The following is a 144,179-nucleotide window of genomic DNA, read 5'->3' as shown; positions in this document are numbered from 1 at the left end:
ATGTGATTGAAGACTTGATTCCAAATCGCATACATTTCTACCAAAAAAACGTAACACTATCAACAACTCTCGTGTGTGCCTGTAGAACCGAGACTGCTTTCTATGCAGGGTGACGGTAACATAGTCGTTGTGATCGTGTTTTAAATAGTGCTGTCCCTACGCGTAATGTATGTTGCCGGTGGTACAATACCTCTGCGGTCAGCTTCGTTGACGGAGCTACAACAACCTGTTCCCATTTCCACCGAGTGACCAAAAGACGATCCTGTTGCATTAACTCAGCTGTTCCTGTTTCTACACCGGTTGCAGAAGGTGATGGATATAGCGCTCTCTGACTTCAGTTCCAACTTAAATTGGGACGATCACATGGACGAAACTGCAGGGAAGTCGGGGCAGAGACTGAGGAACAGTTACAATATGCAGACGAATTGTCTAAAACCACGTTGGAGTTTTTCTGTAGCAGATAGGTTTGTAAAGGTGACTCCTTTCGAGATATGAGAGTGGCACGAATATTATTCATCAGTGGCTGTAATCACTAAAAGACGTCTCCATAGGATCCAACGCAAGTGTGTGGTTGAATGGAGAAGCTTAATTCCAAATCGCCGACAGCATTTCTACCAGAAAGCGTCACACTATCAGCGAATCTAGTGTGAGCCTGTAGAATCGAGACCGCTTTTTATGCAGGGTGATGGTGACATAGATGTTGTGATGGTGCTTTTAATAGCGCGGTCCTCATGCGTAATGTATGTTGGCGGTGGCAGAATCCTTCTGTAGTCAGCTTCAAATGTCAGTTCTCAATAGTGTTCCTAGAAAAGACCATGGTCTACCCTCCAGGGATTCCCATGTGAACTACCTGGTGAGTGCAATCCGACTACTCAAAAACAAAAATTACTCGCCATGCAAAGTGACACTCATGATCAGTCTAATTACTAGCCTGTCAAATTGATATCAGTGACAAGTCGCCTGGCGGATGGAAGCGACTGCTAGGGCACAACAGATATCATTCTTCACTTCGAGCGGCAATATCTTTTATCGATATTTCAATCGCTCACCTACATATGGAGAGACGACCATCATAACAAAATCAGATGTATCACGGAATTTACAAAGTGATGCGTAGTATAAACCCGATATTTACAACTTCTCTGTGCTGTTACCTTCAGAGACTTCATATGTGGTGAGGCATTTGGTTACTTTAAGGGAGTTCGAAAGTAAGGAGGCGTCCTGCGATAGAGGTAGATCTTAGTACTTGGTCGCGAGCCAAACATGAGTTTAGTATTCTACACTTGTGATGCGTGATGTAACAGATAAGAACATATTTTTTCCTATGTGATGAAAAAATACTTAGAGGAAATGTATCCGATGTCATACTATTACAGGAGCTTCACAAGTAACGATACTTCAGCCATGTGAGAAAGCGCGTATGCCTCGATTTCTTCTGTCTTCGAAAATAACTCGTATAAAAAAGAGAAGTCTATATTTCATGTGAGAAATTCAAGGTGGATGGTCAATAACACGCTGCCTCGGATTGGGTAAAGTTGATTTTTTAAACTGGTAGGTGTATGCCAGCGTGGAATTGTTTAGAAATACTGTTGCTTGATTCGCAGTGCAACGCGGCTGTTTGCGAGAGCGGTCACGAGGAGTCGTTAACCGGAAGTTGCGGATTAGCTCAGCCTTGTGGTATGTACAAAGAGTGCGCCAACCTGTATGATGTAGCCCACGGCAGTGAGGGCTTGCGACGTGACCAGTGTTCTGGGTGAGAGCGACAGAAGTGGGGCTGTGTGTGTTACGTAAGAGAAGATCCAAAAAGACAGGTGTTTGGGCTAGACATATTGATAACATCCGAATTCCTACCACTTCAATCATCCCCAGATGCATCTCATGGTTGGGGATGGTGCACTCTGGTATACATGGGCGCCCACGAGTCTGGCTACAACCTCGGCTCACCGACCTCTGAGCGTTGGTGCTAGCGGCGTATGAAAGGGGTGGCGTGCTGTGTATGGACCTCGACAAATGAGCGCACGGGATATGCGAGTATTTTCACCATCTCCAACATCTAGCCATGGCAGTTACTGCTACAGATAAGATTTTGGTTTAAGCGCGTTGTCTTTAGTGCTTCTCAAAACACTGCAGTGGATTCTGTCTTGCAGAGAGATTTGTTATTGTTGTTGTTAGTATCCCATCACGTTGTAGACTCTTTCCTCCCTCCTTCTCCATACTGGTGTAGCGGAGAGAACCAGTCAACTTTTGAATTCTGCAGCGCTTTCAAGAAACAAAATGCGCTTAGTAGACCTGTTTGGTTGGCAACTCTGTAACCGTGACGATATAAGTTCAAATCAAAATGTTAAATTGTACCTATCATTTCATACATCACCACTTCGAATCGTGACATAAAATAATAATAGGTTTGGATTATTTAATGAAATTTCTCGTCCAAAACATAAACCTCTTGTTTATGCAAACTACTGAACAGTGTCGATATTTTTTTTATTTAGAATAAACTGTGTGAAGGAAATTGTTAGAACGCTATATTAACGATTTAATTAATATTGCCTGTGGCGCATCTTCTGAAGCAGCATTTGTGACAGCTTGAAAATTTGTTATTTCTCACCAGAGCTAATAACTCCAAAAGCAGTTCGCGACATGCACGCCAGGAAGGCTGGGTAGTTTAGAGCCCATGGCGGAATGAAATGTCCCATGCTAGTTCCTATGTCATCCGTTAGTCAAGCTACAGCTCTCTCTCTCTCTCTCTCTCTCTCTCTCTCTCTCCCTCTCTCTCTCTTTGTATGCAAGGATACTTTTTTCAAGTATATTTCGAGTCAGCCTGCTACTAGCTTTGTGACATAGTCAATTCTCTCTGTGTGTGTGTGTGTGTGTGTGTGTGTGTGTGTGTGTGTGTGTGTATGTGTGTGTGCTTTGGTGTGTGTGTGTGAAATAGCTACCGCATCTGCCTTAAATCCCTTACATCACGATCATGTGACTGGAAATTAATTACTTGTTAACTTCAGCAGTATTTCTGGCTCAATTCCCTGTCAGGTATTTGCTTTGGAAGGAAGGCGCCTCTCGTGAGCTCCGGTATCCTGACAAGTTGGTTCACGTACACAGATCAAGTGAGACGGCAGCCAACAGCAGACAGCGGTGCAGCTATCCCGGTGGCTCTTTCAAGTCCCTCCAGCACACCCTGACTCTGGGCAGCCTATGTGGTTTGTGAGACACGAGAAGGTTTTTAAGATATGTTTAAGCAGTCTGTGACAGTGTAATTAGGTGTTTCTTGGCGCGATCAGAATGAAGAAGCGCAGTAATTCTTCAAATATTTCATACACCACCTTGTATCCCACAAATATTTAAATAAACAATACTCCACCCATTGTCTAAATTGTTTAAACAATAATCGATACTGCAATCGATTAACTGTCAAATTCTCTAAATAAATGAATAAACTATATTCCATATACCACCTTGTATTCCATAAATTGTTTAAATATCAATATTCCAAACATGCCAATAAATTTCCCGCCAAATTTTTTACATAGATAAATAAACTATATCTTGTATACCTCCTAGATTCCCATAAATTGTTTATTAAATAGTATTCCATAGATTATCTAAATTCTTCAAACAATATTCTATACACTGCATCGATTTCCCACCAAATTCATTGAAAAATATCAAAATAAACTATATTCCACACCCAGTCCTGTATCCCATAAATTGTTTAAGTAAATAATTATTGCCAACATGGCAGTAACAACAGCAGCCATTACGCAATTGTCTCGAATGAAAAACAGCACACAGTTGCACTAAATTACATTCATTTTAAACCTTGACAATGGTTTCAGCTATAATAATATAGCCTTCTTCAGAAGTCATACACACTAATAAATGAAAAATATCTTAGCCCAGCAGCTGCGTCAAGATCAATAAAATAACTTCAATAGACATAAGACTGTTTCAAACGCAAGTAACATATAACATAAGTAACGTATACTGCAGTATAACACAGGTAGTGGTGGAGAACATACGGTGCCATATGTAACGTTACTTATGTTCAAAACAGGCTTATGTCTGTTGAAGTTATTTTACTGGTCTTGATGCAGCTGCTGGGCTAAGAGATTTATTAGTGTGTATGAATACTGAAGAAGGCTATTTATTATAGCTGAAACCATGGTCAAGGTTTAAAATAAACACAATTTAGTGCAACTGTGGGCTGTTTTTCATTCGAGATAAGTAAATGATATTCCACACACTCTCTAAGTTGTTTAAACAGTATTCCATACACTGCAACAATCGACTTCCTGCCAAATTGCCAATCAACTGTGTCTTTTCCCCACCAATTTCCAGGTGTGAGGAGGTGAGGGTTTTATATAGGGGGAGGGGTTAATTAACTGATATATTTAATTAATTAGTCAATGAAAATTATGTCAAATATGTGTTTGTATCGACGATGGGACTTCCCTGAGGGATAGGGAAGTAGAAGGAAGAGAGAGCAGGGGAGGAGGAGGGGGAGGGGTCTGGGTGACATGGAAAAGGTCAAGAACCTTTCAATCAAAAGAGAACAATCGGTTTCCCCTGAATGTATGCTTGCCCCTGAATGTAGGCAACCCACACTATCAACGTCTCCTGATGTCCTTGTCACCCCAATACTCCCCACTTGCGCGTTTTCATTTTTAACAATCAAACTAATTTTTGATACTACAGATAAAGACACAAAAGACTCCATCCAAACAGGCCAGGAAGGCCCAACGGTACTGACTGCCAAAAGACTATCTCTCTTAAAGACTATGTTTTCCCTTATGGCTTTAACAAAAATAACACTCAACTGTTTCAAAGTTATAAGAAAGATATAAATTATATAGATTCTTCATGTTGATTTTATTGAAAAGAAACAATTATATACCATGACTAATCATTTCCTTTTCAATGAAGAAATATATATCTACTGACTAGTTATTTGATTTTGTAGAGGAATAAACAATTACTTATACACAGTAAAGTTACACAATTCATGTCAATCTTACAGTAATCAGAAGGTCAACTCTGAAAGAAAATCCCACCATTCACTCATTCCATCTCTCACATCTCACATTTTCCGTCGCCACGTTGCTTACCTACAATCCAATAGTCATCTACTAACCCACAGTAATCGATAACTACTCATAACACTGAATAAGTAACGATTTACACCATTATTGTCTACTGGCACCTTCCATTATACAACCCACGATCATGCAGCTAAACAGGCAACAATTTTCTGAGGTCAGTCAATTCTACTACAACCGTTAGACGCTCTCAAACACACATTCTATTTACATAGAGATCTCCTGCATATGAATCGAAAGCAAATTATTTTAATTTAAGTACGTTTATATTTTTATCAATACAGAACAAAAAACGGAACAGAGATCACCCTTTACCATATTTCTCTTGTTTCACTCTCTTTGTCCTGGATATACCGTTTCCTTTATATATCACTTCACAGATACCATCTCCATCATCAGAGTGATACACGTCTTCTCGGGTTGACTATCCATACATATGAATTATATCTCTCTGTACTCTCGTGACTTCACTTCTGTTCAGCTTCTTTTCTCTCCATACTTCACACAAAATCAGATATTACTTCATGTCTTAAAACATAGTCATATCGTAATTCTCTGACATACTAAATTACACGCACTCAAGATACCCCAAATTACATCAAAATTATGAATCATAGGTATAACATATGTACAACACAGGTGAACCCGGCATCGGGTAATCATGAACATTAAATCTTAAAAATCCCAGACAAAAATACCTTACAGAACTAGGTAAATCATTTCTGCAAAAGCCATTAGCTTCAAAATATATAAAATATTCGTTAGGAAAACATAGTCGATTCATTACATACAATCAGTTCACCATTAAACAACCAGACAGTCATACACACAGTCAGACATATCATCTAACTAACCACCACACGATATTCAAAATGACCCATACCTTTCCTCATCCCAAAGTCATCAATGATCCACTTAACTACTGAGAATCCACACAAATCAATCTACCATTACTCAACATGTGTTGTCAAGGTTCTCAGTCTTTCACAATTTCAAAGCATCATGTTGTTCAGGAAAATAAACAACAAGTAGAAAGGAAGAAGAAATAAAGAAACAATCTTCTTATTAATCATTGCTTAGTCACCAATATGACATATTATACATAACACATCAACGATCAAAATTGATATTATTTTCACTCCGCATTGAGGAATTCTGTATAGTCCATTGAAAATCCTGAAAAATTTCTTACACAAGGCATTCGTTTTATTAGATATTCTATGTGAGGGTACCAGTACTTTCTGTCCAATGTGGGAAGTACTCTACCCAACCCGCTTATTGTTATACTTTGCCTCCGGTCCGCTGCTTGTGTCGGATTTTTCAAGGACATATCAATGAGGAAGTCGTCGTTCCTTTGGTCACTGCACAATCTCCTTTATGCAATTTGTAGGCTCTTGGTTCTTCAAGACTGGTGAAAGCGTGTTGGATTCATTTTCGAGATCATTCAGGATGTTCTGAAATGATCGTAAGTGCACATCCCATGTTCTGTGTTTCCTGAATCAGTAGAGCCTGCAGAGTCGAACAGCGTAATGAGTAGTTTAAAGGTCTCTGTTGGATTCCTTTCATGTTAATTTCTTAAATCTATTGTCATTTACGGCATAAATTCCTATTCTAAACTTACTGTGGCGTTTCTGACTATCTGGGAGGAGACTGAGTAGTGGAACGTGTTACTTTTACACATAAACAAGAACGATCTGTCACATTACTACACTTTAAAACACAGTTTATATGTAATTCATGTAACACAGTCTCATACGGAACCTACATCCGCTTTCTTTTATATACTGTATATGATAAGATACTGTCAACCCCCTTCCCTTCTGTGTGAGAGGATGAATGAGCAAATGTATTTCTAGTTGCATGCCTCAGGGTAGCAGACAAGCCTGTCTGCTAGAGAACAGTAGGACCAACGTCGGAACAGGTAGCTACGCTTTCTAAAAGCAAAGAGGTTTCTATCCTTAGTATGGTCCTGTCTGTCGCTTGTCATGTTGGTATAGGAAGCTGCCCCTCTGGCCACTTCCGTTTGTATTTGTGAGCCCCCCTGAGGAAGGGACCAGGTCAGTCTGTCCGTGGCGAGCATCTGAAGTGGTAAGATCTCCGGCTAAGCGTGTGTCTGCTAAGACCGTAGGACAATGGATTTCTTAAGTTCAGCCTAACTGAAAATTTAATCACCTTTATTTCAGGTTTAGCTCTAAAATATCTAATGTTATCTTAAATTGCAACACAGTGTAATTCGAGTGTGAAGTTCAGAATATCTTCTGGTAGTTGCTTTGTCACTACTTTGTGAGTAAAGTGGAACCACGTCTTGATCAGTAACTCTAACTAAGATCATCAATATTAAATGCGAATGTGCGTGAGATTATAACTTCTCGTCTTGACAATATTTTTCGATATAGCAACTTTTCTTTATGTTCAACCCACGTGGGGTGTACTTTGTGAGACCAGTACCACGTGCTTATACAATTTTTTGACCCATCAGGTTAATAGTAAGACGTTAGTAACCGGTTCGAGGTTTTTCTTTTGTAAATTGCTTTTTGATCTAATTTATTTTAATCATCAAAATTGTTGTGGAGTTACACTCTTTGTGTAAACCAAGTTGACCACGTGAAGCATGTGGTGTAATCATCAAAGTAGCCCTCAGCTATTCTTTTTGGGAAGATTTCACAGAGAGTTAGTATGAATTTAGTATACCAGTGTGTGGTAATTACCTGACGGACAGGATTGCGCTACGAACGTAATTTCTTTGGGTGAAAATTGAATCGGTTGGTTGTGGTTAATTTCCTCTTGCATATGTTTCAACGTTCTTCGTGTGTTATTTTATGAATGCAGTGTTGTATGCAGTCTCCCAATCTTGGCTCCATATTTGATGTGTTCCGTAAGATTACAAACTCACATTTTCCACAATCCTAAATAAGACACCAGTTTATTTATGAATCAAATTTAATATGCTGAAATTTCAATGATCAATGTTAAAATAAATTTCCAAATATAAACTGATTTATTTCTTTTTATTTAAATTCTCTTATATATATATATATATATATATATATATATATATATATATATATATATATATATATATATATATCACCGGTTGTCGTATGACTATTAAAAGATTATAATTAATGTTAGTCTGGTTGGGAATTTGGTAAGCTAGACTGGATACCTGGTGAAACAGTTGCGCAGTAATGCAAGGTTAACTTCCCCAGACAGCTCACAGCTTTTAACCCACTTTTATGGTCTTGAATAGCAGCACCGCTTACATAGCAAATTAATGCAACAACGTTATGAACTGGCTTAATCTTCTGTCTCTCGACCATACTTAAACAATGTCGTGATTTGTACTGCGGCCCATTGTCATAGATAATACGCTTAACTGACCCGACTCCTAGACAGAACCGTTCCTCGAGTGCGACTGCCACCGTTTTACCTATATCTTTCCATAATGGCACCAAAATAACAAATCTGAACGTTAGTTCGATAGACATCAAAACATACGGACAATCTAACGTCGTTCGAGGAATACGTCCTAGAAAACTCATCGCGGTCATTTCTTTCAACCTTTTTGCAATAATGGTATAAATGGGTGCAGCATATGATACTGCAGGTGACTTCGCGTTTTGGCGAGTTTTGCACACTCTTAACACTTGGCGAATTTTCTTCAACGTGTTATTAAAACAGCAGTCTTTCCTCACTTTGTTACAACATTTATGGACACAAAAGTGACCATAACTGAGCTGAATGTACCAAGTAAGCTTGTTTATCAACTTATAAGGAATCACTAAAGGCCATTTAGAATGTCCCGGTTCTCTCCGTTTAAATAAAACTTCATTCGAGACTAAATAATACTGACGTAGCCCTGTTTTGCTATTTCACCTGTACCTCTTTTAATGGAGGATCCATATTTTTTCCATGCGCGATATGTTCCAGTGAATTGATCACTTGGTTTTCAAATGTCACATTTTTTTAGGTATAGAAAGGTAAAATCCTGCTCCCTCTGATTTCCTCATAAACTGCAAGTCAACCTGTCTGGATTGTGAGACAACGTTCCAGCTTTTATGTTTTCGTCGTCAGGGATATGTCCAATGGTAAATTTATATTTCTGCAGGTGAAGTGCCCAATGGTACAATCCGCCATGGCTCATTTTTGCAGAAATTAAGAACTACGAAGTGCGGTGATCGGCATACATCTTAGTTGTTCTCCCAAATAAAAAGAGTGTAAATTTTGAGAAGGCCCACACAATGGCGAGCCCCTCTAATTTGATTAGCGAGTAACTCCTCTCGGTCCAAGACAGGATGCGACTTGAGAACTCTAGGGTTCTCCATGATGATTTATCTCCACTTTCGGATTCTTGAAGCAGGACGGCTCCCACAGCCGATCGGGAACAGTCCGTCGTCAAACAGAAAGTGTTATTGAAACAGGGGTGCGTCAAAATTGCTACATGCACTAAGGCGTGTCTGACATCATAAATTTCCCTCTGCGCCTGTGCATCTCAGGCCTCATTTTTTCCGTTAATCAACACAGTCGAGATGTAGCGAAATTATACAATTTATAAGGCGTCTGTAAAAATTTACTAAGTGAAGATATGCCTTAAGTTGCCTCGTATTTTTGTGAACTGAATACTTTTTTAATTGCTCATACCTTGTCCAGATTTGGGTGGATCTCATTTGCCGAAGCAACATGACGCAGGAATTTTATACTACGTCAGTCAGTCTGTTACTTAGGCCAAATGACCTGTGATTTAGGCCAAATGGATCAATAAAAGTCAGCGCCAGCACTCTATGAAATTTCTGCAATAGTTATTCCAAGACGGCCGGCTCTGGGAGGATGATAGTATGAATTTGTCTAGGTTCCAGAACTAGTGTAACGTCATTGTCTCTTTTTGGAACCATTAAGAGGGGGTTGTTGTATGAGCTACCTGCTCGTCCAGTAATTCCTTGTCTTAACATTTACTGTACTTCTTTCTCTACTCTCACTTTATACGCTAGGGGAATGGCGTGTGGTATTAGAAAGAAAAAAAAAAGAAAAAGCTATATGTGTTCCTGCACCCTGACTTCATATTAAAAATCCTTAATCGTCCCAGCCGAGTCCGAAAAAATCTTCCTATGTTTATGCAGGATTCGAGACAATCCTTGCCGAGCGGGATTAGCCGAGTGGTCTAGCGCTGCAGTCATGGACTGTGGGGCTGTTCCCGGAGGAGGTTCGAGTCCTCCCTCGGGCATGGGTGTGTGTGTTTGTCCTTAAGATAATTTAGGTTAAGTAGTGCGTAAGCTTAGGGACTGATGACCTAGCAGTTAAGTCCCATAAGATTTCACACACATTTGAACAGACAATCCTTGTGGGTCTGCCACTGAGGCACCTTCAGCGTCATACACACTCGCTCTCGCCATATTAACAAGAGCCTCATTTCTTTGAAGCTCGGACAACGAAACGCCATGGCTCCCTCCATCACTATTGAGTTTACCAAGCTCTGATCGCTGCTCTTCAAACAACACGACTCCGTTTTACTCCTCACCGCGCATTCTTCAATACGAACCCTCTCGACACTACCCTTTACGGTAATTGACGCATCTCCTCCAGCCAAGTCTAACACTACTTGGTTGTAATTCATAAAACCAATCCTCAAAGAAATGTCGACATTTAATAGTGGCACTTTTAACAGATTTGCTCGTATCTCCAATCCCTGACACATAAACGTTAATATAGTCTGTCTCTATATCTCTACACTCTTGCTGAAAACCGCTCCCATAACTCTCATTCCTCTCAGTGACAAAATCGGCCACATTTTCACCTTTTTAAATGTACGAAACGCACTCTCTCTTGTAACGGAGACTGGACTGCCCGTGTCAAAGATGCAGCAGTGGTCAACCCAGCCTAAAGAAATCAACACAACTGGGTTAACGATCGGGATTTTTGCCTCTATCTTCTCCTCCAAAGGGATTTCCCTAGCATCTTCTGCGCTGATGAAATTAATATTGAACTCCGGTTAAACTTCAGTTCCCTCAATTATGACATTCTCTGTTACTGACGATTGTAACAGCTGTTGTAACAGTTGCTGAGAAGATCGTCCTCTGCCGGATTGCTCCTTATGCCTGCAGAGCATACATTCACATTTCTGCCATTATTTCTCAGTTTATTCCCAAATTGGTATCACTGCCGTAATTCGACCTATTCTAATTGTTTCGACTTTATTGGCCAGGTGAAGGACTTCTTCCCCGCCCGCCATGACAGTTGTGCCGATTCCACCTATTCTCAACGTTCCCTTGATTCTATTCCAGCTCTGTCTGATCTTTCCCATGGAGGACTCCTTCTGCGCTGATATCAATTACTGCTATTCTAATTCCACCCATTTTTGATAGAAGGTTTGGTATAGCCCATCGAATCTGTCGCGATCACACGTCCCTTCACGCCTGTTGTGCCGACCTCCTCTACGGCTCCTACTGCGCGGCGTTTCATAGTACTTATTCTGGCCTCGCCAGTCATTTAGTAACCACTTATCCAACCAACGTCATATTCCAGTTCCTGTAATAATGTTTCGAAAGTTTCAATACCATCATTGCATCTTCCTGCTAGGATGATGCGTCTAAGATACGCAGGCATCTTTAATGATACAAATGCTAATCAGTTCTACCGGGCTATATGGATAGTACAAAAACTGGTTCTCTGACACCCTCTGTTACAAGAGCATTGCTGGCCTTGAATACCCTGAACACTGATAATCTTTCATCATTATGATTTCGTGTTTTACACGATCTTGCGCGGCCTCCGACCATTATGAGAACAAAACTGCTTGGCAAAACATCCTGTACGTGTGCTATCTCACGCGAAAAATCGCGTTCTAAGTGCCGATTCGTTATCCAAATAACAGCAAATAAATTCAATTCGGGAGGCACTGGGCCATGAAGATGGTAACGAAAAAGTGAACTGTTCTGGCCAACCCCTGGGGTGAATCCTGTTGGGTGAGTTGCGAAAAACTTCAAACTTTCGTACCGACAAGAAGTGCTTGTAGTCGAACCCTCGCATCTCTTGTCGGGGCAAAAATCCTCGGAAATTTCTGTGAACAGTCCTTCATCTTGCCTCCCAGTATTCTTCTGGCTCATCGTCCCACTCATCCTCGAGTCCAGAGTCGCAGTGATCAGCCCTTGAAACCTATCTTTGCTAACATTCCTATTACCGCCTGCGCTATGGGATAAACTTTCCTCTGCCTTAGCCACCTGCTCATGTAATTCCTGCCTGATCGCTCGATGACGACGCTTGAGCTCAAACTGACATTCTCTAAGCTTTCGCAGAGACTTAACTTCGTCAAAATCCGCCACTGCAGTCAGCAGAGTCCGATCACTGTTTCTATCCGTACTTGTTAGTTCCTTCACGCTTTCCGCTAGCTGTGGCATCCCCCCTTTCAGATTTAAATTTTGTTCCTCTGTGTTTAACTTTAATGATACTAGTTTAGTTTCCAGTTCCTGTATTGACGCACCGTGGGCTGCACCCTGCTTTCTATATTTCGTCTGTTCTGTCCGAACAGCGTCTAGATCTCGCTGTACGGCATCCTCGTGCTCTTTAACCTCTTCACGCAACTTGATTTCACGGTTTCGATTCTGTTCTCAGCCCTTAGAAACTTAGTCTTCTCTTCTTTTCTAAGGGCTTTCCGGATCTGACCGCTTTGTGATTCAAGCCTCTCGTCTAAACTTTTAGTCATCTCTTCGGTTTTTCTGGTTATAGGCTGAAGAGCCAAAGAAACTGGTACACCTGCCTAATATCGTGCGGGACCCCCGCGAGCCCACAGAAGTGCCACAACACGATGTGGTATGAACTCGACTAATGTCTGAGGTAGTGCTGGAGGGAATTGACAAACTGTATACTGCAGGGCTGCCCGTAAGAGTACCTGCTGGTGGAGATCCCTTCTGAACAGGCCGTTGCAACGCATCCCTGATATGCTCAGTAATGTTAATATCTGGGGAGTTTGGTGGCCAGCAGAAGTGTTTAAACTCAGAAGAGTGTTCCTGGAGCCACTTTGTAGCAATTCTGGACGTTTCGGGTGTCGCATTGTCCTGCTGGAATTGTCCAAGACCGTTGGAATGCACAGTGGCCATGGATGGATACAGGTGATCAGAGAGGATGCTCACGTACGTGTCACCTGTCAGAATCATATCTAGATGTATCAGGGGTCCCATATCATTCCAACTGCACACGCCCCATACCATTACAGAGCCTCCACCAGCTTGAATAGTCCCCTGCTGACATGCAAGGTCCATGGATTCATGAGGTTGTCTCCATACCCGTACACGTCCATTCGCTTGATACAATTTGAAATGAGATTCGTCCGACGAGGCAAAATGTTTCCATTCATTAACAGCCCAATGTCTGTGTTGACAGGCCCAGGGTCGGCGTAAAGATTTTGTGTCGTGCAGCCGCCAAGGGTACACGAGTGGGCCTTTTGCTCCGAAAGCCCGTATCGATGATGTTTCATTGAATGGTTCGTACGCTGACACTTGTTGATGGCTCTGCACTGAACTCTGCAGCAGTTTGCGAAAGGGTTTTACTTCTGTCACGTTGAACGATTCTGTTCAGTTGTCGTTGGTCCCGTTCTTGCAGGATCTTTTTCACGGTACAGTCGTCAAATGGTCGTACGGGAAAATCCCCACTTCATCGCTGCCCCGGATATGCTATGTCCCATAGCTCGTGCGCTGTCTATAACACCAGGTTCAAACTCACTTAAATCTTGATAAGATGCCGTTGTAGCAGTAGTAACCGATCTGACAACTGAGCCAGACGCTTGTTTTCTGGGCAGGCTGTTGTGGCAGAGCGGTTCTAGGCGCTTCAGACCGGAACCACGTGGCTGGTGCGGTCGCAGGTTCGAATCCTGCCTCGGGCATGGATGTGTGTGCTGTCCTTATATTAGTTTGGTTTAAGTAGTTCTAAGTCTAGGGGACTGATGACCTCAGATGTTAAGTCTCATAGTTCTTAGAGCCATTTGAAATATTTTTGAACTTGTCTTATATAGGCTTCGCCGGCTGCAGTGCCATATTCTTCGTGTTTACATATCTCTGTATTTGAATACGCATGCCTATACGAGTTTCTTTGGCTCTCCCGTGTTTTTTCACCCTGAATTTTAATTTGTTCGCCCTCAGTTTCACTTTATTCTTTAATTTCATTTATTTCTTTATAAAACCGGACTCACACAGCCACTGGTTCCCTGTTCATTTTTACACAGTTGCACATTTTCAGAATCAGAGTTTTGGGAAACAGCACGTCACTTATATCGTTACTGCAACTTCGTGATTCGTCTGTGACCCACTGTTGCAGCGTGCTAGAAATATCACTCTCTCTACTAGCACCCAAAGTGCCTTGCTCACTAGACAATGGATCAGCTCCCTACTCGGTGTCCGCATTCTCAAACATGAAATGAATATTTTTTAGTAACCCTACATTTCGATCCCACGTGTCTTACGTTCCAGATTCCGTCGAAGGTCTTGTCATATTATTCTTAGTTCGCCGCGAACTACTTGTGGACCTATTTCGTTAGGCCATTTTCTGAAACTAACTCGTATTCAAACAGAATTCAGATTCAGCACACGCAACACAAAATTAAATACCTGCGCTTATTAAGCCGCCTACTATTGACTCCATAAGCTCACCAGATAGATAAAAGAAATGAAAATCCCCAAAATCACAGTACATAAAATCGCACGAAAACGCTTCAAATAACAAATTCAAACCACAAAACAATGCCGTATCAATGCAACACAGGAAAACAAAAGAAACCATTTGAAACCTGGAAAGAGTTTATATTACTCATCCTACATATCTTTTCGTAATTTTATTACATCTAACTGCTTCATAGACGATAATATCTACTGTCAGAGGTTCCGAAAGCAAGGTTCGCCATGTAAAACGTACCCGTTTCTATTAAAATGTGGAAATGGAGGACAAATAAATTATTTCAATTTAAAGAGATCACCTTTAAGATTTAACATTAAGTCCACTCACTGCTTGCATCTCATAATCATTCAAAGGAAAACGCAATGGGTAATTATCTTCTACATCTAACTTATTAACCAAGGAGAAAGAACAGAACTTCTAATTTGTTAATGAGGTTTTCATTCTTCCACAAATACAGTGGAGAAAAGGGGATGGGACTGCAATATAGAAATCGTGAATTAGTTTTCAACATATGGTCCAAATGATTTATTAAACAATTTGACTGCAAGAGGACCAAGTGCAAACACCATCGATTTAAAACAGAAAAATTCAGTAGAAATTGGGAATGCATTTCATACAATACTCACGCACTGAAAGTGCACCCTTTTACTAGAAGCTAACAAAGAATGGGCGTAGATTCTGCCATCGACCACGTGTCAGTGTTTCTGCACAAAGCCACCGACTTTCATGTTCAAAAAAACTCATAAACGATCTAAAATTCAATCTCGCGCCTCTCAGAATTTCTTTTAATACACTCACTTACACTATACACTATAATTATAATGTATCCGCTACACTACCGGTTTTGGAAGCCGAAGTATTCAGTCATTGATAGACGTGCACTGAAGTCACACCCGATGGCTCCCCAGACCATGATGCCAAGAGTTGTCCCGCTGTGCCTCTCCAAAACATTGGAAAATAGGCCTTTTCCCAAGCTCATCACCATACTCGTCAACGATGATCATCTGGCGTACTGCCAACCCCAGTCCGGCGTTTGCTAGTCTCCGACCAATGGTGCAGGGTGAAACAGAATCTTACATGGATACCATCACTTGTTCTTGGATGACACACATAGATGTGAAATGGTTACAACGTTCTTCGTACACAGTATGGCGATCCCCCCATGTCGTGGTCTGACATGCTCGACCAGATCCCTGGCGACCAGTATACCTACTCTCACGTTCCCATGCAGTCCAACATCGGGCTACAGTCACATCCAATTATTCCACAAACCTGGATAGCACACGATTCGACCAGATGGCCAACTGGAGACCCAAAATGAGACCCCTGTCGAACTTGGCCATGTGCTGATAACATTGTCTCACGCTATCCCCAGCATCTCCGTGTCCTTCACAGTGATCACTCGACATCTGTCGCTGCTCATGCACGTTATACAGCCTACCACGCCTGGTAACAACATTAAACACGAACAACACTGATCCAAGCTGGTGACCATTCTGTCACAGAGAACTCCAGCTCTACCATTGACATCCACTGTTGATGTACATGAGTTAAACTACATCGGCTGTCACCCACGTTCTCAGGGTGCTTCACTTTTTTTTTCAGGCAGTGAATTATTTCCAGGAACTCACCGGCAAGAGGAAGAGAGGTGGTAGCTCTAAGATCCTTACACTTGACTTTGCACCCATGTCACAGGTTAAATTCCGAACCTCACTCCAGTACCTCGTGGAAAGACAGTATGTGACTTTACTCATGGTGGACAGTCTGTGGTATGTAGACGCTAAGCCCTGCTGCCCTCTTGGTGTGCTAATTTCAGAGAAGTAGATTATTTGTCAGCGCAAGGGTTCAGCCTGTCCCTTGCCTCTGTCTTATTCGGGAGGACAGACACTATACTAAACTCCGTGCATACTCGTCACAGATGTACTCCGCGAAAGAAAGCAGGCGTTCTAGACAAGGAAGGAAAACCTGTGCAGTTACTTGACTGAAGAACTCCTCACGGTTTTGCCAGCCAATACTGTCACGTAGGTGTTACGTAGAGATATCTCGAATGCAGCTCTATGAGTTCGTTACATCCAGAAGAAGTTCCATTGCTATACTCTATCACTGATAGAAAATGTTTTCTACCAGATAAAGAGGTCTTTAAAACGTGCGATATTTTGTAATGTATTCGCCATGAGACTTTAGACTTGATGAAAGGGACCCACGATGCCCGTTTCATGACGCATTCACTATCGTCCACCAGAATGTTATACTGTGCTTTTGAGGAGAAGAGTGGAACGGGCGCAGATTCCAACACCTTGTAAAACTTGAGCTAAGACGTTTCCAGTGTACCAGACGAGGGGATGCTTGTTATACAAGGTGCATTCAAGTTCTAAGGCCTCCGATTTTTTTTCTCCAGACTGGAAAGAGATAGAAACATGCGCATTCTTTTAAAATGAGGCCGCGTTCATTGTCAATACATCCCAGAGATGGCAGCACCGTACGGCAGATGGAATTTTACCGCCAGCGGCGAGAATGAGAACTGTTTTAAATACTTAAAATGGCGACATTTTCCTTACTTGAACAGCGTGCAATCATTCGTGTTCTGAATTTGCGTGGTGTGAAACCAATTGAAATTCATCGACAGTTGAAGGAGACATGTGGTGATGGAGTTATGGATGTGTCGAAAGTGCGTTCGTGGGTGCGACAGTTTAATGAAGGCAGAACATCCTGTGACAACAAACCGAAACAACTTCGGGCTCGCACAAGCTGGTCTGACGACACGATCGAGAAAGTGGAGAGAATTGTTTTGGGGGATCGCCGAATGACTGTTGAACAGATCGCCTCCAGAGTTGGCATTTCTGTGGGTTCTGTGCACACAATCCTACATGACGACCTGAAAATGCGAAAAGTGTCATCCAGGTGGGTGCCACGAATGCTGACGGACGACCACATGGCTGCCCGTGTGGCATGTTGCCAAGCAATGTTGACGCGCAACGACAGCATGCATGGGACTTTCTTTTCGTAGATTGTGACAATGGATGAGACGTGGATGCCATTTTTCAATCCAGAAACAAAGCGCCAGTCAGCTCAATGGAAGCACACAGATTCACCGCCACCAAAAAAATTTCGGGTAACCGCCAGTGCTGAAAAAATGATGGTGTCCATGTTCTGGGACAGCGAGAGCGTAATCCTTACCCATTGTGTTCCAAGGGGCACTACGGTAACAGGTGCATCCTACGAAAATGTTTTGAAGAACAAATTCCTTCCTGCACTGCAACAAAAACGTCCGGGAAGGGCTGCGCGTGTGCTGTTTCACCAAGACAACGCACCCGCACATCGAGCTAACGTTACGCAACAGTTTCTTCGTGATAACAACTTTGAAGTGATTCCTCATGCTCCCTACTCACCTAACCTGGCTCCTAGTGACTTTTGGCTTTTTCCAACAATGAAAGACAATCTCTGTGGCCGCACATTCACCAGCCGTGCTGCTATTGCCTCAGCGATTTTCCAGTGGTCAAAACAGACTCCTAAAGAAGCCTTCGCCGCTGCCATGGAATCATGGCGTCAGCGTTGTGAAAAATGTGTACGTCTGCAGGGCGATTACGTCGAGAAGAAACGCCAGTTTCATCGATTTCGGGTGAGTAGTTAAATAGAAAAAATATCGGAGGCCTTAGAACTTGAATGCACCTCGTAAATGCCGAGAGGTGTGAGAACGATGCTTAAATGCAAAATGATATTAGTAGATGAGAAATGGACAGGATACAGGGTATCTATTCTTAACCGGCGCAATGTTGTGCGATCAGAGAAGGAATTTCACCCTCAATAACGTCTGCGTGTGGTCGTCTAGCAGTGTATGTGTTACAGAACATTTGACAAAGATCGTGAAAAATAATTTGATTTGCCAGAAGGGGAACATAAGTCCGGTTGTATGGCAAAGTCCAGGGTGATAGCTGTGGAAAATCGAAAAGAGATCGGCCTGGAGACAATGGTGGTCGAGAGTCGAGACGGAAAAGGGGACACTACCTGGTGGGCGTCTGAGCGTCGCTGCCGCCAACCTCGGACACCCAGCACCGGCAGCTGCCAAAGAGACGCAGCGGCGGCTGCCCCGCGCCGCCAACCGCGGGAGATGCGCCCGCCGTCTCGGCACGCGTGACTGCCGCCTGCGTTCAAGCTGATGCGAAATTCAGCTACCCGGCCGTCGCCCGGTAAATGCACTACAGCTCTGTTGTCAATGGCTCGTAGCAGTCAGGATTGAATCACGCTAGTAACTGTCATGTCTTCCTTGCACGCTCTGTGGTTCTTCAGCGGAGCGAGGAACGCATGTTGTTCGTGAACAGAAAATTCAGATATTAATTTATGAGAGAGCACAGTTGCTACTTACCATATAGCGGAGATGCTGAACTGGAATAGGAACAACAAAAATACTGTCACAGACTAAGCTTTCGGGCAACAAGGCCTTTGACAAACACACACACACACACACACACACACACACACACATTCACGCAACTGCGTCTCACAAGCACATGACTGCAGAGTGTTGCAGCTGAAACCAGAGCTGCCAGAGACTGCAGTCATGTGCTTGTGAGACGCAATTGCGTGAATGTGTGTGTATGTGTGTCTGTGTGACTGTCGTCTATCTTTGACAAAGCTTTTGTTGCCCGATAGCTTATTCTGTCACAGTATTTTGTGTTGTGCCAATCGGGACTCAGCATCTCCACTATATGGTGAGTAGCAACTGTCCTTTTCATAATATTGTTACATTCTGTCCTGGATTTTCCGTTGTTAGATATTAATTTACTCTACATCTGATATCAAATAGCAAAAATAATACATAACTTTATTCCTGTATTTGCAGCGTCAGCTGCTTATAGTAGATTTGAATGTAGAAATACGGGACTATTACAAATGATTGAAGCGATTTCCTAAATTCACTGTAGCTCCATTCATTGACATATGGTCACGACACACTACAGATACGTAGAAAAACTCATTAAGTTTTGTTCGGCTGAAGCCGCACTTCAGGTTTCTGCCGCCAGAGCGCTCGAGAGCGCAGTGAGACAAAATGGCGACAGGAGCCGAGAAAGCGTATGTCGTGCTTGAAATGCACTCACATCAGTCAGTCATAACAGTGCAACTACACTTCAGGATGAAGTTCAACAAAGATCCACCAACTCCTAACTCCATTCGACGATGGTATGCGCAGTTTAAAGCTTCTGGATGCCTCTGTAAGGGGAAATCAACGGGTCGGCCTGCAGTGAGCGAGGAAACAGTTGAACGCGTGCGGGCAAGTTTCATGCGTGTATCTGGACATGCTGGAAAATTGGCTCATGTCACAACTGGAGACCGACAGCGCCGACTTCAACAGGATGGTGCTCCACCGCACTTCCATCATGATGTTTGGCATTTCTTAAACAGGAGATTGGAAAACCGATGGATCGGTCGTGGTGGAGATCATGATCACCAATTCATGTCATGGCCTCCACGCTCTCCCGACTTAACCCCATGCGATTTCTTTCTGTGGGGTTATGTGAAAGATTCAGTGTTTAAACCTCCTCTACCAAGAAACGTGCCAGAACTGCGAGCTCGCATCAACGATGGTTTCGAACTCATTGATGGAGACATGCTGCGCCGAGTGTGGGAGGAACTTGATTATCGGCTTGATGTCTGCCGAATCACTAAAGGGGCACATATCGAATATTTGTGAATGCCTAAAAAAACTTTTTGAGTTTTTGTATGTGTGTGCAAAGCATTGTGAAAATATCTCAAATAATAAAGTTATTGTAGAGCTGTGAAATCGCTTCAATCATTTGTAATAACCCTGTATATACAGATACAAAAGATTTATAAATCTGTCGCTCTGCAATACAATGTCTATTCAGAAGAGGTCGAGCCCTGGCCACTATGAATGTCTGTAAATGTGATTCAACCGACAAACTCTCAAAAATGGGATCAGTGCATAAATGTTCGAACTTAAGTACGCCCGCCGCTGGAGTCTGGAGAGGGGATGCTTGCTTCTCATTGGCAGCGGCGTAATCGTTCGTGGCAGCGCCTCGCGAAGAAGCGGCGGTTGTTGGAAACGCGGAGGAATAACTGGCGGCGCGCGTATTCGAAAGTGTGACCGGTACCGCAATAACAACCTGCATAATCTTGTAATTGACAATGAACAAATTATTAATTCATTTTTTCACGAGTAAAAGTAATTTGTAATATGCATCTGAATAACTGAGGTCCTTAGGCACTTTCGTTTCTAAAAATAAATATTTGTGACTGATCTCCTTATATTCCTGTGGCTGAGGCTCCAAATCCTCTCATATAATTTACAAATGCCGCACACAAGTGCAATTTATGGTACTGTAATTCCTTTTTATTTACTTTGCAAATGCTGCACTTAAGCGCAGTTTCATATATTGTGATTTCTTTTATTTAATACACAAATGCTACACTAAATTAATATATACTGTAATTGCCTAATGTTTCTACCTCTACAATATATAATTCTTTCTTCATAATAATTTTTAAAACAATCAGTTGTTCCTTCAGACAGATATTAAACGCCAAAGGTCGTGGACAAAAAGAACACATTAAAGTAGGAGAGAATTAGACAGCCGTTTTTACTGGAAGACATCTGTCTTCCTCTTGGACAGTGAAGTTAAGCTGGCTGTAGCGGAACATACTTTGGACGAGGTTATACAGTTGGCGGTGGCCATTCGTACAAGATGGCGGTCAGTCTGTTCTGTGGTCATTCTCTATGGTCTATTGGTCACTCACCACCGCACTCGACACTCTTGCGTTCAACGTCTCCTCAAAAGCATTAGTATCGTAGCTGCATGATCTATTCTGTTCTATTCAAACTCATGTGTTGATATTGCGTCTACGACGAGCTGTATCAACTGTTCCTTTCACGGATCCACGTCGTGTGACGGCTCTTCATTGATTAAGCGTGCCGTGGCACAGGCCTTACCGTTGACGCGTGAATATGCGTCGCTGGCACTGCATATGCACCATCTCTACGTCTACATATACATAAATAGTGAAGCGCATGGCTCTCGTAACAAAATTTTTTTAATTCAGTCTCTTGCTCGTTGCCGTGTATTGTATAGTAGGTAAACACAGTTATTTACGCTTTTATACACTGACGGAAAAAATAGAACACTAAGAAATAATTAATGTAGAGTAATGAATTTTGGGAACACATTTGCCTAGGTAACATATCTAACAAGGGAACCTCCCCTTCGCACACCCCTCAGATTTAGTTATAAGTTGGCACAGTGGATAGGCCTTGAAAAACTGGACACAGATCAATCGAAAAAACAGGAAGAAGTTGTGTGGAACTATGAAAAAAATTAGTAAAATATACAAACTGAGTAGTCAATGTGTAACATATGCAACATCAAGGAGATTGTAGCGGCAGGAGCGCCGTGGTCCCGTGGTTAGCGTGAATAGCTGCGGGACGAGAGGTCCTTGGTTCAAGTCTTGCCTCGACTGAGAATTTTACCTTCTTTATTTTCGCAAAGTTATGATCTGTCCGTTCGTTCATTGACGTCTCTGTTCACTGTAAGAAGTTTAGTGTCTGTGTTTTGCGACCGCACCGCAAAACCGTGCGATTAGTAGACGAAAGGACGTGCCTCTCCAATGGGAACCGAAAACATTTGATCGCAAGGTCATAGTTCAACCGATTCCTCCACAGGAAAACATCTGATATATTCTATACGACACTGGTGACGGCATGTGCGTCACATGACAGGAATATGTTGTCGACCCACCTAACTTGTACACTTAGCGAATGGGTAAAAAGATTCTTCTACCTTGCCCGATTTAGGTTTTCTTGTGGATGTGATAATCACTCCGAAAAAAGTGATGAAAACATAAGAGTTTGTCACATAAACTGAAAATAAAAATTTAAACTTTTCACTCGAGGGAAGACTAGAACCTAGGACCTCTCGTTCCATAGCTGCTCTCGCTAACCACGGGACCACGGCGCTCCTTCCGCTACAATCACCTTGATGTTGCATATGTTACACATGGACTACTCAGTTTGTATATTTTACTAATTTTTTTCATAGTTCCACACAACTTCTTCCGGTTTTCTCGATTGATCTGTGTTCAGTTTTTCAAGGCCTATCCACTGTGCCAACTTATAACTAAATCTGAGGGGGGTGCGATGGGGAGGTTCCCTTGTAAGTGATTAATACTCCACGAACACAAGTTAATATAAGCGCAAGATGAGCCGCTGCAAACGTGAAATTCTGGTACGTTGATAACTTGTGTAACCATTAGAATGTTGAATTCAAGCATGCATATGTGCATCGATTGTGTTGTACAGGCGTCGAATGTCAGTTTGTGGGATGGAGTTCCATGCCTGTTGCACTTGGTTAGTCAATACGGGGACGATTAACTTTGATTGTGGATCACGCTGGAGTTGTCGTCCGATGATGTCCGATATGTGCGCGACTGGAGACAGACCTCGAGATCGAGCAGGCTAAGGCAACATCTCGACACTCTGCAGACCATGTTGGGTTACAACAGCGGTATGTGGGCGAGCGTTATCCAGTCGGAAAACACTCCCGGCATCCTGTTCATGAATGGCAACACAACAGGTTAAATCACAAAGCTGACGCACGAATTTTCAGTCAGGGTGAGGCGGATAATCACGAGAGTGCTCCAGCTGTCACACCGATTAGCTCCCCAGACCACAACTCCAGGTGCAGGTCCAATGTGTCTAGGTCAGTGACAGGATGGTTGCAGGCGCTCAACTGGTCTCTTTCTAACCAACACAGGGCCATCACTGGCACCGAAGCAGACCATAACCAAATTCCTTTTAACAAATTGGAATTTCATTCACTTTCATAGTGCCTAAAATCATTTTTTTGAAAAGAAACCTATTTAAAATTATAATCAGAGAGCACCCTCTAAATATCAAAGTTACAGTTTATTCAGAGGCAGAAAGAAACAAGATTTGACTGTATGAGCTTTCGGGCAGAGAACCTTGCCGTAGTTACGACCGCTCACAACAGTCCTGAAAGACTACACTGGTACAAATCTACAACACACCAGATAACTTTAAACTAAGAGTTTTTACAATTTACACAAGCTCACAAACTATCCCCCCCCCCACCGTAGGAGAGATTGAAATGGTACAAAACACTAACAATTAAAATATTAACCTTGCCACCGTAGGTGCAACTTGATTTTAACTTCCAAGAAAAGTTCAAATGGTTCAAATGGCTCTGAGCTCTATGGGACTTAACTGCTGTGGTCATCAGTCCCCTAGAACTTAGAACTACTTAAACCTAACTAACCTAAGGACATCATACACATCCATGCCCGAGGCAGGATTCGAACCTGCGACCGCAGCGGTCGCGCGGTTCCATACTGTAGCGCCTAGAACCGCTCGGCCACTCCGGCCGGCTCTAAGAAAAGTCTTACGGTGAAAGAGTGGCAACTTTATATACTAAAATGATCATTTAAATAAAATCCCATGAAATGCAATCTTATATAAAATTCTACAAGGTTGGCCAAAAAATAGTTAAGATGTTCTACAGTACACAGATACCGCCTCTCAAGATCATATGCAATAATATCAAAGATCAAAACATATTTCAGGTGTTAGGCCGTTACACTCCAAGCAATAAATTCGTTAACACGCCAAATCCGACAAACATGACAGAGGCAGCTACTAACGTACGGTAGATTGATAGGGAGATTATCGAACAACCCGAACCGCAGGTTGCTCTAACCCGCCCCTACTCCACAAGGGAAAAACGGACCACCCAATTTATAAACAACCACCTTCCCGCGGGTGGGCTAACGGAGAAGAACGGTGGGACGACCCCAAAGCAAAACGGCTGGTGACCTCACCAAAAAAACAAGTAGAATTTAACAAGAGTAAATCAAACAAAATATCACCAATCACTTAACTTCTAATAAACTGCGATTTCTCGAGAAGACCTGGAGCAGCACCCCCAAATCGCTCTCCCGAACCGTCCGCTGCCAGCCGCTTCAACGGACGCAGGAAGGCGCGCCGATCTCCCGTCTCACGGCGTCGCAGCTCGCACCGGCCAAACTGATGTCGTGGGTTGACTCCTGTTGCTCTCGTGTCGACCCCTCGCTATACGCTGCGGCCCACTGAACTCACGTGGCGACCCCACATGCGTCGACGCTCAAGGCGGACACGTCATGTCATGTCTCAGTGCGCGACCGACCAACCGATCGATCCAACCGTCAATGACCATTGCCTGAGCAAACTCGAGCAGACTGGCGGCCTAACGCGCAGACTCAGATGCAGGAACTAAGCCCCGACCGGGCAACCGCTCGCTGAGTTCTCTTACCGGCGGAGTGGAAAGACTCTCATTTTGCCGACTTCATAAGGTTGATCCGAACGACAGACATACTAGCACTCCGAACGACAGACAGACACTAACTGCCTAACAAATGCGGACGTGAGACAGACTAGCAAGCTGGGGACGAGAGACTGACACAGACTGACCCACTGGCGAGCTCATAGCGCCCCTTAAATGGACGTGAACAGGCAACCTTTCCCCTTTCCGACCAGAGTGAGACACCAAAGCTGCGATTGCCACAGCGACGCCACCGTCAGAAAGGGAGGGCGACTGCTTCACACTACGCGCTGCGGCGCGCTCTTCAAAACAGCAATTTTTTACCATGGCACAATCAGCACACACAACAGACCTCCACTCTACCCTCCAATGTGATCTCCCTTGACACAACTGAAGACTCAAATGGCGGTGGTCTGGGGTCAGTGGAATGCACGCTACAGGGCGTCTATCTCGGAACTGCCCTTGAAATAACCGATTTGCAACATTTAGTTGTGTCACTACGGTGCCAACTGCTGTTCAGATTGCTACTGCAGGTGCAGAATGATGTGCCAGAGCCATAGGCCGAATACGAAGGTCTTCCCTCTCTGAAGTGCTATGTGCCCGTCCAGAGCCCGGTCCTCTGGCGACCGTAAGTTTCAGTGATCACTGCTGCCAGCAATCATGTACAGTGGCTACATTCGTGCCAAGTCTTTCTGCAATATCGCAGAAGGAACACGACCTCGATAAAACTCAGTGTTGATAATGGTGTCTTTGTCGCCTTAAAGGCATTCTTGACTGACATCAACTCACCACATCCAATCTCAAAAGTAACTAACGCTCACGACCGTTATACTGTAGATCGCATTTAAAGCAAACATAATTTGCATTCTCATAGTGGCGCTACTAGCGCCACACTTATGTCACTGGCGTAAAATCTGAATAGACACCACCTTTCAGATGGAGAACACGCCTACCAACATTCGTTTATGTCGCACAACTCCTTCTTGCAATTTTCTTCCGTCAGTTTGTCTATTCTCTTTAACTCCGACTACAAACATTTTGTACAGTCAATTAAAAGGACACCAACATGACTTCACTACCATGCTCCTCAAATGTCTGTATAACGATTCTCGCCACGTGATACTGAAAGTTGCTGAAAGACGCCCTCGCGGTTGGGGAGACATCAAGCTTGGAGACATTCAAGTGGTCCTCAAAAACGTTCACATAGCCCACGGCTGTCGTGGTCCCTTCGTTTGCCACCGAAGACCCCTCGAAATCCCAGCCAAGTATCTCTCACAGCATTGTATTGTATTGTATGGAACTGGGGACCCCGCCGTAGCCGCAGTGGTACACAACTCCACAACAGGCTACAGCAGTCCACTCACCATACTGCCGCTCCACACCGGACCATCCTTCAGGGTTATTGTGCAGTCGACCCCAGTGGACCCAGCCCCCCGGGAACGTCAAATACCAGACGAGTGTGACCCCATTGTTTGTGTGGTGGAGTAATTAGGGTGTACGAGTACGTGGAGAAAGTGTTTGCGCAGCATTTGCCGACATAGTGTAGCTGAGGCGGAATAAGAGGAACCAGCCCGCATTCGCCGAGGCAGATGGAAAATCTCCTTCAAAACTGTCCACAGACTGGCTGGCACACCCGACCTCGACACTAATCCGTCGGGGGAATTCGTTCCAGGGACCGGCACGCCTTCCCACCCGGAAAGCAGTGAGTTAGACTGCACTGCTAACAGGGCGGGCTGCGCCTCAGAATAAAATACTGCCCCGCGGATCTTCGTCTATGGCGCAGTGCATGCTTAGAACAGCCATTCGCCTGCACAACCTAGGCAGGCGATATGTTTCCAATCTTGGTCCTCCCGTGCCCACTGCAATCGACAATGTCGTTGGGTCAACATAGTAACACGCAGAGGTCGTCTGCTGAAGAGTCCCACTTCAACAATGTGCGCGAAGGTGTGCTCCGACGTACTTGTGTCTGCAACACCATTTTGCCGAGCCACCAGATCTGTCACAGTTCGCCACCTATCCCACATTACAGAGCGGGGACAAGCTTCAGACATCCATGTTTTGTGACGAAGCGTGCACGTCCAACATCTCATCGCCCACTCGTGGTATCGCCGTTCTTCAGTCACATTCCACAGATAAGAGGGCAGTACACGGACAGTCGACCTATTTCGCCGTTTCCGAGAGGTTCATCCCCAGAGGCTGAGCCATAACAATCTTCAGCGTCACGTATGTCCGAGGCTTCCCCGATTTGCAGCCCGCATATTCGCTACAATGGTTCCTCATTTTCTCTGATCTGCTTATATACTTTCCTTACCGTGTCAAGTGCCTGCCACCAGACGACATTCAGTCCCATGGTGAGCAGTGACTACAAGTTGTTTCTCATCAGTGATATACAGGTAATTCTGTTAGTTGTCTTTACCATGATTAATGCACTGTGCAGAGTTGTAGATAATGAATCCTAATATGAAAAATGTTTCCGGACGCATCTCATTATAACACATACCTCCGTCTTTGTATACGAGATGCGTCCTGAGAGTCTGGCCGTACTATTACTCCATCTATTTCAGTACGCTGCCATCAGAAGCGTCCATGGACTAAAGAGTCACCAGACTGATGTACACATAGACCAAGTTGACTGACACTGTAGCGCAAAATGTAAAAACATAATATAACATTATTTATAGAGGTCCCGGTTTTAAAGATAGCATTGATATACATATTTGTATTTACTGAGGTAACAAAAGTCATGGCATACTTCTTACCATCGTGTCGGCCCTCCTTTTCCCCGGCGTAGTGCAGCAGCTCAACGTGACACGACTTCAACAAGTCGTTGGATGTCTCCTGCAGAAATATTGAGCCACGCCGCCTATACAGCCGTCCATAATTGCGAAAGCGTTTCTGGTGCAGGATTTTGTGCAGGAAGTGACCTCTTCATTATGTATCATAAATGCTCAGTGGGATTCATGTGGCCAAATGATTCGGTCGAATTGTCCAGAATGTACTTCAACCAACTGCGAAAAACTGTGGCTCGGTGACATTGCATCGTTGTCTGAGACACAAACGGCTGCTAATGGTCTCCATGTAGCCGAACGTAACCATCTCCAGTCAATGATCGGTTCAGTGGGACCAGAGGACGCAGTCCATTCCATGTCAACACAGCCTACGAAGCCACCACTAGCTTGGACAGTACCTTGTTGAAAACTTGGGTGCATGGCATAGTGTCTGCACCACACTCGAACCCTGTTATCAACTTTCACCAACTGAAATTGGGACTCATCCGACCAACAACGGTTTTCCAGACGTCTAGGGTCCAACCGACAGCCGCGCTGAATGGTCGCGCGGTTTGACGCGCCGTGTCACAGATTGCGAGTCCCCTCCCGCCGGAGCTTTGAGTCCTCCCTCGGTCATCGTTGGTTGGTTGTTTTGGGGAAGGAGATCAGACAGCGAGGTCATCAGTCTCATCGGATTAGGGAAGGACGGGGAAGGAAGTCGGCCGTGCCCTTTGAAAGGAACCATCCCGGCATTTGCCTGGAGCGATTTAGGGAAATCACGGAAAACCTAAATCTTGATGGCTGGATGCGGGATTGAACCGTCGTCCTCCCGAATGCGAGTCCAGTGTTTAACCACTGCGCCACCTCGCTCGGTCCCTCGGTCATGGAAGTGTGTGTTGTTCTTAGTATACGTTAGTGTAAGTAGTGCGTAGGGACCGATGACCTCAGCAGTTTGTTCCCTATCATAACCGATATGGAGACACGCACAGGAAAGGCGCTGCACGCATGCTGTGCTGTTAGCAAACACACTGACGTCAGTCGTCTGCTGCCGTAGTTTATTAACGCCAAATTTCGCCTCACTGTCCTAATGGATACGTTCGTCGTACGTCCCACATTGATTTCTGCGGGTATTTCACGCGCTGTTGCTTGTCTTTTACCACTGATAACTCTAAGCAAACGGCGCTGCTCTTGGTCGTTAATTCGAGGCCGTCAGCACCTGTGTTGTCCGTGATGACAGGTGATGCCTGAAACTTGGTATTCTCGGCGCACTCTTGACATTGTGGATCTCGGAATAGTGAATCCCCTAACGATTTCCGAAATGAAATGTCCCCTCTCTCTACCTCCAACTACAATTCCGCGAGCAGAGTCTGCTAATTCCCGTCGTGCGGCCATAATCAAGCCTGGAACCTCCTCACAATAGTCACCTGAGTACAAATGACAGTTCTTCCAATGCACTGCCCTTTTATAACTTGTGTTCACGATGTTGTTACCGTCATCAGTATATGTACATCGCTTTCCCATGATTTACGTCACCTCAATATATATGGTACGTCAATGAGTACACACTTCAGTGTGTTGGTTGTTTTTTCTCTGAGTCTAACGGTCTTCCCACGAACACGTCAAAATTTTTGCAATCTGATGGTTTGCAGATGGTCGTACTGCACTACTAAGTCAACGACGCCTGTTAGTATGGACTAATCGTCTTGCATGAGCATGTCCCCACTTCAACACTTGACTTGCTGCCCTGGGATAAGGAAGCATTAATGACGTGATATTGCCACACACACTTGGAAGTAATAGCCAACCTAAAAACATATGACTTGAAAAATCTATTATTATTATTTCTTTCTTTCTTTTCTCAGACGTTATGTCTGGTCAAAAATTGAAAGTGACGCGGACCTTGATCAAGCGTGACTTCCTTTTAACTGTACGGTATATGTTATATTGCATTTAGGAACTTTCGGGTGATTGAACATGTATCAATAATTACGGACTTCTGTAGTTGTATATATAAGTTTGGATGTAGCTGTATTGCATTGATGTACTGGTGGATATTGTGTGGTATGACTCCTGTAGTTGATAGTATAATTGGTATAATGTCAACTTTATCCTGATGCCACATGTCCTTCACTTCCTCAGCCAGTTGGATGTATTTTTCAATTTTTTCTCCTGTTTTCTTTTGTATATTTGTTGTATTGGGTATGGATATTTCGATTAGTTGTGTTAATTTCTCCTTTTTATTGGTGAGTATGATGTCAGGTTTGTTATGTGGTGTTGTTTTATCTGTTATAATGTTTCTATTATTATTATTATTATTATTATTAGTCTTCAAATGACGCAAATACTGATATATATAACTTTATCTATGTGTCAAACAGAGAACTTAATATCCTAACTTAGTTTTTTTCTTTTCTTTTTTTAATTAAAAATTCTATCAGAGTCGTCTTCAGTAGGCTTTTTCTATGGTAGTTACTGAAGATTTAATACATCGCCAATAATGTAGCCAAATATAATAGGTTTACCATCTTCGTATGGGTGGTTTTACAGATCCTGACAGGGAATTAATATAGATATAGGGCTTTCTACATCTATTTCTATACTATAGTAGCCACTTCACAGTGTGTGGTGCAGGATACAGCGTTTATCCCTGTTACTTGCCAACGTTGCTGTTCCAGTTCCAAAGGAGAGGCACAAGGAACGACATTGCTAGGTGTAAGTTCAGTCGCCTTTCCTTCTATAATGTTATTTGGATATCTATCAGCCAGTGAAGGATTTCGAGGAACGGAGTTTCGTTTTATTCACTGATCTTCGTGACATGGAATCGATCAGTACAGTTTATGATTTTCGTGATTTGGTATCATTTAATTCCTTTATACTCCTAGAAGCGATGTGTTGCATATTTAATAAATGTGTTGTCTCTGTAACGCCCATATTGTAAATTAACTATAACTAAATTAAATATTTCGCGTTGCAAAGCTAATAATTTAACTGGAAGATTTGCAATTGTGTTGAAGCTTGCAATGTATTTCGGAAATCTAAGAAACTGTAGGTGATATGCTTGATATTTATTTTTGCTCCAGCTTTGATGGACACCCGTCTTTGTACAATAGAGCTGTAACGCAGAAGAGTCGTGTGTTTGAGCTCATCGTGAGTAGCTGTAAAAAGTGTACTGAAAAGAGTGTTATAGAACGTAAGTTTGGAGAAATGTTAACAAGCGATTTATTCTTCCACGTTCTGATAAAAATCCAGCTAATCTGAAGTACTTGTATTTGAAGATTATCTGTTAATCCGAAACTGCTGTGCGATGATTGACTGTGACAATGACTATTGAACTTCATCGATAAAACAGATAGGCCTACGTTGAAACTAATGGAACACTTTTTTTTCGAACATTTTGCTTCAAGAGCTTACAAAATTATTTAAATAAAAAGCACATAAGAATTTTAACTTTCATGGTTAGACGAGACCGAGTCTGTTGATCGGTTTTATTTGCTTTTTAATTTTTTTGTTTGTTCGTAAGACTTCTCCTTCCGCAAAATTCAATTTTTTCCCCTTTTTTTATCCTGCCATGCTTCCACAACTATTAATTCTATGCAGGGGTCTCGTTTCATTACTGTAAAGCATAACACAAAACATTAGGTTCGTTTTCTATTTTAGGCCCGAAAACGATAACAGTTGTAGTTTTGATTGCTGTGATTGCTTACCTGATATTAAATTAATTCCAAAGATGATAGTGTTCACTTTGCTTTTTTGTTTGAAAGTATGTCATATGCAAACAAATAGAAAAAATGTATTTCTTTTTTCAAAAAACTGTTTTTGCATACGTTGCCAGAGAGTAGCGGTAATGGGTGATATGTACTTACGGTTCCCGCCACTCAGTACATGCTTGTTGTTTTTTATAACTGCAACACTATTTTTTCGTGGTCTTTTTCACATCACCCTAACCTGCTGTAGTAAATTATCACTCACGAAAACAAGATTTACAAAAAACCTGTCTCCAGGCTCACTGAGAGTAATTATGATATTCTCTTTAGTCACTTGTTCACTGTTTTGCTTTTGTCTAGGACAGCCCTAATTCAGAATGTGTGATGAGAGTTTTGTGGTAGAGGAGCTTCAGAATAAATTTAAGTGTAAATGTGTGTGTGTGCGCGTGTGTGTGTTTGTGTGTGTGTGTGAGAGAGAGAGAGAGAGAGAGAGAGAGAGAGAGAGAGAGAGAGAGAGAGAGAGGGAGAGGGAGCGAAGGAGAGAAGGAGAGAGACAGAGAGATTATCAAACCATCTTTGTGATGGCACTACAGCCTTTGTTGCGCCTTGGCCTCCTCAACAATCTGGCAGAATATATCTTCGTTCTCTGCTTTTCTCCACTATTCTCAGGTCTCCCTCCATCTTGGTAGAGTCAGCTAACACATTGTCCAGCCATCTAGCTCTTGGCTCTACCTTCTGATGGAATACCAACTGCCTTATTGAAAGACATAACGAAAGGAGAGAAATCTCCTGAAGTAAAAGTAGCTTCGAGCGTACCCCAAAGGAGCCTTGTAGGACCATTACTTTTCACATTATATGTAAACGACCTACTTGGTAATGTCAGAAGCTGAATGAGGCTGTATACGGATGATGCTGTTCTATACAGAGAAATCACAGCGCTAGAAAATTGTAACGAAATACAGGAAGATCCGCAGATTGTACAGTTACGACTATGTATTCGAGCTCTTCGTACATTTAGGGCTGGTACTGGGGACAGCTGAATTTGCTTGGTTGGCTGGGTACAGGTCGGCGAGACGAGAACGTCGCACGGCCACCCCAAGCGAGCTCAGGTGCAGATATAAGGAGTGCGTGGTCGCAAATGGGTAAATCCCGGCATGAGGAATTCTGACAGCTGTTGCTTGCATGGCCTTTCTGCAGAATATGCACCAAAAATGGTGGAGTCTCAAACTGAAATATGGCTTCTTACAGCTCTTTGAGAATCTTTAATGATTTACAGTCAAGTGTCAGAGCAAATCTCAATACATATGCGATCTCAGCAAAATGAGGTGCATACAATGACAAGACAGGACGCAGCTCGTGGTCTTGCGGTAGCGCTCTCGCTTCCCGCGCACGGGGTCGATTCCCGGCGGGGTCAGGGATTTTCTCTGCCTCGAGTTGACTGGGTGTTGTGTGTCTTCCATCATCATTGACTCACAAGTCGACGAAGTGGCGTCAACTAAAAAGGACTTGCAATACGGCGGCCGAACAACCCCGCATGGGGTCTCCCGGCCAACAATGCCATACGATCATTTTTTTTTTCAGTGACAAGACAATATTCCAATATATTTAAAATTACAGAAGTTAATATTTCACAATGACTAAACATTTACAAATGAATCACTGAATTAACAACTTTTAAATGCTTCAAGCGAGTTCAACAAATCATATCTCATACGATAGAGCTGCGGGTTAGCTATCATCCCTGAAAGCCACTCAACTTTAGCTGTCTTATTTATTGACGTATCAAGTCTTTTTATTACACACCAAATGAACACTGTACAAATACCTCACATATTGACGTACTTGTGTAATTATTTAATGAATAGTTTACTATTTTGGCAGTAACTTCATTTAAATGTTAACTGCAGGTGCTATTAAAAAATGCGCTAATTTAAAAATGATCAGTTGCATGTGTTAGCGGACACTACAGTTGAAAGGAGAACCAAAGATGCTTCTCCCAAGAAGGCGTAAATAATTGTTTAAACAATATTTAAAACAGTCTGTTGTCATTTATCACGCGCACACTTGCGCAAGAATACTAACATTTATTTAGGGACAAACCTTTATTTAAATTTATTGTGAATCGTCTGAATGTGACCGAATATCTATAACAGTTCTTTATTTAAATATTGTTGTAATATTTTAGTTTGGTCTGGGAAGTCTTCAAGTTGAGGCAGATGATGTCTGAAAGAACACAAGAACGATATATTTTTCGCGGGACAGCCTTCAGCCAATGGAAAAATAGACCATAGTGGAACGTTACAAGAGTCAAGTGGAGAGTGGGGATTTTCGAATGAAGAGCTCAAGGGTACGGTTCTGGGCACTTTTACGCTAATTCTGGAAGGAGACAGACCTGCCTGTGGTAAGGAGGGGTATTCAGTATGGAGGTGTTTAATGTGGCCGATGGACAGCCATTACCATACTTTAACTTCTCAAGGAACTTTATATTTCGAGACGTCTGAACATGCTTCAGAGTAGGACTTGAACTAGCTGCTACTCTTTGTATCATGTGTGACAATTTGGATATCATCATGCTGAACTCTGGACTGCTTTGAGCTGGTGAATATTTCGTGTATTGTGTTTACGAAATAGACTTAGTTTTCGCGTCTCTTTGATTACGATTTAGCTTGGGGACTTTGCAGCCATTCTAATAACGCTCTCAATGTAACTTCACTGCATTTGATAAGGGTATTTTCTGACTGTATTTTAACTCAATATCATAGGACAATTTATCGTTTGTTTGTAATGTCTCCTCTTGAACAACTATTATTCAAAATAATTCTCTGTCGTATACACCAATTACAGACGTTAGAATATAACCCCTGTCATTAAATAATTTATTTAACTTTTATATTTTTTATTTCTGTGTATTTTATTAACTCGCACTTCTAGCCAATGCATAGACTGTTTGACTGCAGGATCAGAGCTACAGATTATTATTTGCAGCGAATTAGCTGCAGGGCACGGAAGCAGACGTGCGCCGCTGGAACCTATGACTGTATCGAGCTATTATTTTTAAACAGAGCCTTGCATAGCGCTAGTACCTAAAGTAGGACTAGCCACAGGCAAAGACGCAACTGGTTTGCTCGTATGGGAAGCTGTTTAGAAGAGCAACTCAGCAGCAGAAAACCGTTAGGTCGCGAAAGGATCGGCACTTGGAGCATGGGCTGGCAGTTGACCCTAAGCAGAGACAAAAGTAGCCTACTGCGTGTAGATATGTAGAAAAATGGTTCAAATGGCTCTGAGCACTATGGGACTCAACATCTTAGGTCATAAGTCCCCTAGAACTTGGAACTACTTAAACCTAACTAACCTAAGGACATCACACACACCCATGCCCGAGGCAGGATTCGAACCTGCGACCGTAGCAGTCCCGCGGTTCCGGACTGCAGCGCCAGAACCGCACGGCCACCGCGGCCGGCCGATGTGTAGAAAGAGCCGTTATTGTATGACTACACGATTGCGGAAGAATCACTGGGAATGTGTACAAGAAATTATTTAATGTGGAACTATTAAGTAAAACTAACCATTTGTAAGGTAGATATTTGACTGAGATTCATTGAAAGGAACTTCTAGAATTTTAGTCCACCCAAGAAGGAGCTAACTTACGAAACCTAAGTTGGACCAGTCTCTGAATATAGCTCGTCAGCCTGAGAAGCGATACAGAGAGAACATCCAAATAAGAGCAACATGTTTCCTCACAGGTTCATCTGGGAAGCCCGAAAGCGTCATAGACATGCTCATCAAACTACACTGGCAGATGCTGCAAGGGATGGCGTTGTGCATAACGTTGTGGTTTACTGTCAGAACTCCGAGAGCGTACGAGCCTAGAAGAGTTAATCAATACATTGCGTCCTCTTGGGCAAGGGTGTGCTTGGTGTCCTTAGCGTAAGTTAGTTTAAGTTAGATTAAGTAGTGTGTAAGCCTAGGGACCTATGATCTCAACAGTTTGCTCCCGTAGGAACTCACCATAAATTAAAAAATTCAGATAATTGCCTCCTCCTGCGTATATCTCGAGAAAAGACCATGATGGCAAAATCAGAGAGATTCGAGCTCTCACGGAGGCTTACCGACAACCGTTCTTCTCGCGGAAATTTCAATACAGAATCCGAAAAGGGGGAAACGACAGTGGTATCCAGGGCATACAGCTTCTCATCTCTCCACATTATGTTTTTATACAGAAAAGAAAAACCTCTTTTCGTTTTGTAATCTGTTTGTGTTTCAAAACGAAATTCAGTTTGCAAGCGTGGCAGAGTTATGTATGATAAATGCAAAATTGCCACAATTACTTCGTGAACCAGAGATTAGACCGGCAGTCGCGAATAGGAGTAGCAAGAGAGAGATGATGGAGGGCAGTCGGCGTGCATAGGCGCTGCGGTCTGGTTCACACGGAGGAAGAGTGTGTGGGAGACGTCCATTATGCAAAAGGCCCAGTGTGAGAGAAGTCCATTATGCAAAATGCCCGGCGTAAATGATGGAGTTGTTGGCGAGTACTGAGCATTAATTGGACACATATTTCTGGAATCAATTTGAAACCAGAGCTGGGAGAGGACGACGCAGCGAAAGAACATGGAAGGTGATTCATAAGCCGATTTAACAGTTGTATGAAATGGTCTCAGTGAAATCAGTACTGTTACTGCAAACTCTTTTAGAGTCAGAAAAAATTTGGATGCACTGACTTATTTGTAAAATTAGCTTCTGTTGGCGTATCTCAATTTCTCCATTGTCTAATGCTGTTCGCATTCTTTCTAATGAACTATTTGCAGTTTAAAAGTAAAATAAAGCAAATGTAATATTGTTTCATGTAACTGTTTGAGGTCCATGAACGAATAAATTTGCTACTTTCTGTATTTTGTGCGTAACATTCTACACTACATTACAAATGGATCTAATTAGGGAGTAAAGGTGTCAATTTCAAAAGGACAATGTCTCACTACAGACGCACAGGTAACAGAAAAATCTGATAAGAACCTGTAGTTGTCCAGACTGCAAGGTATTAATATATATAAAGTTAAAAACAAAACACTTTGTTCTGGACTACAATACATAGAACAGAAGAAAGTCAGCATTTCTTTTAAATTTAGATATATTCTACCAAGCCATGAATGAAAAATCCTTCAATTTTATTAATGCATTTATGAAATGTTTCTGACCATTGGAGAAAAATTAAGATTTGTGCCAAATGCACTTTTAATTCAAATGGTTCAAATGGCACTATGGGACTTAACCTCTGAGGTCATCAGTCCCCTAGAACTTAGAGCTACTTAAAACTAACTAACCTAAGGACATCACACACATCCCTACCCGAGGCAGGATTCAAACGTGCGACCGTAGCGGTCGCGCGGTTCCAGACTGAAGAGCCTAGAACCGCTCGGCCACGCCGGCCGGCCACTACATTACACTAACGAGGTATTATGACAAGTTTTAATTTTAGCATATGCGAACAAGCTTCATAATTCCAGTTCTTAGTGTGTGTTGTAGTTGCTATGTTTTTTTGTTATTCTGCTAATAATTTTAAGTTGAATTACATTTTTCCAGTAACAAATTTGTCATGCGCTTTGTCATTTTGTCGATAACGCATGTCATAATTAAGAGTAATTTTTGAATAAGAGGTGCATGATTCGTTACAAGGAAATTTTGAGGTAGCCTAATAATCCTGTGTCTTAGAGAAGCCTAGCCGGCCGGAGTGGCCGTCCGGTTCTAGGCGCTACAGTCTGGAGCCGCGTGACCGCTACGGTCGCAGGTTCGAATCCTGCATCGGGCATGGATGTGTGTGATGTCCTTAGGTTAGTTAGGTTTAAGTAGTTCTAAGTTCTAGGGGACTGCAGTTAAGTCCCATAGTGCTCACAGCCATTTTCTGAGAGAAGTCCATTGTCTAAATTGCTTTCACGCCGTAAAAAGTCACCAGAGCGCAGGATTTGTGAATATGAGTGTGTAGATTTCTTTTTTTATGAAAGTTCAGACACGTTAAAAACCACCACAGGGGTCGCTAGTGGTCTAGTCTTCTTCTTGTTACATGTAAAGATCTTCCATCATACACTGATTCGCCAAAAGGTATGGGATACCTGCTAATAGCGTGTAGGACCTCTTTTTACGTCAGTCGATGTGGCCGGCCGGTTCTAGGCGCTTCACTCCGGAACCGCGCTGCTGCTACCGTCGGAGGTTCGATTCCTGCGTCGGGCATGGATGTGTGTGATGTTCTTAGATTAGTTAGGTTTAAGTAGGGATTGATGACCTCAGATGTTAAGTCCCACAGTGCTCAGAGCCATTTGAACCATTTGAACCACCTTTTGCCCGGCGTAGTGCAGCAACGCGACTCGGCATGGACTCAACAAGTCATTGGAAGTTCAGTACAGAAATTACTTTTCAAAACATTGTGGGAGTGAACAGTGATCGAAGTGTTACAAATATTTACTATCAAAAACAGTCTTGATCACAATTTATTCATTACGGTGACCGGTTTCGACCACTACTGTGGTCATCTTCAGACCAATGAGCAAAGACTTCCTTCTGCTGGAGAGTGAGGTCCAGCAGAAGGAGGTCCTTACTCATTGGTCTGAAGATGACCACAGTAGTGGTCGAAACCGGTCACCGTAATAAAAAAAAATTTACTAGTGTCTTACGGCATCAAAAATAGAAGCAACTTGTCACTGAGAAAAAAGTGGTTATTTAACAGAAGCGTGCAATAAGGGTAATGTGTGATAGCTACTCTAGAACCGTCTTTAGACAACTCTTTAAACAGTTGATTCCTTACAGGAACGGGGTGACTTCAACAGAAAGAACCGTACGCCCCAGGAAAGTAGTATCACACGAAAGTTGTGAACAAATCAGTGAGGACTTGCGGAAAATAAATGAATCGTGCAATGACTGACAGTTATCTCTCACCACTAGTAAGTGTAACGTACTACGTATACCAAGGCGAAAATCCCCATTAATGTACGAGTACAAAATAAATGCCCAGCCTTTGGAAGCGGTAACGTCCGTCAAGTATCGGGGTGTGACTATTCGAAGTGATCTCAAATGGAATGATCAGGTTACACAAGTAACGAGTAAGGCGACCTCTAGATTGCGGTTTGTTGGTGGAATCCTGAAGCGAGACAGTCCTTCAACAAAGGAAATAGCTTACAATACGTTAGTTCGTACAGTCTGGGAGTATTGTTCGTCCGTATGGGACCCTTACCAGTTGGGTCTGATTCAAGAGATTGAGAAGGTCCAAAGAAGAGCGGCAAGATTCGTGACTGGTACATTTAGCCCTCGCGAGAGCGTTACAGATCTCATGGAAAGTTTGAAATTTACTCCCTTATGAAGTTCATGGTCAACCATGAATCGCGGCTTCAAAACAACAGTAACATTCGTAAATTCAATACTAGAAACAGAAACGGTTTCTGCTATCAATCACTCAGTCCCTGTACATCGCAAAAAGGGGTAGCGTACTCAACCGTAATAATGTTTGACCACCCACCCGGCAATATAAATAATTTTATTGATAATAAATTTCAAACAAATGCAATCGAAATGTACCACCCTGACGTCTCATTCTCCTCCATAAAAGAATTTCTGAATGTGTAGTAGTATCATCTGTGTGTGTGTGTGTGTGTGTGTGTGTGTGTGTGTGTGTGTTTTGAAGAGAGGGGCAGAGAGACATTGAACATGTGTGGTCCCATCAGCAGACTAGTTTGGTGCAGCTTTTCAGGCTAGGATATCTATGGCAAGCATCTTATTCTCTGCGTAAGTATGGTAGTCTACATGCATTTGAACCTGTTTACAGTATTCATCTCTTGGTCTCATTGAACAATTTTTAAAAATTTTACTCCTGACTCCCCACCCCCCCCACCCCGCCCGCCCGGCAACACAAACCCACCCACCCACACACACACACACACACACACACACACATACACAAGCGCACTTACCTCCAATATCAAATTGGCAGTTTATTGATGCTTCGCAATGTGCACTATCAATTATTCCTTCTCCCTAATACGATTCATTACCACCTGGTTACATGATCTATCCATCTAATCTTCAGCATTCTTCTATCGTACCATGTTTCAAAAGCTTCCATTCCCTTCTTGCCTGAAATACTAATAGCCTAAGTATCATATATGTAGAAGAATTCACGCCATTCAAATACCCTCGCAGAAGACTTCCTAACCGTTGCATTTGTATTTCGTGTTAGCAAATTTCTCTTTTTCAGAAACCCTTTCCTTGCTATAGTCAGTCTGAAAGCCATATTGACTGTTAATGGACAGTGACTGTTTCAGAATATTAAATTGTTTTTCAGAGCCGACGAACTGGAACTACGACCGACGGCGACTGGGAAGTAAGCAAAGATACTACGAGAGGGAATATATCGATACGCCCGGCTAACGCCGCTCACGGTCAGGCAAAGCGGCAACTCAGTGACAGTAGTAATTTAAATGAACGTAGTGAGGTGGAAGTACGTTAAAAACAAGGTGTAAAATACATGATGGCGGGAACATGAGCCACGCACGGCTCACATGGTGCTGAAAAACAGATTCATATATGTTCTCAATTTTTACGTGTTTTCTATTTTTACAGTGTTAAATGGAAGTTGGTGAAGAAATGTGTGTTCTTAAACCGTGTAATTTCATTAAGAATCTCACTTTTCCAACTTTGACTATGGGTGAATATTTCCACTTCCTCCAAGATGTTCATTTTTTCAGCTGTTTTCCAAAATACACTAACGGAAAAAGAAATCACAACATCAAGAAAAAACGCTAGTAGCGCCACTATGAGAATGCAAATCAGGTTTGTTTTAAATACGCTCTCTAACGGTCGTGAGTGTTAGCCACCTTTGAGATTGAACATGATTAGTCAGGAATGCCTTTAAGGCAACAAAGATGCCATTATAACACCTGACTGAGTTTTAATGAGGTCGTGTAATAGGTCTACGAGAAGCTGGATGTTCTTTCTGAGATATGCAGGAGTAGTTGGCATAAATGTAGCAACTGTGCATAATTACTCTCAGCAGTGGCCACAGAAATGTAAAAAAGACCATAGCAGCAGAAAGCTGAGTAGCCGTTGGCAAAACACTGGCAACGAACTGTTACAAATTTCTTACTTCAAGGACAGCTCCGAGCCAGACGCCCTGTAGAGTGCATTCCACTGACCCTAGACCATCGCCATTTGCGTCTTCACCGGTGTCAAGCGAGAGCTCATTCCAGGCCAGGATGGAGTTCTGTCGTGCTTTCTGATTAAATTTGATTCTGCCTCGGTGCCAGTGACGGTCATGTGTTGGTTAGAAGGAAGCCATTAGGAGCCGACACGCTGGACAAAAACCTAGTGTTCTGGCCTAGGGTTGCGATTTCGTATGGCAGCAGGAGCACTCTGGTGGTTAAGCTACACACCCTGACTGCAAATCTGTACGTCATTCTGGTGATTCGACCTGTTTCGCTGACATTCATGAACAGCGTTCCAGGGGGTGTTTCCCAACAGAATAACGCTCGTGCACAACCTCTGCTGTAACCCAACATGGTCTACAGATTGTGGACACGCTGCCCTGGCCTGCTCGACCACCAGAGTGCCCCAGAGTGCTAAAACACTAAGAAGAATCGCTTCTTGGCTTTTAGCAAGATCAAAGTTTGTAGTTATTTAAGAATAACACTCCCACCCACCTCCCCAGAGGTCGGAACCCCTGCAACCCACAATGAGACTACCTTAAGAGCGAAACACTTCATTAAACGGGAATGATATTAGAGCAACACGGGCTTAGTAATCATTGTGCTGAGACACCCATAGAGAATCCCAGAGAGCATCCCAGGGTGCCCCAGAGTGCATCCCAGAGTGCCCCAGAGTGCTAAAACACTAAGAAGAATCGCTTCTCGGCTTTTAGCAAGATCAAAGTTTGTAGTTATTTAAGAATAACACTCCCACCCACCTCCCCAGAGGTCGGAACCCCTGCAACCCACAATGAGACTATCTTAAGAGCGAAACACTTCATTAAACGGGAATGATATTAGAGCAACACGGGCTTAGTAATCATTGTGCTGAGACACCCAGAGAGAATCCCAGAGAGCATCCCAGGGTGCCCCAGAGTGCATCCCAGAGTGCCCCAGAGTGCTAAAACACTAAGAAGAATCGCTTCTCGGCTTTTAGCAAGATCAAAGTTTGTAGTTATTTAAGAATAAGGGTTGCGATTTCGTACGGCAGCAGGAGCACTCTGGTGGTTAAGCTACACACCCTGACTGCAAATCTGTACGTCATTCTGGTGATTCGACCTGTTTCGCTGACATTCATGAACAGCGTTCCAGGGGGTGTTTTCCAACAGAATAACGCTCGCGCACAACCTCTGCTGTAACCCAACATGGTCTACAGATTGTGGACACGCTGCCCTGGCCTGGTCGACCACCAGATCTGTCTCCAACCGAGCATATATGCGACATCACCGGACGACAACTCCAGCGTCATCCGCAACCGTTCCTGATAGCCGCGCGGGGTAGCCGCGCGGTCTTAGGCGCCTTGTCCCGGTCCGCGCGGCTTCCCCCGTCGGAGGTTGGAGTGCTCCCTCGAGCACGGGTGTGAGTGAAGTTAGATTAAGTAGTGTGTAAGCGTAGGTACCGATGACCCCAGCAGTTTGGTCCCATAAGACCTTACCACAAATTTCCAAAATTTCCGTCCCTGCTGTTGACGGATCAAATGCAACAGGCATGAAACTCCATCCAAGAAGTTAACATCTGGCACCTACACAACACAGTGCATGCCTGTTCGTATGCTTGAATTCAACATTCTGGCGGCTATACCTGCTATTAAGGCTATTAAGGTACCAGCATTTCATATTTGCAATGACTTATCTCGCGCAACGTTAAACACTTACATATGTTTCATAGACAAATGTTTTTCAGAAATTTCGCTACTCTACATTAATATATATATATATATATATATATATATATATATATATATATATATATATATATATATATATATATGGTGCTGCTATTTTTTCCGTCAGTGTATGCAGTATATTAAGATCGTTGACTATTATAACACTGTGTCCTCTGTCGTCTATATGTTTCTCGCTAAATAACTTATTAGTTTTATCAAGTCTGAAACAGTCGACGGGTTCTTAACGGTTTCTAAAATTTCGGACCGTTAGATGAATGCTATAATTTGTTGCAATGATGACATGTTATTTTATAAATACCTGATTTGTTCAGTTTCTCAGCTGGATAAGAGACGTCAGGCGCTGGTTTCTTAAATTGTTTGTGATGGCAAAAGTGATCCTGATATCTGCCAACCTATTTTGTCTGCAGTGACTCCTAAATGCAATATAGTTACACACTTAGGTTTTTGTATGTTTTTATTAGCGGTGGCCATGTCAGTTTGTTAGCTTTTGCTTCTTGTTATATGTAGCGTAACTATATCTGTTTCATGTTTATGATAGCTATGCTATAGCTATTGTAATGCGGAATGTACTGGACTGCATTCATTTCTGTCTGATAGTCAGCAGCTGTTGTGGTGGTGGTTGTGGTGGTCTCCAGTCCGAAGACTGGTCTGATGTGTATCCCCATGCTACTCTATCTCCGAATAACTGTTGCACCTTAAATCCTCCTGAATCTGCTTCCTGTATTCATCTCTTGATATCCCTCTACAATTTTTACCCCCACACGCACACACGCCCTTCCGTAGAAATGTTGGAACACGTGAAAAATGGTTCAAATGGCTCTGAGCACTATGGGACTTAAGATCTTTGGTCATCAGCCCCCTAGAACTTAGAACTACTTAAACCTAACTAACCTAAGGACATCACACACATCTATGGCCGAGGCAGGATTCGAACCTGCGACCGTAGCGGTCACGCGGTTTCAGACTGAAGCGCCTAGAACCACTCGTCCACAACGACCGGCTCAGGTTTCGACACATATTTGTTGTCTCACCAACTCTATTCAGTGCCTCCTCATTAGTTATGTGATCTATCCACCTAAATTTGAAAATTCTTTTGTAGCACCATATTTCAAAAGCTTCTATTCCGTTTTGCCTAAGTTATTGATCATCGATGTTTGAGTTCCATACTTGGCTACACTCCATACAAACATTTTCGGAAAAGGCTTCTTAGCACTTAATTCTATACTCAGAAATCCTTTTCTTCCCAATGCCAGTGTGCGTTTTATAACGTCTCTACATCTTCCATCATTAGTTACTTTGATGTCCGAATAAGAAAACTCGTCTACCGCTTTAGTTGTCTCGTTTCCTAAACTAATTCCCTGCCAGCTCTTGTGGCCGTGCGGTTCTAGGCGCTTCAGTCTGGAACCGGGCGATCGCTACGGTCGCAGGTTCGAATCCCGCCTCGGGCATGGATGTGTGTGATGTCCTTAAGTTTAAGTAGTTTTAAGTTCTAGGGGACTAATGACCTTAGATGTTGAGTCCCATAGTGCTCAGAGCCATTTGAACCCGATTCCCTCAGCATCTGATTTAATTCGACTACATTCCGTTATCCTTGTATTGCTTTTGTTGGTATTCATCTTATATCCTCCTTTCAAGACTTTACCCATTCCGTTCAACTACTCCTCCAAGCCCTCTGCTGTCAGCAGTGCTAAGTGGTAATTCCTGTGCTCTGTTTAAGAAAGCTCCAAATGCAGCTTGCATACGTGAATTGGGATGTGTGGGGGGCATGGCAATGACAGTTTCTGCCTTTGTTGGTTTTCTGTTTACATTGATGTTCCGGGTCTGGTTTACGCTAGTTATTGGCACGTGTAAAAATTTTATTTTGTTATATCTGGTATTAGGTTTGTGTATGTGGCTTTGTATTTGGTTTTATGTCCTGCAGGCCTGGATTAACTTGGGCCTACGTGCGGTACTGCAGGCTCTGACGGCCTGACAGGGAATTAGTGCAGCTGCAGGGTCTACGTGAGTGGAAACGACTCGAGCAGTGGCATTAGCACGGGGATTAGACGCAGACGTGGCAGAACGAGCTGTTGTAATGACAAGGTGCAGTACGTTACTGGCCAGCCTCAAGGTGGCTCGCGACACGGGCCGCAGTGGGGTGTGGTGAGGTGCGCCGTGACGTAATGCGGCCCCTGGAGGGGAGATGTGGTCCACGGCGCGGCCGGCGCTGGCGACTGGCGGCGCGGACCGGGGGGTTGGAATTTGAAAGCCGGCGGATAGTGGGGCAGTGGCGGCTCTATAAAGCGGGGCGGGGCCGTCCAGCGGCCAGTGTGTTCAGTGACCGCCGCACAGCAAGATGAAGGCCGCTCTTCTCACGGTGAGTAGCACCAGCCCCCGCCGTCCACCGGCCCCACGTGCGCACCACGCGGCCACAGCGCAAGGCCGCCGCGCTGACCCAAATCCGCCGCCGGGACTGGTTCCGACGGCGCCAAGCCGATCTGCCGCGTAGGGGGCAGTTCCACGCGTAACAGGAAGCCGCCCGCTCTTTCCCATGTAGACGGGAAAGTGAAGGAGAAACAACCCGAATACTACCTGATCGCAACATTAGTAGTGAATATCGTCAAATCGTTGACAAGTATTGAGAGCAAATCAGCGGTGTGGCTCGATGGCATAGTGGTTAAGCGCTAGACCACGTATCCGGACATCGTGCATCCATCTCCTGCTAGATGCCGGTTCATGTTCTGCCATAACCAGGAAAGTAGGTTCAGTATAGCGGATTAATTTTTTTTGTATAGTCTATGAGTTGTATGATGACGATTACAAATGTATTACGTCAAATATTTTTACCTCAGGATGACTGAGTTCCGAAAACGGTAATCAGAAAGTGCGACAAAAAAACAAAAAATAAATCGTGCGATTGCAAATAAAATAAGTCCTACAACTTAAGCGTCATAAGAAGGCAACAGCATATCGTGCCTAGTAAAGCACAATACTTTTCAATGCAACCCCTCGGTTGAAGACAGCTTACGAAATGGGGCGATCACGAAAATTCAGTATTAGTGACGTTGAACGGAAGGCTTTAATTTGTTGGAAAAATTCTAGAAATAAATCAGTACAACTGTAAATTAAATAGTATACAAGACGCTATTGCCACCGGTTCTAAAGCATTGTTCCAGCGTTTGGAGGTCTACTGAAGTAGGTGTGCAACATACAGTGAATGACGCGCTGCTAAGATCGTGACAGGTCGGTATACACCATATAAAAATGCAACAGAAATGCTCATAGAACTTAAAATGCCATCGCCTAGAAGAAAACGGCACAGTTCTCGCCAAACCCTTTTGGATTGGATTAGGAGACCTGTATTTCGAGAAGACCGGACGACCATCGTATGTCTCATGAGAGAAATTAGGGTACGTACAGAGGCGCGCTGACAATTTTTCTCTAGCACAATGCGCGAATAAAGCGGGATAGGAAGTCTATAATATTGGTAGTACGTAACCTCCATCATGCACTGTGCACAGGCTTGCAACAATTACTCTGTGTCGCAGGTGGAATGGTCAATATATTCAGGGATATGACAGACCCTCTCGTTTGAAGGTTTGAAGCAACAAATTTCGCACGGATATATGCCCTATTTTCAATGATTTCTGAGACAGAACATATTTAATGTACATTGCTTTCCACGAAACTGATGGCTTTACATATAGCTGGCTGAATCATCCTTAACAAACAGAATTCAGAAAGTTGTGCGTAATAATTCAAATAACGTTCGAAATATAAAAAAAATTACTTATTGGGGATAAATCATAAAGGGAGTCCTACAGGGTTTTGTATTGGGTCCACTTCTATTCCTATAGCAGACATCGGCAGAAAAGCGCGGTTGAAAGCAACGAGGTATGTTGGGCTAGAATAGAACATCAAGGACGTTGGGTACGTAAGACACATGCCTGCACACCACTAGCCCAAAGACAAATGTATATTAAGTGTGTAACAGAGCATGTATCCATAAGACGTTTTCTGCTTCCCTGTCATATCTCTGAATACTGATCATGCCTCCTGGGACACCCTTCATATGTAGATGCAGAAGCGAAAAGGCAGAAACGAGTACTACAGTGGTCCAAATCCTTCATGGAAATCAACTGAAGGATCATAAGGGGAAACTTAAAGAATTAGTATGAATTGAATCCTCCTGTTTTTGTTTCTCAGACTGCAGATTCTTCTTCTAAAGTGAATTCCGTCGTTGCAAAATTTTCTGGCCGTTAAAACTGTGCCAGTCAGGCGGACAGGGCTAGAACGTGGACCGATGCCTGCTTGGTACCCGGGTTTCTTTACAGCGCACATTCCGCTGCTGGGTGACAGATTCGTTCTGGAAACAGCCCCTTAGACTGTGGGTAAGCAACGTCCCACGATACCCTTGTTCCCAGGAGAGCCACTCCATCAATACGAGCAAGGCAGCTTCTGCGGTGTTGGGAAACTCGCAAAGAGATAGCAGCGGGATCGAAGTGGCTTGGATAGCTCAGGCAGTAAAAGCTTTGACCGCGATAGCCAAGGGTACACTTTTCAGCACTTTTGTACCGTCTTCAGTGGGTTTCTCTTTCATATCTTAGATGAAATTCATTTTTATTCAAGGTAGATTTTCATACTTTATTTCGCTGTTGTGCTCTCACGTACATTGTCCTTCGTTGAAACATAGTAAGACGAACATGGTTCATGTCTTTTTTATGCCACACTTGAACTCGCTGAGTATTGCACTGCACTATGTAAAACGCAGTATTTTCATTATTTCTGTAAACTCATGATAGGTCAAAACTGAAGAATTGTCAAAAGAAAAGGCGGTTAGTGTTTCGTGTCCCGTCGACGTCGAGATAATTAGAGACGGAGCACAAGACGGGATTGCTCAAAAAGACGTACGAAATGGACCATGGCCTCTGCAAGAGCTATCCCAGCCTCGAGGAACTTCCACGAAACTCCAGATTTCGCCGCTGAAAATGGGAAAAAAGTCAGATGGCGAATAGTAACATACAACTGAGTATAACATTAAACTAAATATGAAACAAAGCAACCTTGAGTAGCTGTGCGTACTTACAGTTGTTTCATTTAAATATAAAATGTTTTTCGTTACTTGGCGTCTCCCAAAATTCAGTATTATTCTAAAATTGGCGTACGTTGGTATTATTACATTATATCCCGGTACATTTGCATATTCATCTAATTTCTCTTGTTGTCTAACTCAAAATAGTTTGTTGTACGTACTTCTGGAATATGTAACTTACCCATCAAGCAAAAAGGGATATATTTTACTTTAGAAAGTTTCTCCTCTTTTCTGTTTCATTTCATCAGTTAGGGGAAACCAATTTACATTGTACGAACGATACATACAGAAGAGACAAAGAAAGTAACAGTAATGTTTCATGTAATACAGCTAGCACAGCTAGTATAAAGATTTTTATAACAAAAGTATGTGAGAAAAATTTTCGAACGGCATTAGTGTTACGCCTACATCTTTCGCAGATGATATATGTTAACTATACGTGGAAAACTTGCGAATCTGAAAATAATTCTTCACATAATAAAATAGTGTGCCAGATAAAAAATGCAATGAGAATTTTTTGTACAAGTAAAAGGAAATTTTACAATTTATCAAAAAAGAGTTAACATTAATTTCAGAATGAATAGTAAAAAGCTCCCGATAATGCGGCTGTACTGGCGTGAAACGTTTGGGAGAACGTAAAACAAAACACTGTTTACACAGCGTGGACCAAACAGACAGAAGTTTTGTTACGAAGCATTACTCTTTTCAAGACTCTAACAAGTTCTGTCCACAGTTCAGAGTCAACATCAGTTACGTACTCCCTATACGACAGAGACTGTCAACGGGGTCCGTTATAGTAGTTGCCCTTTCTCGTATTGCTGTTTAGTTTACTTCACAAAAAACAGCTAACATACGGTCCGTAGTAATAACGCCTAAGTACAAGTCACTAGCGACAATTATTGCTACACAGCTGTCCGAAGATAGCAGCGTCTCTAAAATGAAGCATAAACTGGCGCACTATGTTGATATACACGCGGGGAATAGAGAAGGGAGCGACGCTGCAAGCCGTTCGTGTTCCGTGTCGGGAACGTAAGAAAATGTCTCAAGCTCATAAGAAGACTTGTCGCGGAGGGAAAACACAATTCAGCTGCGAAAAAAGCGAGAAGCATTCTGGGTACCGTACTGCCACCTCAGTATTGTTTGCAGAACGTCAAGGAACAATTTGAAGCTCCGAACACGCTTTGCAAGGAGCTAGAGCTACAGAAAGTAACGTAAGAGTGCAGTTTTGAAATGTCACAGACTAAAATGGAGCCCCTAGACTTTTGTGCACCATCGCTAGTCCATTGGATGTTAGTCTTTTATAACAGATCGGTTAAACAAGTCGGCTAATTTATTTTGCTTGACCGTATAGTTCCACCCGCTGAGAGAGTCAATAATATTTCGACTCGTAACGAATAACATCTCCCTTTACATGTGGATTAAGATAAAGTAATGAGCTCAGTAAAGAGGGGACATCCGACAAGATTAGTCATAAATGTATGAAACACGTCATGATGCATATTTGGTGTAATCCTAAGAAGTTATATGAAATGGAACGATCACTTATAATCAGTATTAGGATAGGTAAATGCAAGACTTAGATTTGTAGGAACGCTTCCTGGAAAGCGTGGTGGACCTCTAAAGGAACTCAGCGTTTGGAGTCCTTATCAAATAGTTATGATAACAGAATCCGAAACAATTCAAAGCCGCGCTGCCTGGATCGTAACATATCGGTATATTCTTAACGCAAGTGCCACGGGGGTGTTAGGGGGCTCTTAATTGGAAATCTTTGAAAGAAAGCTGACATAGTTGTCGCGAAACCCAGTTGGATAAATTTAGAGAAACTACATTCGAAGAAGACTGCAAAGTTTCTGCTGCCATCTCCCATAGTGATAATGACGATAAGATAAGAGAGACTGTAGGGCCTAAGCGACATACTATCTTTCCCTCGCTCAATACGTGAAAGGTGTAGAACGGATATCGCAATACTGGTAAGAAGGACCCTCCGTCACGCTCTGCACAGTGACTTGTGGAGCTTATAATTAGATGCAGGTACGAATATTCTCATACAGTAGAACATACCGTCTTGTCTCTCGAACAATACTATTGTAACGAAGGTACCCATGCTATAGAGCGCCTGCGCAGCATTGAGACGTAAGTGGCAGGGCCACATGACTCAGTCAAAGTTATAATAGGCTGCTGATGGCAAAGCATCCCTACCAGGGTACGAGGTATGGAATGGCATCAAACATAGTGTTTTACACGCATGGTTCATTATCAAATGAGTCAATGGAGGTACAAATCTCTCTTTTTGCTACAGACATGAGCGCTCCAACGCTAGGCGGGCAGCCTGCGATTGAATGGCCACAATAAAGCAACAGTCGTTCATATTAGTAACAGCTTCTTTCTTCTCAACATGGTGTTGCACAAAATGGCGGCACTAGAAAAATTTCACGCAGGGAGGGGGGCGGGGGATGAGAGTCTTTGGATGCATCGTTAAATTGCTTATCTACCAAAACATTGAAGTAAATATAATTTTACATCAGCATTAAACAGCTCGTGAAAAGGTACCTGCAGTAATGTGGATATGTCAAAATTCGCAATGAGCTTTTTCACTAAACGAAGTCGGAAAATATTGTAAATCTGAGGAAAGGGTCTGGAGTAGAGCACAGTTTCAACTCCTACATAAATATAGCCTAATAGGACTGATGTAATGCTGTGCTAGCAGCTTGCATTTTCACATTCAGCAATTTACCCAGCTTTTTTTTTTTTTTGTTTTTCAAGAATGGTAAACTGTAAGCATTGACAGCCCCATATGATTGTTTGCCTAATGTATGGAACGCCTCTAGAGGTGCACACCTTTCCAGTTTTCTTCAAATATTGGTATTAAACATCTCGGAATATCATTTGCTGGCCACTTGCAAGTATTTTATATGGATGTGTATAAGCAGATTTTGTTAAGTACTGGCTGTGGTACCGTGTCTAAGGGCGACAAAAGTTGTCAGTCCATGACCGTGGGTACTAACTGAACACGCTTCTAATAGATTCCAAAGACAAGCACACTAGACAAAAAATTAGTCACGCTATGAAGACATTTGGCCAATATTGTCTAACAGCGGATCTAGCCTTTGTAACCATCCGAATTCAACGAGGAAGTGAGTCGATATGCTCCGTCAAGTACGCTTTTTCCCGCTGAAGCCACTCATTTGTGATCAGGTCCTGTAGAGGTATCAGATTACGAGGATGTGGACAGCTACGTTTGACCTGCTGCTCCAAGGAGTGCCAGACTTTTGTACGGGATGAAGATCGGATGGTTTAGCGGGCCAGTCGAAGTGCGGAAGGGTGCTTGAATACTCGTCAACCCAGGAACGTATGCGTGCGACTCTGTGAGGGTTTCTGCAGCGCTCCTGGAAGATAGGAGTGTCCACAAGATACTCGCCCTGATGGTAAAGGAGAATGGGCAACAGCTGGTCACAGAGAAGCTTGAAAGAATCATACTGGCTGTCGTTCGCGGTAACGTGAGTGAGTGGGAACAAATCGTGATTCGATGAGCACCCCCATAACATCACAGAACCAGCTTTGACCTGAACTGCAGGTTAAATGCTCCAGTGCCCCGTCGGTGCCTCGCATCATTTAAAAAGTGGCAACATCGCGATTCGTCGCACTAAAGCGCATGTCTCCAGTCAGCTTAGTGTCTTGTGCTGTCTGGACCGTTGAAAACCACAGCTTTACGTGTGCCTGTGAGCAACGGCCTTTCACAAGGAACCCGACTCAAAATGCCCATTGCATACAGTTTTCTTTGCAGTGCTCGCAAGGAAACTGGTTGAGATGCACCTGTAATTACTGAAAGCAGCACCTTCTGTCGGATTTCAAATCGACGATCATTCACTAAGTGTGACCCAAATGTGCTGGCCCTGTCGGTTAGGATCTTTTGCAGACCGCTGTTCTTTTGCTGTGTTTCATTGCTGCCAGTGGTTCATCATCCTTTGTAAACACGTTGGACCGTCTGCGATAACACATCGAGAACTTCATTCACGGTGCGGTCATCGGCGCTTGCAAGACCGATATCTCCTCTGTGTACTTCTGTCATTTCTCCACGCCGATACATCTGCGCTGATTCCATAAAAGACGGCCGCGGTTGTCTAGCGGTTCTGGCGCTGCAGTCCGGAACCGCGGGACTGCTACGGTCGCAGGTTCGAATCCTGCCTCGGGCATGGGTGTGTGTGATGTCCTTAGGTTAGTTAGGTTTAAGTAGTTCTAAGTTCTAGGGGACTTATGACCTAAGATGTTGAGTCCCATAGTGCTCAGAGCCATTTGAACCATTTGATTTTGATTCCATAAAAGCGGCTGGCATGTACACATCACTGCACTACCGTCACTTACGTCAGCGGTGCAGGGTCACGAGTCCACCATGAACCATTTCTACACCATCTAGGTGATGATGGTGTTTGGTTTCTGGGGCCCTCAACTGCGCGGTTATCAGCACCCGTACAAATTCCCAACCTCTGCTCAGTCCAATCTCGCCACTTACATGAATGACGATGAAATGGTGAGGACAACACAAACACCCAGTCATCTCGAATACACCAATCCAAATCCATCAGTGTATTCCTCTAAGGTGGTGATCAATGTTTTGCCCGGTGACTTTACGTGTTCCTAATGAGTACGAATAGAACACTGGTGTGCAAACGTTAAGAACGAAAGTAACTTGCGCGTGATGTGTCACTGACAAGTAACACAGCTCGTTGAAACTGGATGCTACATAAAAAGAACTGCTTCAGCATAGTACAGAAAGTTGAGGCGGACAGAAGTGACACTTTTATTGAAACGCAGCAATTACACTGAACTCACCCCGATTTATGATGGTCCCCTAGACGGGACGTGGTTGTTAATAGGGTATGGGATCATCACGGACGGCAATACATGTTGTGCAACGTTCCCCCGTGCTGCTAACAAGTTTGGTAAGCAGTCCTTGTGGTAGAGCATCCCATTCCTCCACCAGCACAGTTAACAACTGATGGTGGTGCATATAGACATGGTGCAGTATGTCTACCCAGCGCCCCCCAAACGTGCTGGATGGGATTTAAATCGTGGAAACGAGCAGGCCAGTCCATTCTCCGGATATTCTCTCGTTCCAAGAGATCCTCCACTTGTGCAGCTTGATGCGGTCGCGTATTTTCATCCATAAAGCGAAGGCAGAATGTACCAGCGAAAGGATGCACATGGCGAAGGAGTGCAGTGTCCAGTAACGTTGACCGCTGAGTGTACCTTGTTCAAAGATTTATAAGTCACCATGCTAGTGCAATGTTAAGCTTCCCTACATGGTAACACTCTGACAACCAAAACAATCATGTTCGACAATGCTCCTGGGCGCATTTCCTGTTCCCACCTCTCACCATATGAGAGTGCGTCCAGCATTGCCGAAAACGACCGTTCTGGTGGTCCAGGTGCTGTGGTGTGGTGAAGCATAATACTGCATGGGCGTATCGACCTCCAGATCTCTGAACACAATACACTCAGCGGTCAACGTTGCTGAGTCACTGAGCTCCTTCCCTATGTGCGACTTTCCACGGTCTTGACTTCATTTTTATGGATGACAATACGCGGCCGCATCGGACAGCGCAGGTGAAGGAGTTCTTGGAAGGACAGGATATTCGGCGAATGCACTGGCGTACCGTTTTCCCGACTGAAGTCCCGCGTGTAGGATGCGTTGGGGAAACGTATTGTATCTCGTCCACCTACACTAACTACCATTCAGCAGTTTACAACCACGCTAGTGGAGGAATAGAACGCCACACAACCACAACTCCTCATAAGCTTTGTGACCAGCGTGGGAGCAATTATAGAACATGTATTGCCGTCCGAGGTCATCTAACATCTTATTAAGAACCATTTGTTGCAGTTTGTAATGCCCAAGGGATGACTTCAGAGTAATTAATGTCTTTGAATGAAAGTGTCATTTCTGTTCATATCATTGAGTATTTCTTTCATTTGCCCTCTGTACTATACTGTAGAAATTATTTCTACACTATGTGATCGAAAGTAACCGCACACCCGGCTGAAAATGATTTATAAGTTCGTGGAGCCCTCCATCGGTACTGCCGGAATTCGATATGGTGTTGGCGCACCCTTAGCCTTGATGACAGCTTCCACTCTACAGGCATACGTTCAATCAGGTGCTGGAAGGTTTCTTGAGGAATGGCAGCCTATTCTTCACGTAGTGCTGCACTGGGGAGAGGTATCAATGTCGGTCGGTGAGGCCTGGAACGAAGTCGACGTTCCAAAACATCCCAAAGGTGCTCTATAGGATTCGGGTCACGACTCTGTGCAGGCTAGTCCTATACAGGGATGTTCTTGGGCCGTGCCTAATGAACAGGTGCTCGATCATTTTGAAAGATGCAATCGCCATCCTCGAATTGCTCTTCAACAGTGGGAAGCAAGTAGGTACACAAAACATCAATGTAAGCCTATGTTGTGATAGTGCCACACAAAACAACAAGGGGTGCAAGCCCCCTCCATGAAAAACACGACCACGTCATAACACCACCGCCTCCGAATTTTACTGTTGGCACTACACACGCTGGCAGATGACGTTCACCGGGCATTCGCCATAGCCACACCCTACCATCGGACCGCCACATTGTGTACCGTGATTCGTCACTCCACACAAAGTTTTTCCACTGTTCAATCGTCCAATGTTTACGCTCCTTACACCAAGTCGTTTGGCATTTACCGGCGTGATGTGTGGCTTATGAGCAGCAGCTCCGCCATGAAATCCAAGTTTTCTCACCTCCCGCCTAACTGTCATAGTACTTGCAGTGGATTCTGATGTTGGAATTCCTGTGTAATGGTCTCGATAGATGTTTGTCTATTAGATATTACGACCCTCTTCACCTGTCGGCGGTCTACGTCAGTCAATAGACGAGATCGGCCTGTGCTGTGCTGTACCTGCCCCTTCACGTTTCCACTTCACTATCACGTCGGAAACAATGGACCTAGTGATGTTTAGGACTGTGGAAGTCTCGCTTACTGACGTATGACTCAAGTGACAGCCAATCACCTGACCACGTTCTAAGTCCTTTGAGTTCCGCGGAGCGCCCCATTCTGCTCTCTGACGATATCTAACGACCACTGAGGTCGCTGATATGGAATACCTGGCAGCAGGTGGCAGCACAATGCACCTAATATGAAAAACATATGTTTTTGGAGGTGTCCGGATACTTTTGATCACATAGTGTATGTATGGTCCAAGTTTCTTCGGTGACACATCTTGCGACAGCTACTTTTGTTTTGAAGTTTTGCACACAAGTGTATAGGCTACTAACGATTATCAGTGGGACAGACGCCTAATGATTACCAACGGAACACACACCTAATAGCTGCTGGTGGTAACTGCCTGAAAGTGTAGCAACGACATGCACTCGTAATGGGTAGCGACGCCGTCTGCCGTAATGAGCGCCGATGGCAGTTGGCAGTTGCTCCTAATGCGGCGTCGACCTTACTCGCCGTCCGCCGTTCGCCGGCCCACTGACCGTCTTGTCCACACCGCGTTGCGTCACAGCCGACGCGAGCCTCTGCGTCACCACAGCCCGGAAAACAAATCAAATACACTCCCTCTCGCCTGCACACGCCACCATCCACTTCACCCTCCAAGTCTGCACTCTTTCGACTGGTTCACCGCCACTTCCATGTCTGTCTATCCAGTGCCAATGTCCTCACCTCCTACTACCTGTTACGTCTCCACTTAGCCGTGACTCACAGCCGGAGTTCCTCATTACAGACGTACACGAGAGAAAATCTGGAAGTAAAAAGTGATATCCACCCCAGTCTTTGTCGTTTTCTGCCATACCCGCAAATTGGTTCCCCCTTGTGCCTCCTTTGCGCTGTTGCCATTTTTCGGGGTGCACTCAGTCTCGTGATGCCAATTGAGGAGCTACTCGACCGAATAGTCGCGGCTTCGGTCAAGAATACCATCATAACGACCGGGAGAGCGGTGTGCTGACCCCACGCCCCTCCTATCCGCATCCTCCACTGAGGATGACACGGCGGTCGGGTGGTCCCGGTAGGCCACTCGTAGCCTGAAGACAGAGTGCTTCTTGTGCCTCCTTTTGGTAAGGATTATCTCTAAGTTTCCTTCCTTCGTTAATTTAACACTCTTCTCCTTCTGTATCCACTCTCAAATATTTTCTAGATTTCTACATCTACATTTACATCCATACTCCGCAAGCCACCTGACGGTGTGTGGCGGAGGGTACTTTGAGTACCTCTGCTCTCCCTTCGATCTTCTCTATCTCTTCTATCAACCCTATCTGGTACGGATCCCACACTGGTGAGCAATATTCAAGCAGTGGGCGAACAAGTGTACTGTAACCTACTTCCTTTGTTTTCGGATTGCATTTCCCTAGGATTCTTCCAATGAATCTCAGAGTGGCATCTGTTTTACCGACGATCAACTTTATATGATCATTCCATTTGCCGGTATTTATATGACTGATGGTCATAACATCATTGCAGGTAACAGCAGTGGGATTTCCCTAAATAATTTGGCGAGAGATGCAGATGAAGGTGAGGGTGAGAAATTCATCTTTCGAAAGCGAAAAATACAGTTTGTGTGATACCAATGGGTGGGTATGCCACAGTACAATTTAAGACTGTGTATAGCGTTCGAACAGAAGTCGGGAGTAATGTGTTGGCATTACTGTTGGGGTTTCGGTCAGAGTCTGCTATGTTTAGAAACTGAGCTGTCTCCATTAAAGTTCGCACATTTCTTTGTCAGTAAAAGCTGTCACGTTCATTTCTCAATCGTATAGCCTCATCGGAGAATTTACGTTGTTTGTACGATGAGGAAGTCTGTACCTCTGTACTTTTAGAAGCTAATAAAGGTGTAGCTATTAAATTAGCGCCGGCCGAGTGGCCGAGCGGTTCTAGGCGCTTCAGTCTGGAGCCGCGCGACCGCTACGGTCGCAGGTTCGAATCCTGCCTCCGGAATGGATGTGTGTGATGTCATTAGGTTAGTTATGTTTAAGTAGTTCTAAGTTCTAGGGGACTGATGACCTCAGAAGTTAAGTCCCATAGTGCTCAGAGCAATTTTTTTATTAAATTAGCACATATGGATTCAGCAAAAAATTATCAGATATCTTGTTTTCACTTGTCAATACTATCTCATCTAAGTTTGTGTTGAGGAATTTCCGCTGTGTGTCACTATGTGAAAACCCTTTGCGTCCTTAATCAAATCACTTCTCAATACTATCTCATCTGAGTTTGTATTGAGGAATTTGCGTTGTGTGTCACTATGTGAAAACTCTTTACGTCGTTAATCATATCACAACAGCTGACACTTGAGACATTAATTTTCAAGCGTTTCTAAGGATTGTAGCAAGCAGAAACTCTGGACGGTGAATTTCTCCAGCTCACTCCTCGTTTAACACGTTGAATGGGGTGCAGATGAAAGTGAAGCGTTTTAAAATTTTTCGAGGTGGGTAAGTGGGTACACCTGTCTAACTTGGAACGCGTGTCCCACTCAGCTTGACCGCGACGAGGTTCGCCCAAACCAGTTTCATAAAAATTTCCATATCATAACCTTTCGATTTAAATAGTTCCGCTTCGTATCACGTCGCTGAGTGTGAGGTCTTCATTTTCAATTTAGAAATCAGAGAACATAATATGACTGCTCTCATATAAGCGAGAGTTATATGAAAACTCACTAATAATACATTTAACAAAATAATATTCTATCGTTCCTTTTTACTTTAATCGTTACCTGCCGTATACAAGTAAACTAAATGAAACTGTCAGGCCTGTAGAGATCCACAGCCTGTGTAGCATTCAAATTACGAACTTGCAGCCCTTCGCGAACTGGGGTGACTTTGCTCAAGTAGATTTTCTTTGACATTGAACCAGAATCCTTGTCTGATACCGTTGTTTCGTTCTGGATTCTTATTCCCTGTCATGCACTTTCATTTACATGCTCTTACCACTGTCTTGGGTCAAATGACACGTAATACCGCTTTTCAATAGGGTTGAAATGATTTTTCTCTTCTTGTGGGCCACCAGAGAACAACCCAGTTTTAAGCAGTTTTGAGGCATGCGTACCAGCGTCACGTAGGACATACGCAGTCAGATTCATGTTAGCGAAAAATGTATCCCAAAGTGTGAGATACGGAAAGATTTATTTCGTTCCAGTTTGCCGAAGACCATTAGTACCTTCTAAGCCATCAGGAATACTCATTTTGAGTGTTTTTCATATTGATGCACCTGAACTCTCGTCTTATCTTTACGTTCCAACCTAACTTTACTATTTAGAAAAATAGCAAATATAACAAACCCGAGGAAGCACAAGCCCTGTGTATAATCTCGATTTAACGTAGTTATACTTGGAATTATTACGCAGTACGTGGGATGTTGAAACTGAACTAGAGTTTCGACTTGTTCTCGTAGATCAGAGCAATGACCACACGTTTACCTATTGGTAGTAACATCAATCACCAGGAAAATTCTTAAAGTTCAGTACTATAGAGCGGTTTACCTAGACAAAAATAAAATGATCTTTTTTTACCAGAAGTGTTAATCATATCAAATAATGACGGCAGTTAATTCGTACGATGTTACTCATACAGTCCAACGTGTAAGGCAATATTAAAATTCTGCTGTTGGTTTTTAAACTATCGATGCCAAACACGGAAGCTGAATATAACGCTTCGCAACGTTCGCTTGAGGGGTGTTAAGCTTCATCTATCTATCCCTACTTCTACTCCGCTTCAGATGTATATCAGCCCATTTTACGTGCATTTAGTCACTGTATCATTACATCGCGGTATTCGTCCAAATAACATATAAAAAAACACTTAACGAACTCAACACTGTAACTGCGTACTTCCAATCTTGTCTCCATTTCTCATGTAATCATCTTCTACTATCAAAACAGAGAGACTCCCAGTATCTGCAAGTATGCTAAGCAGGACACACGTATACAGGACTGGAAATCGTGTTTACGATTTCCGTTGTCAAACAACTGCTGCAAGAGGAGGAAATGATCGATACGTAGACCGGCAACTTACAAACCTCGATGCTGAGATTAGCGATACGTCCCAGAGGCGGGCCACAAATCAGCAAAGTAATAGGGACCCGGCTGCTAACGGCCGGCGATCTAATTACGCGCCGAGATTTATACCACGTATCGACATCTGGAGTGCCTTCGCGAGATAAATGTGATTCCAGGAACCAGTTGTGGTGCTAGTCCAATTGAGAATGGTACCCGATCATTAATAGGCACAGTACGGTGATTCGTGTCTAGGAGGCGCTCGTAGAGGAGGGAAAAAGTAACCATCATGCCCCTTCAGTCGACATTAAAGAACTGACAATCAACAGCTGAATCACTAATATGAAGGTTGAAACTGCAGGCTACCAGCTCTTCTCTTCCTGTCAGGCAGATTCTGGGTATGAAAATTTCTTTACAATAACAGTAATACCGTGGGCTAGGTCCAAATCGGTCGCCATTATGTTCTAGGAAGTTGTCGATGTCAAACACGAGGGTGTGGTTTATCGAAAATTGCCTCATGACAGGCTGAAAGCGTGTGCAGCACGAAAAATGAAACGCAGTAGGTGTTCTGCAAATCGAATAGGCTGATCACGCTTCACGAAAGGCCTCTCAGTTTAACTGGCCGGTTCCTCTCATTCCAAAACAAGTCCCCACTGAAACCATATCACTATGTGGAACATGTGAGGTGTATCTAAGAATTGAATGCTTTTATTACCTGCATCAGGGATATTAAGTACTCACTCTGTCTTCAGGCCACGAGTGGCCTACCGGGACCACCCGACCGCCGTGTCATCCTCAGTGGAGAATGCGGATAGGAGGGGCGTGGGGTCAGCACACCGCTCTCCCGGTCGTTATGATGGTATTCTTGACCGAAGCCGCTACTATTCGGTCGAGTAGCTCCTCAACTGGCATCACGAGACTGAGTGCACCCCGAAAAATGGCAACAGCGCATGGCGGCCTGGATGGTCACCCATCCAAGTGCCGACCACGCCCGACAGCGCTTAACTTCGGTGATCTCACGGGAAGCCGTGTATCGACTGCGGCAAGGCCGTTGCCCTCAGGGAAATTAAGTAAGTAAGTTAATTAATATAATTTACGAAAATAAGTCTTGTTTCGAAATATAAACTTACATATGACATCTGTACAGCATGCATATATGCAATTCAGTGTATCATACTCATTTCTGCTACCAACAGAACATCGACTGGCAGTTGAGTCTCGTCGTAAATAGAGGGAACTGCTTTTTGTTTGATTGTTACGCTAGTTATCAATCGATGTAAAAAGTCAAATCATGCTTTCGGGGCGATTTAAGGTGGAACGAAAACAAAGAACTGGTTAACAGTAATGACTGGTAGCGTTCAGCTGTTTTGTGTCCAACGCACAACTCAACAACGCGTTTCGAGAGACAATGATTTCGTCATCAGGGTGTCCAATTCAGCTCATGATCTGAGTTTGGCAACTTGATGAGTAGAGCGTTCTCTCTTCAACGCATTGTTGAGTTGGGTGTAGGGCACAAAACAGTTGCATGCTCCCAATTATTCTTCTTTTTTTTTGCCTTTGTCCCGCATCTACGCGGGGTGGACATGATTGTAATCAGATTTGGCATTGTTAGTTTAAGTTGCCACTACGGATTCCTAAAAACTATCCTGATAGGTAAATGGAGGCGAGACAACTGTTATTTCATTTTTACAGTTCCAGAGAAACGCCGATTTTTATTGTTTTCTTTAAGCTATTTTCTTGAACGTTATTAAAAACAGAACGTTAATTTCACAGAACGCTTCAGTGAACTCTAGGGTTCGGAGGGACACAATTTAAAACCGCTTTCCAGAGGGGCATTACATTCCCTTTCGCGTCACCCTGGTGTTACCATTCAGTATTCACCGGCAAAGTAGCGTGTTCCTAAAGTGAGCATTCGCCGGAAGTTACCAAGGAAGGTGGCGTCCTCCACCATCAGCTCTGATCCGTGGCTGATTTTGGACGGCACCGAGGTCCCGCCAGCAGAGTGCAGGAACTTCCACCGTAGTACATGATGAAGACAGTGAACTCGGGCCAGCAGAGCGTCGACCGGCCTGTTGGGCTACAAACGTGTCCTGTGCGACCATTCGCGTTCGCGCGTGTTGCGAGGCAAAGTGTGCGCCGCGATGTGCGAACAGGAAATCACGAATGTGCCGGTGAAAGCGGCATCGGTATGCGGCGGGCGAGATAACGCAGGCCTGTTACGAAATGACCGCTCTTTGCCCCAGGGCCCTAAACACATTTCAGCGACCGGCGCCCTGCTCCGTGCCCTTATTTGGAGAGCTCCGCTAAGTAGTTTCTGTGTTTTCCTGACACGCCTGATCACCGTTCCTGCGGCCTATCTCCAGCTGCATTAGCGTAAAGATATCATAGCAGACGACGCTGCCGCTCAGCTAAAGAGATTGCCTCGCCCCAGAGACCGTGTCCGGTCTCGATTTACGCTCATGATTCTAGGTTCTGTCTTCTCCGCAATTTTCTTGAAACATATCGCTTTCATTCTCTGCTGCTTTTGTTCTCTCCTCAGCTCATTCCCTACTGAGCAAGATGGTGAAATATCTGCAACGTTACACTCATATTCTGGAGGAGCGGTGTTCAGATACCCGTTCGGCCAATCCCATCAACTTTTTAGTTTCCTCCATTTCACTTGATACTAACACCACGAGAGACACTCGAGAGCAGGATGGTCAAAAGGTTTGAAATCTGATCTACATTTGCATCTAAAAAATTACTCTGCAACTCATACTTACGTGTTTGCTAGTGGGTTCATAGAACAACGTAAGACTGTTTCTCGACCGTTTCACTCTCGAACAGCATATGGGGAGAATTAAAACTCTGTGTGAGCTTTGATTTCCTTTATTTTATTGCGATCGTCATTTCTCCCTAGAAGGTGGAAGTCAATAAAATATTTTGGAATTCGGAGGAGAAAGTTAATGATTAAAATTTGGTGAAAAGATCTTGTCCCAACGAAAATGATTGCCACCCCAACTCGATTGCCATATCTGTGACACTCTCTCTCTCTCTCTCTCTCTCTCTCTCTCTCTCTCTCTTTCCCGATAATACAAAAATAACTATCCATTAAACTTTCTCAGAGAAAAACGTCACGGGGGTTGGGGGGGGGGGGACGAGTAGACTTTTTTTGTGCAGGGTAAAATAATCACTGTGCGCTACGTTGCACTATCCCCGTGCCTCGGACCTTTCTTCGACATGAGAGTGATGCGCTTTTTCAGCAGGACAATGCATGACCACATACGACTGCCTAGACGGAATGTGCTCATCGTGGTGTACAACAATTGCGCTGCCCAAGAAGATCACCGGATCTCTCGCCATTTAACACATATAGGACGTGATAAAGCGGAAACTTACTCGTCCTCCAGGGCCTACAAGAATCATTGCCAAATTGTAGCAAAAGGTCTAAAATGCTATGGACAGTCTACTCAAAAAGACCATTCGGCACCATTATGATCTCTTGTACGTGAAAATACACGCTTCTATTGTCACCAGAAGGGGATCGCTATATACTTATGCGTCTGTTTTGGCGCCTTTACTCTGACATGTGTGTTTTATATCTCAATTTGTTATCATACACTTCTACAATGATACACCACCTTTCACCTCATTTATCAATAAAACAAACTTGTACTTGAGGGTGATGCATTGTTTTCGGCCTTGTGTTCAATAAAACTGTCCGATTTTACTAGGGTATATGTTTTACATGCATCTTTGTGGTTGAATCGTAGTTTTCAATTACGTTTCACAAAAGTTCACTGTGCCCTCCACCGAATGCACATAAAACAACCAGGTGATAATCAAACTAGCCCCGAAAATATTAGAGTATGTGCCGAGTGAATGTACAGGCAGCTTCGCAGTTCCTCCAGTGTCATCATTGGTATTGTTGTTGGAAAAAAGACAGAGAAGTCCGTCACAAACCTCATCAAAAAAAGTCGCGTCCTGTAAGATCAGGAGGCCAACATCACGTTCCACATTCATTACTGTTACTAGGCAGATTCCCAGTTCATCCACTGTTGTTGGAGAAAGGACGGCAGAGTCCGTCACAAACTTCGTCAAAAAATGCGGTATTTTAAGATCGAGCAGTTGTTTATCAACATCATGAAGGGCTTGAAAATAGAAAGTGAATCCTTTATGGTTTGAAACACAACGTCGGTGACAAACTTGCCACACAGACACATGATGAAAGGCTAACTCTCGTCTCGCACCAGAAGTACACTTCCGTGGATCAAGTGCAAAACTGCGATGAACGCACTACACGTCAAGAACGAGTGCGACCTGTTGATTTCACTATACAAAGACAACCATTCTCTTGAAACTGTTGATGACAATATCTGTTGCTACGAGCTACGCGAAGTGCACTGCGGTACTCTTGACGAATGTGACACCGCAGAGCCATAACTTTCCCCTGTTGAAATGGAGACGCAACACCACTTGACTTGCTGTTTTTGTTATCCTCTCGGCTCGATACCCATTGGGTAATTAACGAGATATGCAACGAAAAACCGAAACAGCTGGCTACATCCTCGGCATTGTTATCCAAAAGCGCCAATCGTGACCGACCTACCGCCATGTAACCCTCCGCCAATGGGTCATTTTAATGCAGTACTGAGGAGCACATCTCCTGGTCGTTGTCAGCTTCCTAGACCTTGGAAAACCTACTTCAAGTGGCTCCTCAATTGGCATCATAAGGCTGGGTTCAGCTCATTCCAGTCCTCCCACCAAGGAAAAATCTTTAGTAATACCAGGAATCGAACCCGGGTCCTTCGCATAGTAGCCAGGCTCGCTGAAGAGCTACGGAAGTTTACTAATTTAGAGCTAACGCCAATATAAATTTTTAGTATCAGTTCTTAAGATACATTCACCCCACGTTTCTCTCTTCTTTCATGTAAAAACTAGTGTCATGAAATCGGGGAGGCCGAAAGTAGATTAACAACATAAAACCAGGAAAAGCAGATGCCAGGCTACTCACTGGAAGCACCTTAAGGAGACATAATCTACGACGAAATAAATGGCTGGTTCTACTCAAAAGTACGATTTATCAGTCTTGGGAAGCTTACCAGACTGGATTCCTGGATGAGATGCGAAACATGCAAGGAACAGCGGGTCGTTTCATCACGGGGTAGAGCGTTATGATGGAGATGTTCAACAAACTCGAGCGGCAAACGGTACAAGAGAGGCTTTGTGCACGACTTAGATGTTTATTATTGGAATTCCGAGAGAGTACGGTCCGGGAAGAGTCGGGATATGTATTACTTCTTCACACATACGTCTCACGAAATGAGCATAATGAGAAAATCAGAGAAATCACAGCTTATACGGTTCACCGACAATCATTCCTCCAAGGGTTAACGGCCACGCTAAGGTGGTTACTTCGCTTCGCGTCACATCGAAGTTAAGGCCGGGCGTCGACAGTAGTTGGATGGGTAGTCGTCTGGATACGCTGCGTATTGTTTACAATCTTCGTTTGGCCTGTACGGCAGAGGGGACAGGAAGGTTGGTGGCAACAGGTCCCTTGTCACCAGTCTTTGTGCCGGTGTCCTAGACTGAATTCCAAACCCGTCAGCAGCGTTTCTTGGAGTGAGGGCGTGCGACACTATTGATCGTGAGCCGTCGTTCAGGAACACTAAGCTCGACGATCCCGTTGGTAGTCTTGTAGGCTATGTGCCAGCACCCTGTTACACCTCGCTTCTCTCACCATCTCCAACACTTAACACGACACTACACACACACCATTACAATGATATACACTAAACAGATACACTTCCACACACAACTCTCATTCTTCGCGAAGGAAAGGTGCCTGCGGACTGGAGGATAGGGAAAACCTTTCCAGTTAAGCAGCGGAAACTGCCTTTCGGGGTCTCCCAGCCATTCACGCCATACGACTTTACTTTATTCTTCCAACAGAAAATTCACGAACGCAACGGAAAGGGCCACTCGGCTTACGGAGTATGGATGTAGATGAATCTCATTGAAGCAACATGTAGAATCCTACAGACATACACTGATCAGCGAGAACATTATGACCACCGATCTACTATCGATACAAACGAATCTTGCCGATAGCAGCGTCACGTGGCGAGAAATGACTGCTAGTCAGGGACACGCGCGGTGCATTTAGTATCAGTGATTACGCTGTCCGCGTGTAGAATGGGTAAGGCGTACGATCGATCTGAGTTTCACCGAGGGCAGGTTGTGATGGCCCGAAGGCTCGGCACGAGCAGTTTCGGAAATTGCACGACTTGTCGGGTATTTGAGGAGTGCTGTGGTGTCTTCAATACGCGGCGAAACCAGGGTGAAACCACGTCCAGACATCGTGGTGTTGGGCAGCCACCCCTCATTACACCGTAGGCTGGGCAGACTGGAAGGACAGGCGGTGACTGTGGAGGAACTAGCCTCAGACTTTAATGGTAGGCAGGGTACAACGCTCCTAACGGTGAGCCTCCGCAGCCGACTGTTAACACCACTACGACTGAAATGAGCACGTGACCATCGACACTGGACGATGGCGCAGTGGCGGTGCGTTGCACGGTCTGATGAATCCCGATAACTTCTTCGCCATGCCGATGGGAGGGCACGAATCCGTCGTCTTACAGGAGAATAGCTCCTTGACGCCTCTACTGCGAGGTGGAGACAAAAAAATAAAATGGTTCAAATGGCTCTGAGCACTATGGGACGTAACATCTGTGGTCATCAGTGCCCTAGAACTTAGAACTACTTAAACCTAACTAACCTAAAGACATCACACACATCCATGCCCGAGGCAGGATTCGAACCTGCGACCGTAGCGGTCACGCGGTTCCGGACTGTAGCGCCTAGAACCGCACGGCCACAACGTCCGGCTGAGGTGAAGCTGGCAGCGGCTCCATTATGCTCTGGGGAACATTCACGTGGTCTTCCATGGGTCCAGTGGAACTTGTTCAAGGCGCCGTTCCTAGGTGTGACGTACACTGGTTGTAGACCATGTAAACTCCCACATGACGATCCTGTTGACCGACTACAATGGCATTTTTCAACAAGATAATGCACAATTTCACAAGGCCAGGAGTGTGATGTAATGGTTCGAGAAATACAGTGGCGAGTTCCAATTGATGTGCTGGCTCTCCAAACCGCCAGATCTGAACCCGATCGAGCATATCTGGGATGTATTTGAACGTGGCGTCGAAGCTCGTGTCCCCACCCCTGCATCTTACGGGAATTAAGTGACTTGTGTGTGCAGTGTTGGTGCCAACTCCCTCCAGCGACCTAACAAGGCCTCATTCTTCCGTGCCACGACGCATCGCCTCTGTTACTCGCGGCAAATGTTGACGTGCCGGCTGCTAGGTACGTGGTAGTTGTGTTCTGGCTGATCAGCGTAAACAGGCATCTCTGTGAATGTTACAGCAGCTAGTGATCCTAGACACACCATGAGGGGCCTCTAAGCACCCAGAGCTAGTCCGGAAATGGCGACCCCCGCTCCGCCAGAGCTCTGGCTGGCTCGCGTGGCGCCGCGGCGCGGCTGGACAGCCAGCTGTCAGGCCAAGGAGGAGCCGCGGGCGCTCCAGGAAGCGGGCAGACGGCTGCCCGCGTCGTGTCGCAAGCCGCCAGCCCCGGCCCCTGCCGCAGCCGGCCGGGCGCTAATTGCCGTTCGTGTAATCGCTGACGCCGTACGTAACGCGGTAGCGGCGCTGTCTGCTGTCTGCCTGTCTGCTGTCCTCCTACCCCCCCCCCCTTCCTTACCTCTCCTCCTCCCAGCCGAGGAGACCACTGCCCTGGTCTCGTCCGCCATTAGACTGCAACCAGCCTAAGTCGCGGCTGCGAAATGCAGCCACGCACTCCCACTGCACACCAGTGCACCTCTTCGCAGCTTTCGCACTACCCCTGACGTATGAACTACACTACTGGCCATTGGCCTCGGTGGCCGAGCGGTTCTAGGCGCTCAGGCCGGAACCGCGCGACTGCTACGGTCGCAGGTTCGACTCCTGCCTCGGGCATGGATGTGTGTGATGTCCTTAGGTTAGTTAGGTTTAAGTAGTTCTAAGTTCTAGGGGACTGATGACCATAGATGTTAAGTCCCATAGTGCTCAGAGCCATTTTTGAACTACTGGCCATTAAAATTGCTACACCAAGAAGAAATGCAGATGATAAACGGGTATTCATTGGACAAATATATTGTACTAGAACTGACATGTTATTACATTTTCACGCAATTTGGGTGCATAGATCCTGAGAAATCAGTACCCAGAACAACCATCTCTGGCCGTAATAACGGCCTTGATACGCCTGGGCATTGAGTCAAACACAGCTTGGATGGCGTGTACAGCTACAGCTGCCCATGTAGCTTCAACACGATACCACAGTTCATCAAGAGTAGTGACTGTCGTATTGTGACGAGCCAGTTGCTCGGCCACCATTGACCAGACGTTTTCAATTTGTGAGAGATCTGGATAATGTGCTGGCCAGGACAGCAGTCGAACATTTTCTGTATCCAGAAAGGCCCCTACAGGACCTGCAACATGCGGTAGTGCATTATCCCGCTGAAGTGTAGGGTTTCGCAGGAATGGAATGAAGGGTAAAGCCACGGGTCGTAACGCATCTGAAATGTAACGTCCACTGTTCAAAGTGCCGTCAATGCGAACAAGAGGTGACCGAGACGTGTAACCAATGGCACCCCATACCATCACGCCGGCTGATACGCCAGTATGGCGATGACGAATACACGCTTCCAATGTACGTTCACCGACATGTCACCAAACACGGATACGACCATCATGATGTTGTAAACAGAACCTGGATTCATTCGAAAAAATGACGTTTTGCCATTCGTGCACCCAGGTTCGTCGTTGAGCACACCATCGCAAGCGCTCCTGTCTGTGATGCAGCGTCAAGGGTAACCGCAACCATGGTCTCCGAGCTGATAAACCATGCCGCTGTAAACGTCGCCGAACTGTTCGTCCAGATGGTTGTTGTCTTGCAAAAGTCCCTATCTGCTGACTTAGACGTGGCTGCGCGATCCGTTACAGCCATGCGGATAAGATGCCTGTCATCTCGACTGCTAGTGATACAAGGCCGTTGGGATCCAGCACGGCGTTCCGTATTACCCTCCTGAAACCACCGATTCCATATTCTGCTAACAGTCATTGGATCTCGACCAACGCGAGCAACTATGTCGCGATACGATAAACCGCAATCGCGATAGGCTACAATCCGACCTTTATGAAAGGCGGAAACGTGATGGTACGCATTTCTCCTCCTTTTACGAGGCATCACAACAACGTTTCACCAGGCAACGCTGGTCAACTGCTGTTTGTGTTTTGAGAAATCGGTTGGAAACTTTCCTCATGTCAGCACGTTGTAGGTGCCGCCACCGGTGCCAACCATGTGTGAATGCTCTGAAAAGCTAATCATTTGCATATCACAGCATCTTCTTCCTGTCGGTTAAATTTCACATCTGCAGCACGTCATCTTTGTGGTGTCGCAATTTTAATGGCCAGTAGTGTACATTAGCGTACCTAAAAACCTTCACAGCCTCACATCCAACAACATCACTAACACACTTCGAAGTCACTTACACTTTACTTGCTCCTCAGTCGCTAACTTGCTATAGTGTTAGGACGGAAGAAATCGAGCTGTATCTAGTCGTGTTCTATATTACCCGATAAAGCGGACTGAAGACCTGTCCTGTGTGGCACCACCGTCGTTTTCACGCCCTAGAGTCAGGTGGGAGGAGGGGGCAAAAAATGGTTCAAATGGCTCTGAACACTATGGGACTTAACATCTGTGGTCATCAGTCCCCTAGAACTTAGAACTACTTAAATGTAACTAACCTAAGGACATCACACAACACCCAGCCATCACGAGGCAGAGAAAACCCCTGACCCCGCCGGGAATCGAACCCGGGAACCCGGGCGTGGGAAGCGAGAACGCTACCGCACGACCACGAGCTGCGGACGAGGAGGGGGCAACGAGCCAGTGACTACTCCAGTCTCCTTACAAGTCTCACGCGCTAGGTGTCTTTACACCGATCCCCTTCATATTGCAACAGTTAAATACTGACTAGCAGTTTTGTTTGCATAACCTCTCACGCACTATCACTCTTTTATTCTCAATGTAATGCATACGAATCCATGTTTCACATGAATAAACCATTGACCTCTTTAATGACGCTTTGTTTTCTTGGTGAGAATCTAATGCAGTAAAGTTATTCTGAAAATTATAATCTCATTCACACACGACGACTCGTTTATCTTGGTATAATTTTAAATCAAGTTCCACTGATAAAACCATTTACCTCCGAGTTTCTTTGCTAATATTCTTCTGTGAGATAAAAACTGTGAAGAACTCACGAAACTGCTATTTCTTTGTGTTGTTCATAAAATTGCTGCCGGTACGTAACAGCACATTTATACATATCGCTACTACAGTATATGCAGGCAGTCGATATAACCCCTCTGTCGTTTCAAAAACACATAATTTGGAACTGTTAGAGCATCGTGGTTTGTTGCAAAACGGTTAGCGGCACTGTCTTTTTCTGTTATACCTGAATTTCAATTGTTGCCCCGTCCGTCATTCGTGGAACACAAACGCGATATTCTAGTTCTGCCCATGTGCTCATCTGCACCGCAACATCACCAGTTTTAACTGCTCCACTGATAAGTCCGCGCCAGCCTCTGTGGCCGAGCGGTTCTAGCCGCTTCAGTCCGGAACCGCGCTGCTGCTACGGTCGCATGTTCGAATCCAACCTCGGGCATGGGTGTGTGTGATGACCTTAGGTTAGTTAGGTTTAAGTAGTTCCAAGTTCTAGGGGACTGTTGACCTCAGAAGTTAAGTCCTACAGTGACCAGAGCCATTTGAGCCATTTTTGTTCCTAATCTACACTCCTGGAAATTGAAATAAGAACACCGTGAATTCATTGTCCCAGGAAGGGGAAACTTTATTGACACATTCCTGGGGTCAGATACATCACATGATCACACTGACAGAACCACAGGCACATAGACACAGGCAACAGAGCATGCACAATGTCGGCACTAGTACAGTGTATATCCACCTTTCGCAGCAATGCAGGCTGCTATTCTCCCATGGAGACGATCGTAGAGATGCTGGATGTAGTCCTGTGGAACGGCTTGCCATGCCATTTCCACCTGGCGCCTCAGTTGGACCAGCGTTCGTGCTGGACGTGAAGACCGCGTGAGACGACGCTTCATCCAGTCCCAAACATGCTCAATGGGGGACAGATCCGGAGATCTTGCTGGCCAGGGTAGTTGACTTACACCTTCTAGAGCACGTTGGGTGGCACGGGATACATGCGGACGTGCATTGTCCTGTTGGAACAGCAAGTTCCCTTGCCGGTCTAGGAATGGTGGAACGATGGGTTCGATGACGGTTTGGATGTACCGTGCACTATTCAGTGTCCCCTCGACGATCACCAGTGGTGTACGGCCAGTGTAGGAGATCGCTCCCTACACCATGATGCCGGGTGTTGGCCCTGTGTGCCTCGGTCGTATGCAGTCCTGATTGTGGCGCTCACCAGCACGGCGCCAAACACGCATACGATCATCATTGGCACCAAGGCAGAAGCGACTCTCATCGCTGAAGACGACACGTCTCCATTCGTCCCTCCATTCACGCCTGTCGCGACACCACTGGAGGCGGGCTGCACGATGTTGGGGCGTGAGCCGAAGACGGCCTAACGGTGTGCGGGACCGTAGCCCAGCTTCATGGAGACGGTTGCGAATGGTCCTCGCCGATACCCCAGGAGCAACAGTGTCCCTAATTTGCTGGGAAGTGGCGGTGCGGTCCCCTACGGCACTGCGTAGGACCCTACGGTCTTGGCGTGCATCCGTGCGTCGCTGCGGTCCGGTCCCAGGTCGACGGGCACGTGCACCTTCCGCTGACCACTGGCGACAACATCGATGTACTGTGGAGACCTCACGCCCCACGTGTTGAGCAATTCGGCGGTATGTCCACCCGGCCTCCCGCATGCCCACTATACGCCCTCGCTCAAAGTCCGTCAACTGCACATACGGTTCACGTCGACGCTGTCGCGGCATGCTACCAGTGTTAAAGACTGCGATGGAGCTCCGTATGCCACGGCAAACTGGCTGACACTGACGGCGGCGGTGCACAAATGCTGCGCAGCTAGCGCCATTCGACGGCCAACACCGCGGTTCCTGGTGTGTCCGCTGTGCCGTGCGTGTGATCATTGCTTGTACAGCCCTCTCGCAGTGTCCGGAGCAAGTATGGTGGGTCTGACACACCGGTGTCAATGTGTTCTTTTTTCCATTTCCAGGAGTGTATATTAATGATTTAGGAGAAAAACTGAGAAGCTTTCTTAGAGTGTTTGCAGGTGTTGTCATTTACCGTCTGGTAAAGTTTCGTACGATCGGTCCATTATGACCCACCTATCTATAAGGAAATGTTTCATTCAGCAAATACCGCACGTTCAGACTGAAATACAGGAGTGCACAGTCATGTCGGAAGACGACGGATGGCTGCAGGACCGTTGTTGGCTCTGAGCACTATGGGACTTAACATCTGTGGTCATCAGTCCCCTAGAACTTAGAACCACTTAAACCTAACTAACCTAAGGACATCACACACATCCATGCCCGAGGCAGGATTCGAATCTGCGACCGTAGTAGTCGCGCGGTTCCGGACTGAGCGCCTGAACCGCTAGACCACCGCGGCCGGCGGGACCGTTGTCACAGATTTGGAGTCTGCGTACCAAATGACATATTGCAATTTCTCTGTGTTTGTTCCCTTTTTGATGGGCACCAAGTCAATGCGCCAAGAAAGAACAAAGGAAAAACTTTTGGGATCTGAAATCATTCTATAACAAACCACAATTATCTGTCTCTTAAGTTTCCAAGTTATGCTTTTTTTTAAATAATAGAGGCACTTAATCGACGCCATATATATTCAGCGAACTTTGCTTGTACACACTTGAATCCGTTTTTCATCGTTGCTTTCATACACACTTTTGAACACCGTCGATTCACTGAGCTTAACATTTTTCTTGCATGTTCCGTCACGTTTCCAGTCTGCACTCTTTCTCATCGCCAATAAATTTAATGGCGTTAGCACCAAGTAGTCGCGGCATCCGGGCAGACATTTTCTGTGATCACTTGCTGTGCTTAAGCAGGGTGATTCAAGTGCCCCTACCTATGGCTTTTACGCAACCCGCAACGCCTTTACAAATCATGCGCGAGATTCTTATTTTCTCTCGCTTGCTGAACACAAACTGTTAGTCCTGCAGAAAAAAAACGAACGGAATCCTTTTGTAGGAAATTCAAAAATACCTAGTTAAATTTTATACTGGGAAACGTTTCCGCTGCAGGGCGCAGGGCTAACAGTTTGCACGTTGCGAGGGAGAGGGTACGAAAATCTTACTCGTGTTATCTGAAGGCGTTACGGGTTGCATTAAACCCATAGGTAGCAGCTGTCGGATCACCCAGCATAGCGAGATAGCAATGCGCACTGCTTTGAACTGGAACGTGGCTGTAACCAATAACTTCCCGCTACGACCAGGTCAACGGTCTACATCGTCAAGTACGAGGCGTGTTCTTTAAGTAAGTACCGTTTTGAAATTAAAAAAAAATACGTGCTAAGGTACCTCAGTAATTTTATTTTTACATGAAAGCCTGTACCTCAATCTACTTTTCTACATAATTTCCGTCAGTATTGAGGCACTTGTCACACCGTTGTACCAGTTTTTTAATACCCTCCTCATAGAAGTCTGCCGCCTGACTTGTATCACCACTGTTTTGACTTTTTCATCGTCTTGAAGAGGCTGACCGGGCAGGTGTTTCTTCAAGTGCAGGAACAGATGGTAGTCACTGGGCGCAAGATCGGGGCTGTACGGAGGATGATCAAGAGTTTCCCATTAAAAAGATGTGATGATATCTTTGGTCTGATTCGCCACATGCGGACGGGAATTGTCTTGCAGCAAAACGATGCCCTTGCGCAACTTCCATGGACTGTTGCTTTGATTCAGGTGTGACGTAGGCCACCCATGTCTCATCGCCCGTAACAATTTGGCTTAAGAAATCATCACCGTCGTTGTGGTATCGCTCAAGGAAAGTTAATGCACTGTCCAAACGTTTGGTTTTGTGCACATCCATCAGCATTTTCGGTACCCAACGTGCGCACAATTTTCGGTAATTCAAGTGCTCGGTCACAATGCCGTACAAAACACAACGGGAAACGTTAGGAAAGTCATCCCGCAAGGAGGAAATCGTAAAGCGTCTGTTTTCTCTCACCTTATTGTGCACTTCCTGCACCAAACTTTCATTAGCGACCGAAGGACGCCCACTCCAGCCGGCCGGTGTGGCCGTGCGGTTCTGGGCGCTTCAGTCTGGAACCGCGAGACCGCTACGGTCGCAGGTTCGAATCCTGCCTCGGGCATGGATGTGTGTGATGTCCTTAGGTTAGTTAGGTTTAAGTAGTTCTAAGTTCTAGGGGACTGATGACCACCGATGTTACGTCCCATAGTGCTCAGAGCCATTTGAACCATTTTGAACGCCCACTCCGTTGTTCATCATGCACATTTGTGTGGCCATCTCTAAATGCTCTCACCCACTCTCTTACCATTCCATCACTCATAATGTTTTCTCCGTGAACTGCACAGATCTCACGATGAAAATCGATCGCTTTTAGACCTTTAGCACTAAGAAATCTTAATAACAGCTCGTACTTCACAGTCGGCGGGACTCACGATTATCGGAGGCATCTTAAACACTCAGTACACAACGTAAACAAGGAAGAATCAGACTGTAATGGCGTCAGTGCGTAGATTAAGGTACAGGCTTTCATGTAAAAATAAAATTATTCAGATATCTCAGCACGTTTTTTTAATTTGAAAACGGTACTTGCTTAAAAAACACGCCTCTTAATGTGTCTAAATTTGGTACATCATTAATGTGTAACCAATTTACACTGGAAAAAAGTTTGGTCTCCAGGTACAAATCTAGCACTGTGAATGCAAGAAAAACGCACAGAAATGTTTTCATGTGTGATGGATTAGTAACAGGACATGGGCAGAAAAAGTCAAACAAGTGAGAAATACATAATGTTGACTGCATTATTAACCGTTATGGCTTGTCAAATTACAGCATGGATGTCATACTGTCATACAAACTGTGTACAGCGCCAAATTTGCACCTGGTGACCAAAATTGGAACTAACTTTTGTCCAGCGTAAATCGGATCCACATTAACGCATTAGCATATTTACCAAGTTTCGCTGCCATACGATAATTACAGCCCACACTGGACCTCCGCGAGTACCTGTGCTTTAAGACCGCTGCTCGTGTGGCATTCAAAAGGCTCGCAAAACTGTGAAAACTGTTGAGAAGCACATCGTACTACGGTAGTGTTCGGTATATCTAAGTAGGTACTGCAGTCCTGTAAAAAAATGAACAAAATCTATGACCCGCTGGGGAGTATCATACAAAGAACTCGATACTGTCGAGGTCTGGAATGGATTTCACACAGCCTCGTGAAGATAGCTGTGAAGTTGCTGAAAGGAGAAGTAGAAGTAGGTTCCGATTACGCATTAAGAGATGGGTCAATGGATCACAGCCATTAATATCCCTTCCTTTACACCCGTCCTGCGACGCATTGGGTGGAGGATAAAGCAGTGATACCACGCACTGTCGTCTGAGCCACGTCCGATGTTAAGCAGCAGACATGACGTAAATGCAGCAGCTCGCTACGTTCTGCGGCACCAAACACAGCGACACTGCCGACGTCGCTGGAAGACGGCTGACAGCAAGTACCGAGCAGCATTCCGAACGCTGGACAGGGATAATTGAATAAATAAACTGACGGGACGACAAAAAGCTGGAACTGAGAGAAGTAAAATTGGTCCAGTGGAGACGTGAAATAAAAACAGCGAATCCTGTTTTCGGCGGCCAAGGGTCCGCGAGGAGTTCGCGGCGAAACCTGTACTGGGCGGCATTAAAACACTTGCCACGTAGGCGAGGGTCTGCAGCGGCGGACAGTGGAGCGCGGCATTAGTATGCAGGGCGGCGCGGCTTCGAGTCCCGCCATCAGGAAGTGGACTGCGCGCCACTAATTCAGCCGGCTTCCTGCGGCTCTGCAACTGGTTCCCACGTCGCCTACAACTGTCAATTAACCGCCACAGCACAATCCCACAGCAGCCCTGCCGCGCGCCGCCTGTCTGCCCTCCGCTTTCTGTGTCCGCAGGAGAGTTATCTGCTAGGGTAGCGCCGTGTTTGTCTCCGAGCCTAGCAGGACCAACACTGCATCTGTCGTTACGCTACTACTCGGATGTGAAATCTGCCGATATATATGCCGGAACAATCTGATTCTGTTCACCCAATCTGACTGATAGGGTGAACAGAATCTGCGACTGTTTGCTGGTGACGCTGTACTGGGGGTCATCGTTGGCTGACTGCAGGAGGATACAGGATGACTTAGACAGAATTTCTTATCTGGTGTATAAAATGAAGAAAAATGTAAGTTGATGCATATGAGTAGGAAAGACAATCCTGTAATCTTCGAATACCGTATTAGTGACGTGCTGCTTGACACAGTCACGTTGATTAGATATCTATGCGCAACGTTGCAAAACGGTAAGAAAACGAACGAGCGCGTTAGGTCGGTAACAAGGAAGGCAAATGGAGGACTTCGGTTTTTGGGGAGAATTGTGCGAAACTGTTGCTAATCTATAAAGGCGAACGCTTATAGAACAGTAGCGCAATCCGTTCTTGACTATTGCTCGAGAATTTTGGATCCCCACCTGGTGGTACCAAAGGAAGACATCGAAGCAGTTCAAAAGCGAGAGGCTAGATCCATTAATGGTAGGTTCGAACAACACTCAAGTGTTCGTGAACTCAAATGGGAATTCCTCAAACGATTTTTTCCCAAAACGCAAGTGATAAAATTTAGAGAACCAGCATTTTAGGCTGACTGCAGAACAGTTTTACTGCCGCCAACATACATTTTGTACAAGGACCGAGAAGACAAGGTGAGAGGAACTGGAGCTCGAAAGAAGGCAAGCAGGCAGTTGTTTATCTCTTATTCCATTTGTGAAAAATGTTCAAATTTGTGTGAAATCTTATGGGACTTAACTGCTAAGTTCATCAGTCCCTAAGCTTACACACTACTTAACCTAAATTATCCTGAGGACAAACACACACACCCATGCCCGAGGGAGGACTCGAACCTCCGCCGGGACCAGCCGCACAATCTATGACTGCAGCGCCATAGACCGCTCGGCTAATCCCACACGGCTCCATTTGTGAGTGGAACAGGATAGGTAATGACTACTAATGGTACAAGGTTGTGTCTGCCACGCACCGTGTGATTGCTAGCTGAGTATGTATACAGGATGAGTCAGGTGCATGGTTTGAGGGGTGACATTATTAGCGATTCTGAACAAAAAAAAAAACTTCGTATGGACATATACTCTATGCCGAATGAATTCCCGGAGAAAACACATGTAATATCACTTGTGTACGTTTTGCTTGATTAAAACGAAAAACGCACCTCCATCGAAAACGTGTCGTAGAACAAACTTAAACTACATTAAATTTCCTATAAAAAAGGGTGTCTCAGTGTAGGTTGTGCTGAAAAATAACGTCAAGAAAAAAAGTTCTATTCGCTGGGCCATTTCCGAATTGATTAGCACAGAATATAGTAACTCGGGCCGTTGCGCGAGCAAATTCAAGCAGCCGCTAGATATAATTTTTTCTCATAGCACAGATCATAGCACACGGGAGTGCTCAGCCTTTGGTTCGGTTTCGATCGCTCTCTCGGTCGGCTTTAACAAACAAAATGAACAGAGACACCGTCTCTCGCGGGCCGCTTGGATGTGCGTACGCAGCGGTCTCAGTGACTGTCTGCCCTGCCCTATTTCACTTTCACCAAGTGAGAAAATTTAGAGAACCAGCATTTTAGGCTGACTGCAGAACGGTTTTACTGCCACCAACATACATTTTGTATAAGGACCGAAAAGACTAGGTGAGAGGAATTGGGGCTCGAAAGAAGGCAAACAGGCAGTTTTTTATCCTAACACAAAGCCGCTTGTTGCTATGCTACCCTGACCTATCTCGCCACGGGGGGAGGGGGAGGGGGGTGGGAGGTTCGACTGTTGCTCTGACCAGCGCGTTCTCCAGACCTCTCATCCGCTGAAAACATCTTGTCGCAGGTTGGCGAGAGACCGGCACGCCGCCACTTGCCAGCCTCTACAATTGATGGATTCTTGCAAGATAACCGAGCCGTCTTGTGCGAACGAGACTGTACAGTTTCAGAAAAGACATACAAGTCCAATTTTTCACCAAAATAATGAAGCATCATAATTAATAAGTCTAGCAGGTTATCCAAACGAAACATGGATTCGTACTTATTACATTGAATAAATGTTTATATATTTGTGGTGTCTGTTCTTTCTGACATGTCCGAGAGAACAAACATCACACATGCATAACTGTATACTTATTGATTTCAGTGCGGATGCACTCTCTCTCCTGAACGCTTGCCGGAAGATATGGGGGGGGGGGGGGGGGGGAGGGCGTGACAAGACGGGAACTTGGGGCAAATTGAAAGCGTGCTCGAATAGCCGAATCTGTTAAGGCGACCGCTTGTATAAAGCGGGAAATCCGGGTTCTAATCCCGGTCCGGCTCAGATTTTCATTTTTCGCCATTGAAATTATTTCAGTGCCCAGCTGCGGCCGATCTCAGAATCTATGGCATTTCATTATGAGGAAATGTTGTCACAGTCATAATGTGCGAGATGTTACTTGTTGTTCTATGTAGGACATCGGCATATAGACACGTAGCGTGTGCCAGCGCTCCTCTTGTAACAATACTGCAGTGACAATCGTGCTATCTCCCCTGTTTCTGGTGAGTAAATGCACCGTCACTTACAACTCTGACCAGATCTTCAGCTCGCTTTGCCGGGTAACATCTCTGTGTAACTGCACGGCGCGCCATCTGAAGACTCGTATTTTGCGTGCCACCTCGGCGTCAGACCGCAAGCTTTTACAACGTTCTCCCACCCCGGAAGGGTCAGCGAGCGCTGCTCTTGTAGCTGGAGCGCGCACATCACGTTGTGTCCGCATATGTGGCCCGTACGACCAGTTGCCGGAAATCGGTGATTACGTACTCCACCTGTCCAAGCGCGACAGCTGAAAGAGGCAGCGAAAATGGATGCGGAATAAACTGCGACCCCTTGCGTAACTGATCGCCCTCGGAGGAAACGGAAACGGACCGGGTCGTAAAAGTCGCGGAGAGTGCAAAGTAATATTTTACGGCATCGCTCCTGCACGAGAGCGAACGTTTGCTGCGCGGAGAGGATCGACGTTGCAAAAACGGCGACCATCCGATCCAGATGGGCCGACGTAGTAACGAGCCAGCCGTTTTCTTGCGGAAGCAGCTTTTGGATCGTTTTATGTAACAGTGAAAACCAGGTCGGCTAAGAAATGGCGACGTCTGCAAATAAAATAAAAGGGCGAATGAGGCCTTAACGATCGCATTCACTTCCGGACACGTTTTACTCGTTGCTCGGACGCCGGCTGATACAAACGCATGCTCCCCCAGCCCTGTGCTGCCAGCATAGATTTATGATGACTGTCGCCTGTCGGAACTGCACTTTCCAAGTATCGTGTTGGTTTCTTCTCGGAGAAATTTCCTTTCCCTAAAGCTTCAACGCAGTCGTTTTATCCATTGCTAAACACTGTTTCAGGTAGGCTATGACTTTCTTCCTAATTCGGTAGTTGTATTTAGCTCGTCCAGGAAATCTTCTGTTGTGTCGTGCCACGTGGTATGATACTGAATAAAGGCTACAGATTCTGAGGGCTTCCCCTTAACTCCTTCCACAACTTAGTAGCCCATTTCCTTTCTTAAATAAGGTCAGATTTAGTGCCCAGTCGACGTCATGGTCATTCGGGATGCACTAGATCAACTAGGGAAAACATGGACAACGACTTCTGTCGGAACGATCCCGGCATTCACTTAGAATATTTCGTGTAAATCTGAAAGATCGGTCGGCCATTTGAACCCTTCTTCTCATGTATACCCTTGACAGATTACTACACGACTGGACTTAGTCGGGAAAACTGCATGCACTTAGCGCAGGCGAGCCTCTAGCATCTGCTTACGGAGAATAATTGCCATACTCGACTTCATGTAGATCGTTTCCTTACGTCACCCAGGGATGTTTAACAAACGCGCCGCAGTTTTGCAATATTAAAGAATAAGCCGCGCTTGTAATAGTTATCGATGAACAATATGTATGCCAATTTTATTTCTCGTGGTTCAAGGAAGCAAAATTAAATCAGTTAGACGCTCATGTCAATGAACGTCCACAAATCGATTTATTTTTCTCCTTTTTTTCTTTATCACAACTGCTAGTTGACATTCTTGTAGTGAAGCCCAACATACGCTAAAATGAAAGAAATCGAAAGTTAGTAAAATGTTCCTTCGTATCAGTTTACTGCAGGGTCTGTCTGTAAGCGATTGCATTTACGTGAACCGCGTATCTGTCATAGTATCTGATCGTTACACGAAGGCATCTGTTTCGGTTCCAAATACTTTTAACGGTTCTTGCTTCGAGAAAAACCAGAACGGTGTTCATTTGGGATTCTGAAGACAACTTAGAAACCATTCGAAAGAGAAGCAACGGCTTCGGTTACGAGATTCACTATTAAAGGTGCTATACAGCTGTCGCACAGAGAAAGATATAGCATTCTGTAGAAAGCTTAGTGTGTTCCCGTGGGCCGGACCGCGAAATTATTTTTGCCAGAGTTGTCTGAGACATCACTACTGGCTGGACAAAATTTTAGTACGGTGCTGAAATCTCAGATTAACCTGATACGCCTGCTGTGCAGGAATAAATATAAAATTCAACTTTGTCTACAAGGTCGTTTTGGCAAGAGAACTGCCTTTTTCTCCACGCACCTATTGTCTGCAAACAGTGAAGCAGACGACTTTGTACAGTCTGAAAGCGTATAATTCCTCAGATATTGACGAACAGTTCCAGTTAGAAATGTTCACCTGCCGAAATTATTATTGTTACTGCTTCAACAAAGACAAAAATAGCAAATTACAAATTTCGGCACGAAAGTGGGAAGTTAACATACTCGGTTAAAGCATATAACAGATATTAGACTTTAAAGTAACAAAACGTTACTATCGGAATTCTGTTCAGCTTTCTCGTATTTTGAGTTCCACGCTTAATTACTGGTACCCATCAAGAAAAGTTTTGAAGAATTAAGAACCTTGCTACCTTTCTGCATTCACATGCAGTTTCTACGTAACAGTGAATTCAATCCACTGTATTAGAGATTCCTTACATATGCCGAAAGTTATATGAACTAAATACCGAGCATACCAGCCGTGTACTACCTCCAGATATTCCCCTCCACGCCTTTGTTCTAATTTCAGCCGCGAACTGTATTATGTTTCGTAAAAGTTGGAAGGTTTTTCGACTAGTTTTCTGTGGAAACGAGATGGCTGAATATCGAATTTTAAAGCGTCATTGAAAGTAATCGCTTTCGATACTTCAGGAGGCGGACAGGAAACAAATGCTCTGAGATTGATAATTTTAAGCTACAGTTTCTTTTCTATCCATGCACTGAAGTCTCCATTTCTAAATGGCACTGAATACTGATAGCAAAGTTTTCAACTTCCTCAGACGTTCGCTTAAACTTTTGACGTTAAGCGTGCTAATTCACTATCGTCTCCAGATGGCAATAACGCGATCAACATCCAACTTCCGTTGCGTCATCATTGAAGCCGAGCTCAACTCGTCGATAGTTGCAGTTTCTTTCCTGTCCGTGCATTGAAGTCTCCAACATTCGAATGTGTGTAATAGTTGTGTCCAATCTGCAACAATGCTATAAACTTTAGCGACCGTCTAAAGAGATGTATTAAAACGGATTCACTATCGTAACCAGATGGTTAAACAAAAGAAATGATTTATCAACTGCTTGCGTGTGTTCGCACATAGCCTGTGTGAAGAAACACTGTGAATATGAGTACCTTCATACTTGTTTCTGTCGATGATTACGGCAGTAATACAAGCGTGCGCAACGAATCCTGCCACAGACAGCTGACCCTGGAGTGCGAGCACGTCCGCAGCTGAATGTGGAGGAGCCAGGACTTGGGAGTGCTGTTGCCAGGCAAGAACAGGTCCTCGCCAGCCAGGAACGCCCTAGCCCGTCCGCTTTTTCGCGGCGTCTTCTCGCCCCATCATCTAAACGGCGCTGCACCTCTTCTTTTATGTTATTTTTTGCTCGAACTTGTTCCTAACTGCCAAGGACAACAGGCTTGAAGGTCGTGACGAAAATAACGTGCGTAGTTCTAAATTAGTGTTCGTGCGAGCCGGGATTTGAGAGACTGGCCGTTCAGGTAACGAGGCTCAGAGTTGCCGCCTCTCCTGCTAGGCTACACGAAAAACAGTACAGTAATTCAATCTAGATGTTGTCACTTTGACCCGAGAGGTCAGCTCTATCTACTGTGACGTTTGCAACTGCAGCATTTAAACGAACAGTACTTAGAGAGAAAGATATTTCCACTAGGTTAAAATAAGTACTTTATGAAACACTACTGGCCAATTCCGAACGCTACCTCATTTTCAAATTCGCAAATAGGATACATCCTCCTCGAAGGTATATACCAAAAGACACATAGCACGCATACTTTTCGTCGTATAACTGTAAATACATGAGGCTCGATTGCAAACAGTTGTGTATGACTACGTCTATTTGTTTCGCTGTTGTGCCCACTGATCATCAGGACGTGTATAGCTGTGGGTTACATTTTACTGCTGACATATTTACGAGGATATTGTATGCACATCCATTTGTGCATTTGAAAATGAGCCCAAGCGCGAAACGGTAGCACTACTTGAAAGCGACGGAAAGCTTTCTGGAAGTGTCACGTTCAAGATCTTGTCCAGAAACTGAACTCTATTCACTTTACTATAGGAGTGATCTACAGTATCACCGGCACTGAAACGCCAAGGCTGGTTTCCTTTGCTTACTTTCACTCTATCATCTGGTATGATGTTACATTTTGAGCCAATTCTGTACACTTAGCAAGGCTATTCCCACCCAAGAAAAGGGCGCCCGGAGTGAGCTGAGGTGTCAGTTCATGTAGGCCGTTGTTCAGGTGTCTCGGATTTCTAACTCTGTCGTCTCTGCACTTGCCTTCCACCATGGGATTTTTGTTGTTGACAATACTGACTCGTGCCAAAGAAACTGTAGCATATACCCAGTGAACACGTAAAAACCATATGTACGTAAATAACACTTGAACATTAATTTAATATTAATGTTTATTTTGCCGACAGTTTCACGGTTATTTTCATGATGCGACTAGCTCCGATTAAAGTCACTGTATTCTGATTTTTAATTCCATATGGATACGAGGGGTTGCTTATGCAGCTGCGTAGATCTGAAGATGATCATCTGCGACCGAAATTAGTCGTATCATAAAAACAAATTTGCAAATTTTAAATATCAACCCGGCTGCGGATAATCTCGCGATGAATTTGTTGGTAATAATGATTGTAGAGAAAGATGTGCACTGTTGAGCAGGTTTCATTTTTAACAGTCGTCCTGCAGGGCTGGAAAAAACTGAACAGTAAATCCCAAGTATTCAAATAAAAATTGAAATCTGTTACTTGTACCATACATCTTTTTGTGCAAAAGTTCCTCGCAGTAGTTTATAACTTCAATGGTGCTTACCACTCTGGCCGAATCTTCTGTGTAATGCTTTATTTATTCGGCTACTCTCACATTTTTTCTTCATCCTTTAAACATTTTGTTGACAGATTTTCTATTCATCATTATGTAAACTACGTTCTGAGTCGTTCCAAAACCAAGTACTTTTGATTAGCATGATACCATGAGCTCCAAAAATAAAACAGCCTGGTGGAAATGAAGTCTTTCGTTAAATATATCTAGGCTGCGGTGCCCATCGGAAGAAGTCAATCGCAAATGTGCTGTATATCTCAGCTCAGATTGTAAGCTTATTTTCTTCTAAACCGCAGGAATATATGCTCTAAGTCGCCTTATATGGGGTAAAAAGCCATTAGACGTGAAGTACTAGCTTGATTTGAACGAGTATGGGAAAGATAATTTACAGTGATATTCTTGACAACCATCCCACTAATATTTCCGAGTTTCTTAGGGAAACCGCAAGATATTTAAATCAGGATACGCAGAGTGGGGTTTGAACTTCGATTCCCCCAAATACAATCTATTGCTCCATCCAGTTACATTGTATCAAAGTTATTTGGAAGATACTGACCTGTGTAAATTCAAAGTAGCTTGCGTTTTGTAAATCTTGTAGTCGTACTCATATTTAAAAAAAGCTAATAACCTAAAAATTATAAGCTGGATGAAACAGCAAAGAGCTTTGCCAAACCTTGTCAGTTTCAGCTGTACGAAGTCATGAAGAACTAACACAAGTTATCCACTGCATTTACTGAAAACAGCTTTCTAAACCTCAAGTAAAACAGGTAGCAGATAAATTCCGCCTGCACTGTAAAGATTGTTTACATTTTCCGGCATTGCTCTCGTTTTGTGTAGAGAATATGATATTTCGGTCTGTACATGGTATGAGTTGTAATATTATTGTGAGTTTTATGACACCAGTTTATTTAAAGTAAAGACATTCATTTGGTGAATGTTTCGGCAGTATATCAGTACCGTTGGTATTCGCCCCATTACGGCGTGAAATACATGCATACGGCTCACTATTACTGTCAGATCGAGGTAAATATCGCCAGAGTTGTGTAGCATGTAGGTGTCGTGTTTTTTGTGGGAACTGACTTCAGGGAATAGGTTATAACGGGGAAAAGAGGTGTTGAAGCAGTCGTTCATTTCACTCGCAGCAGGGTTCCCATGCCGATGTAACCAGCGGTCGCAATTTCAGGTGTTGGACTTAATTTATCGCGCAGTTTCGTCCGTAAAAAATGTGAATACAGCTTGAATTACCGTTATGGTGTTCATAATAGTCTCCAAAACCGGAACGGCTAACGTGCTCGTTAATACCGGCACTTATTGGAAGATCGGCCACTTCGAATACAGGACATCACATTTTGAAAGATATTTGTCGGAAACATAGGAGTGGTGATTTAAGTCTTTATCCCCACGCCGTTCGCCGTCCGGAGTTCTGTGCGTTACCCTAGTCTCTCCAATAAGTACTACAGAATCTTAAGCTAGTTCAATGCTTGTATTTCAGACTTCTCGGTTCATCTGCCCTGACTGTTCTCCTCAAGAAAATGGTACTTGTGAACTAGATATATAGCACCACACATAACACGTGGTCATCCGTCATCTGCGTTGTACAGTTACGTAAGTTGGATGGTCACTCCACAAGCACGAAGGACCTCTAAGCGAGACAATAGTTAAAAATGACCGGCATACGCTACGAAAGCGAGTAGCTACAGAAAAAAATTGGCTTCTTTTCTGTCCCTCCTGAGATGGCTCAGAGTAGCCTGGAATGCAGACCAGTGGTTAGGATTTTATCGACATCACAGTTAACAGAGGAGAACCACTAGTTCACTTGGTTGAGCATGCATAAAGGAATTGGCCCAACTTCATTAAAGGAAGGAAGAATTAAACTCTTCTGGCGGAAGTGGAAGCAAGAATCCCCATGTCATTCTGAACTGATACACAACAGCAACATCAGTATGTGTGACTCCTGTGGGCAAAAATACACTTTTTTTATTCAATGTAGCATGGAAGCACACAGCCTCCGAAAATCATGTTGAGGAATTTATTACCGTACCTGAGACAAATGCTGTGTTAGCTGGAAGCAGGTACGAAAGTATACGCCTTCCCATTGCAACATAGACATGCTCTATGAGTGACAAATCATACTGCCGTAGAAACAATCAGTTATCCGTACATCCATCAAGGCATCTGCAGTATGAACCGAAGTGTGGTGTGCTACAGTATGCCATTTGGTACTCTGATCATAAAGGATATAACAACTAGCTCTAACGTTCCTTCCCCTTCAACAATTACCAGATCAGTCTCATTGGACGGCCTCTGTGACCGAGCGGTTCTAGGTGCTTCAGTCCGGAATCGCGCTGCTGCTGCTGCTGCTGCGATCGCAGGTTCGAATCCTGCCTCGGTCTTGGATGTGTGTGATGTCCTTAGGTTAGTTAGTTAGGTTTAAATAGTTCTAAGTCTAGTGGACTGATGACCTCAGATATTAAGTCCCATAGTGCTTAGAGCTATTTGATTTGAAGTTCTATTGCCATATCCAACAGCTCCACACACCATTATTCCAGGAGTTTGAGAGATATGGCTCTCGAGAATCACTGTTTTCTATTGATTTTCACAAGATTTCCTAGGACACTTTGTCATCGATTAGACCGTTAGAAACAGAAATGAGACTTGTTGCTCAAAACCTTACAATGCTACTCGATGTCCCAATTGACTTTGGATCCACATGATGTAAGTCTGTGGTGTGCTGTCAGTGGCCGGTCAGAGTGGCCGAGCGGTTCTAGGCACTTCAGTCTGGAACCGCGCGACCGCTACGGTCGCAGGTTCGAATCCAGCCTCGAGCATGGATGTGTGTGATGTCCTTAGGTTAGTTAGGTTTAAGTAGTTTTAAGTTCTAGGCGACTGATGCCCTCCATAGTCCCATAGTGATCAGAGCCATTTGAACCATTTTTTTTGCTGTCAGCGAGAAACGCCGCATGGCAACTGGAGATCTCAACCCAGATTCCAGTAAACTGCTCCCTACGATTCGTGGTGACAGTGTTTCCGGTTTTCAGTAGTTGTCATCCACCTGTTCATGATAACCATCGAACAATAAGGACCCGTGCCTACTTTTCTTGCCGCTCTGTTGTACTTTATTCATTCTGTTTTGCAGTCATTATACTATCTGTGCGATCTGTCTTCATGATGCTCGCATGTCCGTCATGCCAATGATTCGATCTTCTCCAAAGACCAAAAGATAAGCTGCACATAGCGATGATCTGAGCATGCTGTGTTGCGTATTCCAAAGTTCCCGCAACCTTACACACATTGAATAACCTTTACGTGCGCGCATCATACTTCATCTGTAGGAATTACATATTTCCGTACGGAAAATATTGAAAATAAGCTCCTATAAAGACGACATTTTAATCGGCATTATCCCACAGATATGATAACGTTCACTCAAAGTTTTCTGGTGTAACTGTTTCCATTTCTACCCGTGTAGATAGCAAACTTCATGCGTGCGTGTACTTCCAGACGTTGACTTCCGCAGTAACATATAAAATTGCAGTAGCTGGCGCCGCTGTAATTGACACGAGTGTTGCAAGAGCAGCCTGTTTCGTCGAAGTCGGCAGCACCGCTGTTGGTAAACACAGCTGAGCGTCGCGTTAATCGCCGGTCTTGCGAATAATGAGAGGCTGCCAGCGCCCTCAGCGCCTGCTCCCACACATTGGGGCGGCCGTGGCCCGTAATTATGATTCGGGGCCGCGGCTCTGACAAATGCTCTGACTGCAGCGCTCAACCGGCACCCGCCAGTGGGCGCCCAGTCGTCCAAGAGCAACACTGTGCACCGCAAGGCATTGGAGACTTCGATGCACGGACAGAAAAGAAACTGTAGGAACTCATCTTCAAACTGTATTTCTTCATAGGCGATGCACCCATACAGCACGGGGTACATGAGTAACTGCAGTTCGCGTTATCATCACAGACATATTTTCTGTCGGAATTAATGGCTACAGCTGGATGATTCTGAGGAACTATGATTATGGGGTCCACTCAGGCACAGCTTGCTTGGCCAAGAGAACAACTGCGTGTCACGCAGCATTGGGGACTTCAGTACATGGATGGGAAAGAAACGGTAGGTAACAATGTGGTGAGCTCGGCTTCAAACTGTATTTCTTCGTAGGTGATACGTCTATACAACGCCGCGTACATGAGTACTTGCGATCTGCGGTATCATCACAGACAGGTGAGAGCTGAATGATTCTGAGGAATCTTGAGTACAGGGCCCAGAAACTCAAGTCGTGAAGAACCTAAAGTCCTTTCTTTTCTGGTGTTGCTACTGCATCTGCAGTGCCCTGGAAAAATCGCAGTGCATTGTGGAAGGAACAGGGAGAGCTCTGTGTCAGGTTGAAACTTCGAGTATGCTATGTTAGCGCAGCTGATGGCGCACCACCAGTTTCGAAACACTGTCCGGCCACACAGCTTTAATGTTTCACTTGCAATTACTGCAGCGTACTTCCAAAAAACAGCAGTTCCTACTTCTCAATGGGTGATACATATAACTCAACTTCGTCTTCCCTAGAAGTGTCCCCTGCTGTTGCCACAGCCTTTGCTGGTGAACTGTACCTAGATTCCTTAGTCAATGTTCCACAACTCTGTTCTTTAACGTAGACCTCTTTCATTTCTTTAACTATTTCAAGCCTCTTCACTTCATACTTATTACCATCGCCATTCTGACTACTCAAATAATGACACTGAAGTCAAGTCTGATTTGCAAAGGTTTCATCCTCTGGACAACCGCCAGTTAGGAGATTTTGGTCACGGTGACCTGATAAATCTGAGGCGTCCATGTCACGAAGCTGGCTGACGATCTATTGTAGCTAGCCCACAGTAAAGCTTGCCAATATGAACATTAGTATCCGGCAAGGAGAGCTGAACTCCCAATTACTTTTCAGCCCACGTGCTGTCTATGATATCAACTTACCCAAGAGGAATTTTGAATAAATCGTGAAACTTTATATTAATTTGGAGCATGAAGTGTTTTTTGCACCACCGAGCGATGTGACGCAGTGGTTACCACACTGGACTAGCATTTGGAGATGCGGGGTTCAATTATTCACTTACACATCCAGATTCAGTTTTTCCGTGGTTTTCTCAAGTCACTTCAGCCACAAGCCGTAGTACTTACCTAAGGTCGCGTTAGCTTTCCTACGAAAAATGGTTCAAATGGCTCTGAGCACTATGGGACTTAACATCTGTGGTCATCAGTCCCCTAGAACTTAGAACTACTTAAACCTAACTAACCTAAGGACATCACACACATCCATGCCCGAGGCAGGATTCGAACCTGCGACCGTAGCAGTCGCGCGGTTCCGGACTGAGCGCCTAGAACCGCAAGACCACCGCGGCCGGCAGCTTTCCTACGTACCAGCGTTTGTTTTCGTCGCTAATGACGTCAGATCATAACACTTCTCCTTTCCTTCGAAAAAAAAAAAAGAAAAAAAAGAAAGAAAGCAGTGTGTATGTCTCTCTTCGTCATTTAGTGTTAATTTTTTCTGGTTTGTTCGCTTTACACTCATCTACTGTTTAACTTCCCCGACATTTTCAATTACGTTACTATTATACTGTCAAAGATTAAATTTAGTCAGAGTTTGCACATCACTCTCCGTGTGTAATATCTTTTGCAATTTTGTGCATCGTCATTGTACCCCCTTTGGCGATGATAACCAGGTAAAGTCTGGTGATGGCTTTGTAAACCTAAAATCAACTAACGAAATAAGTTAATACCGCAGAACATACACAATTTAGTGTTTTCATTTATTTGCTACCAAGCAGGGACGGAAGAATCAGTTAACGCGATGAAATCTTAAGCTAGTAGGCACCCGGGCACTACCATTCCTCTGCCAGAGATGAACCTTACTCCGTGTACGTCTGGAAACTAAGAACGTCGAAAACCAAGGGGGGCTTTAAGAGGGAGGGGAGACAAAGTCTGCCGATTAGAGTGCTGCTGACTGCAGCATGTGAACGCAGCTCCGGCCTTAGCCCCGTGACAAATTGGCTTAAGGAAAGCTGGTCCGCGCCGCTCTCGGGCGGTGTTCGCCGTCTGCCTGTCGTACTGACCGGTTCGTACGGAGGATCGCTCCGCAGCGCGGCGTACTGGTAGCCGGGGAATTTTAACTCGACTGTTCCCCGCGCGCCCGCCTGTCGTGGCGGTGGCTAAATTATGGCTGACTCCGACATGGTATTTACACGCAAATACAGTCCCGAAAAATGCGGCAGTTTGTTATTGGTGAAATACGACTTTCCTAAATGAGATGTAGATTCCGGAACGGGTTCCCAACTGAGTAGCAATTTATTTCTCGGAGGCGACAGAGCTGGCGAGCTGGGTGTACGTGCTGCGATGCCCAGCTCGCGCTGAACGCGGGGACTGCTGGTAAACGGGCGTGTGTCTCGACTCCTCACACTGGGTGCCCTCATCTGCGGGAACTGGGAATGCTTCAGCACTAAGGCAGAATGGTGATGCGGAACAGAACTGCTTCTTCTTGATGGATTTCCACGTGATGGATTCCTTGGTTGGGTCCGCAGCTGTGTTACGCATATCGTAGTGGAAAGGAATCCACCACACAGCCACAATCTCTTTTCCCGAACTTCCTCTGTAGACCGATTTCGGGAAGTTTGTTCCCATGCTCACTACTAATAAAGAAGAAAAAAATTGTTACGCCAGTAATATAAAAGAAAAGTTTTTTACGTATAAGAAATTATTAACAACATTTCTTATATCATGAAACGCTACGCCGTGTCCTAGAATGAGTACAGACGGCACAACATGATGCATTATTTAATTTTGGGTTAATCACAGTAAAAAGTCTAATGTTAAGAAACATGCCGAATTACATTAAAACCGGCAAAGAGATAACATTAAGAAAATTCTGCACAGTTAAAAAATTTCCTTTTTGTAAAAAACTGTTTACCCATTTTTTTTTTCCTTTTTTTTCCATTTTGGTCTCCCAAGAGCATGTTAATTCCGGTCAGCTTCGTTTCTTCTGAACTGTAACTGTGGTGTCACCGCCAGACACCACACTTGCTAGGGGGTAGCCTTTAAATCGGCCGCGGTCCGCTAGTATACGTCGGACCGGCGTGTCGCCACTACCAGTGATTGCAGACCGAGCGCCGCCACACGGCAGGTCTAGAGAGACTTCCTAGCACTCGCCCCAGTTGTACAGCCGACTTTGCTAGAGACGGTTCACTGACAAATTACGCTCTCATTTGCCGAGACGATAGTTAGCATAGCCTTCAGCTACGTCATTTGCTACGACCTAGCAAGGCGCCATTATCATTTGCTATTTATCTTGTGATGCATGTACCGTCAGACCGATGTTCAACAATTATGGATTAGAGTTAAGTATTCCAACAGCTACGACCTTTTTTGCTAAAGTCTAACTTCCTTAAATGCTCCAGACTTCACGCCAGCCCTCGTGAGCTTAAACGCGTGCCTTTCGGCTTCCTCCTCCTAGTGGCTTGCTGTCTTGCCAAGTCACAACAGTAACCTTGGCTAATATTTCATTCTCATACTTTGCAAACCATCTTCAGTTTCCTGTCCATAACGATTTTGTCCGGGGTATAAACTGTCCTGGAAATTTACGATAGTCTGATTATATTATTTGAAAGTAGCCCTGTTGTAGCTCTGTTTCTTGTATTCCCATTTCCTCCAGATCCCTCTGAGCATCTTGGATCCAGGATTCGACATGGGTAGGTGTGCTGGCCAGCCAGTATGTGGCTTTTAGGTGGTTTTCCAAGTCCGGCTAGGTGAATATCGGGCTGCTACCCACAACCCGACTCAATTACACTACTCACAAACATCTCGGAAACGTTATCACACTTTTACAGTGGGGTAACACTAGACGCAGATAGCTGGAGTACAAAAACTTTACGGCCCATGAAGATACTGGATAAGACCAGGAAGAAGAATATTACATGTATATTATATGTTACATGTCTATATGTTTCTCTGATCCTTCTCGTTACGTGCGAACATCTTACCATTGTTCGTTGAGCAGCCTTCCAATTTTGAACTGTTTGAGCACTTATGTTCATGTATCACGTCCGTAACTTACTCACACATTGGTACACAACATGTTCATGTTTGGCAAGAATAAGATTTGCAACACAACTGACGGTTTGTTACCTGTGGCGTACGGTTGGGAGGTCTCTCGCAGTGGTCCCCGTGCCGTGTACGCGGAACGGCCAATGATGTATGGCGACCGGCTACCGCTGCAGCCAGTAGCGGCACTCCGGCTACACACTGCACAGCGCCCGTGGGCCCGTGCTTTCAATTACCCGATGATGTGCTGACTGCCACTTTACAAACACGTAATGTCACATCAAGCTTCCCGTCTAGTGCACGTCTCTTTAACTTTTCTAAGTTTACGGCCTCCTGAAAGATAAAGCCCATTTTCCAATCGATACATTGACGTAAGTCACATTACCGTCTCCTCACGTATGTCTCACTTTCTTAGGCGAATTCAAGAGTTCGAAAATATCTAAATCAGAATGAGCAAATCGTGTCGGGATCAGTTCACAAGTGGACGAATAAAAAATGTTTATTCACTTCTTCACGTTAAACGCACATAAAAAGTCCGGAAGCAGCGAATTGACGCATGGTGCAGGGAATGGCAATTGAATCTCAATGTAGACAAGTGTAATGTGCTGCGAATACATCATTTAGCTACAATATAGCAGGTCAGCTACTGGAAGCAGTTAATTCCATAGATTATCTGGGAGTACGCATTAGGAGTGATTTAAAATGGAATGATCATATAAAGTTGATCGTCGGTAAAGCAGATGCCAGACAGATTCATTGGAAGAATCTTAAGGAAATGCAATCCGAAAACAAAGGAAGTAGGTTACAGTACGCTTGTTCGCCCACTGCTTGAATACTGCTCAGCAGTGGGGGATCCGTACCAGATAGGGTTGATAGAAGAGAGAGAGAAGATCCAACGGAGAGCAGCGCGCTTCTTTACAGGATCATTTAGTAATCGCGAAAGCTTTACGGATATGATAGATAAACTCCAGTGGAAGACTCTGCAGGAGAGACGCTCAGTAGCTCGGTATGGGCTTTTATTGAGGTTTCGAGAACATACCTTCACCGAGGAGTCAAGCAGTGTAGTGCCCCCTCCTACGTATATCTCGCGAAGAGACCATGAGGATGAAATCAGAGAGATTAGAGCCCACACAGAGGCATACCGACAATCCTTCTTTCCACGAACAATACGAGACTGGAATATAAAGGAGAACCGATAGAGGTACTCAAGGTACCCTCCGCCACACACCGTCAGGTGGCTTGCTGAGTATGGATGTAGATGTAGATGTAGAAGCGATTGTATAGTATTTGACAACAGACACCAATCATATCTCTTCCCACTTCCTGTTCGACTAGAGATTAAAGTGCGGGAAAAAATTACTAAATTGTTGGTTATCTTTTTCTTCTTTTGCCTTGTCTCGTTTCTCTGTGGGGTCGGCACTGTTAAATGGTACAGGAAAAGTATTCGCAATTGCGAGTATGAACCATCAACGGCTGTGTATTGGAAACAGAGCAGTGAAAATTTGTGACGGACTGGGACTCGAACCCGGGTATCCCGCTTTACGTCAGTAGTTAGTGACTTCCGACAACCTTTACACATAGTTTTTATCAAAATTTTTCTCGCTGACATGCTTCAAAATATGATGAAAGGCAAAAAGTTTGTAGCCTACTACATTTCGCTGTTCATACAATAAAACTCCAGCATCATGCATGACTCTTTTTACTGCTTTAGTAGTGGCTCTATTCGTAACACATTTTGCAGACAGTGTCCACATATACCACTGAATGCACTTGCAAAATTACACTGAAGCGCCAAAGAAACGTATAGGCATGCGTATTCAAATACGAACATATGTAAACAAGCAGAATATGGTGCTGCCGTCGGAAATGCCTTTATAAGACAACAAGCGTCTGGTACATGGCAGGTTATCAAGATTTTGTGAGTTTGAACCTGGTGTTACAGTCGGCGCGCCAGCATTGGGACACAGCATCTACGAGGACTTTCCCGTGCATCCATTTCACGAGTGTACCCTGAATATCAGGAGTCCGGTAGAACATCATATCTCCGACGTCACTGCGGCCGGAAAACACCCTGTAAGAACGGGACCAACGAAGACTGAAGAGAATCGTTCAGCCTGACAAATGTACAACCCTTCCGCAAATTGCTGCAGATTTCAATGCTGAGCCGTCAACAAGAGTCACCGTGCGACGCATTCAACGAAACATCATCGATATGGGCTTTCGGAGCCGAAGGCCCACTCGTGTACCTTTGAAGACTGCACGACACAAAGCTTTATGCCTCGCCTGGGCCCGTCAACACCGGCATTGCACTGTCGATGACTGGAAACATGTTGCCTGGTCGGATGAGTTTTGTTTCAAATTGTATTGAGCGGATGGACGTGTACGGGTATGGAGGCGACCTCATGAATCCATGGACCCTGCATGTCAGCGGGGGGCTGTTGAAGTTGGTGGAGCTTCTATAATGGCGTGGAACGTGTACAGTTGCAGTGATACGGCTAGATACGACTGACAGGTGACACTGAAACATCCGCTTAGAAAAATTTATGAATTACTGTGCTGGTAAACCTCTTACGTTATTTGATTTCCAAACAGCTGAGCAAAATTGAACGTACTCAGACATTTCTCTCTTTACTTATTTTGATCATCACTAAACTGACACACAATATTTTTAGCGCAGCGCAATCTGACTTTCAATAATCCCTACAAAAGAATGGCCCTGACTAACAATAGCCTATACCTTTCATGAATCACTTACCTCACAAAAATCTTCGCTACTCGAATTACTGCAACACAGCGAGCGCCAATACTGCCAGCTAAATAAAAGATTCTAACTACTGAAGGCACTAACTACTGATAGGCATAGTAAACAAATGAAAGATTTTGATAGAGAACAAACAACGTATTTACCATAATCCAGTCTTACAAATTTCGTTTTTCTGACGGACACACGTCCATATCGTCCGCTCTCAAAACTCTGCCATCTCTCTTTCCCACATCCAACCAACACTGCTGGCGGTGCACCTCCAACTGCGCAACGCTACGCGCTGTTCACATCCAACTGCCCAACACTACAACAGCAAATATTCCAACAACGCAGATCAGCCACAGACTGCACACAGCACAGTCAGTGATTTTCATACAGAGCGCTACATGGCGTTACCAGCAGTGATACGTCCAGATACGACTCTGACAGGTGACACGTACGTAAGCATCCTGTCTGATCATCTGCATCCATTCATGCCCAATGTGCATTCTGACGGACTTGGGCAATTTCAACAGGACAATGCAACACCCCACACGTCCAGAATTGCTACAGAGTGACTCCAGGAACACTCTTCTGAGTTTAAACACTTCCGTTAGTCACCAAACTCTCCAGACAAGAACATTAGTGAGCATATCTGGGATGCCTTGCAACATGCTGTTCAGAAGAGATCTCCACCCCCTCGTACTCTTACGAATGTATGGACAGCCCTGCAGCATTCATGGTATCAGTTCCCTCCAGCACTACTTCAGACATTAGTCGAATCCATGCCATATCGTGCTGCGGCACGAGGGGGTGCTACACGATGTTAGGCAGGTGTACCAGTTTCTTTGGCTGTTCAGTTTATATCATTTTACGAAACATAGTTCGAGAGATGTGACATTTAATATATGTAAGCTCGATTCCTTAACGAATAGACTTTGGGATGGGAGGGAGGATGGAATACTGGTATGACTTCAAATATTGGAGAATTTTGCAGTTGTTGTTGTTGTTGTTGTTGTTGTTGTTGTCTTCAGTCCAGAGACCGGTTTGATGCAGCTCTCCATGCTACTCTAGCCTGTGCAAGCTTCTTCATCTACCAGTAACTACGGCAACCTACATCGTTCTGAATCTGTTTAATGTATTCATCTCTTGGTCTCCCTCTACAATTTTTACTCTCCACGCTGCCCTCCAGTACTAAATTTGTAATCCTTTGATGCCTCAGAATGTGCCCTAGCCACCTATCCATTCTTCTAGTCAAGTTGTGTCACAAATTACTCTTCTCTGCAATTCTATTCAATACCTCCTCGTTAGTTATGTGATCTACCCATCTAATCTTCAGCATTCTTCTGTAGCACCACATTTCGAAAGCTTCTATTTTCTTCTTGTCTAAACTATTTATCGTCTACGTTTCACTTCCATACATGGCTACACTGCATACAAATACATTCAGGAACGACTTCCTGACACTTAAATCAACGCTCGATGTTAACAAATTTCTCTTCTTCAGAAGCGCTTTCCTTGCCATTGCCAGTCTAGATTTTATATCCCCTCTACTTCGACCATCATCAGTTATTTTGCTCCCCAAATAGCAAAACTCATTTATTACTTTAAGCGTCTCATTTCCTAATCTAATTACCGCAGCATCGCCCGATTTAATTCGACTACATTCCATGATCCTCGTTTTGCTTTTGCTGATGTTCATCTTATATCCTCCTTTCGAGACACTGTCTATTCCGTTCAACTGCTCTTCCAAGTCCTTCGCTGTCTCTGACAGAATTATAATGTCATCGGCGAATCTAAAAGTTTTTATTTATTCTCCATGGATTTTAATACCTACTCCGAATTTTTGTTTTGTATCCTTTACTGCTTGCTCAATATACAGAGTGAATAAGATCGGGGATAGGCTACAACCCTCTCTCACTCCTTTCCCAACCACTGCTTCCCTTTCATGTCCCTCGACTCTTATAACTGCGATCTGGTTTCTGTACACCCCGTCGTAGTCTTACGGATTTATGGACATCCCTGCGGCATTCATGGTATCATCTCCCTCCAACACTAGTTCAGACATTAATTAGTTGAGTTGCGGCACTTCTGAGGGGGCGCTAGACGATGTTAGGCAGGTGTACCTGTTTCTTCGGCTATTCAGTTTACATCATTGTACGAAACATAGTTTGGGAGATGTGACATTTAATACATATAAGCTCGAATGCTTAAGGAATGGACTTTGGGATGGGAGGGAGGATAGAATACTGGTATGGCTTCAAATGTTGGAGAATTCTGCAGTATGTCACTGAAATAAATTTTTTAAAAAAAGAAAGAAACAGAGAGGCAAGAACAGGAGCGCAAGAACTGGTCCGATATGTGCTGTGGGAGAAAGCGGGATACATTTCCCCGCGAGATAGGTGACGCCAACGGTGACTCCAGTGGCCGGGCCCGCTTCTAAAAAAGGAGGCGAGTGTGCGCGCTTGCGTAAGCGCAGCCGCGGGGAGGCGTTATTATTTGGACGCGGAGGCCGCGCTCCACGGCGGCAGCAGCAGCAGCAGCAGCAGCAGCAGCAGCGAAAGCCCGCCGCCACCGCCGCCTAATGAGATGCAGCCGGGGACGGGCGCCGCGCCGCGCTGCGCTGCAGTCCGCGAGACGAACCTGCCGCAGGCTGCTGGCCCGTGGGCGGGGCCCCGGCGTCCGCGGCGGAGCCGTTCTGTGGCGTCGGCACGGCTGGTTTCCTCATTCCGGGGTACTCGTCGCATGCTCCTCTAGTGGGCGAGCGAGCTCTAAGGTAGTGCTCAGCAGTCAGTAGTGGGACGTGCTACAGGAAAGACGTTATGCAACCAGAAAAAGGTCACTAATAAGAATCTGACATATCAAAATTTCGCAAGCCACGTATTTGTATTTAGAATATATCTAACGTGGACAGTTCTACGCGGGTCGTTCAGTAAGAAACGCCATACATTATTTTCTAAAATCAGGTTGGTTTTATTCAGGATTCCAATACACCATATTATTGCCCATTCTCTTGCATACAAAATCTATTCGCCTCTTGGTCTTCCTCTACAATGTCCCCCCCCCCACCTCCCACCCCCACCCAACTTCTCTTTAATGCTAAATTGATGATTCCCTGATGCCTCAGAACGTTTCCTACCAACTTCTTTTAGTCAAGGTCGATTGCCTTCCCTAGCCTCAAATCTACATCTAGATACGTACTCCGCAGTCCGCCATACGGTGCGTGGCGGAGGGTACCTCGTACCACAACCAGCATCTTCTCTCCCTGTTCCACTCCCAAACAGAACGAGGGAAAAATTACTGCCCATATGCCTCTCTACGAGCCCTAATCTCTTTTATCTTTGTTGTCTTTCCGCGAAATGTAAGTTGGCGGCAGTCAGCCTCAAATTTCCTCAGTGGCGATTCACGAAAAGAACGCCTCCTTTCCTCCAGAGACTCCCACCCGAGTTCCTGAAGCATTTCCGTAACACTCGCGTGATGATCAAACCTACCAGTAACAAATCTAGCAGCCCGCCTCTGAATTGCTTCTATGTCCTCCCTCAATCCGACCTGATAGGGATCCCAAACGATCGAGCAGTACTCAAGAATAGGTCGTATTAGTGTTTTATCAGTGGTCTCCTTTACAGATGAACCACATCTTCCCAAAATTCTACCAATGAACCGAAGACGACTATCCGCCTTCCCCACAACTGCCATTACATGCTCGTCCCACTTCATATCTCTCTGCAATGTTACGCCCAAATATTTAATCGATGTGACTGTGTCAAGCGCTACACTACTAATGGAGTATTCAAACATTACGGGATTCTTTTTCCTATTCATCTGCATTAATTTACATTTATCTATATTTAGAGATAGCTGCCATTCTTTACACCAATCACAAATCCTGTCCAAGTCATCTTGTATCCTCCTACAGTCACTCAACGACGACACCTTCCGTACACCACAGCATCATCAGCAAACAGCCGCACATTACTATCCACCCTATCCAAAAGATCATTTACGTAGATAGAAAACAACAGCGGACCTACCACACTTCCCTGGGGCACTCCAGATGATACCCTCACCTCCGATGAACAATCACCATCGAGGACAACGTGCTAAGTTGTACTCCGTTTCTGATGACTTCCTTGTTAATAGAAACTTAAACCGCGATGTTCCTTCTGCGTTTCTCTTGGATCGTGCCGCGCGGGGTAGCCGCACGGTCTTAGCCGCCTTGCCACGATTCGCGCGGCTCTCCCCTCGAAGGTTCGAGTCCTCTCTCGGGAATGGGTGTGTGTGTGTGTTGTCCTTAGCGCAAATTAGTTTAAGTTAGATTAAGTAGTGCGTAAGCCTAGGGACCAATGTCCTCAGCAGCTTCATCCCATAGGAACTTACCACAAATTTCCAAATTTTTTTCTTAGATCGTCTACGATCGGAAAGTCAACATCAAGCTACTCCGTACCAGTATGCCTATTGAGCATCGTCTGCTGTTGGGAGTAGATGAGAACTCAGTGATGCTCTAGCATTGTCGCAACACACTGCTCTTCTTTGCATCTTTTGTTTCCAGTATTGTTCTAGATACAGATTTGTAATGGTAATAGCCAGAGAATAAATGCAGTTGACAATAACGCGTAGTTTTCGGTAATTGGTAAAAGATGCAATGCAGGAATCGTCTTTAAACACAGGAAAGTTGTGGCTCGCATTCCGCAAACAAGTGGGTAATGAAGTCGAGCCACCGTGACCAAGCTATGTGGCGTACTGTCATGGTTTCCGGCGAACATTTGACCCTGTCACTCTAAGCGCGTTCTCTGCAAGATCATGACGCAGCTGGCAGTCGGCATCGCGCCGTCGCAGTTAACGTCACTCCCGCCGTAGACGCAAGGCGTATGTCGAGTTTCCGCAGTCTAGACCGCTGGCGCAGATAACCCAGGGCCCAGGCTCCGCCTACTACCCGTTAATTATCGGCTGCAGTGTTACTGTCTTCCGTTTACGGAGGACCGATCGGCAGAGGGGAGGGATGTTGAAACCGCGACGACACTGGGGTTGTTGGTATCCGAAAACACTCTTAACCAGGTGTAGGACTGAGAAGGCAAGCGACTGTGGCTGTATTTAAAGATCCATCCTAACATTCGCTGTAAGTGGTTAAGCGAAAAGACAAAGATCGTAAATGAACGTAAATCATGGATTTAAATTCCGATTTTGACATACGTGAATCTACACAGATACATACAATTTCCTGTAAACTGCAACTAGTGAAATTTGCTCCCGGGAAGAGTCAAGGGAATGTCTGGTAGTCCCTCTGTCCGAAATTCGTAACTTATCCGGCAGGTGCGAGCCCCTTAAGTGGAGTTCTACTTTATAGTAACGCTTGATAAAGAGGCCTGAGATACTCGAATAACAACTGTGATGCCATAATTATTACAATCGGAAATTATGATAATCTGTTCTATTCTATCAGAGGCAGTCACAGTTTTTTTCTGATATCTGTGCGGTTTGCCTCGGCCTTTTTACAACATGCTTTTTGTTGCTTCCTGTTCTTGCATTTCAGTAAATCAGCCTTGATCGTGCAGGTCACGAAATTCTTCGAAATGTCGAAAGGAACTATATGGTTCCAGAGAGCTTTTCAAATCTCAAATATGTATGATGTACACACGTAGACTGAAGCGGTGAATGAAAATTTGTACCAAGGTACGGGCCCGAACACGGATTTCTTGCTCGCTCGGCAGATGAGCTAATCACTACACACGACCCACACTGAACCAGCCACCAGTTAGTTTCCATCGTTTGTCAGGATATCGCTCCTACTCAGAATATTTGTGTTGAGTTAAAGGTGTTCGCCTATAGAGATGATACTGTGCATTCAAAGACACACCTGAATGACCAATTTATGAAATCTGTATGGTAGAAAGGAGACGGTAGCGACTGATCAGTTGTGTCTACCTTGTATGATGAGATGACATTTGTTGTTTGATAGCAGTACCCACAGCTTTTTCAGAGACACAAAAGCAGAACGCACTGAACTGTTAATGTCTGCCCAAAGCAAAAGGATATGATGTTCTTTGGAGGAAAGGAGAGAATAAGGTCCAGTGAACCGTCAGTTTGTCTTCTGACCCGAAACCGCGTTTGAAGCGGGAATTGATTCTCCAGTGTCTAATCTATAACACAGACAGACAAATAGCAAATACCACAATACATTGCCACGGGGCGCATTTACCTTTTGGGAAGTGGAAACTGGACGCAGAATACCCTCGACAGGGCTATCAATTAAAATTAGTGAAGAACTGACGTGCAGTAGTTAATTAATGGAGTCAAATCACCTTTTTATTCAAATGGCTCTGAGCACTATGGGACTTAACATCTATGGTCATCAGTCCCCTAGAACTTAGAACTACTTAAACCTAACTAACCTAAGGACATCACACAACACCCAGCCATCACGAGGCAGAGAAAATCCCTGACCCCGCCGGGAATCGAAACCGGGAACCCGGTCGTGGGAAGCGAGAACGCTACCGCACGACCACGAGATGCGGGCTCACCTTTTTATTATTTTATCCTTTTTCTACTTCCCGCTGTCTGATACAGTGGATTTTCACAACTGCACAGACAATAGTGAAGAGGAAAACCAGATTCGAATTCCACCTTAGTACAAGTTTTCATTCATCGCTTCGGTCTTCTTTCCAAATATATTTTAGAAGTCGGGATGCTTTCATCTCGCAGCGTCTTCTTCGCCTGATTCGATGTAACCGTGTGTTCTCTGAAACTTCACATTAACGTTCGTTCGAAGTAGGCGCCTTACAACCTTTATTCTTTAGCAGTCCACAGCAATACTTTGATTTCTTTTTCAAGTAGCACGAAATCACGACCCCATCTACTTTGGTTCTCTTTCAGACACACCATTAACCTTAATAGTGGGCACACGGCTTACTGCACATGGTCGTTGGCTCTTCTTATCGAACCTATAAGCAGAAAAATACACAACAGGTACGAACTGAACCCTACAAAAGTTCAGAGTCGTACCCATAGCCTGGAGCGACTGTTCAAGTGGTCAAGCACTGGATGAACGAGTGAGAGTGGACTTTAATTCGAAGGGAGCTTTTGCGGTGGACCAGGACACTCTGGGTGCAAGTAGGCCGTGACTTAGTGAGCAGCTGATTTCCAAAAATACTCGGCGCTAGTTTCGCTGGTTGCAGTTTTTCATATTTCCTTACGTACTCCCTTCCTCGCCCACTGTTGATCATACACCACCCAATATAAGTCTATCAGCCATTTCCCACTAAAAGCGACAGGTTGCACAGGCCGTTATTTAAGTTATGAAGCTACGGCTTACAGCTAGTGAGTACATAATGTCTGAGTGTCTGCAGAAATTTTGTCCAACCTTATCTACAACTGAGCTAGTGATCATTCCATTTCATATCACTACATATTGTTACAGCCAAGTCTTTGTACGAGTTGATTGATTGTGTACTTTCTAACAATACCACTACTTGCAAAGTAGGTTAGAAATCAGATTAATAATGTTGCTCACGCAGCGTATGTTCGCTTTATCGGGTGACAACAAAGTTATTGACTGTGGATGGTATCGTCAGAATGGAAATAATGAAGTCACTGTAAAAAAGTCATTAATTTTGGTACTTACGTTGAATGGATTCCCACGTAGATTTCGTCGAAGTTGTTATGGTTCATCTTGTTGATTCTAGGGTGATTCCACTTTGACTGCTAGAAGGTCCAGATCTGTATTTCAGCAATATTTCAAGGCCTAACAAATGCGTTTTGCAGGAAATTCTTGATGAAACAATCCTAGATCAGAACAATGGTATGGTAGAAATAATTTTTGACTTGGCGTTCACGATCCCCATTTTCATTAAACTTCTTGTAAATTCACATATACTACTTCTTCATTGTCACATCATCAAGAAAACAGTTTTGTATCAATCTTCATATATTTAATTTCCACTTTAACCAAACACAAGACTTGACTGTTCTTTTACAAAAAAAATGTTCAAATGTGTGTGAAATCTTATGGGACTTAACTGCTAAGATCATCAGTCCCTAAGCTTACACACTATTTAACCTAAATTATCCTAGGGACAAACACACACACCCATGCCCGAGGGAGGACTCGAACCTCCACCGGGACCAGCCGGTTCTTTTACAAAGCGAAAGAACAACTTAACTTCTGCAAAGTGAAACAGAGACTGCTCTGTGTGCATCCGCGCCAAAACGGTTACAAGTAAGTCAAAGATTATGACAGTCTCACAGAAATGAATACACACAAGAATCACATCACTGTAATATATCGATACATCGGAGTACCTATACATTAATAAAACCAAATGTGAATATTGTCACCGGTTCTAGGCGCTCAGTCCGGAACTGCGCGACTGCTACGGTCGCAGGTTCGAATCCTGCCTCGGGCATGGATGTGTGTGATGTCCTTAGGTTAGTTAGGTTTAAGTAGTTCTAAGTTCTAGGGGACTGATGACCATAGATGTTAAGTCACATAGTGCTCAGAGCCAGTTGAACCACTTGAATATTGTCACAAAAATGTGTGTGTTACTTCGCAGAAAAGTAGTTCGATATTACTGGTATCGAGAACTGGGGTTGGAGTGCCGTAATTGTCACGTAAATAAAGAACCATTACAACGTGAATCATTAGTATTGTAGTCATCAGGCTACTACGTTTGTTTTCGTTTTTTGATGTGCACAATTTTTCATTTCTGGACATTTAAAGCAAGTTGGCCATATTTGTACCACTGTGAAACCTGATCAAAATCTGAACATTTCCGCGGCTTTTTTCACTAACTGCGTCTTATGCGAAGATTCAGACGTTGCTCTTAATACTGTCAGGTCAGCATCCGAGAAGATAGATGCGTGTAACATTCTTGAGTGGAATGAGCTGCTTTGCTGGTTTCGGAAATACCACCCCACGAGCTTTGGTGCGGCAGAGTGCTGGGGCACGCGAGGCTTCGTCCCCCGCGAGACGTGTCGCCGACCCCTGCCGCCCGGGCCAGCCGTATTTCTCACCTCCGCGTTATCGCCATCTCCAGAAACGCAGCTTCGGCCACGAGCGGCGCTTAATATCGCACGGGCGGTCGTTTCTCAGCACCCGTTACGGCGCGCGCCTCGCTGCGACCGTGTCAGCTCTAACTGCGCTCCATTTATCCGCTGTCCGCCACACGCGATATGCCGGCCATTCTCAACGACACCTTTTTTTTTCCTTCCCTTGCCCCCGCTGCAGCTAAGGGGATTTCCCGCTGCAGAGAAGCAGAGTCATTTCTTTTAATGCGCCGGGAAATTGCATCGCAGAAGACAAGTAACCGACGAGGTTATTGAGAAGTTACAGATAGCGCGCTAATGCATAATGTGTCAACCAGCTGTCGACCATTTATCTCGTGTACTCGCATTTGGATGCATGTACGTGAATGCTCTTTCACTGTCTTCATCACTGGGGAGCGCTTTAGAATATTAACTACCACAGCTCTCTAGCAAGTAAGTTCAAGTTCCGCCTGCTCCCACCTTCCAAACCCACTCTCTCTCTCTCTCTCTCTCTCACTCTCTCTCTCTCTCTCTCACTCTCTCTCTCTCTCTCTCTCTCTCTCTCTCTCTGTGTCTCTGCCTCTCTCTCTCTCTCTCTCTCTCTCTCTCTCTCTCTCTCTCTCTCACTCTCCGTCTCTCTCCCTCTATCTATCTATCTATCTATCTCTCCTCTATTTCTCTGTTTCCAACTCGTCCTCTTCACATTTCATTACTTAGTCAGGAATGAAGATAGGAGTGTAATACAACGCCGACGATGAGGTTACTGGAGCCCAATCTCGGATTTGGAAAAGATGGGGAAAAAACCTTTTTGGTGAGATTGTCCCAATATTTTCCCTAAGCTATTTAGGCAAATCATATAAAACCCACATTTGGATAGCGGGACGGGGATCAGAGCCGTCGTTCTCCCGAATGCGACTCCCGTGAATTGCCACTGCGCGAACTCACTCGTTCCACTGGTTGGGACACTGACTTTTTTTTAAAAAAAACCATTTTCGGTCATGCTGATTGGATTTTCTTTAGCTTTTTTTCTGGGTCGCGAACGCTTGACTGGTTCCTCACTGCAAAGCCCCACCCATATACCCTTTCATCATATCCAACGACTTAGTACTCTCTGTCCAATGCTATGCTGTTCGTAGCCGGACGAGCGTCATATGCCAAACTCTTAACTCAGAGGTTTCTACATCTGCATCTACATCCATACTCCGCAAGCCACCTGACGGTGTGTGGCGGAGGGTACCTTGAGTACCTCTATCGGTTCTCCCTTCTATTCCAGTCTCGTATTGTTCGTGGAAAGAAGGATTGTCGGTATGCCTCTGTGTGGGCTCTAATCTCTCTGATTTTATCCTCATGGTCTCTTCGCGAGGTATACGTAGGAGGGAGCAATATACTGCTTGACTCTTCGGTGAAGGTATGTTCTCGAAACTTTGACAAAAGCCCGTACCGAGCTAGTGAGCGTCTCTCCTGCAGAGTCTTTCACTGGAGTTTATCTATCATTTCCGTTTGAATGTCAGCGGGTGCTGGAATGTTACTGTAATTTCCAACTCTGGTAATGCACCGTGCTTCGGGCTCTACGTTGAACTGCAGGTTTCCTGTAATTGGCAATGTGAGCCGGTCCTCCGACCGTACGAACTTGAGGGTACACATTTCCAGCAGGGCCATGTGGTGGTTCAAATGGTTCAAATGGATCTGAGCACTATGCGACTTAACTTCTGAGGTCATCAGTCGCCTATAACTTAGAACTAATTAAACCTAACTAACCTAAGGACAGCACACACATCCATGCCCGAGGCAGGATTCGAACCTGCGACCGTAGCGGGCGCTCGGCTCCAGACTGCAGCGCCCAGAACCGCACGGCCACTCTGGCCGGCGGCCATGTGGTCTTCAGACCAAATATTGCGTCTGAATCTTTCACTCTATTTAGGAGTGTGGAACGTTCAGTCGAAAGTTTCAGGTTTTGTTCGCTGGAAATCGGTTAGGCCATACGAACCCGAAAGTTTACTTTTATCCCTAGTGGGCAGGTCTTCCTAGAGTCCAATTTCCGCCTCAGATGCACTTAAACGTCAAATAAAAGTACCTCCAACTGTCTAAGCTTCCAGTTTTATTTTATCTGTGCTGCCAGTTTCAGCTTTACATTACATCATCTTTATGCCCCCTGACGGACTTGTAGGAAGAATCCCACCGCTTGTACGGTCGAAATAGAGGCCAACATTCAGTCATTGGTATCCTCAGATTTCTTTTTAACACAGCGATCCTTCCTATGATCACTTGCCTGAAGAAGATAGCGTAATTTAACGCTGGTTGCACACAGAAAATGAGGCGTATACTCAGCTGCATCACGCAGAAATCTTAGGCCGCGGGGACGGTGATGGGAAGGCCCTGTCGCCGAAGTATGAAGACATGTGTTGGGGACAGTGCCCTATTCGCAGTGGCGGCGTCGTGCTAGCTTCATTCCTCGCAGTGACCAGCCCCCACTTTCTTGTACCTCACGGCCAGCCACCCCTCCCGCAGTTACATGTCTTCCGGACTGATCAGCGAAATTGCACATTGTGCCACGTCTTGTACCCTGCAGGCCTGCGTTTCGCCAGATTCGCACACAACCTGGTAACCAGCAGATTCAAAAACACTATTTCTCTTCCTGCTGAACTCCTTGAAAGGGTATTCAGAACATAGCGACTAACGAGTTCAGCGTCATAATCAGTAAACCGCCTCGAGTGCTTCATTGCAGCTACCAGCCGAATCGTCGTTACGAAGCTCGGATGTAACGGAGTGCTGGACTTGTGAAGCAATGACAGTCCGCTGACAGCGCTCTGAAAGTAAGTTGCGGTGCAGAAATCCTCACGCTTCGCAGGATGTCTCCGTCACAAACAGTAAATTACACTATTGGCCATTAAAATTACTACACCAAGAAGAAATGAAAATGATAAACGGGTATTCATTGGACAAATATATTATACTAGAACTGACATGTGATTACAATTTCACGCAATTTGGGTGCATAGATCCTGAGAAATCAGTACCCAAAATAACCACCTCTGGCCGTAATAACGGCCTTGATACGCCTGGGCATTGAGTCAAACAGAGCTTGGATGGCGTGTACAGGTACAGCTGCCCATGCAGCTTCAACACTATACCACAGTTCATCAAGAGTAGTGACAGGCGTATTGTGACGAGCCAGTTGCTCGGCCACCATTGACCAGACGTTTTCAATTGGTGAGAGATATGGAGAATGTGCGGGCAGCAGTCTAACATTTACTGTATCCAGAAAGGCCCGTACAGGATCTGCAACATGCGGTAGTGCATTATCCTGCTGAAATGTAGGGTTTCGCAGGGATGGAATGAAGGGTAAAGCCACGGGTCGTAACGCATCTCAAATGTAACGTCCACTGTTCAAAGTGCCGTCAATGCGAACAAGAGGTGACCGAGACGTGTAACCAATGGCACCCCATACCATCACGCCGGGTGATACGCCAGTATGGCGATGACGAATACACGGTTTCAATGTGCGTTCACCGCGATGTCGCCAAACACGGATGCGACCATCATGATGCTGTAAACAGAACCTGGATTCATTCGAAAAAATGACGTTTGCCATTCGTGCACCCAGGTTCGTCGTGGAGTACACCATCGCAGGCGCTCCTGTCTGTGATACAGCGTCAGGAGTAACCGCAGCCATGGTCTCCGATCTGATAGTCCATGCTGCTGTGAACGTCGTCGAACTGTTCGTGCAGATGGTTGTTGTCTTGCTAACGTTACCATCTGTTGACTCAGGGATCTAGACGTGGCTGCACGATCCGTTACAGCCATGCGGATAAGATGCCTGTCATCTCGACTGCTAGTGATAAGAGGCCGTTGGGATCCAGCACGGCGTTCCGTATTACCCTCCTGAATCCACCGATTCCATATTCTGCTAACAATCATTGGACCTCGACCAACGCGAGCAGCAGTGTCGCGATACGATAAACCGCAATCGCGATAGGCTACAATCCGACCTTTATAAAAGTGGGAAACGTGATGGTACGCATTTCTCCTCCTTACACGAGGCATCACAACAACGTTTCACCAGACAACGCCGGTCAACTGCTGTTTGTGTTGGAAACTTTCCTCGTGTCAGCACGTTGTAGGTGTCGCCACCGGTGCCAACCTTGTGTGAATGCTCTGAAAAGCTAATGATTTGCCTGTCACAGCATCTTCTTCCTGTCGGTTAAATTTCGCGTCATCTTCGAGGGGTAGCAATTTTAATGGCTAGTAGTGTATCTCGAGTGCTTCATTGCAACTATCAGCCAAATTGTCGTGACGCAGCTCAGAAGTAAAGGAATGCTGAACTTGCTGACAGCGCCCTGAGGAGCAAGTCACGGCACAGAAACGGTGACGCTTCGCCGTAGGTCTATCGCAGGAGGTCCGCCGTCGGTAATCGGCTGTCGGTCCCGTCACGGCAGCCCCCAGGTTGGTGCAGAGAACGGGCGAAAAAAGGAGGAGGGCCTGCGGTAGCGGCAACTATTTGTCAGAGCTGACAGCCGCCGCGGCAGCGCCACGATATTCCGGGACGCAACACGGGCGCCAGCGTCTGAGGACTGGGCGCGAACCGGTTCCGTCACCACAGAGCCCCGACACGAATCCTCGGCAGCGAGGGAAGAGGACAGCACCGAAACCTCCCACTGCGCCTTTGTTACCACCAGCTATGCCTCTGAAATCAGAGTTTGGGGTTCCACGTCACCTTGACACGAGGTTATTAAAGATGGAGCACAGTTCCGGAAAGGGAGATGGTGAAGAAAGTCAGCTGTGCCTTGCCAAAGGAACTATCGCGGCATTAACCTTCAGCGATTTAGGGAAATCACGGGAATCTTAAATCTGTATGGCCAACGAATAGCAACTCGTTTCAAAAACACATATATTTAAAACTGTGTACTTCAAACAGCGAAAAACCGAAGTTTACTATGACAACAATATCAATGATTCACGATTAGAATCAGGCAACCCATACAAATGCGTGGGTATAGCAATTTTTGTGAATATGAAATGGGGCGATCACAGAGGCACAGATGTAGGTGAAGCAGGGGGCAAATTTCAATTCTTTGCTAGGATACTGGGAAAACGCAATCAGTATACGAATGAGATTTGCCACTCATGTGACCCGCTCTACAGAGATTCCTCAAGTGTACGGGACCAATATCAAATAGTGCGGTTTATAGATAAGAGCCACAGAAGTGGATAGGTTTGTTTGAGTCATCAAAACAGGAGATTGACAGAGAGATATGCGGGGGCAGAGCCGTGGGTAAAAGACTAATTATGGTAGAAAAGGAATCTTAAAATTATATAGTTTGTGATTAACACTGGGTTTGTACTGAGTTCGTGAATGTTCTACCCAGAATACATCCACAGACACCTACTCATTTTCTCCACTACAAATTAACCATCGCCTTTTCGATTCCGTTCGGTCGCCGTAAAGAAAACTGTACTGTTCTATACGGCACAATATTAATTATAGTGTAAATATTTGGCGCCCCTATTCGCGCAAACGTTTCCATACCCCAACTCGCGCTTCCAGTGCTCTTGGGTCCAGCAGAGATGATACAGCGTAGGAGTAACGGTATCTGTATCCTTAAAAATAACACCGGTCATTTGTGCAATTGTCGAAAGCTGTCACCAAATACCAAATGGCATGCTGTTCTACAATTCTTCGCCCGTTGGAACCATGGTAGGACTCACGTTTGCATACCACGATCGACATAAATAATGTTCGATACAAAATTAGTGAATTATCAACTTTCTCTTAAATGTATTTACAAATGCACAGTGCAGCGTGTAGTACACTGAGAAATGTACCACATTGACACGATTCAACACTGTGATAAATGGACGTACATTTGATAAACGAACGACATAACTAACTTCTAACAACATGCAACAAGTGACTGCAGTTTGTAACACGACTTCATTCGTCTTCACAGTGCTACAGTACTGTTCCGCAAATAAGTTGATAAAACCTGTTTCAGTAATTACAGCAGAAATTTGTAACTAAAGGAAGGTATTAAGAATTCTATCGCTTGAGCCTTGTCCCGCAGTGACGCAGGGTCAGCCATCGTTAATCGGATTTGGCATGTTAATGGTTAAGAGGTGGCCGGATGCCTCTCCTGCCGCCACCCCGTACCCCCCGGGACGGAATTAGTGTACCTCAACTGTCTGTGTCGAGTGTAATCCATGGAATAGTGCGAATGTGTTCAAATGTCTGCGAGCCCTCTTACTGAGGCGGAACATGAGGACCAGCCCGGTATTCATCTAGCGGGATGTGGAAAACCGCCTAAAAACCACATCCAGGCTGGCCGGCACATCGGCCCTCGATGTGCCGGGGCCGCTGCGCCTACCCGAGTCCAGGAAGCAGCGCATTAGCGCTCTCGGCTACCCTGGCGGGTACGGAAGGTATTAAGAATATAACACGCTATGCTAAAAGGGAGTCATGCTCGGCCTCTACGTTCCTAGTGCATAGAATGTACATTACGAAGAACGACGTCAGCAGACGTAAATTTAGTCCAACAATCCTACTGCATAGCTCCAGCTATTTTATTTTATTTATTTATTTTAATCAAGGGATGTGTTAACTCGATGATGAAATTCACATTTACATCGTTCGGTTTGGGGATGACAAGCTGTCAGTGCAGGACGCTATACAGTTAGCCCTCCGAAACCACTTAGTGTAAAATCATGGTAAGAAGCAAAACGAACAAAAAATTCTTTGGGCCTCACTTTGTTAGTCTATCTAAAATGTGTTCGCTTTTTAAAGTTTTCAATAAACAAAAACCCACTGATGATGGCACAGAGGTGCTGAAACATGTTGTTGTTGTGGTCTTCAGTCCTGAGACTGGTTTGATGCAGCTCTCCATGCTACTCTATCCTGTGCAAGCTTCTTCATCTCCCAGTACTTACTGCAACCTACATCCTTCTGAATCTGCTTAGTGTATTCATCTCTTTGGTCTCCCTCCACGATTTTTACCCTCCACGCTGCCCTCCCATGCTGAATTTGTGATCCCTTAATGCCTCAGAACATGTCCTACCAACCAGTCCTTTCTTCTTGTCAAGTTGTGCCACAAACTCCTCCCCAATTCTATTCAGTACCTCATCATTAGTTATGTGATCTACCCATATAATCTTCAGCATTCTTCTGTAGCACCACATTTCGAAAGCTTCTATTCTCTTCTTGTCCGAATTGTTTATCGTCCATGTTTCACTTCCATACATGGCTACACTCCATACAAATACTTTCAGAAACTACTTCCTGGCTCTTAAATCTGTACTCAAAGTTAACAAATCTCTCCTCTTCAGTAAAAACTGCGTGTTTGCAGCCGCGCGGGATTTGCCGAGAGGTCGGAGGCGCTGCAGTCATGACTGTGTGGCTGATCCCGGCGGAGGTTCGAGTCCTCCCTCGCGCATGCGTGTGTGTGTGTTTGTCCTCAGGATAGTTTAGGTTAAGTAGTGTGTAAGCTTAGGGACTGATGACCTTAGCAGTTATGTCCCATAAGATTCCACACATTTTTGGTGTGTTTGCAAAAAGGCGGAACAGAAAATACAACAGCTGCAGATCAAAAAGACGAATGACTCTAATAAAGGCGTATTGCTGTTCCTAGAAACGTGTTTACCTTTACTGACAAGTTCTGAGTCACTTATCCATTCCATAAAGGCTGCCACTTTTCTCATGGCTTTTGCGGTGCCATGACAGTCGCAAGTTCAGCGGCGCAGCCTCTGCCGGCAGCCCCAGTTTGTGGTTACGCGCCTGCGGACAGCGGAGTGGAGCGTGGAGCAGGTGCCGCCGCCAAGGCCGCGCGCCCTGCGCATGCGCACGGGGGCCGTACCGGGCCGGGCGCGGCCTTCCCCTTCGCCCACAGAGTCACTGACCAGGGCGGCAAGGTCGCGGCCAGGGGCGCTGCGGTCGCGGCGCCGCCGCTCGCCGGCTAATTCATATTTATAGCCGCAGCTGCTACCGCCACTGGCGCTGATCTACACGGCCTAATTACTCTAATTACCTCCTTCACAGAGAAGGACCCGTCCATTCTTCTCACCACTTTCTGCTGACCGAGCGGCGTGGCGATGTCGGAAGACACAGTCCACATGTGTTTATGCAGACTGAAGTGACGAATGAAAATTTGTACAAACGCCGGGATTCGAACCACTTTCTGCTAACCGAGCGGCTTGGAGATGTCGTACGACACACCCCTTATGTGTTTATGCAGACTGAAGTGACGAATGGAAATTTGTACAAAGGTCGGGATTCGAACCACTTTCTGCTAACCGAGTGGCTTGGCGACGTCGTAAGACACAGCCGTTATGTGTTTATGCAGACTGAAGTGACGAATGAAAATTTGAACAAAAGCCGGGATTCGAACCACTTTGCCAACCGAGCGACTTGGAGATGTCGTAAGATTATGAGTTTATGCACACTGAAGTGACGAATGAAAATTTGTACAAAGGCCGGGATTCGAACCACTTTCTGCTAACCGAGTGGCTTGGCGATGTCGTAAGACATAATCCTCATGTGTTTATGCAGACTGAAGTGACGAATGAAAATTTGTACAAAGGCCGGGATTCGAACCACTTTCTGCTAACCGTGTGGCTTGGCGATGTCGTAAGACACAGCCCTTATGTGTTTAAGCAGACTGAAGTGACGAATGGAAATTTGTACAAAGGCCGGGATTCGAACCCAGGTCCCTGCTCACTAGGCAGATGCGCCAACCACTACGCAGCCCTAACACAGTAGCTTTGCATAACTGCACGAATTACGCTAGCACGCCTCCCTCCTCAATCAGAATTCCTATTCATGTTTCAGCCCACTTGGTATTTCCCTTAAACTCGGACGGGGAACAGTGGTTAGTGCGTCTACCTGTCGAGCGGGACACCCAGGTTCGAATCCTGCTCTCGGTGTAAATTTTCGTTCGTCGCTTCAAAAATGATTCAAATGGCTCTAAGCACTATGGGACTTAACATCTGAGGTCATCAGTCCCCTAGACTTAGAACTAAGTAAACCTAACTAACCTAAGTCCGCCCCGGTTGGCCGTGCGGTCTAAGGCACGGCTTTCCAGGCGGTAATGAGCGCCAGGTCCCCGGCAGGAATACGCCCGGCGGATTTGTGTCGAGTTCCGCTGAGCCGGCCAGTCTGTGGATGGTTTTTAGGCGGTTTTCCATCTGCCTCGGCAAATGCGGGCTGGTTCCCCTTATTCCGCTTCAGCTACACTATGTCGGCGATTGCTGCGCAAGCAAGTTCTCCACGTACGCGTACACCACCATTACTCTACCATGCAAACATAGAGGCTACACTCGAACCGCAGAATAACCCTGGGTTCGGTATGGGGCGGCGGAGGGGTGAAGTGGACTGCGGTAGTCGTCGTGGTGTTGAGGACCACTGCGGCTGCGGCTGGGACGGAGCCTCTCCGTCGTTTCTAGGTCCCCGATTAACGTAACGTAACATAACTAAGTACATCACACACATCCATGCCCGAGACAGGATTCGAACCTGCGACCATAGCAGCCGCATGGTTCCGGACCGCTCGGTCACAGCGGCCGGCTTTCGTCGCTTCAGTCTGTATATATACATCACAGAGGTCTGAGACTTGCAAAGGTTTCTGGAACCATATAGTTTTTAATTTGGCAGTCCCTATATTGCGCAGGACGGCAGTTTAAAATTCTCCCTGTCCAGCCAGTCAGATTTAGGTTTCCCGTTATCGTCCTAAATTTCTCAGTCTAAGTGCTGTGATGCTGTCTTTGAAAGGGCACGGCCAATTTACTTCTTCATCCTTCGCTAATCCAAACTTGTGCCTGGTTTCTAATGCCCTTGACGTAGGCAGCACGTTAAAGTCTTAATCTTCCTTCTGTTGTTTTCAGTAACTCAAATGTGAAAACTTCCAGTTTCGATTGACAGGACCTCCTAGTGCGCTGTAATAGAAACAGAGTGTTCAATGTAACTGTCAAGTGTATTCCAAGGATACATTTAGGACCACATATGTTCTCATAAAGTTATATTCACAGTATCGGTCAATTTCTTAGGTTGCAATATCATTGGATGACTGCAGGAAAACGTAAAACCACGTATCTACTCTTTCCACTCTAAATGGCGCCTCTCCTTAAATGTATATAAAAGCAAGACAATTCGTATAAACAAGAGGAATTATTTAGAAGGAGAGACAGCATTGGTCGTATTTTTTTTTGTTTTATTAACCGCAAAATCGATTTTTGGTCACTTAGTGACCATCCTCAGTGCTGTAATATACAATTGAAATTGGTGGGCGCTGGTGTCAACAAGCGAGGATGGTCACTAAGTGACCGAAAATCGATTTTGCGGTTAATAAAACAAAAAAATACGACCAATGCTGTCTCTCCTTCTAAGTATATCCATTATCTGGTCGTGGTGCACAGGACACTCCATGGAGCCGCCAGTCAATAAGAGGAATTATGTTCTACAGTCACATTATAGCACTAATGGAAAGCTTTTCACGTCTAAATACCTGGAGGCAATAAACGAAACGGTATGAAACGAGGCAGACACCTGAGGTCAATGGTTATCGATGAGAGACAGATTTGTTGGGAGGAATCTGAGAAAGTATAGACTGTGGAACATTCTACAGTACCATTGTTGCTCCACAATCTGCTGTTCTCATTAAGTAGCCTGATTGCTGTGCTTGATGGAAGTAAAAGGCGCACATTAAGGCCGCAAAGCGGTCATAGAACCTATACGAAATTGCGACACAGATGGTCGGAGAACTTAAACTGGATTACCTCGAACGACGAGGAAGTTGTGCTCGTGCAGCTACTCAGAGAGTTATTCGAAGTGGACTCTGTAAGACTGATACAGTGTCCATCTATATCTCACGAAACAGTCATGAGAAATACAATAGGAGAAGTGACGGAGCATGTAGAGCAATGTGTGTAGTTACATTTCACCCGCTCAATAAGCGAATACAGTAGGTCAGGGAGTGGCTGACATTAGAATAGATTGTAAAATACGTGCTACATATAGATTACTATTGGTGAAAATGCATTAGAGCTGAAGTTCTGGGCATGTGCCGCTAAACAGAAGTTGTTTTGGTTGCAAATTTTGCTGGTGATAATCTCTTACTATTTGCCTTTAGTATAGGTGAACTTCAAAGACTAATGGAACAAATAAAGTAGATCAAAGCAGGCGTGAAAATCAATTATGATAAGACTAAAATAGTATGTAATCACAGTATCAAAAAGGAAAATTCTGTAAATTAACAGTAAAATCACAGAACCAGTTGGCGAGGTTTTGTATTTTGGGCCGTTGAAGTGAGTAACTGGGTAGGCAGTAAAATAAATAAACAGAAATGTAAAGATTGCCTTGGAGCGCTTTTGGGGACAGTGAATAGAGTTTCGAAAACTGCACTTCCGATGTGGCTGAAAGGGGAAGTTTGCAATGAATGCGTGTTACCGGCTCTGACTTACGGCAGTGTGTCATGGACACCCCGTGTGAAAACCAAACACTGAGACCCGAGGACTGATCAGTGAGGAATCGTGAGATCTATATTGACAGTTACAGAGAGAGCCTGGGGAAAAAAGGCGGAACAGGAAACAGACTGCATCGAAACATCTGCATCTACATATGAACTCCGCGTGCCACCTTAAGGTGTGTGGTGGTACATAGCCGTTCCACTTTCTCCTGTTCGAATCGCGAATTGTGCGAGGGAAGAATGATTGCTGATAAGTCTCTGTGTCGGCTCGAATCTTCCTGATGTCTTCATGCACTTTTCGCGAGATATACGCAGGAGAAAACAATATATTGGTTCACACTTTATATTCTTTAATTCACAGTCGTTGTGCTAGCTGGTCCGCTGGTAGCATTTTGGAAGTCACGAATGATTCCTTTCGCTCATTTCGTGCCATCATTTTTTACAGCCACCCTCTCCACTGCTAGACGGTTGCTGTCCGCCAGTGCATGAGGTCTGCCAGGTGTCGGTTTAGTTGTGCTTCTTCTTTCGTGTTTCCACTTCACAGTCACGTTACCAACAGTCGATTTAGATAGCTCTAGAAGGGTTGAAATGTGCCTGATGCATTTGTAACTCAGGAGCTCTCCAATAACTACTCCAAGTTCGAAGTTACTGAACTCTGCTGACCGGCCCATTTGGTATTACTGCTCCTCTATTGGCAACACAGTACTCCTCGCCTCCTTTTATACTGGTGGGTCCACCTCTCGAGACATCTAGTGTTCAATTCCGAGTTTCATCCAAGTGTTCGGATACATTTGATCAGATATTTTCTTTCCGTTTGCTGCCCTAAGAAAACTTACTTCCTGGAGAAGGAATTTTCCCTTTAGACCACGCAGGTGCATTAGGAAAGGGGGTGGGGATAGGGCAGTACATCGCAGGCGGTGGTCTGTCATAGGTGGAGAAGACAGGTGGTGTGCGGCGAGCTGGAATGCGGCGGCGAGACTGGAGCGACATTCCAGAGACGCCGACTGTCCACTGAAGGCGGCCGGTGGTCGGCGCACCTGCGCCGTCACCGCCAGTACACGCGCAAATGAATTGAGAAGTCGCGAGGCAAGGCCAATGTGCTCGCTTACTCCCAGCTGTCGTGTTGTGGCAGCTGGCTGTCAAGGCCGATTGTCGGTGGAGGTCGAACGGACCGTAAACGATAGCAAATCTGCCGACGCTCTGCTTCGGGTCACAGCCACGAGGAGGTATCCAAAAGTTCCCGAAGTACGAGAGACGTTACGAAAGTTCCGTCTTTGTTTTCTTATGGAAACGTTATTTCCAACAACAAATACACCATGGCACCATGAACTATACACCTTGCACTATTTTTCCGACACATTTGCCACCGACCTTGGGACACTTGTCGTAGCGTGCAATCAGTTTTAAGAAACCGCTCTGGTAAGACTCGATGCCCTGCCATGCAAGGAATTGCCGCACAACCTCAGCACTGTTTTGCAGATGACTTTCCGAAAGTGCAGCTTTCAGTACATGGAACAGGTAAAATTCCTATGGGGTAATATCGGGGCTGTAGGGCGGGTAATCCAGTCTCTTCCATACGTAGCGTCGAATCTGGTCCTCTGTGTGCCTTCCTGTGTGTGGTATTGCGTTGTCATGCAAGAGCACAACACATTCACTCAAGAGCCCTCGTCTCTTTCGTCGAATGTTGGATCTGAGTTTGGTGAGCTTGTCGTAGTAGCGTGCCGCATTGATCGTCCAGTGCTGGAGAATCACACCAACCGTGTCCCAGAACACTATCGCCATAACCTTTCCAGTGGAGGATAACAATTTGAATTTTTTCCTCGCTGGTGAAGTGAGATGCTTTCACATCATTGGGGGACCCTTGGATTCTGGGCTAAAGTGGTGCACCCTCGTCTCATCCCCTGTGATGATACCGAAAAGGAACTCATTTCCCTCTCCTACGTACCGCTTCAAGTGATCGAGGCTGAGCCCTATTCTTGCATCCTTGTGACCTGGGTTCAGGAGGCCTCAGCAGCCATCTTGCAAATACTTTTAGGTAACCCAACACATCATGGAGCATGTGATGGGCACGGCCAATACGTCTCACACCGTAATGAGCCTGTCTGCTAAAACCACTGCTACTGCAGCAATGTTGCTTTCATTCGTTGATGTGGACGGACGCCCACTTCGACTTTTATCCTCCGCACTCTGCCTTCTTTCTCTGAACATGCAACACCAGTGACAAACCATTTGAAGAGACATCATGACCTCTTTACCGTACATGGTCTGTAGGCGTGCATAGATGACGAATACATTAGTCCCACATGCTCAATCATATTGGATAATAGTACGCACTTACACTGGTGACAATGTTGTCGGCATGCATCTGTATACCATCATGATTTGTCCTCCAATAGTCTCTGACACGCCGGTCTGCTGCTACTCTCTCTTCTTCGGCGCTTTGTGCATGCGTCATTCCTCCCCAGCTGATACCCCTTCCGTTGCTGAATCAACAGTGGGTGAGGATTCGTATGGCGTTTGTTTGTCACCTAGTGTACCATCTTTTTTTTTTCAAAAACAAGGACGAAACTTACTTTTGGAACGTCCCTCGTATATTAACTAAAATTGTTACGTCTAATTTAAATCTTGTAGTGCACACACCTTTCAAATTAGCTCCTTTGGAGCGAAGACACAGATCACAAAGTTTCTGTCACTTTTTAAATGCATGCAACCGACAGAAGAAGCTAGAATTACTTAACATCTAGGTCAATACTTTTCAAGAGACTTTACGGTGTGCGGCAGAGGGAACTTCCGGCATCACTTAGTTCCCACCCTTCCCTGATCCATAGGCTAGTGGTGCGTGGGGAGGATGGTTGTTGATAAATCTCCGTATGATCTCTAACACTCTGATTTTGCCGTCGTGGTCATTTCGCGAGACATATAGGAGAAAGTAATATGATGCCCGGCCCGACTCTCCTTCTTACACATGCTCTTAGAAATTCAACGGTAAATCTCTCAGTGCTACATAAATTTGTCTTGAAGGTTTGCCACTGGAATTTTCAAGCATCCCGGTAATGCTTAGCAAACGATCCCGTGACGAAACAAGCCGTTTCTCATTCGATCTTCTCTCTCTGTTAATCCTATCTAGGAAGGGTCTCAGGCTAAAAAATAATACTCAAGAATCGCTCGTAGTCTCGCATCTGCTTATCGTACAATTAATTTTACGTGGCCAATCTACTTTAGGTATCTTACTGTTTCCAGAGGTTTGTCGCCAATAGCGTATTCGATAAGTAACGCGTCTCTTCATCTATTTATATGGAATGTATACAGTTTCTTTACGTGCAGAATCAGCTGCAAGTCTCTGCACGAATTATAGAATCTTCGCAGCTCTCCCTGCGTACAGTGTTTTACGAGTGTTGTAGCACCACCATTCTGGCGTCAGACGACCCAATAGGTACCGACCGACCGACGTGTTATACTCTGCGAATGGCATCATTTGCATGGGGTATGGAGGGACACAGGGTAAGCACACTATACAGTCCTGTATAACACGTGTCAGCTCTAGCGCATACATCCTGTAGTGAGCAGTTGGCCCGCACTGCTGCTGGGGCTCTGGTGGCGATCGCTGACCTCTGCATCCCGGCTGTTGCAGGTGATGCTCAGCTGCGCCCTGGCGCTGGCCTCGGCCTACTACGACCACGACCTCGCGCACCACACGCACACGACGCAGTGCGGACACCTGCCACTGGCCGCCGCCCCCGCAGTCGCCGCCGTCGCCGCTCCCGCAGTGGCCAGCTATTCGGCAGGCTCCTCCTATTCGGCTGGGTCCGCCTACTCCGCCGGCGCAGCCTACTCGGCCGGCGCCGCTCTCAGGGTGAGCTCAGTTCCACTGCACCTGTTCAACGACTCTAGGAGATCCAATATGACAGTCAGATGAGATATCAGTACTAAGCAGAGCTATAGTTCACGTCTCTATTGCCTCGGCACCACAGCTGTCGTTACTTTGTGTCAGCACCTATTAGGGGCACCTTGCATCTACTTTCCCATGCTGACAGTGGCTGCACTGACATTTGTGTAGTTAGGAGTTAGATAGAGTGATTTCGGGTAATGTTCATGAGACCTCCAGAAGGTGATGTTACAAATTTATTGCAATTTCAACGAACACCAGCTGCAAATTACAGGACAAGCAAGTTCCCAACCTCTAACTCCGCATCTTTCTGTCTCTCTCCCCAATAGCACAGCATAAGGAAAGTGTATGACTGCATCGCCCCAATTAGTTACATAATTATATTCTCACAGCTATGCAAGTAAGACTGTGTAGCAAATAGCTCGAAGGTCCATTAGTGAACATTATATTTTCTACCATTATTAACTACAGTAACTTAGGTGATGTAAACCTCCCCTTCTTACCCAATGCACGTCTGCATGCAGACGGCAGCTCTGGCAGCCCCTGCAGTAGCCTACTCGGCGCCGGCAGTGGCGACCTACGCAGCACCTGCAGTGGCGACCTACGCAGCACCTGCAGTGGCCGCCTACTCGGCACCGGCAGTGGCCTCCTACTCCGCACCGGCTGTGGTGAGTGCGGGCTACTCTGGCTACTCCGGCGCCAGCAGGGCCTATGCGGGATCTGCTGCCACCTCCTATACCTCGGCCATTAAGTCCGTGGTGGCCGCCCCCGCAGTCGCCGCTGCCCCTGTGGTCGCCGCCGCTCCTGTAGTCGCCGCTGCACCTGCCGTCGTCGCCACGGGCTACTCTGGAGGATACTCTGGGGGCTACTCGTCTGGCTACTCTGCTGGCTACTCAGGATCGTCTTACAGTTCAGGTGAGCGTACAGCAACAAGAAAAGTTTTCGTTTGCCGTATTCGAGCTTATACACCAAGGCCTCTGATAAAATTACCCTCTTATTCACATGAAGAACAGCCTGGCAGTCTTGTCTGTGACCATAGTGGCCTGGACATGTCCAAAAGTGTCCAGAGCCAGTCTTGCACCTGGATTGACTGTCTCCCAATTCTAAAAACTCCATTCTGTCATACTCTAAGTATTTGGCGGTAATCTAAGAAGCAGGATGGAATGGGACGATTACACAAAATTAATATTAAGGAAGGCGGATGGAAGACTTGGATTTGTTGGAAGCATTCTGGGAAACTTCAGTGCCTCTGTAAAGGAAATCACATACAAGACACTACTGCTCCTGTCTTTGAAGTCATTATCAAGTAGTCGTGACTACAGACTTTGAACGAATTCAGAGACGAGCTGCTAAGATTGTAACAGCTTTGTATCCTCCATATGACAGTGTAATAGAAACGCTTTGGAAACTTTAACGGGCGTCTTTCGAAGAAATATGACGTTGTTCTCTCAAAACCCTGCTCGGTTAATTTACATACTCCGTATTCGAAGAAGATTGTGTGACCATTATGCAGTCACCATCGAATATCTCGTATACTTATAATGAGAATATGACAGGAGAGATTAGAGGATATGCAGATGTACGTACGAGAGATACAGTATTTTTTCCATAGCTTATTACACGAATGAAATAGGAAAGCAAGTCGATAGTATAACTACAAGGTACTATCCACCATGGATTGTAGAGTATGTAGGTGTAGTAGCTGACGAGTCACAGATGACTAGTAGAGTCACACTTTTTGACGTTCACTGCACACCAGGCATGTCATTCCGTCGATCATCTTCACTGTCTCAACAGTAAAAGAACGTTAGGAGGCTTTTAGATATATTTACTCAGAATTGACATGTTTGTGGGAAGGAGAAACCAAATCCCAATCTAACAGGAAAGTAAGAAACAGGTCATGCAACGAACTCACCAAAATTGTAAAAAAATTGCTATGAATAAAGTATGCATTACTAAATGTTTGTTCTTACCACCCCTATATCTGCTTCCCCATTTAAAAAGCCCTCCAAACTGAGTCAGCAGAGAGAGCAGTTGTGTCAGGCCAACCAGATGGTTTCGTCTGTCGCCTAATCGCTATGGACGAGTGCTGGGTGTATCACTATGACCCTGAGGGAAAGGAGCAAATCAAACTGTGGAAACACTTGGATTCACACTAGCATCGAGAAAAGGCAAAGAGCAATCATCAGTCAAGGTGATGCTCAACCTGTTTTGGGACTGGCATGGTTTGGAGCTAACAGATTATACTCAGAGGGCAAACTGTCAGAGCAGCATATTACTGAAATCTCCTGACGATGTTATGAGTACTATCAAGAAAAATCATCGCAGGATGGCGGACAGGTGTCAAAGGAGGAGGATTGGCGCCATGACAACGTCCCTACCAATTCTGGACAATACACAGTCACACTTGCTTCTTTGGGCTATCAAATTTTGTACCCACCTCACCCCCAACCCTCCACCCACACAACATTCTCCTAACAAGCCACTGAATGAATTTTTCCCCTTTCCTCATATGAAGAATCCATTGAGTGACAGAAGCTTCTGAATTATGACGAGATGATTTTCGGGGAATAACATTTTCTGAACAGCTTAAGTGCCTCTGTCAGGTGATCCATCGTTGGGAGATAAGTGTTGCATTACAGAGTGAATATGTGGGGAAGACTTAACACCATCGCCAAGCTTCATGGGCACAGCTTCAGTTTTTGAGGTGACAGTTAAAAATTTTATGACTGTCGTTGGTAAAGCTACGAGGAGGGAATATTTCACACGGGAGTATACTGGGAAGACTAAACCGAAAATAAACCGTAAATTAAAACTCATTAATACCATGTATAAAATAAAACAGTTCAAAGTAACAGACTAGGTCAGAATTGGAGAATCAAGGATGACATAAAAACCATTGTTCAGACATCGGTAATTCTCTCGCCAGTGTGGTGCAGTTGGTTACCGAACGCACCCTTGTATGTCTTGAAGGTGATTTGAAACAAGTGGACAAATAAGACAAATGGAATTAGACGTATTACTTCCGTCATTATATATTATATCATGGTGAGATCTCACACGATGTAACATTTTGTTTGTGTTGTTGATTACGCTGAGACTTCTCCAGCCAAGGTCGTAACTAAGTCATCCGTCAGTGGGAAAAATGTTTCGCATTGAAATGTGAATACGTAACGAAGTACACAGTTCGATATTTAGAGTTGATGAAACTTCATGACTACCAATTGTACAGACATAAGACCTGGATAGGTGGTGGAATAGACACGTTTTTCATCACTTGTTGTTCAGTTTAGCCATCCGAACTGGGGTACTTACCCTGTGAGTCTCAAAAAAGAGCGAGAGGTGGTTCTGACACTGAGGGGATCCATCACCTGCTGCAGGAATCAAGTCCGCCGCAGTGATATCCGCCCCCGCAGTCGTCGCCACTGCCGCCCCCGCCATCGCCTACAAGGCCGTCGCCCCCGCAGTCGCTGTGAAGGCGGTCGCCCCGGCAGTGGCCGCCTACTCGGCCGGTGGCTACTCCGGATACTCCGGCTACTCCAGCGGCAGCTCCTACTCCGCTGCACGCCTGGGCGCCGCCGCCAGGTACTCTGGCCCTGCAGTCGCCGTCGCTGCCGCCCCCGCCGTCGCTGTCGCCCCCGCAGTAGCCACCGTCACCGCCCCCGCCTACGCAGCTGGTGGATACGCCGCTGGTGGCTACGCCGCCTCCAGGCTGGCCTCATACTCTGCAGGTATGAAGACACCTAGTACTTTCGCCGCTACATACGTCGCACATTGCATCTTTTTCATTGTTAGGTTCAAGTAAGGTGCTTTTGGCCAGATACGTTTATATGACGTAATGATACTGATGCGAATGTAGTAACTGAATTCTAGTATTAATTCAGCCCAAACACCCATGGTAGAGAAAACTGTTCCTCTTCTATAGTTCCTTAATGGTAGCTGATTTGCAGATTTGGAAAGAAACAGTTGTTAGATAGGGCAGCACTATAACAAGCGATAGTGGAAACACAGTAATAAACAACAAATAATATTTATTAAGAATATGTTACAAATGATACTTAACTTTGATAAAGTTTGATTTTTGCCACTTGATTTTCCAACCTAACACAGTGATGTCTAAAATAATTTCGCTGTCTCCCCCCACCTTGACTCTATAAATTAATTTAATATAGTCGACACTCTGGGTTGGTCCAAGTTCTCCGTAAACAGTGACTAATAAGTCGGAAGGTAGTCTTGAGAGTATTGTACTGAGTTGACTGCACGCAGTAAAGAGTGCAGTCTGGTTCTTAACTGTGTGAGGGCCTGTTGCACATCGTGTTTTAAGCCAGTCAGAGGAAGGATTTGCATGTCTGACAGTACAAGGCAGAAGCGAAATAGTCTACAGATGACAGTGTTCCCTACTGCTTGTCAACACGTGTGTCTCGACAGGACATTTAAACTTTCTGTGATAGACTTTTTGTATATAACTGTTCTAGGTGCACTTTAAGCGTAAATACCCGATGAAAATCTGAGCTTTGACAGTACCCGCCAATGTCATCGTCAGGAAAGCTACTGACTGTTGAAGACATAAATGTAACAAATGTAGCAGTGCCCACTGCGATCAAGGGTTACATTGGGTCAACGATGAAGTCTCAGACAGCATCTTTGTTCCCATCACGATGTATAATACGGGACATAATCCTGTGTGGTCGCAGGTACACTGCATATGTCAAGTAGGTTATCGGCATCACTGTGCACAAAGTTTAAAAAACAATCCTATATATGTACTAAGCATTCATATTCTTCATCTGGAACGTATCGTCACCGTATTAAACCGAAAATAGTTCCCCACCTTTCCGATCTCACCAAGATTTTCTGGAGCTTGACCTTAGCTGAAGGCAAAGGATGGGACTAGACATCCTCTCCCAAGTACTCCCAACTCAGACTCCCTATGACCCTCCACCAGTTTTCCTGATATTTGGCTGAAAATCGCTGGCTCTTCAATGGGTCATTACTAACTCAAACAACCCTGCACTACTTTTAGGGGTAGGTGCAGTGTCGAGGTACGAAGTACACGCCCTACACACTACTGAATCCCGTATCTCTATTAAGATTCTTCACTCTCGGCCTTATTTCCACAGTCACTGATGTCTTCCAGTCCTACGAGTCTAAGGAAATTAGAATGTGGTTGAACAATTTTTATTAATGTTTCGGTTTCTGGCTCAGTAGTGCTTGCGGACGTGCAGTTTGTGTCGATGCGTGAATCAGAATAACAAACTGATTAGGAGCTAGGCGTTTACGAAAGAGCCTCCGTAGCAACAACTTCTTCGTGTACTTTGTTTATTTCGGCTTATTACTTTAATACTCAAAATAATGGACGCAGCAGACAGCGAGAGTTAGGAGAAAGGTGGTGAGGCTGCTACGATTCTTTAAGGCGAACTCAGTAGCACAGGATACAGCAGGAAGTACGAGGTTACAGCGAGAAGTACGAAGGAATTGAGTTCCGAATTTCTTTGCTGTTGATGTCGCTACCACGGACAGCCTGGGCGTGCTGGATTACAAGGGACCGACAACATCGGCACTTTCCATGTTGGTCAGTCTCGTTGCTACTCCTGAGCACGTCCTGTATTATACATCGTGATCGAAACTTAGAGGTTGCGAGTGAGGTTTCATCGTAGGCAGCAATGAACACTTTGCTCACAGCGGGCACTACTGCTCCAGTTACATCTGTGTAATTCCTTTACTTCTTCTTTTACTGTAACAATGATGGATACTGTCGAAAGCTCGTATTTTCATCGATAAATAACGCTAAAAGTTCACCCAGAACATTTAATACAAATAGGACATTTGTTGGCCTTATCCGCAAAATATAAAACACAAACTCACCTGCAAAATTTAATCATGTATTCTTGTTAGTACACTGTATGCACTTAGTAATTAAAATTTCATTATCTTAGATCCTTCCCGTTGTTGCAATGTTAATGGTTGACAAAGTAGAGTTCGTTCAGAACTTCCTGCACCAGGGCTCCATAGTTCTGAATCGGCACAAATGAGTAGAAGTCAGTCGGCTTCTGCCTGGTTATATTTTGTGTCTGGCCACTGCCAACATAGTCAACCCAACAGTACCAAGGTCCTACCACGCCGTAACGGAGAAGTGATACAATTGTTCCCGAACTGATCGGCTATTTATAGGGACGAATATAATTACTGACCAAGCCGTTTGAAAGGTATGACAGACAACGAAATGAAACGAAAGAACTAAATTAAGGATGTTTTCTTCACAACTCCTACTGAGCAATCACGTCTGTCTGATATTCTTAAAGAATCTAGTTTCTTAGCTTTATGTATTAGGTATGAATCAAAAAACAAAAAATGGTTCAAATGGCTCTGAGCACTATGGGACTTAACATCTATAGTCATCAGTCCCCTAGAACTTAGAACTACTTAAACCTAACTAACCTAAGGACATCACACACATCCATGCCCGAGGCAGGATTCGGACCTGCGACCGTAGCAGTCGCGCGGCTCCGGACTGAGCGCCTAGAACCGCTAGACCACCGCGGCCGGCTCAAAAAACAAGAAGTTATAGATATCTGTTAAAGAATGTAGAGATTCTTTATGACTAGAAAGGCCGGACACTGTGGCCGAGCGGTTCTAGGCGCTTTAGGCCGGAACCGCACTGCTGCTATGGTCACAGATTCGAATCCTGCCTCGGGCAAAAAAAAAAAAAAAAAAAAAAAAAAAAAAAATGTTCAACTGTGTGTGAAATCTTATGGGACTTAACTGCTAAGGTCATCAGTCCCTAAGCTTATACACTACTGAACCTAAAGTAACCTAAGGACAAATACACGCACACCGATGCCCGAGGGAGGACTCAAACCTCCGCCGGGACCAACCACACAGTCCATGACTGCAGCGCCCCAGACCGCTCGGCTAATCCTGCGCGGCCCTGCCTCGGGCATGGCTGTATGTGATGTCCTGAGGTTAGTTTGGTTTAAATAGTTTTAAGTCTAGGGGACTGATGATCTCTGATGTCAAGTCCCATATTGCTTAGAGCCATTTGAAGGATATGACTAGAAGGAGCCAAATTCAGCAAATTATCCGTTCAAATTACTTGCGTGAATCCTATGAGGTAGCATATAGTGATATTATTTAATCACTCCCTTTCAGTTCTTTTTTCCTTACACATTTTCTGCATCTCTCTTGCCCCCCTAATTTCCAGCCTGTAACTTATTTTTAATGGAATAGTTTTATCTACCTTTCTTTACACAATTTTATCGTATTTTTCCTTCAACATTCTTGGTCTTGAATAATTATAATCCCCTTTCTCAGATTTGTTTCCAACCACATTAAGAGTCATTATGAACGTCATTTGCACTATCAAATCATTGTGTATGCAACGTTTTATCAGATATTTGACATCATTTACTAAGCGCAAACACAGCGATACATTGCAAATAACAGCTTTTTTTTTGTTCAATATGGGACTGCTGCACCAGCGCCAATGAGTCATCTAGTTACTTTTAGACACTCGTTGAACAGGGCAGCGGCTGCGTGTACCTTAACCGTCAAGTAGTGACTGTAAGTACATATACGAGGCGTGTTTTTAAAGTAAGTACCGTTTTGAAATTAAAAAAGACGTGCTAAGATATCTCAATAATTTTATTTTTACATCAAAGCCTGCACCTTAATCTACATAATTTCTGTCAATATTGAGGCACTTGTCATAACGTTGTACCAGTTTTTGAATACTCTCCTCATAGAAGTCTGCCGCCTGACTTGTTAACCACTGCATCACCACTGTTTTGACTTCGTCATCGTCTTGAAGACGCTGACCGCCCAGTAATGAGACAATCAATGCAGCAGCTTACTGCAAGACATTGCACAATCTGCGCCGTTCAATTCAGAAGAAAAGACGTGGCAAGTTGAGCAAGGAAATCGTTTTGCTGCAAGACAATGCCCGTCCGCATGTGGCGAATCAGACCAAAGATCTCATCTCAACTTTTCGATGGGAAACTCTAGATCATTCTCGGTACAGCCCCAATCTTGCGCCCAGTGACTACCATCTGTTCCTGCACTTGAAGAAACACCTGGGCGGTCAGCGTCTCCAAGACGATGACGAAGTCAAAACAGTGGTGACGCAGTGGTTAACAAGTCAGGCGGCAGACTTCTACGAGGAGGGTATTCAAAAACTAATATAACGTTATGATAATATTGACGGAAATTATGTAGAAAAGTAGATTAAGGTACAGGCTTTCATGTAAAAATAAAATTATTGAGGTATCTTAGCACGTCTTTTTTTAATTCTAAAACGGTACTTAATTAAAAAACGCGCTTCGTATAATGCCAGCACTGCATGACGAAAGCGCGGTCTGTTCTACGCCCCCCACTTCCATGCCCGGTCAAGCCACTTGTTGGGTCATATGCTGGAAGTCAGTGCGAAAACCTTGCTTCCCTTGCTACTCGCACAAACTTGAGAATTCGCGCAGGACATTGTCAACAAGCTACAAAATACATACAATGCCCCAGCAAATTCATAGATGCCCCTGTGTCAGCGAATTTCATCTGAAGGCTAGTGGAGGAGACGGATTCACAACAAATGCCAGTAATTTGATTTCCGGAACGCGATTATCGCGGCAGCCCTTCACGTGTGGAGGTGCAGTACCCATCAGCAGTGCCCGTTTGCGCAGCTTCCAGCCTGAGTGCCGCGTCGGCGTACCGCGCGGCAGCGCCGGCCATCGCTGTGCAGAAGTACGTCGCCGCCGCCCCCGTGGTGGCCGCCGCCCCCGCAGTCGGCGTGAGGTACTCGTCCGCCGCGGGCGGCCTGGGCTACGCTTCCAGCGGCTACGCGGCCAGCGGCTACGCCGGCTACTCCGGCCAGGCGGGAGCCGTGCGCTACGCCGCCGCCGCCGCCCCCGCCTACGTCGCCACGGCGCCAGTAGCCGCCGTCGCTAAGGTGCCCGTGGCCGCCGCCGTCGTCAAGCCCATCGTCAAGGAATACGTGAGTACCGTCGCAAACCCAGCTCTTAATTTGTTATATACTCGAGTTGTTGTTGTGGACTTCAGTCCTGAGACTGGTTTGATGCAGCTCTCCGTGCTACTCTATTCTGTGCAAGCTTCTTCATCTCCCAGTACCTACTGCAGCCTACAACCTTCTGAATCTGTTTAGTGTATTCATCTCTTGGTCTCCCTCTACGATTTTTACCTTCCACGCTGCCCTCCAATACTAAATCGGTGATCCCTTGATGTCTTAGAACATGTCCTACCAACCGATCCCTTCTTCTCGTCAAGTTGTGCCACAAGTTTCTCTTCTCCCCAGTTTCATTCAATGCCTCGTCATTAGTTATGTGATCTACCCCTCTAATCTTCAGCATTCCTCTGTAGCACCACATTTCGAAAGCTTCTATTCTCTTCTTCTCTAAACTATTTATCGTCCACGTTTCACTTCCATACATGGCTACACTCCATACAAAAATACTTTCAGAAACGACTTCCTGACACTCAGATCTATACTCGATGTTAACAAATTTCTCTTCTTCAGAAACGCTTTCCTTGCCATTGCTAGTCTACATTTTATATCCTCTCTACTTCGACCGTCATCAGTTATTTTGCTCCCCAAATAGCAAAACTCCTTGACTACTTTATGCGCCTCATTTCCTTATCTAATTCCCGCAGTATCACCCGATTAAATTCGACTACATTCCATTATCCTCGTTTTGCTTTTGTTGATGTTCATCTTATACCCTTCTTTCAAGACACTGTCCATTCCGTCCAGCTGCTTTTCCAGGTCCTTTGCTGTCTCTGACAGAATTACAATGTCATCGGCGAACCTCAAAGTTTTTATTTCTTCTCAATGGATTTTAGTTCCTACTCCTCGAGTATTTACACTAAAAACTTTTCTTTCATCGGTTACCTGTTACTATTTACACCACACAATTTTAGCACACTGGTCACCTTGGAACGCCGTAAATGGTGTGGAACAGGCCCCAGGGGGTCGTTGACCCTCCACCAGAGGGGATGGAGTGGGGTGTATGTGACAGATAATCGTATGTGATCGTTGCATTAAGACAGGTTATCAGGGTGACTTGACAGCATGGGAGAAAGGAGCTATCGCGAATGGACAAGTGCCCGTGACCATATCGTGAATGGCGTCGGCCCCATTTGTGGGTGTGCCAATGCAGATTGTCCATCGGGTCTACGAGAAAAGGTATACTGCTGGCAGTCATGTAACATGGCCGAAGTACAGTTGTCGTGAAAAGAAAAGCGACAGGGACTACAGACCACTGTCATACCTTGTCACTCTCAAACATTTTCAGACTAGACAGGAATTTGTGTTGTCAGTCAACTTAGATCCACCTCATCCAGTTTCGAAGAGACCATTGCGAACGAAATTTGATACAACTGATATTCAGAGTTCAGTACCTCGCAAAAGAACAATTCTCACATTGGCACATGTAGCTACACGACTTCAATGGTCCAAATGACATAGAAATTCGACAGTAGCTGCCTGTAGCCATGCAGTGATGTCTGACGTATCGAAATTTTGTTTCTTTGGAAACGATGCAAAGCGTGGAGTGCACCGACGTCCCACTGAAGCGTTTACCACACTGTGTGTGTGGAGGGTGTAGCTCAAGCCAGAGGTGATTCTGTCATGTTGTTGGGACGCTTTTCGTACCATGAATAGATCCCACTTATTCAGGTTCCCGTATACGGGAACAAGGTTATTTCAAAATTCTCGATGGCCAAGTGTTGGTCCTTTTCACTCTCGTGTCCTTGATGACAACAGCTGTGTCCACAGGGTTAGCACACATCTGTTCCTCGCTTTGCGAACGCAGACACACTGGCTGACCTCGAGTGGCGAGCTAAATAGCTCCAACTTAATATAAAATGTCTGGTACTGTTTAAAACAGCGGGACAAACATAGCAGTCAACACCCAGCAATCTGGTAACTTCATCCGGATATGCCGTACCTGGCGAGACATGTGGACTCTCTTTATCGCTGACCTGAGACAATTATGAAAGCTAGCAGCGGTGATGTCTCATGAGCGCGACCAGTTTTTGTCTGGTGTGCTGATCCGTTACATCCGTCGAAGTTTTGGGCATTTTCTTTTCAGACATACTTACCACATCTGCTTCCTCCTTGCGATGTTCGACATCCGATTCCCAACCGCCATACAATACTCTCTCTTTTTATCCACCGTCCCCACTCTCCTCCTTCTCGAACAATCCAAAGTTGTCATCATTATCTTTCCTCTGTCACTTTCCTTTGAAACGTTCCTTCCGTGTCGTCGCCGAAGCTTCCGTGTCGTCGCACGAAGTCTCAGTGACTATCGCCGCCAAACTCGAGGGATGTGTGGCGCGCGGGACAAATAACGCGACGTATTGCTCCGCAGGTTTAATCGGAAAGACTTATAGCTGTATTTCGATTACTCCTCTCCTACTCTTCTACGCTACCAAAAGCACTCTAAAAGGATGTTCGTCAGCCTCACTTTCATACGAGGGGCAGTGTTAAAACTGTCGATCAGTATCACTCATAAATGCCCTGTGACAATATGACTATTTTCAAAAACCTCTCAGATCCGACCACAAAAAAGGAAAACGGGCACTGTAAACACTCATTACACCACCTCCAACTCGTTTCCACTGACAATATCCTCCGTAAATAAATACGATAACAGTCTAAAGTCAAAAAGGAAAAAAGACTCACTGAAAAACACCACACTCTAGTTTTCATGGGGACAAAAGGAATTGTATTTTCTTCTATCAGACCTTGCCAAATCCGCGTCATTCATTAAACACATCCAGCTAGATAACTGCCCCACTCTTTACTACGTATCCTCTTCCTACGTCTTCCTACACTTGCCTAGAAAATCAGCTGATGGCTAAACCGAATTCCAGGCCCGCGCACAGAGATATTCGTGCGAAATCTTTCAATACTAATCGCGCCGGCAGAACAACTTTAGTAATCAGTGAGCATCAGTGACCTGATAAACTCAGCAATCCTGAAACATCACCTCTGCGCCACAGGGCCCACGGCTCATTTCTTGCACCCTGAGGTCCGCCATCCAGCCCTCACTTCCACGAGCTCCAAAAGACTTCGACGAAATTGCTTTAACACCCAGGCTATTAAGCCAGTCAAACGCAGAATGAATACGCATTTCCTATTCCCACTAACAATATCTCCCTGGGAGGTACTGCAACGTGCCAAAAACTTTCAAAACTTTATTTCCAAGACGTGCAGGAAAACACCTGCCATGATGGAAAGTCGCAAACCCTTATGTCAGCCTATTAAGTCCAGCTCATTTAGGAGTACTAAGAGTCTGGCGCACTATCTCTGGACTGGACAAGGATATCTTCCCCTGGACATCAGTAACTACCTCTGCCTACCACAATAGCCACAGTAAGAGCTCAAGTATGTGGCTGAGAAGTGTATCGGAGGCAAATCCACACAAAACTTTCGACCGGTTGGGCCCGTTACCAGATGCACGTCTTAGAAGATGGAAGGAAGTGCCTCCAGATCTACAGTGATGGTGACAACTTTTTATGGCAGTGAGATCCTCTTAGAAGTGGCTGATGGCGACGTTGATGCTGACGCTAGTATCCAGAGCATTCACACTGTAGGACACACATATCAAACAGATGAGATCAAATTCTGGTGTTGACAGGTCGCCCAGTACCTGCAGGGATGTCTGCTTGCACTGCTGCGCATAGCTGCTAAAAGCGGCGAGATAGAGGAGTAATACAGTTACAATGATCCAGGCCATTCCACAGACGTACGTCTGAGTTAAGGTTGGAGGAGAAGGGGGAGAGAAGGGTCTTGTGTGCAGAAAAATATTTAGCAAACTTATGTTAACTACACCATTGGGAGAGCGCTAAATTACAAGGCACTTTATCTTTGTTGAAAAATATCGCTCTCCAAAGGAACTAGAATCATTTTGAGTCTCTAGAAACACGGAGTTGCGGTAATTCTAAGTTAAAGACACGGTCCCATTTTAACTGTTTGCCTGATAAATACAGTGACCTCAGGACAAATACCGATAGGGACAACGCTCTAAATTTATCAGTTCAAAGTAGTCCCACATTCAGGAACTGAGCACAGACGAGTAGATGCAGGAATCCTGTATCGCCGTTCTAGACGAAGTCCAAGCAGAGGTGGTTTGCCGTTGCCTTCCTCCAACATTTTACGAGGCGTCAAATGTATATCTGTGGGTGAGTTCTTGTACAGTGTAGTGTTGCGTCCGTGTTGTTGTGGATGAGGGGACGGTAGAGTGTGAATCGCAGTGCCAGCACATAACCTAATGCTCCCCAGTAGCACCAAGTGGGCCGGCGAGCTTAACGTCCTCACAGTCAAAGATGTCACGTGAGCTCGCTTCCTGAGGCTCTGCGAGGCAGTATGGAATTTAATCCAAGACTTTGGCGCAAACAGTGGTGGTCAGGAACTTTACGCCACCATCTCCTCTTCACTTCTCAGCCAAAAACTGGCAGTGAAAATTTTCTCCCACCAGGGTTCGAATAGGCCTGCGTGAGCGACTTCGGCTATGGAGGTGGGTTCTAAAAAGTACCTGAAAAATGAAATATCAAGGCATTTGCATGTGTAACCTTTCCAAGGTCGTAGCAGTATTACACGATCGTCAGAGCAAGAAAAAGAACTGTGGACTGATGCCGAAAGCAATAACTTGCCATTACTTCAGCAAAACATGTAGCAAATGGCTAATGAGTTTTCCGAAAGACAGTGACGTGTAAGGGATGAAGCGCCACTGATGAAATCTAGTCAGCCCTCTACGCTACAGGAACCGAAGAATAAAGCTTCGGTTTCTGTACGGAATTTTCAGTAACTACACAATTTAACGAAGTCTCGCGAATGAATACGCCGCTGGAGCAAGAGAGCACGAGATCTGTCATAATCCAGCAGCAAGTTAGTTCCTTATAAAATAATCCAATCTTGGGCAGCTTGCTTTATCGAATCGTTCTGTAAAACAACGTCATAGTTCAGGTTTCCGTGTCCGACCATATCTTTGTCGTCTTATTCTTTCGGCCTTCAAAAAAACAGCCCTGCGCAACTTTGTTTGCCTGATCATATAGAATTGGACGGCGCGTGTTCTTTTCAATTTACACCGGGCATAATTCTCATAATCCGACGCGGCCAGTTGTAAAGCAAAAATATGGCTCACTAAACGTAGAAAAAGCCAGAGCGCCGCTCCAGCTGCACACATTTGTTTGGAAGAGGAGGCCGCCGCTCTTTGAACGCGCGTAATAAACATCCAGAAGAGCCGGACGGCCGCTATTTCAAAGGGAGCGCCATGGCACGGGCTCTGCCGCAGTAATTAAGAGCTCCATTTAAAAACTGTAAATAACACAGCAGTTGCGCTGCAGAGGCACGGTCCACAAGTCGTGAGGGAATATCACCCGTGATTCATAGCTCTGTCCGTCTCACCTAACAGCCCACTAGCTACCAGATTAACTCGCTCCCCTGTCGTCTGGACATCGTACTGCTACAGCACTTTCAGGATTTACGTTGTTGCCGTCACAGAGCGTATTCAGGTAGTCTAAGCGATCCAATATATAATTGAGCGAAATAATAATTGTATCAAAATTAAATTCCTGGAACAGTTGCTTTCTGTTTTCTCCGAAGGAATCGCAGTACTATATCTGGTAACGAAGAGGAACTTGTTTGTAGCTTTGGATGAGCACCTCAACTGAGCAGAAAATAATGTCGTCAATGTACCAAGATATTTCCTTGTCTCTATGCCCTCCAGAAGTTTCGAAACAAATTTCCATATGGTGAGAGACGTAAATTAGAGCAAGCACTCGTGATCCAAAACGGCACGAGTAGCGAAAACTCTACTCTGTTAGAACTCACCATAAATGCTTGTGTGCTCTACTTCTCCAACGTGCGTCTGCTTGACCGTGCCAGTGCTTAATACACGCAATTAGGATTTCTGCGTGAAGGTTACGTGAATCAAACACACTGCGCCATCATCAGCTACATACTGTGCATGCTCCCGAGTACATCGCACCAGAAATCAAGTACTCCTCGAGTCGTCATAATCGTAAGCGAGGTCTCACCTAGTATCCTAGCTGTACTCATCCATAAAAGAAAGGCACATTAAATTTCTCCCTGTAGCTATCTCGTACAAGCTGACGTGCACTCTACGCACAATTCGATACCACGCAGTATTTAACTAAAAGCTGAACTACTTTCCCTAAACAGCTAACTTATAATATCTACTTTTCTCAGTGAAACAGTAATGCAAATGCTCTCATGTTCGACCAGTTACGCTTTCTTTCCTTTTCGTCTCTCAATCACTTCCTTTTCCCTGTCTACATTACCTGTGGTCTATGACGCTACTCCCTCTCTTCCTGTCTTCCTTGACTCACATATTTCCTTGCTTTCTTTTCTAATGTTTTCCTATATATATATATATATATATATATATATATATATCAGTCACCTCCCTCCCAGAATAATCATGGATCTCAAACGCTCCACGTTATACCTAACATCATACCCATACCCATCTGCTGGGCTGCTTGTCCACACCCTACAGCCACTTCTCTTCCAAATTATCCATCACCAAGGCGATTCCTTTCTTATATTGCAGCATTCACTCTGCTAGTTATCTTATTTATCGGTATCATTTTAAAACAACAACTCACTTCAATCACCGCTCAAAACACATAGTCATAATTTTACAACCATTTTAATACTTTTCAATTGTGTATATACTTTATTCTTTTTAAAATAATGGAATTCCATGTTTTATTATTTTTCTCTTACATTATTTTAGCTACTGAGAGAACAGTCTCTTGTAAAGAGGTTATAGGACGAAAACAAATAAAAATAACACCAGTGTAATGGAATGAGGTTGAAATTACAAACTGGATTACGAAATATGCTGCAGAATAACTGACGACAGCCGATTTAGAATGGGTATAAAATTAGCAAGTAATGAGAACAGTGTTTCTGAAAAAACACTATATTAGTTGTTAACTTTATATTAGTTGTTAACAATTTTAAGTTAAGCCCACCCGGTTAGCCGAGCAGTCTAACGCACGGCTTTCCGGAGTGCGAAGGTGTGCCCGGTCCCCGGCACGAGTCCGCCCGGCGGACTTGTGTCGAGGTACGGTGAGCCGGCCAGTCTGTGGATGGCTTTTAGGCAGTTTTCCATCTGCCTCGGCGAATGCGGTCTGGTTCCCCTTTTTCCGCCTCAGCAACACTATGACGGCGATTGCTGCGCAAACAAGTTCTCCACGTAGGCGTACACCACCATTACTTTACCACGCAAACATAGGGGTTACACTCGTCTGGTGTGAGATGTTCCTTGGGGGTCCACCGGGGGCCGAACCGCACAATAACCCTGGGTTCGGTGTGGGGCGGCGGAGGGGTGAAGTGGACTGCGGTAGTCGTTGTGGGGTTGTGAGCCACTGCGGCTTCGGTGGGGACGGAGCCTCTCCGTCGTTTCTAGGCCCCCGGTTAACAGACATACATACAATATAAAGTTAAGTGGCAGGAGATCTTTCCTGAGGTTCTTTGTCTGCAGTGAAGCCTTCTACCGAAATGAAATGTGTACGATAAAGATTTCAGGGAACAGGACAATAGAAGCTTTTCTAAATGTGGTGTAACAGCACAAAACAGAAGATCATATGGGTCTATGCTATAACTAACGACGAGGTATTATATTAGACATATGGGTCTATGCTATAACTAACGACGAGGTATTATATTAAACTGGGGAGAAAAATATTATGGCAAACTTGGACAAAAAAAAAAAGAAGGGACCGGCTGATGAGACACATTCTGAGACATCAAGGAATGATCAATTTGGTAATGGAAACAAGTGTGGGGGAAAATGGAAATGAGCGTTTGGCGTCACTGGCCGGGAGGTCCTTACGGGGCAGGTCCGGCCGCCTTGGTGCAGGTCTTGTTACATTTAACGCCACATTGGGCGACCTGCACGTGGGATGGGGATGAAATGATGATGAAGACAACACAACACCCAGTCCCTGAGCAGAGAAAATCCCCGACCCAGCCGGGAATCGAACCCGGACCCGTAGATGGCAATCCGTCACGCTAACCACTTTTCTTTTCATTTTTGTTCGATATGGTTCGTTGCGTTTGGTCTGGGCAGACGTTACAAGACATCCGTTCAAGTTGATCGTTGATTCCTTGACTCAGTTTTTTTTTATTACAGAGAGCACGCAGTCCTCTGACCGAACACGCTGAGCTACCGTGCCGGCACCACTCAGCTATCGGGGAGGGGGTGGGGGGGGGAACAATGTCGGGGATAACAATGGCAGGGGGAGACCAATAGAGTAAGCAGGTCAAGTGGATATAGGCTGCAATAGTTCTGCAAAGATGAACGGCTTGCACAGAATAGGCTACGGTGAAGAGCTGCATCAAACGAGTCTTTGGACTGAAGTCCACGACGATAAGCAGGCAGAGAGGGAATTTTTACTACTGACAAACGGAAAAAGCAGAGTACAACAGTACCTTTCCAACCGTTATTTTCCTTCCAGTATTCCAAAACATCGTTTTTCTACCCTGTCTTCCCCTGCAGCAACTGTGCACACATAGCAGTTTGACTCACCCTCGCCGGCCGGTGTGGCCGAGAGGTTCTAGGCACTACAGTCCGGAACCGCGTGACTGCCTGCTACGGTCGCAGGTTCGAATCCTGCCTCGGGCATGGATTGTGTGTGATGTCCTTACGGTAGTTAGGTTTAAGTAGCTCAAAGTTCTAGGGGACTGATGACCTCAGAAGTTAGATCCCATTGTGCTCAGAGCCATTTGAACCATTTGACTCACCCTTCCACTTGCACTCTGCCCGCAGGACGACCACCCCCGCTACGCGTTCGAGTACAGCGTGCACGACGCCCACACCGGAGACATCAAGCACCAGTGGGAGCAGCGCGACGGAGACGTCGTGAAGGGACAGTACTCGCTGGTCGAACCCGACGGCTCGGTCCGCACCGTGGACTACGTCGCCGACTGGGAGACCGGCTTCCACGCCACGGTCCACAAGGACAGGCCACAGGCGCACCCCTAAGGTCGCCGCCAGATGACCGCGAGCCTCGCTCACCCTCTCTGGTCATGTGTCTTCCACAGCCGTGCATGTCATGTTCAGAGCAGATTCTCCGTTGTTCCATCACGCTCTCCCAATTGGCGGTGGATTTTTGACCAGGAGACTTTCTCGTGTCTAAATCAAGTCTGCTGACACCCCCAACCTTCTTCCTGCCCACCTTCAGTCGTCCAAAATCTTGAGGCAACTCTCGCCTGGCCGACCTCTTTTCGTGGCATTGACGTATCACATCTCAGTATACAAGTTGTTCGTAAGGCCAGATTCCAGGTGCACAAGTGGCTCATTACTCCTCTTTCTGACACTGGAAATAATTTGCGAATGTTGCCCCAGATAAAAGAAAGTTCCTTCGTATCAACTAAGCCACGAACCGCGTGCCATGAAATATTTCTGCTATATCTAAAACAGCAATGTTTCTTCTTTCGGCTATAATTATTGTTTATTTTTCACTACTATGCCATTTTCAAGCGATAGTTGACGTGCGTGAGGATAAGCCACCAAACATTCCAGCCATCAGCATATAGCTGACAAGCATGAAACTTTGGACAAGTAGTCGGGCAAACAAGTGGTGTGCAAAACGTTTAAAAGTAGTGGCAGAAACAGAGCACTGCACACTGCAAACCAACTGTAATAAATTAACTTGTCGTAGCACCGATCACCGGTAACGACATCAATAACAGAGTGCACATTGAGTCATTGTTTTCCATCGTGTCAACACGGAGACCGCCTGAAAATGGTATAATAGCAGAAATTGGACAGTAATGGAAATGTTTCAGAAATTTTGCACGACTGTGGTATCTGCCCGAAAAAAAGTAATTTCCGTTATCGTTACTCCCAGAACATTTAGAATGCTAAATGTCGCTCTATTCCGTACTTTTCGGGTTCTGGAAATAATCTATACTCAACTTTAAAATGTACCGTACAGAGAGGGAAGCAGCGAAGCAACACAAAATATAATGCGTTCCGCTGTAACTTGTTTATCAGTGCTCACAAGCGTGAAACCTTTGACATGCTACTCAATGCAGGAAAGATAAATGTGTAAATAACTATGACTGTAATGTTGAAGTGGCGTTCTCCCTTGTTTGGATGTGTTACCTCCAATATATATACACTCGAAGTTTCGAACCGCCTTTCTCATTTCTTGAGCACTTTGTTCTATTTTCTTGCCCCACATACTGTGTATAATCAGAGGCTGTAAATTATGTGAGCTTCGCCACACAAGGTAAATGCTGATTTTCAGCATTATCATTACCCCACAATTCTCCACATTTCTAACGTCGTGGGAAAGATGTTCGGATGTTGGGAACTTTGCTTCATTTCACGATGAGGAGCATCGTCACTTTTCACAGAGCGTGCTTCATTTTCCTGAGAGAAACCTTTACTGTGAGGTACAAGATGAGTGCACAAGAGAATAGGTAAAAATCTCATTTTGAGATTCTCTCTTCCTATAGCCTCCGGAGGTAGCAAACGATAAATTTTTTACTATAGGTATGTAGATTACGAGTCTGCGTTGCTTTTTGTCTTGAAATCTTCATTATTCCCACAAACTCTTCTTCACGGAAATTTCCCCTATTCAGCACTATTCGCCTCAATTCCCGCATATCTTCTGTTGCAAACGATTTGTGGGTCTTCCTTCTGAGCAGAGAACGAACCTAAAGATTCAACATACAGTCTAAATCATATCATTGTATTACATGTATATATTTATATTCACTTCATTATTTTCTGGACTACGTTTTGCGTCATCAGACATCAAGAATAATGTCCTAGACAGTATTATATTTTTCTCGGCTGCAGAAAATATTTCTCTGCAGCATTTTCCGAGGACTGCCGCATAGTATAGAGGTCGCTGTCAGCTTAAAGCCAGCTAATAGTATCGCTGCATTTCATTCGAGGTGTATTTGGTCGATGGAAGATACTTTATGTTTAGTAAGTGGTTCTCTTCTTAGCAGGAAGTTGGAAGCGCTAGTCCTTATTTTTGTATATACTGTGCTCTTATCGCTTTCACGTGCAATCCAAATACATTTTTATACCCATACACACAGAGTACATTCATATGTCAATTTTACTCACACTGGTGGTGTTCCAGGATGTGTACATATCATTTTCTATCGTATGTAGTTTTTTTTATACCATGGTGCTGTTCATTAGCGATATCATTTGTAAGTAATAATTCAGCTTCACAGCAAACAAGCTTGTAACACAATATGCTTGTATAATAAGTACAATTTGAAATGTAAATGACATATAACTGTACATATTATGTATACTTATATAAATGTATGTAAGTACATGCGTCAAATAAATTTTTGAAATGATATTGTTTTATTTCTTCTCTAACCTCGTGTCAATTACCATACTTGCTTTTTCGAGAATGATTTATCTTGTATCAGAATAAACAGAAGGGCTCTGTGATAAACACACACAGACCACAAACAGTACACTTAAGCTGTGATCACATTTTTCAGTTAAGAAGATTCCTAATATTCTCTTTCCTACTCCTGAAGACGTTCGTATAAGCCAAAGAGTTTTTCAGGACTATTATGAATTCTTGAAGTAGCACCTCTTCGAGTCTTCCAGACACAAAACATGGAATGTTCTTTAGTTGTTGCATACAGCGAAAATTGTAATAATAAAAGGCATTAAAATGTCTATTCGTAAGAGTATTATACAAAAATTTATAACTTTGACAAGAGAGTGAGAAGATATAGTGCAAGATTAGACACTATAATGTTAATTATAATTCAGGAACTCTAAATATTGGCAGAAATGATTTCATGGATGCTTACTTAAATGGAAAAATTTAAATTAAAAGATTGCTCAAGAATACAAATTCGATGCACGTTGATAATCTGTACTCCAGATCTTTCTATTAAGGGTAGGAAATAAGGAAACTCAAGCATATTTTTAATTAAGAGTATCTTCAAACTAACCGTCAGTTTTCTTTTGAAAGCCATACGAATGTAAATTTTCAAATTACACTTTGCCATAGTGATCAGTAGAAGGGAGACAGCTTTCTAGAGGCTGTCTTTCGTTCTGCAGCTTTGACAAGCTCGTTAGGAAATAAAATAATATACTAACTGACAAAAAAAGTGAAGCATCCAAAAGAGGAGAAGAAAACAAAACGAAAATCCTGGAATTGAGAGGTCTGTGATATTATTACAGTAATGAAAAAAATCGAGTCAAATTTACGAATAAGTTTGCAGTATGAGCCCACTCGCTTATTAGAATGACGTCGTCCCCCCTCCCCCACAGGTCTCTGGCTGGGATTGATGATGCATGGATTCGCTTGTCCCTCAGGAGTGGTGGCATAAAGTCTTTGTATCTTCTCCTAAGGCAAGCTGGCCCAAGGCTGCTGTAATAATTGGTCCTTAACATCCTGCGTGCTAACACTGGTCTCACACATGTTCTTTCAGGGACGCATCTGGGGATCTTGCTGCCCACGAGAGTTCCTCAGTTTCACGCAGACAGTTCATACAGACACGTGTGACATGTGGACTAGCATTGGAATTATAATGTCTCTGCCCAAGTCGCCGCGACAGAGGCCGACGGTCATTCTGTGTAGTTGCTGAGCAAAATGTGACGCCACTCGTCCGCTGTCCACGCTTCCTGGTCACGGCACTCTTCCAGACACAGTTGTGTATGTTGTGGTGTTAACAGCAGCCTACACGTGGAACGGTAATTCCCTAGCCCGACTGCTACTAGTTTCAGACCAATGTTGTGGCATGATACAAAATGTTGCAAGAGTCTGTTATTTGATAGGGACATACACTGTGTGATCAAAAGTGTCCGGACACCTCCAAAAACATAAGTTTTTCATATTAGGTGCATTGTGCAACCACCTACTGCTAGGCACTCCATATCAGCAACCTCAGTAGTCATTAGACATCGTGAGAGAGCACAATGGGGCGCTCCGCGGAACTCACGGATGTCGAACGTGGTGAGATGATTGGGTGTCACTTGTGTCATACGTCTGTGCGCGAGATTTCCACACTCCTCAAGATCCCTACGTCCACTTTTTCCGATGCGATAGTGAAGTGGAAACGTGAAAGGACACGTAAACCACAAACACGTACCGACCGACATCGTCTGTTGACTGACAGAGACCGTAGACAGTTAAAGAGGTCGTAATGTGTAATAGACAGACATCTATCCAGACCATAACACAGGAATTCCATACTGCATCAGAATCCACTGCAAGTACTATGACAGTTAGGCGGGAAGTGGGAAAACTTGGATTTCATGGTCGAGCGGCTGCTCAAAAATGGTTCAAATGGCTCTGAGCACTATGGGACTTAACAGCTGAGGTCATCAGCCCCCTAGAACTTAGAACTACTTAAACCTAACTAACCTAAGGACATCACACACATCCATGCCCGAGGCAGGATTCGAACCTGCGACCGTAGCGGTCGCGCGGTTCCAGACTGAAGCGCCTAGAACCACTCGGCCAGAACGCCAAATCTCAATGACGGTGACCATTCATGTTCCGCACCAATCGCCTAAAAGTGATGCTAGAAGCGCCACTGTGAGGATGCAGATCAGGTTTGATTTAAATACAGGCTGTAACGGTCGTGAGCGTTAGTTATCTTTGAGATCGGACGTGGAGAATTGGTGTCAGACAGCAGGGCCTTTAAGGCCATTATCAGTAACTCGCTGAATTTGAACGAGGTCGTGTAACGGCTACGAGAAGCTGGACGTTCCGTCTGCGATATTCCGGAAAGACTGTACATGATTGTTGGCACCAGTGATCACGAAAATGTACAGTTGCAAGAAGACCGGGTTTCAGACAGTCACGTGGCCCTGCCGAGAAAGAAGATCATCGTGTTCGGCGTAAGGCTCTGGCGCGTCGTACTGCATCTGCATCATTTGGGCAGCAGTTAGAACCAAGTTATACAACAGACTGTTACAAATTCCGTACTCCAAAGACAGGGCTGAGCCAGACGCCCTGTAGCGCGTGTTCCACCAACCCCAAAACACCGCTATAAGCGACTTCAGTGGTGTCGAGCGAGTGCTCTTTGCAGGGCAGAGTGGAGGTCTGTTGTGTTGTCTGATGAAGCTGGTTCTGCCTCGGTGCAATTGACGGTCGTGTGTTGGTTAGAAGGAGGCCAGTTGACGACCTGCTACTAACCTGTTGCGTGCTAGACACACTGGATCTACACCCTGTGCTGCGATTTCGTATGACAGATGGAGCACTCTCGTGGTCATCCCCCACACCCTGACTGCGAATTTCTACGTCAGTCCGGTGCTTCGACTTGTCCTGCTGCCATTCATAAACAGTCTTCCAGGAGGTATTTTCCAACAGAATATCGCTCGCCCACATACCACTGTTGTAACCCAACATGCTCGGCATGTTGCCTTGTCCTGCTCAGACACCAAATCTGTCTCCAATCGAGCCTACATGGAGCATCTCCGGACGACACTTCCAGCGTCATCCAAAAACACCATTAATCTACCCTGTATTGACGGACCAAGTGCAACTGGAGTGGAACTCCATGCCAGAAACTGACTTCCAGCATCTGTACAACACAATGTTTTCACGTTTGCTTGCTTGCTTCCAACAGTCAGGCGGCTACACCGGTTATTAATGTACCAGCATTTCACATTTGCAATAATTCATCTCGCGCTTACATTAACCTGTGATCTTGCAATGGTAAACACTTATGAATGTTACCTAGACAAATGTATTCCCGAAATTTCATTACTATACATTAATTATTGTTTGGTGCTGCATTTTTTTTCCGTCAGTGTACTTTTGTAATATTCTACATCTGCAGCAAGACATAACTGCAGAAGGGCTGTCTCCACCAATGGTCTTGTCTTCTACTTGCATCCAGTCAACCAAATTTACATCACTACGTCTCACGTAACATGATGCACTCGTAACAAGACAGGTGCATGGCAAGTTCTATGGTGAGGGAGAGAGAGACAGAGAGGGGTGGGGGGAGAATGAATACTCTGCAGTGACAGCACTTTCTCTACAGCTTTTTACCACACACACTCTCCACCCGTTCTTACTCACGATGAATAATCACTCTCCAGGTCTGGAATAATTCCAGACCTGGCGAGTGATTAACATAAGGAAGCTGTATCTACTTCCGACAGTCCTGTGAAGAAAAATTTAATTATAAAAGCTACTGATATAGCCTCTTAACGGTATATTCGTTTATTTACTTTATGTCAGCTATGATGAAAAGTGAGGTGATAAAATACATTGATCAGCCAAAACATTATGACCACTGCCCACCGTGACGTTGGATGTCGCCTGGAGGACTTGCACGCACATGAGGCAGTAACAGAAGTACTCGCATGTAAGTGGGGCAGACACGGATGGGGATCACACTCGCGAAGATATGGGCACCAAATCGGGAAATGCTTTGAGATAAGCGACTTTGGTCGACTGCGGTGGCCTACAGTCGCAGGTTCGAATCCTGCCTCGGGCATGGATGTGTGTGATGTCCTTAGGTTAGTTAGGTTTAATTAGTTCTAAGTTCTAGGGGACTGATGACCTCAGATGTTAAGTCCCATAGTGCTCAGAGCCATTTGAACCATAAGCGACTTTGACAAAGAGGAGATTATTATTAAGCAGAGGACGTGAACGAGTCTCTCGAAAATGGAGAAGCTGGTCGAATGTTCACGTGCTACTGCTGTGAGTATTTATGGAAAGAGGTAGAGAGATAGTCAAACTTCCACTATGCGCTAAATGGTTCACGACTCTTAACAAAATGTAAGCTTTGGAGGCTTAATCTGCTGCGAAAAGTAGAATAGATGGTGATCTGTGACATCACTAACGAAAGGGCACAATTCTGGTGCATGCATGATTGTTTTGAAGTACACCGTTCATTGCAGATTGTTGAACATGGAGTTCCACAGCAGACAACCGCTACATGCTCACGTGCTGTCCCAACAACATCGTCATTTACGATTGCAGTGGGCACGGGAGCATTGAGATTCGACTGTCTATCAGTGGAAACTTGTCGGCTCTTTGGGCGAATCACATTTTTGCTACACTAGGTCTATGGCCTTCTCCACAAGCGGCCGAAGTGGACATCAGGACAATTTGTTAGTGGGGGTTGTCTACATCAGAGCAAGTATACAATTAGGGGCAAAACTATTCTCCTTTATTGTTTTGATAAGAGGATTATCCCCCCCCCCCCCCCCCCCCATGAACCATGGACCTTGCCGTTGGTAGGGAGGCTTGCGTGCCTCAGCGATACAGATAGCCGTACCGTAGGTACAACCACGTTGTTGTTGTTGTGGTCTTCAGTCCTGAGACTGGTTTGATGCAGCTCTCCATGCTACTCAATCCTGTGCAAGCTTCTTCATCTCCCAGTACCTACTGCAACCTACATCCTTCTGAATCTGCTTAGTGTATTCATCTCTTGGTCTCCCCCTACGATTTTTACCCTCCACGCTGCCCTCCAATATTAAATTGGTGATCCCTTGATGCCTCAGAACATGTCCTACCAACCGATCCCTTCTTCTGGTCAAGTTGTGCCACAAACTTCTCTTCTCCCCAATCCTATTCAATACTTTCTCATTAGTTATGTGATCTACCCATCTAATCTTCAGCATTCTTCTGTAGCACCACATTTCGAAAGCTTCTATTCTCTTCTTGTCCAAACTATTTACCGTCCATGTTTCACTTCCATACATGGCTACACTCCATACAAATACTTTCAGAAATGAGTTCCTGACACTTAAATCTATACTCGATGTTAACAAATTTCTCTTCTTCAGAAACGCTTTCCTTGCCATTGCCAGTCTACATTTTATATCCTCTCTACTTCGACCATCATCAGTTATTTTGCTCCCCAAATAGCAAAACTCCTTTACTATTTTAAGTGTCTCATTTCCTAATCTAATTCCCTCAGCATCACCCGAATTAATTCGACTACATTCCATTATCCTCGTTTTGCTTTTGTTGATGTTCATCTTATATCCTCCTTTCAAGACACTGTCCATTCCGTTCAACTGCTCTTCCAGGTCCTTTGCTGTCTCTGACAGAATTACAATGTCATCGGCAAACCTCAAGGTTTTTATTTCTTCTCCATGGATTTTAATACCCACTCCGAATTTTTCTTTTGTTTCCTTTACAGGTACAACCACAACGGAGGGGTATCTGTGGAGAGGCCAGACAAACGTGTGGTTCCTGAAGAGGGGCAGCAGCCTTTTCAGTAGTGCAAGGGCAACAGTCTGGATGATTGACTGATATGGCCTTGTAACAATAACCAAAACGGCCTTGCTGTGCTGGAACTGCGAACGGCTGAAAGCAAGGTGAAACTACGGCTGTAATTTTTCCCGAGGGCATGCAGCTTTACTGTATGATTAAATGATGATGGCGTCCTCTTGGGTAAAATATTCCGGAGGTAAAATAGTCCCCCATTCGGATCTCCGGGCGGGGACTACTCAAGAGGATGTCGTTATCAGGAGAAAGAAAACTGGCGTTCTACGGATCGGAGCGTGGAATGTCAGATCCCTTAATCGGGCAGGTAGGTTAGAAAATTTAAAAAGGGAAATGGATAGGTTAAAGTTAGATATAGTGGGAATTAGTGTAGTTTGGTGGCAGGAGGAACAAGACTTCTGGTCAGGTGACTACAGGGTTATAAACACAAAATCAAATAGCGGTAATGCAGGAGTAGGTTTAATAATGAATAGGAAAATACGAATGCGGGTAAGCTACTACAAGCAGC

At 44.9% G+C, this 144,179-nt stretch overlaps 1 protein-coding gene across 1 annotated transcript; it reads left to right on the top strand.

Moving 5' to 3' along the window:
- Nucleotides 1-44,779: 44,779 nt before the first annotated feature.
- Nucleotides 44,780-136,584, top strand: LOC126101019 (fibroin heavy chain-like). The gene is made up of 6 exons (XM_049911686.1): nt 44,780-44,814; nt 117,182-117,403; nt 117,961-118,351; nt 120,817-121,167; nt 126,106-126,416; nt 135,244-136,584. The coding sequence occupies exons 1-6, from the start codon at nt 44,794-44,796 to the stop codon at nt 135,457-135,459; spliced, it is 1,512 nt and encodes a 503-aa protein (XP_049767643.1). The 5' UTR covers nt 44,780-44,793; the 3' UTR covers nt 135,460-136,584.
- Nucleotides 136,585-144,179: the final 7,595 nt, after the last annotated feature.

This window comes from Schistocerca cancellata, chromosome 9 (genome assembly GCF_023864275.1).
Source record: "Schistocerca cancellata isolate TAMUIC-IGC-003103 chromosome 9, iqSchCanc2.1, whole genome shotgun sequence".
NCBI lineage: Eukaryota > Metazoa > Arthropoda > Insecta > Orthoptera > Acrididae > Schistocerca > Schistocerca cancellata.
The sequence above is the reverse complement of the archived record's forward strand: the minus strand, read 5'-3'. Positions and strand labels throughout refer to the sequence as shown.

Bases quoted from the DNA above. Each gene is read 5' to 3' on its own strand.
- LOC126101019 (XM_049911686.1), top strand. From the start codon at position 44,794: ATGAAGGCCGCTCTTCTCACG. The intron at 117,404-117,960 runs GTGAGCTCAGTT...GTCTGCATGCAG, and splicing joins CGGCCGGCGCCGCTCTCAGG to ACGGCAGCTCTGGCAGCCCC. The intron at 121,168-126,105 runs GTATGAAGACAC...CCGTTTGCGCAG, and splicing joins GCTGGCCTCATACTCTGCAG to CTTCCAGCCTGAGTGCCGCG.